Source organism: Thunnus maccoyii, chromosome 18, assembly GCF_910596095.1.
Source record: "Thunnus maccoyii chromosome 18, fThuMac1.1, whole genome shotgun sequence".
Taxonomy (NCBI): Eukaryota; Metazoa; Chordata; class Actinopteri; order Scombriformes; family Scombridae; genus Thunnus; species Thunnus maccoyii.
Window position 1 is genome coordinate 18,956,268 of NC_056550.1, and position 144,179 is coordinate 19,100,446.

The 144,179-nt window shown below is 40.2% G+C and overlaps 5 protein-coding genes across 11 annotated transcripts in view; 2 read left to right on the top strand and 3 right to left on the bottom strand.

Annotated features, from left to right (window-relative positions):
* The first annotated feature begins 18,445 nt into the window (after positions 1–18,445).
* On the top strand, positions 18,446–70,154 carry olfm2a (olfactomedin 2a). 3 transcript variants are annotated; one of them, XM_042393025.1, is made up of 6 exons: positions 18,446–18,894; positions 51,074–51,223; positions 60,182–60,337; positions 62,100–62,319; positions 63,636–63,742; positions 69,419–70,154. In XM_042393025.1, exons 1-6 carry the CDS (start codon positions 18,838–18,840, stop codon positions 70,091–70,093), a joined length of 1,365 nt encoding a protein of 454 aa, XP_042248959.1. In that variant the 5' UTR covers positions 18,446–18,837; the 3' UTR covers positions 70,094–70,154. The 3 variants fall into 3 exon arrangements, with proteins under 3 accessions (XP_042248959.1, XP_042248958.1, XP_042248960.1); XM_042393024.1 differs by lacking the exon at positions 18,446–18,894 and adding an exon at positions 40,980–41,123; XM_042393026.1 differs by lacking the exon at positions 18,446–18,894 and adding an exon at positions 49,346–49,395.
* Positions 70,155–108,749: 38,595 nt separating this feature from the next.
* Positions 108,750–125,655, bottom strand: trip10a (thyroid hormone receptor interactor 10a). Of its 5 annotated transcripts, XM_042393070.1 has the most exons (16): positions 125,353–125,655; positions 119,737–119,852; positions 119,112–119,168; positions 118,476–118,623; positions 117,726–117,788; positions 117,126–117,230; positions 116,885–117,013; positions 116,348–116,494; positions 116,043–116,231; positions 113,426–113,590; positions 113,145–113,168; positions 112,387–112,496; positions 111,936–112,068; positions 111,184–111,272; positions 110,962–111,095; positions 108,750–110,342 (listed from the first exon to the last, which is right to left on the bottom strand). In XM_042393070.1, exons 1-16 carry the CDS (start codon positions 125,374–125,376, stop codon positions 110,191–110,193), a joined length of 1,785 nt encoding a protein of 594 aa, XP_042249004.1. In that variant the 5' UTR covers positions 125,377–125,655; the 3' UTR covers positions 108,750–110,190. The 5 variants fall into 5 exon arrangements, with proteins under 5 accessions (XP_042249004.1, XP_042249006.1, XP_042249005.1 ...); XM_042393072.1 differs by lacking the exon at positions 113,426–113,590 and having other exon boundaries at positions 125,353–125,654; XM_042393071.1 differs by lacking the exon at positions 113,145–113,168 and having other exon boundaries at positions 125,353–125,654.
* Positions 125,656–126,258: 603 nt separating this feature from the next.
* icam5 (intercellular adhesion molecule 5) lies at positions 126,259–132,815 on the bottom strand. Its single transcript, XM_042393042.1, has 10 exons — positions 132,599–132,815; positions 129,786–130,058; positions 129,373–129,699; positions 128,939–129,238; positions 128,540–128,788; positions 127,918–128,244; positions 127,571–127,807; positions 127,184–127,414; positions 126,765–127,028; positions 126,259–126,608 (listed from the first exon to the last, which is right to left on the bottom strand). The coding sequence occupies exons 1-10, from the start codon at positions 132,648–132,650 to the stop codon at positions 126,418–126,420; spliced, it is 2,451 nt and encodes an 816-aa protein (XP_042248976.1). The 5' UTR covers positions 132,651–132,815; the 3' UTR covers positions 126,259–126,417.
* Positions 132,816–133,246: 431 nt separating this feature from the next.
* On the bottom strand, positions 133,247–136,148 carry angptl6 (angiopoietin-like 6). The gene is made up of 6 exons (XM_042392383.1): positions 135,626–136,148; positions 135,362–135,499; positions 135,058–135,265; positions 133,925–134,118; positions 133,514–133,784; positions 133,247–133,431 (listed from the first exon to the last, which is right to left on the bottom strand). The coding sequence occupies exons 1-6, from the start codon at positions 136,094–136,096 to the stop codon at positions 133,247–133,249; spliced, it is 1,467 nt and encodes a 488-aa protein (XP_042248317.1). The 5' UTR covers positions 136,097–136,148.
* Positions 136,149–140,263: 4,115 nt separating this feature from the next.
* The window catches only part of LOC121883940 (suppressor of SWI4 1 homolog), a 7,413-nt gene continuing 3,497 nt past the window's right edge, over positions 140,264–144,179 (top strand). Inside the window, exons 1-12 of the mRNA XM_042392384.1 lie at positions 140,264–140,490; positions 140,779–140,949; positions 141,584–141,685; positions 141,776–141,826; positions 142,022–142,192; positions 142,404–142,480; positions 142,921–143,028; positions 143,175–143,298; positions 143,385–143,463; positions 143,675–143,804; positions 143,890–144,050; positions 144,137–144,179. The exon at positions 144,137–144,179 is cut by the window's right edge and continues 386 nt beyond it. Of these exons, the coding sequence (XP_042248318.1) occupies positions 140,476–140,490; positions 140,779–140,949; positions 141,584–141,685; positions 141,776–141,826; positions 142,022–142,192; positions 142,404–142,480; positions 142,921–143,028; positions 143,175–143,298; positions 143,385–143,463; positions 143,675–143,804; positions 143,890–144,050; positions 144,137–144,179 (1,232 nt within the window). The 5' untranslated portion in view covers positions 140,264–140,475. The remainder of the gene's footprint in view (positions 140,491–140,778; positions 140,950–141,583; positions 141,686–141,775; positions 141,827–142,021; positions 142,193–142,403; positions 142,481–142,920; positions 143,029–143,174; positions 143,299–143,384; positions 143,464–143,674; positions 143,805–143,889; positions 144,051–144,136) is intronic.

The following is a 144,179-nucleotide window of genomic DNA, read 5'->3' on the forward strand; positions in this document are numbered from 1 at the left end:
TAAAGTTGGGTATTTTAACATAGGAGTCTATGGAGATTGACTTACTTTTGGAGTCAGCCTTAAGTGGCCTTTCGAGGAACTGCAGTTTTTGGCACTTCTGCGTTGGCTTCATTTTTCAGCCCCAGAGGTTGCTACTTGGGTTAGAAGAGAGCAGAGAAGAGGTCAGTATTGAAATGGCTGAGCATAAGAAATTCAGCTGTGGAGATTTAGTCTGTTCAGTGGTGGTAACAAGAGCTGTGCTTATGGGTATTTGTGAGAGACAAAAATAAGACAAAAATAAATGGTAACTGTCCCAATGACGACCTTATTTTTAACCAGTCTGTGACTTTTCTCTGAATTTCATCTTCCTGCCTCACATACTCTCTCTGTCTCTCTGTCTGCCTACTTATCTCTTTTGCTACCCCAAACACACATGCAATAATTGCTTTTTGTTCTATTTGCGCAGACTCATCCGCACACACATACACACACACACACACACACACACACACACACACACACACACACACACACACACACACACACTTGTACACTCTAGAGCCTATTCTCTCACACACATTAAAGTAAGGCGCTCATCCCCTTCGGGGCCCATTGTTCAAGGTTAGCGTCAATGGCAGAATAAGGGTTACCATGTTATTTTTTTCTCTGTTCTGCTCGCTTCCACTCAATTGAATTTTAACCACACTAAGCTCTTGACCAGGAAAGGTCATCTGTTGCCACTACCTCAGAATAATGATAAAGCAGAAGAGCAGTGTGACTGTCAATATGGTATTTCCACAGCACTGTGCCCTTTTCCGTTTCCCATTCAACCCTCTAGTGCCCACTGTTTTTGTGACATTGTGCCTCCAATGTCTTGTATTTATTCTGCTTAGAGCTGAACTTTATAGATAGCATCACTGTAGTGCTACTCACAACTGTTGTATCTTCTGAAAGGAGAAACTCTTCATGGTAGAGTAATATACAAGAGTAAACCCTCAGAACTGAGTTGTCAAACATGGCAATCAATCGAAAACCATTGATACACAGAGTTTTTCAGAGATAAACCAGCTTGAGCAAAGCAATGAGAAGAGCTCTTCATTCAGCTGATCCTGGAGCTCAGCTCTATGAAAGCCTGTGGATATCCCAATCACACTCCCACATGAGGAAATTTGTATTTTATGCTTTTATGCTCTCAAATATAAACATACAACATACATAGAATAAGACTGAAAAGCAGGTATGAATAAAAGATGCTAGAATCTCTGTCTCTAAGCCTTAAAAATAAAACAAAAATAATAAAGGGTCCCTAAGCTTTTTTTTAACACTACCCATACTACAAAAAACTAAAATGTGGTGAGGGAATGATGGTAAAAACAGGAAGGTTGTTTGCAAGGGTTGAGCTGCACCTTATAAAACTGTCCTTTGTTTGTCTTATTCTCTGGTGCGGTAGTCAGGGGAAAAGTTTCAGTGCAGCAAGGACAGACTCACACACAGAGAACAAAAAAAGAATTCAGACTAGAGTCTGGATTTTAAATATTTCTTTATGTTACATTATATGGCTGTACAGACAGTGAAGAAATGTGCAAAAGTACATAGAGTTCATGGAGTTCATGGAGTTCATAGAGTGCAAGAGTGCGAACGTTTCAATCCATGTTGGACTTTCCTCATTGCAAAACAACGCATGCATGATGAGTCACCCTATATGTATATGAGTTACTCTACAAATGCACCTAATCAATGATCTAGGGATTGATTGAACACTCATGAAGCCAGTTGCCAGCAGATTAGGTCATTACAAACACATTAGGGTAATGTAATTCCATAGCATCAAAACATTCTCATACCCATACTGATATATATACATACAAATGTTAGCTTTTCCACTGGAATACATTCATTCATGCATACATTCCCAGTGTAAAAGCTAACATTTGTATGTCAGTATGGGCATGAGAATGTGTTTTCTGTATATACTGTATATATATGTATATCAGTATGAGAATGTGTTGATGCCATGGAATTATATTATCCTAATGTGTTTGTAATGACCTGATCTGCCAGAAATTGGCTTCATGCGTGTTCAATCAAGCCCTAGATCATTGATAAGGTGTACCTGTGGAGTAACCCTGTGCACCTGTAGGGTAATAGGGTGATAGGGTGACTCATCATGCATGTCTTGTTTTGCACTGAGGAAAGTACATAGACTGAAATATTTGCACTCTTGTACTCTATGCGCATGTTTTCACTGTCTGTACAGCCCTGTAATGTAATAAATAGAAATATTTAAAGGTGCAGTGTGTAGAATTTAGTGGCATCTAGCTCTATTTAATAGTATTAGCGGCAAACTCACCGCTAGATGCCACTAAATCCTGCACACTGCACCTTTAAAATCCAGACTCTAGTCTCTTTTTTTTTGTTCTCTGTACACAAATTCTTCCTTGCTGCACAGAAACAGGAAGTTATAAGTATCTCTTGTTTCGAATGATTATAATTTTTCATCCCATTAGCACCAAAACAGAAAAAAACCATGGTCTACATAAATTGCACCAAACTAAATGATTACTTTTTTCTCCCATTATTTTATTATTAATTTAAATGTCCTAAAACCTATTAAGTGAGCAATATTACAGTGCGTGAAAAAGTTTAAAATGGTGGACATATAAGGATCGCTCAGTATGCATTTGTATATGGAAAAGTATTTTGATATTTTACAGCTGCATTTAAAAGAAACTATTATTTAAAAGATTGCTCTTTTGAGATCTTTTGTATTCCATACCAATGAGACAAATAAGAATTGCTGAACTTTGTATTATTGATCGGGAGCATGATCTGGAAGACACCAGTCCCTGTAGTACTTTATATTTTGATGTAATCTAGACAGAATTGTTGTAATATCTTAGTATTAAACATAGTAATTAATAGTATCTCCAATGTTTCATCTAGTGGGTGACACACTGAAGCTGACATAATCCGATCCGCAACCATTATCTATGTTAGATATAGAATATCTATGGCCAGCTTGTAAGCTTTACCTACAGATGCAAAAATGTTATTTCTGTTGGCCAATTTTGCATTGCTGTTCACTGCTATTTCATCACGGATTTGAGCAGAGTTGTCAGTCTATATTTGGCATTGATGAACTACTTTTAGGCCCAGGAGTACATTAGTGTAACTCACAGGCAGCAGGATCCTTAGCTGCTGCATAATGGAAAAAAGGTCTCTCTTTTTCTATCTTGCTTCTCTCCATTCTCTTTTATCTCTCTCTCTCTTTCTGGCTCCGTCTCTCACTCGTGCTCTTCTCACATCGCTGTCTCATTATTCTGGGGCTGGCAATATTAGAGATGTTTCTTTATTGTTTGTTGGACTGTCTGGTCTCTCTTAGACGCTCTCTCCCTCTCTAGGTTTCCCTGCCCTCCGCTCCTCTCCGGTGACATTGATTCTAACTAAGCCGAACGTGTCACAAAGTCACAGTGAGAAATGAACAAATTAAACAGACGTTCAGATTAATGAGAGAGAGTCAGTGGGAATATCTACATTTCCGGGTGAACAGGGACATTCCCTTGGTCTCAACACATCCACCCAAATCCGGATGTTGTGTCACAGTAGATAACAGCAGACATTATTTTCCACACCACTGATGTGTGTATGAGTGTGCATGCTTGTACTCAGTTTAACATCTTGCACTGTACAAGTGTAATGACTGTAACTTGGATCATCTCTACTTTGTGCTGAACATGCCCCTCGATGCGTGGGTCGAGTATTTGTGTTTGTGTGGGTTTGTGAAATGAGCATTTGCAGCTGAGCAGGGGTACTCTTATTAGTGTGCATGCGAGCGCCTCTCCTGCCAGGTCCTATCCACAGCTCCTTTATCTCACGAAGGGTGGGGGGAATCATTTCCGCAGATGCCTTTTCCATCAAAAGCACTTATCGACAAAGCTAACATTAGTAAAGCAGCTCGAAAAAAATGACTTGAAGGCGAGGGAGGGCAATAGAAATCCCTGGGCAAGTGGACAAAGAGTTTGGTGGCGGTTCAGAAGCCCCGTGTGTTTGAGAGAGTGTCAGATGATTATCTGGCAGACAGAAAGCCCAGATTCAAACGCACAGCTTGAGAACACCCCCGCTGCCTCCTACACACACACACACGCACACACACACACACACCCTACTCCTAATTTGTCGTCTGCTGCAGCTCTCAGCGTCCACCGCCACAACCACAACCACTATCACTAGCACTACCATGCCATCCTCACTTAACTTAGTCCTCAGTGAAAGGAGGACTGAGTTGTCTGCAAGCTCCCCCAGACAGCCAAAGTAATTAGTGCTGTCTTATTTACCAGAGTGGGAGAGGGACACAGTGGGAAATACAATAGAATAGGGAGAACAATAGAGCAGGAAGATAGAGAAATAGAGCAACAGTCATTTAGACAGGCATGTGTTGTATGAATCAGTCAGGCCAATTTAACCATGCAAAGCTGTTCAGAAATCCAAGGCAGACAGTGTTAATGATTAAACTTTGCCCTGATCAGGAACACAGGAGGAATAGTCACAGGGGATTCGACTTTGTGTGTGTGTGTGTGTGTGTGTGTGTGTGTGTGTGATTTGTTAGTGAGTGAGAGTAAGTGAGAACGAGAGTAAGAGAGAGTAGTAGCTGCATGACCCTATCACTCAATAGAGATGATTTTTTCCCCATAAATCACACGAGGCAGCGAGGGAAAGAGAACAGGAGAGACAGAGACTGAGTGATTCAGCTGTGGGAGTACACTGGCTCAGACCTCAGTTGAAAAGCTGGGGAAACTAATCGTTTCCATTCACCTCTACGAGTCTGGCTGCTCTCATCTGTGGTCCTGAATGCAAAGAAATCCTCATCTTCTCTCCACCTCTCACTACATCACCCATCCACCCTTCCTCCCCCTCCCTTTCCTTCTCTTTCCCTCTCTGAATGATCAATGCAGCCTGTCCTGTATCAGTTCCTGTAGCAGCATTAACATGGTTGTTATTCTATCACAGAGAATCAGATGTGGCAGCATTTCATGGTCACCTGGACACTTTTCATAAATCTTGCAAGGCAGAGGTGAACTGCAGAGGAAGCAGTGCTTGTTGTGTGACGGACAACGAAAGAATTGCTACTCAAAAGCCTCATTTAGTCCAAAGAAAGATTTAGGCAAAATGCCAGATGTGAGGGTGCTGAAACTCATATAGTGGTTGAAGAATGCAATGTTTTCTATCACTTGTATGATATTGCCAATGTTGTACAATCTTTGTACTAATATCAGCAAAATGGATAAGGCCTGGTATACACTTACTGAGAGGATGAAATGCATCCTTTTCTCTCCACTTGTCGGTGCAGCTGGCAATGTTTGAATTAAGCTTTCATATGTTTCACAGTAATGAGTACAATTGGGCCTGACTCTGCTGCTCTTCAATTATTCAGAACCAACCTGAGACATGAAGCAATATTCTTAATCTGCAATCGGGAATTATTCCTGCAGTAACTAATTTTTCTGTCTGTCTTTCTCCCTCTTTGCTCTTTCAGACTAGTTTATCTCCTTTTTATGGTCACACAAAAATACATTAATAGCTTTGACTTGGCACAGGGTGAAGTTCACGCATGGCACGGAAGCAATTAGTTGGTAACTGTATCGCTTATAATCATCACTACTGTTCTTGCATAATGAATAAGATTTTTTTCTTGTTATGACAGAAGCAGAATGTCCTGTTGGATTATAATTTCTCAAATCAACAAAACATAATATATAATATGTAATATATAAACATATATATAAATATAATATGCAAGAAGGATGGCAGCTTTCTGCCAGGGTCTTCTCTAAAATTCATCATCGTAAAAGCACATGAGGTTCTTCAGTATTGTATTCTGTCTTGTAAAGAGGGAAATGCCAGCCCTGACCTGTTTCTCTGGGAAATAGTAGGCCACTACAAAAGCAGAAAAGGCAAGCTGATGTTAACATAAAGCCACTATCATTAAGAAGTCCTCATGCTGGTGTTTCATTTTCTTTGACTATCCCACATACTGTGCAGCACAAACAGAGGTCTTTAGTTAAATCCCCAGTTCTCTATCCACTTCCTCTAGGACACATCAAACAGGCATTTCTAGTCAAGTCCCATATGCATGCCTGTTTCAGCATCAGATGAAAGTGCAGCGATGTACTGATTGAACGCTTTGCTGCCTGAATAAACCAGAATCTATTCTGTTTAAAACACAACGCTTCAATTTGAATTCTATTGAAGATGCACGCTCCATAGAGGCTCTGTGCGCTTCATGTTTTTTTTACATCTTTACACACAAGTATTATGGTTATGTTGTAGGATGAATGTATGCTTATGTTACAGAGACTGTGTGTTGATGTGTGTGCCTATGCTGCTGCAGTGCTAATGAGAGACTAGGGGTTTCAGGGTTTCAGGTGCTGGTGCTTTGAGAGAGGAGGTGAGTGACAGGGCTCATGAATAGTGATGGCCGACAGCTGCTCATTAACCAAGAGACTGTCTGTCAGCCAGCAGACTGGAACAGCAGCCCTTCCCCTACTTCCCCTATGTGTACAAACTCTTGCACATAAACACTCACAGGTTTGAAAATGCATATGCACAAGCCCATGCAGATGTGCCCACAACCACATGAGCATGCACACACATAAACACCCATAGAGTTCATATCCCCTTCATCTGGGTCCCCTGTGCCTGCTGTGGAGCGGAGGGCAATCCTGCCTCTCCCCTTGACAGCATGAGCACAGTTTGGCTATTACCTGTGTGCTCACACCACTCCCGCTGGGGCAAGACCCTCACTGAATATGGAAAACACCTGCCAGATGTAGATTCTGAATAAGGCAAAAGGTACAAAAGATTAAGGCTAAGGCAATGCCAACAGAAGTTTGTTTGTTCTTTAAGGTGTTTTGTCGAGGAAATGAATAAAGAAATGACATCTTTATTGTCAGCCCCTCACTTTCGCTTTGACAACCTTCAAAGAACGTTCAAATTCAAACAAAAGGTGACCTAGATATTGTACGTACATATGTGCATTTCATTACTTTTACAATTGTGTGATGTTACTGTTCAAAATAAATCTTTTTGAAATTGCCTAAAGGAAAAGTAACTAAAAGTCTGCAAGCCAGTGGCAGCTGAGAATATCTGTAAAGGAGCACTGTAAAAGTTAGTGCTCCTTGCACAAGTTGGAGGCTCATCTAAGAGGACGGTGTAAATGTGATGTGACACAGCGAAATCCAAATAAGAATGGTAGTAATTGAAAAAGACTGCTTGCTGTGTTATTTGAAAAATAATTTCTCTCTTTTAATCTAAAAGTTGCCAAAACATTTAAAGAAAAAGATGCTTTTTTTCAGAGGGAGATAAATTGTCATTCTTTTTCCTACCAAATTGAGTTAGCTCAGTTGGTGGTAAATATAAAGGGCAGAGAAGCAGTACCCAATACTTACTATTACGTTTATGTTGGTTGCACAAGACCAGTATGTGAAGGGTGTCACTTCCATTTTAGTTATGATCTATCAGTGGATTTGACAGTGGCTGAAAGTTTCTGAATGACAAATAGCAGATGCGCATCTACATTAGAGATAGTCTTTAATCCAGGTCTCTGGTACTTTTTTTTTTTTTTTTTTTTTTTTTTTTTTTACAGATTTTTTCCAAACACTTAAAATAAAAGACAGCAAATCATCTTGAGACATCTTTATTACAAGCAATACACAATACAGAAATACCCTTCACACACAAGCAATGACATCCAAGTTACAACATGTATCAAATATAACATGTTAAAGATTTAATCTGCTTTTATCACTATCAGCACTTGCAAAGCTCCACAGTGAAGATGATAGAGTTGTTGGTTGTGTAGAAGTCTGTTGTTTACTTTCTGTGATACAGGGCTTTGAAGCTTGACTGAGCTGATGCTTGATGCGTGAAATACAAATATGGTGTGAAATGTGTTGATTTCAGTGTGCTGGTTCTGTTTTGAACTTACTTTATTGGCATGGTCAGCCAAGACAATGCTATGCTGTAACTCAACAAGAATGAAAGACTACCTGTCTCAGTAGCAGAGAGCAGATAGCATCTCCAAATTACAGCCACAGCTAATCAATTAACATTACAGCTACCAGTTACAAGAAAAACTGCCTATACATTACAGTAATGTGATTAAATTAGCTTTAGGGTATACAGTATTTGTTATATTAACTAGCAACAGGATACACATTGTACTAAAGAGATGACAAAGGACTTGGTGGGTAGGATTAACATGCAGTTCTTTCACTTTTTTTTCAAACCAGAAGAGCTGAGGCAGGAGGGCAGGAGATGACAGGTAAGCAGCAGGTCATAGACATGTTGGTGACATGCAAGCAAGCTTCAAGCAGGCTCACAGGCTCTCAAGCCCAAAGATAACATGAATGATCTGAAAAGACTAGTGAACTAACGTAATTTTAAGTCTTCCATATTTTAAATTTGCTAACATGTTAATTAACTTTGCATTCCGACAGCCAAAAATCACAGCTTGCAGCTTTAATTACAGATTACAGCGTACCTATTAATGATATACATACGCACACACATGCCAGCGGATCATACTAATAAAGCCCAGAAGTGTCTTCTGTCATATTACTCCTGGTTGTCTGGTTGCACGATTATGACAAATACATTATTTGAATTTGAAGATTTATTGTGTTAGAATTTCATAATAGGTTTTACTTGTCATACTGCTCAGTTAAAGGACATAAATCATTTGTACAGAATCACTTTTGTCAGTCCATGATGAAGTTTCCAAATTGGTGACAAATTCAGTTATTTCTGTTAATAATTGGAAAGAATGTTGAAGTTTACTCCTGTTGCATTTAATACTGAGTTGCTCTACTTGCCTGATTCACAGACGTCTCATGATCATGCTCATTATACACAGCAAAGTCCTGTCTCCACCTCTGACAGCGGGGGACGTAGCTAAAATATTCATATGCAAATTAGCATTCGATATCATCTGAAGACTTCTTTCGACTTTTTGAGAAGCCAGTAACTACCTTCCTTGGAAGAGAAATGGCATAATTTCACTTATGCTAAATGTCTATTTTAGTGGAGAGCATCCATTTGAAAATCCCACTCTCACTTTTCTTAAAGCCAACTCCCTTTTCTTGTGAGATTCAAAGTAAAAGAACAATGAGCCAGTAAGCTACGGATGCCAATGCATTCAGCAGCACCTCTAGTTAAAAGCCTCTGATGGAATGCTCCTTTTGTTTGTAATCGATCGAGAAAGAAAGGCATCCACCGTGTAATTGTAGCCTCATTTGATCTCAAATAAACCATGCTGTCCTACACGACGGAGAGAGCAAGGCAAGGATAAGATGGAAACACCTTCATTACACCTAACACACACTCCACCACACTCACTTCCATGGCCTTACCCTTGCATTAACACACACACACACACACACACATACACACTCATTTGCACACTCCTTTTAAATTATATCGCCCTCCCTCTGCTGGTCTGTCTTTTTCTCCAATCTCTCTCTGTGTCTTGTCTTCAATCATACTCAACAAATAACTATACACACAAAGTGCACACACACACACACACACACACACACACATCCGCTCTCGTTGCCTATCTTGGAATGAGCCTAGGATTGATTCTAGTCACACTAGAGTGGGGCGAAATGAGCAGTCACTCTGAATAGGCAAAGGCGTCAAATAATACAGATATGAACGTCGGAGGAATAATTGAAGAAAGTGTTTTATATGTAAAAGACAGAGGAGGATGGAGTGGAATTGAATCTCAGAGAAAATGAGGAGCGGGTTGTGTCCCAGGGGACCGACTCACAATGCCTCAGCCATGTTTGAAGAAAATAGAGGATAATTAGAGTGGTCAGTGGCTTCCACTGGGTCCAACACTACTCAGCCTCACTCTTCCTTTATCTCTCCTTCATTCACTCTCTCTCTTCCCATTTGTTAGCTTTTTTAAGCATCTCTCAGTCAATTGTGAGTTATCTCTCTGTCCCTTGCTCTTTCTTTGTTCTTTCTTTCATCTCATCCATTGCTTTTCTGTTTGTACCCTCTGTTCCTCTTTTTTATCATTCACTCTCCCTCCCTCTTTCCCTCCCTCCCTCCATCCCTCCCGTTGCAGGCATAGAGCCACATCAGTAGAGTTGATCAGATATTCCAGGCACATATGGACAGCACTGATGGGCATAAATCACGAGTATTTTGAAGTGCCCATGCAGGGTTCTTCAGACTGCTTGTTGTGAGTAGGAACAGCTCTATGGAACCAGTGCATGAAAGCCATATCTTCTACCTCCAGTTTCATGCCAAATCTCTTTCTCTTACTTTTCTTCACAAAGTGTCAACCTCTGCCTCTACAGGCTTTCCGACTCACTCTCTCTGTTGCCTTTCATCCTGAGCCAACTCAATATGTGTTAATACTAATGCATCTTCCAACCCTTCCATGTCTGAGTACTGTGCACACACAGCCTGAGAGGTGACTGATTTTCAAAGGTACCGCCACCCCACCACTCCACAGCAAAGTTGTGAGCATCTCCGTTGTCTGATCCTCTCGCTTTATCCCTTGTTTTTTCACATTACATATTGGCCGGCTTGTCGGCATGACAACAACATATCTCTATGGCAACAGACTAGCCAGCAGCTAGATTCCCAGGTGTTTGGACATGTAGTGTTGCTTCAAGCTTTTCTCGGGTCCCTTGGTGGAGCAACAGTAGATGACAATCAATATATCCTTCCAAGCCAGAACGGGTTAAAACCTGCTCTTGTTAGCTCTCGCAGACACAATCCACCATCAGCACTGCGTCTACTTGGAGTACCAGATATGGCATTATACAGGCCTCCAGTTACTTGGGGCATAACATCACATTGAGTAATGTTTCAAAAACAAAATAAATTATGCTTCCCAATAACTGCCAGACTTTCAATGCTCTGTTTTCCAATTCCAATCAGCTGTAAGTATCATCATAAACTAAGATTACTCCCAACTAATATACAGCTAGTCAATATTGTACAGAGATGAAAATCATTACAAAATCAATTGTCGTGCTCCATAATCACAGAGGAGATTCCTGAAGCCTCCCATGAACATTTGTCTCCCCGTGTGTGGCCACAAACCGACAGGCAGCACAAATAAATCTCCACACTCTGCTCTGTCCTTGTGCTCTCTCTCTCCCTCTTTCTCTTTTCAGATGACTTGTCCTCTGTCTCCCTCTCTCGCTCCAAGTCCCTGGATATTGATTGGGACCCTACTGGAGGGAGCAGGGATAAGATAAATAAGGAGTCAGTGGCCATGAACAGCCCTCTCATTCACCCTAACATGAAGGGGAGGATAATCATCTGCCAGACCTGAGAAAGTGACCATGTATTTCTCAGGCCACTTTCATACAAATGACCTCACCTTTTACCTTAGCCACAAGGATTTCCAATCAAACATAACTCCAGACTTCCTGTTTTCAGTGACATTTTGTTGATTTTAGCTGGAAAGTGTTTTATGCAGTAGAACTTGTCATCCTATTCACATTTTGATATACCTTTTAGCAGGAAAAGCACAGGTGCAATTAATAACATTAATGATGGCTGAATTCCATTCAATTTTTCCAAATTCATGATCCTGGTATAGTGTACAGTGGTTCAACAGTAGGGCTTCCTTGGACATTTGAATGGACTTACAGACTTATAGTTCTTAAATTATACCATCTGTAAAACAACTCATGATAAAAACTGTAATATAATGAAGTCCAGCTACAAACATTACAGGTTCTAAACAGAAGCCTGGTGCATAGTGCGTGGTGCCTCCTCAACTGTGCACAGTGGAAAACTGCATCATTTAAATAGGTGTCTGTTTTCACTCTGCAGTGGACAATTATCTACAGTAAGTAGTGCACAGGGCATCAAGTTCATTTACACAGACTATGTCACACTTGGCCTCTATCAATCAAGCCAGATTTCACTGAAATGCAATAAGGAGCAAAACTGATTGATTGTCACACACCGCTATGTACAGAAAAATGCTGCTAACCGCACACAAATTCATAGCGCACGGACATGCATAAAGTCATCTGTAAACACGACCATACACAGTGGGGTAAATAACTGCTGGTATCTTTTCCAGCGTCAGGAGCAGTGGCGCGAGGCTTCCCCTCAGATTTTGAAAGCCCTATCTGTATCAGGAACAGCAAACTGAAAAAGCAATTTGCTTTGTCACACAGAGACATGCTTGACTACACTGAATAATTGCACTGCAGCTCTAGAAAGAGCTGTTTTCCTTTTATCTAATGAAGGCCTTCAGGGGAGGGAGCATGGGTATGTGTGTTTTGTATCTGTATGTGTGTTTTGTGTGTGTGTGTGTGTGTGCGTGTGTATGTGTGTGTGTGTGTTGGTACCTGTAGCTGTGATACGCAATATACAAGTCTCAGGACTTCTATAAGTATATGTCAACATATATAAGTGTGCAACGAAAAGATAAGCAGTCGTGGCATAAAGAAGATATTCATTGCTCTGTCTCTATCTGATCCAATCCTGCTCGTGTCCCTTTGCTGCTCACCTTCCTTCCACGCTGCTCCACTGCAATATATTGATTCATCAAATCTGCATGTTGCCTCTCGGCTGTGTCCAGTTCCAGGTTTGAGGCAGTCCACTGATTCAATAATGTAGAAGCAGACTGGAGAATAAAAGCCCCATGCCTGGCCTCAGACACTAACTCCTGAGAAGTGCTGAGTCCACACTCTGCTGCCTGCCGGCCTGCCTCTGTGGAGCTTGGCAGAGCAGTGTAGAAGCTGGAGGGACAACTTCGGCCTCCAACTACTGCATGACTAACAGTACAGAGGACTGGAAGAGGCCCTAGTGAGGACTTGGAGAGTAAAGTTAAAGACAAGCAGTTTAAAGTAAAAAGTGTGTCTCTCATTCCCCATTCTTTCTGTATTATTGGTCGCAGCAGTATCCAGAGGCAAATAAGAGAGTTTAATCATTGCAGGCAGAAGAGAGGGGCATGGAGATGATAAAAGTGGGAAGGAAGACAACAAACATGAGGGAAGGAAGAACACACCTTCTCTGATGACTGCTTGTGTGTTCAGGAAAAGGTTTATGAATTGCCATAATGGCTCTAAAGCATTTGTTCTACTGTGGAACTGTAATTAAGCCATCAGCGACAGTTTGGAGTCTTTAACTTCATAATGAGGCTGAATGTGCGCAGTTCGTGCTCTGTGGATAAGCTGCTGTAATCACTTCTATCTGCTTAATTATGTAAAACCATTCTTTTATCCTACTAGTGTCTCGCTCTTTATCTCTTCTTCTCTCCCTCTCTTCCCTCTTGCTCTCTGTCATGGTCTCATTTTTTTTTAATGTAACTGGTACCGTAAAAGCATAGGGACACAGTGGGAATGAGCACATGTGCTGGGAGATATCAACCTGAGACAGCTATGCTGGGAATTGTCAGTCCAAATGGCAGCTTGGAGATAAACCAAAGCGAGAACTGAGAGTTAACAAAGGGCAGTATATAAGGGAAGAGGTGTGTAAGCTGCAGAGACTTTCAGAATAACCACAAAGCTCTTACCACTCTGATGAGCTTTTTATTACCTTTCTCCATACCCTCCGTAGTATTGGTCAGAAGGACGTTTTTTTCTTCCTCTCTCTTTCAAGCTCATTTTAGACTTTAGATCACAACTTAACTTGCACATGTTTCCTGAATTACAATAGGACCATTATTATCATTAGTAGTCCTGCTGCAATGTGATGGAAATGAAGATGCTGCAGGTTATTTGCAATAATAGTATCTCCATGTCCCTAATGGAGACAACCTGGTTGTACTCTTTTAAGACAGACCTACATCAAAGCTCTCCATCTACAATACTACAGGGATCACTGCACTGTGACATGCTACACATACACAAACACAGGTACCAACTCACACAGACACACACTCTTGAAAATGTGGTAGTGGTGAGTGAAATATTGTGATGCTCAGGAGCTTTACACCATTGACAGGCTGCAATGGGGGAAAAATAGCCCTAAATGCATGAAAAAACATGAAGCTGCCGCTGTTTCAATGGAGCAGAAAAAACTATAGAGAAAAATGTCAACAACAAATAGCTGCTGGTTTCTATTGCCGCAGGCGACATGGACTTTGGTTCCCTCATGTTTCTTTCCTCCCGCATTATGCATCATCTTTTCATCCAATTAAGCACAAACACAGGCTACAGAGTACAACTCAGGGAGCATCTTAGTACTGCGTGTTCTGGGAGAACCAGAAAGTGGAGGGAAACAGAGGGAGATGCGTGAGGGGAAGAAGAAGATGAGAAAAGGATGGTTCAAGATAAAGGGCAGATGTGATTGTGTGTGTATGTGTGCGTTTTAGACGGCTTCACTTAAAAGATGGACCTTTTGGCAGACCATCTCTGTGTATATGCCAGTCTGTGTCTCCCCTCATTTCTTCATGTTTCTGTGAGTCTGTGGAGGGCAGTGCTTCACCGTTGTTTTGTTTTTATTCACTGACAGGAGCAGACTGCTTTGCAGTTCATCTTGATGATGATTGATGATGTTTTCTGAATTATGACGAGGCATAAACATGAAGCATGGCGGGGCCCTTCCACTGAAGCCCCAACTGAACCTGAGTTGTCCTTGCCCTGGTTGCCTTGGTTACGTGCAGGTAGTAAAGTGAGACAGCCCACGAGAGGGTGTGAAAAGCCATGTTTAATTCCATCTTCAGGCAGCTATTGAGGGTTTCACACCTCTCCCTTGGGCACTCGGGCAAGCATTGCTATGACAACTGAGCACTCTCAACCTTGTGACCCAATGGGTGGTTGAGCTTCACCACCATTCACGTGTTCTGCATTATTCCAGATATCTAGATGAAAATACATAAGGCTTTTCTTCATCTGTATAAGAGGAGGGAGAAGAATTAGTGAGCTGTCCCTGTCTTAATACTGCTATGACAGGCAAAGCCTCTAAAAACTGGCATTTTAATTTGTAAGCATAATAGCTTTTAACAATTCTGCCATGAATGGAGTCTCACACTGACCCTGTTCAACACTCTTTTGCCTTATTTACAACAAATGTCTAGATTTACAATGATTTCCATAAATGAAGCGGAAAGACAAACTCAGCAGGTAGGTGAGTGTGAGCTGCGGCAGTCCATTTGGCTGTACAAAGACTGAATGAGGTGTTTCACCTACTATTTACACAAGCACAAGTTGATTAGACATTCACTGGGGAAGGATGACTGTCAAATGTGCATGTGATGCATGCTTTTGTAATGTTCGCACGAGGCTTTTGCGTTGACTTAAAGATCTGTGTTATATTTGCAGGAGTGTCAGGGTTAACACTTCTCCATCTGTGTATTTATCGACGTGTTTATGTTGTGGTGAAGTGTGTTTGTGTGCAATAGATTGCCTGTGTGTGCGTTTGTATTAATCAGTGGGTATTAATTCAAGCCAAAGACTGAGAGCTTCATCAGCTCAACATTATCCTGTGTGCCCATTGGACTACCTAATCTAGATTCAACATTTTGGATACTTTCAGGAAGCATATGGTCTTTCACTCCTATTGCATAATAACTCAGCAGCCATGGCAGCGGCAGTAACATTACAGAGATCAATAACAACCACAAGCGCAGTTATAGGACAGACTCCAATGTTTGCTAGATGGATAGAATAGCTCCATGCACTCCAACTTCACAAAATCCAATTAGACAGTCTGTGTATGTCTGTGTGATGATGTACCATCTATTTGCTCACTGGGCTTATCCACCTGTCTAATATTCACTATAACCATGAACAAAACACTAAGCTCCTCATTCTACAGCTTTGCTCTACCACAGTTCATTCTCAGACTGTGTTTAAAATTCCTCTCGCTTTCCAATTATTTGAGGAGAATCAACTCCTGGAAATTGAAAATCTATATGATGATAAGCTTGGCAACGTTAGCTCAATACAAATAGTCCCACCTAAACAGCTGTGTTTTAATGCTTATGAACCTTACTTTTTGACAAGCAAAGTGCCTGTAGGCAGAGACAAACGCATGCATACACACCAGCAGAAGCACAGAGATGCTGTTTGTTGTTAAATACAGTCCTCAGGCCACTTCAAAATAGTAGATATGTTGCAATGCCTTAAATATTTTTCATGCACACACACACACACACATAATTAACATAAACACTGAGGGCACCCTGAGAAGATGAGGAGTGAGAGAAACAGAAATAAAGATTACTTCATGAAGCAGAAAAGGGCTAGACTGTAAAAATGTAAGAAATTGTGATTTTAGTGCCACATGTGCCTAAAGTGCAGTCCAGAAAGTGAGAGAGATAATGCCTGCCTGCCTGTCTGCCTGCCTGCCTGAGAGGACACACAGTAACCCCGGAGGTTTATTTTCTCCTTTCTCCATGCCCTCTTGGACTGACTCGGGGGATAAAAAGAGAAAAATGCTACATATTTGACAAATGGGTCATGCTTTGTTTGTGTTTACTTCAGAGACATTCCCCCAGCCTCTACAACGCCCCAGGTCTCTAAACTATAACAGGGGATGGAGATGGAGGAGGAGATGGAGGAGAGCCACCAGAAGACGGAAAGAGTCTGTTAGTACAGTGTATTTCCTCAGCATGACCATTAAACACACTGACACTCTGACCCCACGCAATGATTCAACATCACTTTTACTCACCCTGGCAGCCTTGGGCTCCTCTATTATTCTCAACCTCATGCTCTAATATCTGAGCAGAAGTACTACCCAGGATGGTACAGTAAAATACAATGTACTGTGGTGGAAACAATAGCACAGGAAGGAATTATTCCTGCATTATTTCCTCTAGTCTTTCTTGTACACCACCCCTCCTTCCCTTGCTGCTTGCCCTCAGCCGCTCATTTCACCTCCGTGTGGTTTTTCCTGCTGGGAAAATAGAGGGGTGTGCACTGTGCCACTGAGGACAGCAGCAGGGGTGGAAAATGTCCACCCTCTGCTGAACCATGCAGGGGAAAAGGCCAGAATGCATTGAGAACTAATCCCACTGTTCAAGGTGTTAAAAGCCATGCGAAACTAACTGAATTATACCAATACAATGAAATCCCATAATACAGGCAATCTTCAAGAGAAAAAAATAAAAGTAGATAGATAAACATAACAACATTGAAATGGGAAATAAAATGCTGTGTTTGGTCCCTTTGAACATTAAAAACCGTAAATAAACAGCTTATTCATGCAGTTCCAGTCATGATAAAACCTTGTATAGGAGCATCAGGAGTCCTCCAGTTCAGTTGTGTGTAAGTGATTTATCACCGACTTCCATACATCTGCTGTCATTCTTTATTCTTGGCACTACAGATTTCCATTGGATAAACCCTAAAAACTTTCACCTTTCCACTGATTTATGATAGGTTTCATAGTATACATTTTAAGAAAAGGGAGTTTATAACCAACTTGGATTTTTACAAATATAGTGTGTTTCAAACCTGTATTTGTCTCCTTTGTTGTACACCACCATATTTTAGCTACTTTTGAAAAATCCTAAAAACGATGTATACCATCTGTCACTTAATAGACAAGGAATCTGCTCCAGCTACTGTTGTTTAAAATATGACATATTCTGTGTTGGTTAGGTATGTAAGCCATATTATTAAGGGGTGAGGGTAGAATGGGCAGCAGAGGCTGCTATATTATTCATACCCAATTCAGGATCAGCAGAAGCCACAAACACAGCCTGTCAAAAAAAGCAAGGGAATCACAGGCGCACCCATCCAATCACTGTGACACTGTTCACATGAACACACACAAAAAGATTACATACAAAAACTGTGTCCACAACCTCACCTGGCTCAGAAAATAGTTGTTTAATCATCTCTGGCTAACAGTCAATATCTTCATTGTAATCGGGGAAAGAATAATCTCTATGAATTCTCTAAACCCCAGATAATCCCTCTGTTTTGGCATCTTCTAATTGGACAATTAATAATATGAATGTAGATTTGACAGCTACTATACCGATCTTTCATAATGTACACAATTGTCAGCCACAGTTGGATTATCAGTGCTAAATGTCAGCTCTTTCTTGAGGTATCTGCCATTGTAGTGGGAAAAAAGCACTGCAAGCAATGCTATCTATCTATCTATCTATCTATCTATCTATCTATCTATCTATCTATCTATCTATCTCTATCTATCTATCTATCTATCTATCTATCTATCTTAGTTGTCTGTCTCTCCGTCACTGGAGCAAGAATTGTCAGTGCAAGCAGGTCTCTCTCTCTTTCTCTCTCTCTCTCTCACTCTTGCTGTCTCTCTCTCTCTCTGTAACACACACACACACACACACACACACACACACACACACACACACACACACACACACACACGCACGCACGCACGCACACACACGCACGCACACACAAACACGCACGGCCAAGCTTGGCTGCATCAAAGAGTGGTACTTCTTTGACTGGGCTCCTAGCACATAGACGTGCTGCTCCTAGCGTCGGCACCTTGCAAGCACAGCAGTCACCTTCCAACCTCTGCGACTCTCCTCCGCTCTTGTCGCTCAGTCGCAGTTATTTTGCAGGACGGAAAGGGGACCGCTGACTGTCCGTTTCGCCTGTTTACAGCATCTGAGGAGTTTTCCCCACCAGGAGATCGGAGCGTTTGCTTTCGGTACCCGCAAAAGAGTCTATGCTCCACAACAGACACGCGGCTGGTCGCTTTACCGAACCAGAAAGGGCTGCCGTGCGTCCTGGTGATGAGGTTGGTGGCGCACAGCCGACACAGTATTAAAGGAATCCCTCTGTATCTGAAGAAACCGCCCCAGTAAGGGACAAGAACGGGGGGAGAGCTGCGGGAACTGTTGTCGGCTGGGACGCTATCATTTCGACTAGGATGCATCTCTTCAGTGCCATGTTCCTGCTTGTGATGTTAGCTGTCATTCCCTGTGAGGTAAGGACCCCGGCACAAACGCTTGCACGCTATGAATAAGCATTGTTTAAAAGTTCCTAAAGCACTACCGACCGCCTGTATATGCATTCTCAAATATAGATAATTTAAGTAAGAAGCAACACCTTAGTGCGAGCTGTATCACAGTTAGAAATAAGAGAAAATATTATGTTAAGTCAGTGTGGAGACTGTGTGCATGGTGCAGCATTAAACAAGCAAATTGCTATTGTTCTGAGGGTATATCCTTTCAGTGTGCAACCTTGTATACTAATGAGAAGCAAGGACAGAGTAAGAAGAAAGTTCAGAAAAGATATGACTATACGCAGAGCTTGTAGTTGACGGTAAAAACCACCTGATCCCGTTTTACTTGACGTTTTATTTCGGGAATTGAGCTCACACACATTTTGAGACTGACATAATGATGCAGGCCTAATCTGTTGTATGAATTACAATGAGTAAAATAAAAAGCTAGTAAGGACATTGTCTTTAAGGAAAAAGTAACCATGATTAAAGTAACGTTTTTCCATGACAATGTAACTGATTTATGCGGGTTCTGATGGCTTCGATGCCCCGGAGGTCGTTGTTTACAGATCTCCCTATCCACCTTTACATCACTGACAGAGAAATCCAGAGACTCCCCGAAGATATATCTGATAGCGCTGATTAAGCTGAAAGAACCGAGCAATGAACGGCAACGCTGACAGTTTGTTTACAGAATCTATGTGTGATTTGTGGCTGTGAATACGAGCCGTGCGTAATTAGTAGTGTACCAGACCAGCGCCAAGAAATGGTTGTGGATCTTGAGATGTGTGATGTGTGTCAGTGTGTGTGTGTGTGTGTGTGTGTGTGTGTGTGTGTGTGTGTGTGTGTGTGTGTGTGTGTGTGTGTGTGTGTGTGGCGTGCTGTAGTGCATGAAAAAAAAACCGTGCCCGTTTGGTAAAAATGACGAGCTTTGATGTGACAGTTATAAATTGAAGTGAAGGACGGTAAATTATTTGACCCAGAAAAGCTTTCAGTCAAGGCAGGAGCATGAAAACTTGCAGAGGTTCAGCTGGTCAGCATACATGCAGTGCTGAGCATAACCCATGACAGCATAGAAAGTATAACACTGGAGGTCTGCTGATAGAGTACCTATAATTTTCCTGTTATTTATGAGTGCATAAAACACCCTATGATCGGTACATTGGACAGCGCCGTTTCGCACCTTCAGTTACTTGCAGCAGCAAGTATTTTCATGACCATGGACAGCGCCGTGTCACGCCTTCCGTTGAAAACAGCGCTCTGAGTCAATTTAGCGCCACAGACACAGCCTCTTCATTCGTTGGCGGTGAGGATCAGCATTTGGCAAAGGCCACCAGACAGATTTCAGGGCCTTACAAATAAAACAACTCTAAAATAAATCTTTAAGGGTGCTAAACAAAAAGAAGAGTAATGTATATGAACAATCTATTCAACCTCAAAATGTTATGACATTTGAAAAATACCAGTGAGTTGGATATAAGTAACACAGACACACTAATTTTTCTTTTAGGGTGGCTTCTATAGATGAATACTTCCAAGGGCCCTTATATGTTTCATCTCTAAGGCCCCCAAACAATGCAGTTTGATACAGTTTTGGGGTTTCTACACCAAACATGACCACTGCCCCTGATCACATTTAACTGTCTATATTTATGTCTTTCACAATATGTGATAACTCAAGGTGTGTGTCCCATTGCGGCAAATGTATCTGACTGAGGAGTAGCTCCTGTGTTGTTAACAATAATTCTGTAAAATGTAGAAACAGTAAAAGCCATATGTTGCAGCATCAGTGCTTTACATGCCACGTCTACAGGTTGAGTGAACACTGTGTTTGACCTTTTCAGTCTAGCAGAGGTGCGCTGATGAACAGGCTGTACTGTACACCTGTGTGTCGAGTTCACAGTGTAATATGTATTAAACAAGCTGCAGGAGTCTCCAGGTCTCACACACTGAATGCATTACCAGATGCATACCTACCACTCCAAATGAAACCACAAAGAGGTATGGACGTGCCTCTTTGACCTCCTTTAAATTAAATTACTTATTATATTTTCTGCGGCTTAATAACCAAATTAACTGAAAGTTTGCAGATCTTTCTGATTTAATCAAGTTACTAAATGTAATGCTTCAAGTAAAATTTAAAATTACACAACTTGTCTGTGCTAACGCCGACACAGCTTTATGGATGTTCTTCAGTAAATAAAGAGGAATAAATGTCATTGTTAAACAGCTGCAAATGTGACATTGAAAATGTAGCTGACGGCTTACCATTATATCTCAATAGCTGTAACCATCTCGCTTCTTCAGAGGGTTCACACTGTAATTGGCCTTAGGGGACAATTTGTTATATATGTTTACATTAAATATTTAAAAAGGCTGAACGAAAATATGACACCACCCGTCTCACCAAGATTGCACCGCAAACATAAAGAATTGAAGACTTCTTGCGTATCTACTGCATTGAGGGTAACATTCCGTTTCAGTGGAGTTGAGACATTCACATATTTCAGTCACAGTCTCAGCACAGGCCTGTATGAAATATTTACAGGGCTTTAATGAGACAGATGCACTTGTTCGTTCACTGCATGTGTTTGTTAAGTACCCATAAAGCCCAGGGGTCCTAGTGTTATTGATATAGATGGGCACCTGCTTGACCTTGGCACAGATGTCTTGTTATTGTGTGCGTATCAAACCATGCATGTCGGGACACACCACACAAGTGCATATGTGTCTGTGTGTGTGTGCATTTGTAAGTAGAGCATACAGTGCTAGTACTATGCACACATATGGTGTGCGGTATACTGCATGCATGTTATACTTTGTTGGCTTCCACTTTAACAGGGTAAAGAGAGAGATGTATTGCAACTAATCAAAGCTTAAAATGATCTAAAAGTCTTCTCAAAACACGGCAAATTCACTTTAAAATATTTTTTACAAAATGTATACAATTTGTCCAGAATGTAAAGTATGACTTTGAAAGTACTATAATATTGATTTAACTCAAAGGCACCTTATCTTCACTAAAAAGTGTGGGACGTTCAGAGGAGTTTGCTCTAACAATCATTCTGCAAGGTGTAAACCATCTTTAATGTATAACATTTTGGAACAAATCTTCTTAATATACAACATACTGCACAATGTAATGACCATCATCAGTCAAGAGGTAGAAATTATACTATGTTGGCATAATGCGGATTGTAACATTTTTTTCTGAGAAAGTCAGCATCTTTTCATTAGTCTAGTTAATATTAATAGCTTAGTATTGATCGCAATGTAAATGTAATGCCACAGCAGAAATTCCAACTCACATTATGTTAAGATGCTCTGTTTACGTGTATGTAGACGAGGACTTCAATCGAACGTGATGAATGAAACTCACATGAAGTATGAGATGATCAGATATTTTGGAGTTGTTAAACACAGACAAATAAAGACCACAAGAAATCAACATTCAAACCATTAATAGATGCCACAGTTCTGCCTGCATATGGAAATACTAGCAGCAAAACCTTACATTTTTTTAGGGGGAAAAAATCAGTGTTAGTGAAATATCCATTTTTATCACAAATGAGGTAACTTGAAATTTGGTTGGTCAAACTTGCCCTGAATCTTCATGAATAAAACACAAAAAATGGAGACTTTAAATAATTCTTAAATCACATTTTCAAATGGGTAATGCCAGCAGATCACACAATGATCTAGCAACATTTTCCACTAATATTCCTGTCAAACTTTCAAGTTGATTTAAAAAGCATGCTGGAGCATCACTGAGAGGTGAGGTGAGGTAATATTGTTTACGGGGACAAAAGACTGCTTTGTTTAATTTTGTGCAGTTGCCCAATTTATGCTTAAGCAATTGGGTATGAAGATTGTTTCAAGGACTTGAAACATTCACGTTCAGGTTTAGAGGCAAAAAATGTTTTTGTGGTCCCACTGGGGCAAGGGAGTGCCAGAGGAATGCAGTTATTGGTTTAAGACGTCTGGGCTCGAGGACTTCCGACACTAGCATGGATCAGAGTGATGGAAATGAACACTTGCTTTGGTGTTTTTCTGCTCAAACACCAAGTGCAGTGGAGGTGAAAACCTAATTGCTTGTCATTCTCAAGGAAGGAGACAGAACCCTGTGGAAGCAATTGGCTAGATTTTTCAGCAGTTTACTAGATGCCTTCACTCACCAGGGATCACAATAAAGGACCTTGTTAAGTTATGTTTCCTCATTCTAGATTGGTGTGATGATTGCACCAGAAACCCAACCAGCTGGGGTCGGTTTATAGCTAAAAGGCAAGTAATGTAAAGTAACCAGCAGTTGTAAATCATGCAGTGTTTAAAACATAATTTGGCACAAACACATTTATCTATTTATATTGAGCTAATTATTCAGTATTAAGTGCTATAATATAAGTGTCACTGAATAGAGATGGTTTTATTGGCACAAAGGAAACAATAGCTATGATAATGCTACACTGAGAGGACTTTTTTTCTTTTAGCTACATGTCAGTTATTAATAAGCCTGACATATATTAGGTCTGACTCCACAGCCAAAGTGATGGAAAGCAGTACGCTGGCCCGATGCTAACGCTGTCTATAATGTCTCCACATGTGAGAACAACAAGGACAGACCTCAGCTCAATCAGAGTCAGGCAGGACAAACAGCTGGGTCGGCTAATGTCCAATCCAGACAGCTTTGAATAGTCCACCGACCTGGCAGTGTCCCTTTGGCCAAAAAATCTCTTTTTCTGGTACCAGTCCAATGAGAGAAAAGCAGCACGATCACAATAAAAGCCCTCGCCAGACATGAGTGTGATCGAGCCACTTGTGGTAAATTTCTGTCCTTGTCTCCATGCCAAAAGCATATTACAGAAAAAAAAATTTACCAAGACATTGAAGCTTGTCAAACCTTGTAAAAAAAATACTTCCTTTTTTATCTTCCCTCTGGCATTATTATCAGTGAGCCTACCTGTTAAAAGCTTTTATAAATCCTGAGGAGTGAGACAGTGCAGATGACAGTCAGAGAGGAACAGAGCTGTGAGAGTCGTCTATGTTTCCCAGGAGGAAGGACACTAGGTAGCAGGCTGGACAGAATGTGCTCTGCCAAGCAGCAGCCTAACCTCCACCTAGAGAATTAAACAGATGAAAAGCTGCAGGAGCATGGGTTATAAATCTGCCAGTGGGAGGCAAAGACACACACTCAACCATTAAAATCACCTTGCTATGCTATGACAAGTCCAGTGCTTGTCTGCATTGCTAACATTGCATTACAACACAAGCCCATATAATTAGAAAGTCAAGCTGTAGCACTTAGACGCAACTTGTAATCAAATGCGAGAATTTAACATATTCAGTATGTAATTCATATAGCATTCATTTTCTCATAATGTCAACATTTCTTAAGTATAATAGCTATAATATGTGCCACATTTTCCTCATAAATGGCAATAATGTGTGAGTTTAGTGCAATTTTCATATGTTTCTTGCTCTGTTCAGACATAAATAAGATAACCCACATAACCTAATATCTGCGTTGTGCCTGTCAGTCAGTAACAATCATGTCTAGCAGTACGTGGGTGAGTGAGTGAGTAGGTAGGGTTACATTAGCCACTGTGTGCCTGCGTCCACCTTCATGCACTCCCCATTAATATACAAATGCGCTGCTTCACAATCAGCCACAGATAATGAGGTTGCATTAGGTTTGATTCAGTGCTGCTTGAAGAGATTGAATAGTATGTGCTTGTGTCTTGACTGATTAGGGTAGAGCTCGAATCAGCGCGCGATAATGATACTACATTGTGTGAGTCAGAACTTTAGCAATGTGAAGAGATTTGTTTCATAAAAGAGATACTGCTTAAGAAAGGAGGCCGGAGTGCAGGGAGCTATTGAGCCTTTGTCCTGTCTGCTGTTCATTTGCTCATCCTAATGTTTGATGTGCTTTCATGTAGCCTGCTGCTTCATCATCAGAGGAGTGTATGTGTGTGAGTGTGTGTGTGTGTAATATGTATTCATCACATTGTAAGGACAAAAATACGCACACACAGTCACATGGTTGGGCCTTGCCTCTCATCTGGGAACAATTCAGCCCTCAGATGGTTGTTTTCAGGTTTAGAGTTACGATTGACAAATTTAGGTGGTAGACACATATTGGTTATGGTTTAGAGTTAGAGCAAGTCAATACAATGTCCTCACAAGTACTATACTGTGTGTGTAATAAATAAAATGAATGGTGGTTAGCATGTGTGTTTGTTAATGGACAGGGAGGTTTGTGTGCCAGTGTGAGTGGTTTTGTTTTTGATGATGTACCTGTTTCTGGGTCAGTTTTCTAAATGTGGTCTTTTCATGACTCAAACAGGGGTGATATTAGCGTGTGTTGATGGTGGTGAGCTTTTTTGTGGTGTGGCCCAGGGTGAAATGGGTGACTGATTTTACTACTGCGGTGCCCTGGATGAGGCATGAAGGCAGCCAGCAGTCTGCGTGGTAATTGGTTAACAGATGGAATTCTGGGAAGAGAAGCATTTGAGGTCAGCGGCCCGACTCTCAGAGTAACACCGTGTCCCTGTCATGGATGGCCCCCCTCTGAGGTACAGAGGGTGTGTCAGCATGGCAATACCTTTCCAGCTGGAATGCCCTTTTCTGTACTTGTTCATATGCAAGCATGCATGACCTTGCTGACTTGAGACAAACAAAACACAAAACTGTGTTCTTAACTTCATACAGCATAACCAACATAAAAAAGCCTGCAGACATTACATATTACTGGTACTCTATGCAAGAGTCAGATTTTCAAAGCAGCACTTTCTGGCACTGACTGACACTCCTACAGACAAACCAAATCCCTTTCATGTTTGCTGTTTGTTTTCTGGGTTTTTTTTAAGTCTTTGTAAAGCAATAATAAATATGTGTTTTCAGTTTTTCAAAAACAGAAAAATGTGTTACTAACCACTCAGCCAAATTTGAATGATCAAAAAAATTGCCAAGTATATAAAATTAGGTTTCAAAATTGTGGAAAAACAAGCAGTATTCTGAGCTCCAAAACACTGGGGGCATGTCTGCTGAAGATGCTGAAATTGCTCCCCAACTCAACCAACTGAACAGTTTCTGAGTCTCTTAACTATGCTCATGCCGAACTCCCTTAAAAAAAAATAAAAAATAATAGGCCTTATTTGTAGGTGTAAGACAAGCAATGTGGATGATATTTCAAAAGTAAAGTAATGCTAGGAGCTGCTGTTTAATTCAGCACCTATTTTGTAGGTAAATGTGGACTTATTTCACTAAAAATGTAACTTAAATGAGTAGGTAACAGGCGATCCATCGCCAATTAGCGTTATGTTAAATTGCCGTTTTTTACAATTAAGTTTGGTGTCAACATTACTCACTTCTTTGAAAAGCGCCAGCGCAGGGCTAGATGTAGCAGCCGTGGGAGTTCATCTGTAGTGACAGTGAAGGCACCAGAGTAGCGTCCGCAATGCAGCTGAGGCAGCGATGGTGAGACTGGACAGAGAGGCAGAGAGGGCAGCCACAGAGGCACGGCTCCCGCAAAAGTACTGCACCAGCAGCGGGACATAGATGTATCCTCTGGGTGGACCAGAGCTTTAACACTGACTCTACCCGGCAATGGATGCTTCATGTGGGTTTGAATAGCTCCTTGAGCACTACCGTTGGCCAAAAATGGTCCCATTCACCAAAAGCTAATACCATGACACCAGTGGCTATAAACCTGGCTCCGCCAGACGGGATAGAGCATAATCAAGCAGGGGAAGAGAGAAGGACTAAGAGTTAAGCTAAGGCTAATACCTCGTCAGCTGTCTCTACCCAGTATTTTCCTCACCAATTTACGGTCTCCGGTGAACAACATGGATGAACTGTGACTGCGGATCACAACTCATACAAGGACTTTGGACTGCAACTTCATGATTTTTACGGAAACATGGCTTAACAGACTACAGCATACATCAGGATGCTAATGCTAAGCTTGCAATCAAAGTATTGCATGCTGCCATTAGCAAACAACAGACTACACACCCAGCAGATGCTAAGGTGCTCTAGTTCTTATATAGTGTTAGGGGAGGGGTCATGCTAGTCAATACTCTACATCACGGATCCACCGTTTCAGGCTCACCCAAAAAATCCTGATCACAAAAATGGTGAAAAACTGTTTAATGGTCTAACTCCACAATTCAGTACTACATAGTTCTCAGTCTTTTCATGTTTTCAGCAATTATTTTCTAACATGTATAATGTGTTTCAAAAGAAAACTCTGATTTTCCTTTACACGGACTTTAAGCTCTAAAATCTTTCAGTGGTAGGCTGATTAACTGCCACCACAAAGGCCATTTGTTAGACATTTGTTTGAGTATTTTGCAGATTTTCAGAGGACAAGGGACACCACCCATCCAACTGGAAAGACAGATAGGAAAGTCTGGTGTCCATGTTATAAATGACCACTTATTCTGAACCGCAGACTGACCACTACTTATCCTCTGGGGTTGTGTGGGCACTAAATGACCTCTGATGCTGTTTTCTGTCTTGTTGAAAAACCCAGAGGCCTGCTGTCCTAAAATGACCATTAGCATTGTGCACTGAGCTGGCTGACTCTAGGGCAGCTCGTAATCGTCATTAGAAAGGTCTTTGGGACTGAGTACCAAATACAGTTGTTAGGGCCTTCTTACTTATATGTGGTTAACCCAGCTGCTAACCAGCAGCCAGCTGTAGACTGATTACTTTTCATGCATGCAGGAAGAAAGAAAAGTAGATTTACATGTGTCCCCTTTTGACCATTATCCTTTCTTCCAGAAAATTTCACAATGACTGACTAATCCACAAATCATTTCTCAAAATATTTGATGTGCTCATATAATGTATAGGACTTTATGTGTATGCTTACTGTCAGCAGTGTATGGGAGGATCAGCTTGACTGGTGGGATGAATATCATCCCTATATCGCATTCTCTCCCCCACTTTCTCTCTTGCCTTCTGTGTGAGTGTGCTGGAGGGTGCAGGACTCCCAGAGGTTTATGTCTGTGACTCTAAGCAAGAGTGACATTTCTCTGACAACACCCAGAACAGGCACACACATGCACACACACATGCAGTTTCTCTTTCACACACACATTCCTTTTGTCTCTCTTTCTCTCTCCCCTTCGCTCTCTAGTTCACAAACATGTCAGCAATGGGATCCACAAAAGACAAAGAGCCAAATAACGCATGGAATCGATACCAACGAACATGGCTGAGGCTGTTAAATCAGTCGTAGGGTATAGTATGACTGACAGATGCCAATTAGAGCGCAGACATGCTTGATCATCTGGTCAATGCTGGACACGCTGCCACCAGTAATAAGGGTAATAACACACGTTACCCTAGTAACTGCCACTGTGGGACTCACTCAATGTTTTTTTTTTTTTTTTTTTGCGTCCATCTGCTCTTTTTTGCATTGCAGTAGGCACCTCCTGACCAGTTTTCTGTACGACCTTGCTTTCCCCTGCTCGATGAATCTTTTATGAGCCTGGCAATGTGGGTTTCTGTGTAGAAGATTGGAATATAAATATGGCTGTTGCGCCTAGAGCTCCTCTTCCTGCTCTGATACAAAAGCTTTCATAAGACTGAGCAGATTGGGCAAGCTGCTACTTGAACAGTGCTCTTCACATCTCTTCGCTTTTATCGGAAGACACACATCCCGTATCAGAGAGTGTTATGCATCTTTGAACACCTAACACAGATTCTGCCTCCACCTGCTCAATCACATGGTTGGACAACATACCACACCCACGGGAAATCTTGTTTCCTTTCGAAAGCGCCATGTCAAATTCTTTCTGTCTGAGATTTTGCACAGCATAGATTTCTCTTCGAAAGCCCTAGTTAATTGCATATTGCTCACATTTATGTTATGAAGTTGAGAGTTGTAGCAGTAATTGATATGGTAAAAAAAAACTGAGATAGTAAATCTTGGTTGAACTCCTCAGACTGTACTATGCCTCTTTTCTTCTGACGACATCTTTCTCTCTTTTATCTTCCTCTCTACTCCCTGAACCTTTCTTTTTCACATGATCCTTATTACCTTTATTCCAGAGAATCCTCTCCGCACCACAACGTGTGAGTGTGGCAGCATTGCCTCCCATGTTGAAAGCTAACTCAATTGCATGGCTTTCATTTTGGGGAATGAAGGATGAGAGCTATACGGCGCGGCAGAAGCGGGTGGCAAGAGAAACCATTTAATCGATGTGTTTTCCGCGTGGCACTGTCACAGCCACTCAGTAGGGCCATTGATGAGGGAGGCTCTCTCTGACTGCGCCAAGGCTTAAAGGCTCCAGTCAGGCAGGCGTGGGAGCCCAGCAGCCACCAGACAGTGCTGCATATCAAGCAGGCTGGCATAGCTGCTCTCTGCAGCCCCACGGTGAGGAAGGTAGAGAGGTCCTTTGATAGAGACACTACATGTAGGAGAGGGGAGATAACAAGATGCTCCAGTGGAAGGAACACCAGCTTACATTACATTATGCTGCCTGATTCTAAACCCCTGGGATTTCTCCAAGTCTACAAAACACACACAGACTCAGTAGTGTGTAATACTGGATGTGAACACAACATCTGGAAGTAGGAGTCACAACTAGAGAGACTGACTTACATTTGTATGCAGCTAATTGGGAACTCAGTATGTATATATAAAGAAAAAGTCGAATGGAATGATACCTTTAGCTCTGATGACATTTACTGAAAGAAATTTGATCTAGCTTTGATCGATTACGCAAAATTGGAGGAAAATGATGTAACACCCTGACTTTGGCATTTATTTTTCATACATCAGAGGGCTCGGATTTGGATCACATTTACTCGAAAGGAACTTTTCTTAGAGTGAGTCTTGTATATACAGCAGTGCCACGAATCTATTGCTCATTATGCCCTTTTGATTTTTTTTTTTTTAAACAGCGGCCTTGAGATTGCCCTAAGCTCTCAGTATACATAATTTTCACCTTCTCTTTTCAATAATCTGCAGCCTCAAACACAAAGACAGCCTGCACAAAGAACAAAATCTATTTGTTCTGTACTCTAAAGAAAGCATAATTTTGCCCCTCCAGTCCCTTTATAATACTTTTGGCAGTGGGTATGAATTTGTGCATCTAAAGTATCTTAAAGCTACTGTGTGTGTAGTAATAAATACAGCTAAGAGAAGTGTTGTATTGAAAAGGTCTATGTGCTTTAGAAATAAACACCAGCATACACTGGACATACACAACAAAGACTCAGGAACACACTCTCTCACACACACACAGCACACAGATGCTGTGAACTGAAGATGCTGAGGTGATCAGGGTTGATGGGCAGTGTCAGAGTACAAAGTGAAAGGATGTGTACTGCGTTAGAATTTCGTGCCCAGTGGGGCCGCTGAGCAGGGCAGCATGGCTGAGAAGTGAGTGAGAGAGAGAAAGAAAGCAGAGAAGAAAGAGTGGATTTGGTGGAGATAAAAATTGAATATTACGGGCAAGGACAGAGGGAGAAATAGACAGATAGAGTGCCTTCTGACTGTTCCTGTAGGGTTATTATCTCCCCCTTCCTATCCAAAAGGAGAATAATAATTAGAGGCCTATCGCTCCATCACCATGGTTTTATTCCCCTCACTGGCACTGACACTCCTTGCAGATTGTCTTTAATTAGCTTCACATTGCTTAATCAATACAGCCGAGACCATGACAAAACAATGGCATGTGCGTCCTGTCGCTCGGGCGAGACAGACACAGGAAGAAGCAGGAAGGAAGTAAGAAGTGTTGACAGACAAGATGAGAGAGGAAAATGATGTAGAGTGGCATTTCTGTGGGAGGGGAAAAAAGAAACGTCATGCTCTGATAAAAACCTGTTCTCATGATGATTGCAGTCTGCACTTGTTTATCTACTGTTGAGTTTATGTGCTGGTGCATTTGTTGCAAGATATGTGTATGTCTGCATCTTGCTGCACCACAAGGTGAGAAAAACAAGCAGATTGAAGTATTGGCTTAGCTGCATATCAGGCAGTAGCGATTGTCCCATCATGTCAGACTATACTATAGGATATTATGCAGCAATCCTCGTTATATTTTTGAGCAGCAGAGCTGAGTGCTTCAGCCACACTAATGGTGATGTGATGAATAGGTATTCAGGAGAGGTCTCTCTCTTTAAGCCTTAGTGCCTCAGGCTACTGGCCCTCTCAGGCCCAGCTCTCATCTCTTACTCTGCTCAGTGAGAGTATAACAGCATGCAGTGAGCTGCAGGGATCTTCAGAGAGGAGCACTTCTCGCTTGTCAGGCACATTTTTTGACTTGGTATGTTCTGGATCAATATCTGCAGCTGCCATGCTTAAATCTGTGTTGATCTTATCCAAACAGCTCTGAACAAGACCATTAAATGTTAACAGTGAGACCGAGCTCAAACTGAAACTGATTTCTACCTGCACATATTATTGGATACTTTTAGAAGGCATTTACATTGTGGAACAGGTTTATGGAGATGATCTGTTGAATCCGAAAAGAAGCCAAAAGAAGAACATCAACAAAGAGGAAATTTGAAAATTATCTAGAGTGGAGAGTCCTCCTACATAAGCCTCTGCTTTTCAAATTAACATGACCACAGTTGTTGTGCAGAGGTGGGCCCTTGCATGGGTGTCATTAAAATTTAAATTAGTGATTTAATCTGTGGGTGGCAGAAATGTCCCCAGAATGTGTTACCCTCTCAAGCTCATTATTAAAGGGTATTTCTGTCTCTCTGTCATTCTAATCTTCCATGCTTAGAGGTTGGATCTTAATTTGAAAGCATTCTTGTCCATTTTACCCGAAGCAATCAGACGATAGTCGACAATGATACGTCCCAGTAGGAATGAGCAATGGAGTCACAGACTGCCATGTCTTAAAGACAGCAAATGAAAATATTTATGTTAATGATTAGCAAAGGAAGCACATCCTTAAGGGAAAAATCATTTCCTATTCCCTCCTTGTGCTGAATGGAATATTAATGCACAGGATGGCCTTTCTGATATCATATTACCCAGGCTGCACTCACAAATATCATCATCAAGCACTGTGGATCTGCATCGTTTTCAGAGTGAGCAGCCCGCTGCACAACATCCTGGAAATGGAATCCGGCAGCCAAAGACAAAGACATAAAGACACATGTGTATAGATATCCACACTGCTACTGTTTGTTTAAAATCTAGAAACAAACAACCTCCTGCATGTCCAAGAACATACACCCCACAGTGAAATTGAATTGGGACGAATGATGGATTGAGATAGTAATGCAGGACATTCACCATACAGTTTATTGCCATTTACCTGCTGAACATTGCATCTGTAGCTGAAAGATCCAGCCTGATGATCCAATGCAACCCCCATGTGGTGAAGCATCAAACTCAATGCCTACTCTTTACCACGAGGGCCTTCCTCTTCACCTTCCTCCCGCAAACACCTTCCCGCTCATAATTCTTCTCATCTCACACTCGGCTAACTCCACAGAATATTACCCCTTTATTTTATTCAACATACAGCCCTCTCATTTCTGCTCTGTATACTCATTTTCTCTAGTTTGTTGATATTTTCCTGTCTGTTTCTCTGTGTAATCACTGAACGAATCAGTGGCTCCTTATTCTGACAATGCAGCCGAGACTTTGCTGATTATATGGCTGGAATCATTGGCAGGGTGTTGGGGGAATGTACAAGGAACACAGGCTAACACAAGACTGTTTACTTATACTAATAATCCTTTCTACTCTTCCCACCAGCCAGGCACACTCCATAAAAGCACACAGTGACAAGCTAATTTGTTTATCTACAAGTTTCTCCTAACCATTTTTGCCCATAACTCCATGTGGCTGTAAATGTAATATTCAGTTAGGGGCTGTTTTGGGATTTCTCTCCACTGCACAGTGTGCCTGTGTTGTACTAATAATGTCTCCCTAATTAAATGTTACAGCTTCTCTGAGCATTAATGACCTGAAGACAGAGGATACAAATGGAAGCTTCAGCGTGAGCTCCGACAAAGAAGCTGGACGCAAGACTGCAGGCTGGTTCTGTCCCTTCATTACTAATATACAGTACATAGCTGATGGGCTCTGGTCATTGTTTGCTTCTGACCGTGTCCGAGCACAGAGCATTACAATGTTTGTTTTTTTCACAATTGGCTGCTGCAAACTCTCAGTCAACTCAGCCTGTAATTGCTAGGATTTCACCACTCCTCTCTGGTCCTGTTAGTTTCGCTGTTGCAGACGTGGCAGAAAACAGACAAGATGTAAATTCATCACCTCAGGGAGTTTCAAATGCATCACCAATCCTTTTCTCTCTTTTTTTTTTTTGGTTTCTTTCGCTCCCTATTTCTCTTTTTCTCTCTTTGCCTCTTAACATCACAGTCTCTTTTATAAACTCTTTGTCTATCTCATCTGTGGTTCTTTGGCTTATTTTCCTCTTGTGTAACCTACCACAGCGATAGGCTAATCATGGTGATACCTTCACTCTGTGAGTGGGTAACATTTGTAAACAATGAGTCAGACAGAGATCAAATGAGAAAAAAAAATAGACACTTTGTCCACTGGCTGTCTCTTTAAACATCTAACAAGACAGTAGGCGCATGGCATCTAGGATCAGCTCTCAGCTCTTTTTCAGATATAGATGAATCATGAACATCATTAGTGAAACAAAGCACTTCACCTGTACAGTAATAAGACAATGGAATGGCACTCAACTCAAAGTGCAGAAGCAGATTTTAAAACACTCTCAGCCGCAACAGTATTATTCTATATTGAGGCCTAATACAGATTTGTAAATATTAGCACGTCAAAATAGACATGTTTCATGAGTTGTGCTTTCTAAAACTGAGTTTCCAGCACTCATTGCATGATAAGTCACTATCTGGATGAACAAAAACTCAATTATTCTGGGTGATAGTGACAAGGCCAGCACCGCAGGTTCAGGGAAGGGCTTTTTGAAGAGACGAGTGACCATAGGGGGCAGTCTCAATTAGCGGGCTTTCTTTGAGCCTCAACTGCCTTATTTCTGGGCTGAAGACTCCCAATTTGCTGTCAGTAATTAATCCATTTACAGGAATAGCTTTCCCTATGAAACAGAGAGAATGTTTGATTAGCTAGATGGGAGAAAAGGTCAGAATGTGGCAGCGGCTTTCTGCTGTTGGATCCAGAAAAGGGTGGGTGGGTTTTGTGGGACATTGGTTATCAGGTCATGATGGCTGGATGAGCCAGGAAATGATCATAGTAATTGTGCGTGTGAATGTGTATCTGTATGCGTGTGCGTATGCGTGAGTGCCTCCGTGTGTGTGGGCAATTCAACTGGGCACATTTTCCACAGGAAGTGCTGCACTGAGTTGTATTCAGCTGGTACTGTTGGCATGAGTAGGTGCAGAACAGTGGATAGAGCCATGCTGTGCTGCAGAATGCATGGCAACTGATTGCCGCATGTAGTTCTTGTCTATTGCTTTGATCAAGGCTTTTCTTTAGAAAGCCTCAAGCAAAATGTGGTGCCCTGCTTGTTCCTGATTGAGCTATCTGATACTCAACCATATACTGTTCATTCATACCAAATACCCTACAAATAATAATGTATAAGCCCCCATGAACTGTTGAGATTGTAATCAAGGGAGCAATCAGGAGCAATCAATGCTTTTATGAATAAAATTTGAATGGATGTTCCAGCAATATATTCATGAAGCCTCTAAGAACAAGTACTCTGAAGTAGGATAGCTCAAATACCGTGTTTAATTGGTCAAAGAATACTTCGCGATGTAAATATCATTGCAATTTAGTCTCTTCAACTGCATCAGTCCCTCTGGTGGGTCATTAAAAAGGCAGATTGAGTGGCTGTTTGAATTCAGGGAAATGCATATAAAATTATGGTAAAGACATCTACAGTTTCCATTTTTGTGTAGTGATGCAATGTTGTCTTGGGTTTCACTCAGTCTGAGGAGGATGATATTGCTTCAAAATCTCAATACAAGCAGATAAAGAATATCCTACAAATTCAAACAATACAGCGGCTATACTGTTGTAAATGTATTTATAGAGCTTTTTGAGAGACCAGTTGAAAACATCAAAGGTTAAGAGGCATGGTCTGAGTCTTGGCCTCTGATCTGCAGTCTTGCCTCATGATATATTATGAATGTATTTACTTGTCTTCAGTGTGGGTTGATTAGATGGGCTCAATTGGTTATACTGTAGAGACAATAGATAGACTCACCACAGGGTATTGTGGGTGTGTTACAGTCAATACAGTGAGGCAGACACACTTACTGTATTGATTTTCTTTCTCACGTGTTCTCACTAGAGGGACAGATTCTCACCTGTTAAAAGCCATTATTATAGTTAAGCAGTATCGGGCTGAGACTTGGGCATTGACTCTGTTTTGTTCCTTACTTTTGTTTCATATAATAGTGACCAAGGTACCGTATATCACGTGCATGTCACAGCTCGAACGGGTCTCTCACACAACACTGTGGCAACCACCATTAGAGGGTATTGTAGACATTTCACAGCTCAGTGGAGAGAAAGCGTTGCTCATGCAAGTGGACACAAATACAGAGAAGCATTGAAACACACAAACACATCAATGCATGCATATGTAAACATATACACACAGAAATGAACACATATTTACACATAAACATGCATATGCAAGCACATAAAAACACTCATTTTCATATACAGAAAATCTAAAGTTCTTTTATTGTCTTTGGGAGATTCTGGTGGCTAATCTTGTAAAATTGTGCTGATGCAAGCTGAACATGCAAGGTTATCGACTCCCATGTCTTGTCTCCAGGTCTTCACGCAACCCACATATATCATGTCATGTCATGATTCATATACTGTCGTTCGCCTCTGTGGTGTCCATAAATGGAGTGGGACAAAGGTCCCACTCCATTTGTGGTGAATGCTCACTGCTTGAATTATTGAACATATTCAACTCGATAAGATGTGTTCTCTGTATTTCATGCATGCTGGGTCCAATGCATGTTTATGCTTGAGTTCTACAGTGGCCTGAGTCTCTATAAAATGGAAAAGCCCAGATGAGTTTCCTTAATCAAAGGCCCACAGGAGCTGTTAATAGATTAAACACTCCATGTTGAAAGCATACCACTGCGTCTGCCTGCCTGAACCCTGGGCTGCAGCCTATTTATGCCATTTAAATAGTTGCCATGGTGATGAGGTCACGCTCATTTAAGATGATTTTGATCTTGATATATTTAGAAAGCAGTGGGCCTCCATGTCCATCATCTAATTAATGAATTATGACTCAGAAAAATAGCCAGTATTCTTAAAGCCAGATGACTCCAGCTTCAGAGCTCAGTCAGGGGCTTGGTTTGTGTACGGCCTAGCTGCCTCAGTCATAACAGCTCTGCATCATTATGAAGGAGGTCTGTGTAATTAGCTGAGGTGTAATTTGGTCCTGTATTTCAGCTGTGAATCTATGACTGGCTGTGTGCTTGTGCTTAGTGAGAATGTGGCTAGTGTTTGGTGCTTTCTGTTCCCCAGTATTGTTATCTCACCCAGAGCTTGTCCCTATGGCCTCAGGGCTTTGTGGCGCTCTACTGCCATCCATGGGTGTGCACAAATGCTGCCATTTCTGCAGTTGGTGGGCATTTTCGCCATTTGAACTGATTGAAAAATGCCCTTTATAGAGCATGCCTACAGGCTAGTACAAAGTGGATTTTTTTATGTTTATGATAAAGCACAAGGCCATGTTGGTACGTTTATGTGGAAGCACCAAAAAGCTACATCTGTACATGGAGATTTTCCACAGTATTATATCTACAGTATGCAGTGCAAATGTGAGTCCAAGCATGCAACAAGACAGCTATGATCACCAGCGAGAGTGTATGATCTCAGGACAGAAATAGTTGAAGCTAAGACACATGCAGGGTAAAGGAGAAACACATGATATGATGCCATTTTTTCTCATTGCCAGAGGGGCCAAGAGAAACAACAGGGAAAGAGAGTGAAGGAGAGGAGTTAAAGGCTAAATAAAATTCACAGAGAAGGAGAACAAAAGAGAGCGACAGAGAAATGGAGATAATGGCACAGCAGAGTAGCGAAGAAAATGAAGCTGGCCAATTATTAGGCTGGAAATTATGAGGAATGGCTGTGAAAATTAATCAAAAAGGATTAAATTAATACAGGTTAAATGCCCGACTTCCTCTCTAGCTAATATTTAATGAAAGCTTGTTCTGCCAACAGACTATGTGATTAGACAGTTGATTGGCAGAGCCTAGAATTCTTTGAGGTGTGGCAGATTGTCCTCATCATACTCATTATTTCCATCCTTTATTTGGTCCATCACTCTACAAAAAATGGCATCTGACCTGCACTCTGTGAGAAGAATTTTAAGTTTCAAAGAGTAAAGGAGCACTCCACTTTGCAAAGATTAAACATATATACATCATACATGAATCGCGGACTCTGATTAAAAGATGTATTGAAAAAGAAGATAAGGGTGCAAAGAAAAACGTCTGAGAGAAGATTTGATGTGAGTGTTTCGAATGGTGTCCCCTATGGTTTCAGTTATTGTAAAGCAGTGTTTTGTTATTGGCACAAAACAACAACATCTTAGCACTGTCTGGGGAAAAAAGCATTGTCATCAAACTAAAGAGATAACTAACTTGTGTAAAGAAGAACAGAGAATAAAGAGATGATGGGTGGACATTTATATAAAACAATAGTTTCCAAGGTTTGTTTTGATGTGGAAATAATCTGCAGACGTCAGGAATTCTTTGTGAGTTTTGCTTTATCTTTAAAGGCACTGTATCTTAAATTATCTTCTATAGACTTATATCGACTACTACCATGAATATTGTACGAATATTACAGTAACTCTTAATTCAGTCATAGCCAGTAGGCTGTGGAAACTGTTATCTGCTCATGTCAAACATGTGAAACAATGTTAACTAGCAGAGACTGCTTTATGCCTCCTGAGTGTTGATGATTGTTGCACCAGAATCTTGCGCATTTTTATTTCATAATTACAACAAGACAGTTTATTTTGAGGTCAGAAAATAGCTATTTTGTGATGATTTGATTCTGAAATTGTCCTCAGGGACCTGTAAGGGTTAAGAATTGGTTTGGTGTAGGTTAACATTAAGGTAAGGTTTGGGGTTAAGCGTGTCGTTGTAGCGGTAAATGTTGTGGTGTTAGGGACAGGGGAATGCATCGTGTCAAATTGGGTCCACACAACTGTACAGTGTTTTATGTGTGTGTTTACTGTCTTTGCATTTACTGTGTTATCCCACTATTGCATAATGTATTATAAAAATAGGAGTAACTGGAGAAATATTTAAGAAATAAATGTGCTGCAGCCATTAGTTTCTTGTTCTACTACCAGTAAATTATCCAGCTTACTTTCAGCACAGTGGTCACAGTCATACATTGTGTGGCTGGTTTAATCATCCAAGATGGTGATTTTCTTTTCCTCACTTACTTTGGTATCAGTTTCTCATTGAGCTGATTATGGGAGCTTGGTGAAATACAAGGATACAAGGTTAAAGGATGCCAACATCCATGTTTAAACCTTTGCTGCCACCCTGTGATTATGATGATTACTGCATTCTGTTTAGACAGAGCATTAAAGGAAATACAAGTATGGCACTACAAAATACAGCTTTCCTCACCCACACCAACCTTGCAAGCAAAAACCCTGAAAGTCTACTGCATTCACACAATTATGTAAAGATAATTTCTTTATAAATATTTACATGTACATTAGATTTATTGATTAAATGTGTTTGTTTGGCTGTAGACATAAAGTGAAAAGTGACAGTGTAAAGAGACCCAGTATTTAGATAAACAACAAATCACATGTCATAAGTAATTAGACGAAATCTGTTATAGATTCACTCGGCACCAGTCTATTTCCATCATGCCCTTGGATATTGGCATAACCATACTGACAAACCGGCAGCAGTGTGTGTGCCCTGCATATATTTCACCTCACTAAAACCTCTGTTAGACATGGAACAGTGCAACTCTAAGCAATGCTGCCACATGAGCCCTTACATCTCCTTGACGCACACCAACAAAGTGACAACTACCAGTCACCAGGTTCAGTCTTGCACAACAACAATGACAAGCACTGGCCCTCACTCTGGCTGTGTGTAAGACAGCTTATTGGGTGCAATTCCACTGGTGCCCACATGGGGGCAATGTTGCTACAAAAATAGAAGTGCTCACAGAGGCAAGACTGATGTGGGAGCCAGCAGGTGAGCTGAGGAGGGCTGACATTTTTTTGGATGGGGCTCAGAAAGCTGTCTCTCCTCATATCACTTCACAGTACAACCCACACAGAGGAGCCCATATCACTCACCCAGTGTGACTGGGTGGGGAGGGGAGACCTTCCATGGCTGACAAAATGAATAAGTCAGCAGACCAGGAAGCAGGCAAGAAAGGGAGATGACCTGGCCGTTTTGTCTGAGCAAGCCATTCTGTCATTATGCATGGCTGTTTAGGGCATAAAATGACACTGCCAGTGGCCCAGTATCTTGCCAAAAATTGTTGAGAGAAGAGCTTCAAGGATAAATTTGAGATACCCTCCAATTCCCATACCCCTTCATATTTCATTCTGTCTGGCCCATCTCTATAGAGGTGAGTAGCAGATTCAGACAGCTACGATTTGAACACAAAATATATAACCCCCCCCCCCACTCACTCCCCCCTCCATATCCAAAGGGCCAATCTGAACTTCAGAACACGTCTGAGATCTGGTCCGAATCAAGTACAAATCAGACTTGAGGCATAGTCCCTCAGGTAAGATTACACCAAGATAGGCAGCGAAGCGAATTGTATGTATCTGACACAGGCTTGATTGTGCTGAAAGCTAAAGCCATTGGGATTACAGCAATACAACAATGGTAAAACTGTACTACCTGAAAAATAACAGTAATCCCCCATATTCAAGAAAAGCATGTTATAGGAGGCTTTATATATCAATTTTACATCCATAGTCTATTGATAGCTACACTATACTCCCTCCAAACCACCAGTTCGTAATTTATGTCAATTCAGTTTTCATCTAAATCTTTTACACATGCACTAATTTCAGAGTATCAGCAACACATTTTTAGAGCAGACTATCAAGATCACAGTGTGTATAACTGAATATGATGATATGGTTATGACTCAGGCAGGGTTGAGTTGGTAAGATACTGTATGTATCTGCATGCTACAGGCTGATTTAGAAGATATCATGAAGCAGAATGACAAATGAGCTGTCAGAAGCAGCCGTGTGCAGGAGCACCTCAATCTCTGCCACATTAATACCACCTGCCTATGTGTCCCTGTCACGAGCCTCTGGTCAACCTTTAATCTAACCACCCACCCCTCTATAGCCTTAGTCCTCCATCCAGTATAGACAGTGTGGTGAGGCCAATGCTACAGGACAGTCTATTGTGCCTAGGATGCCCTGGGCACACGCGTCACATAACATAGAGCACAGATCAGCCCTCTGAAATCAGTGCCTCTCTGATCTACACCTCAGAAATGTGTGCACGCACACACACCAAGTTGTGAGTCATAAAAGAACAGCCAAATGTCAGAGAAAGAGAGAGGAGAGAAAAAGAATAGATACATGCATGCAAAACAGGGCTGGCAAGAACAGAGCAGAGGCTGATTGGGAGGGGATGAGACAGAGAGGCAGCCAATGCGCAGCTCTGCATCTTGAGGAAGAGAGGGGGAGAGAGAGAGAGAGAGAGAGAGAGATAAGGGGCGAGTGAGGAAGGGAGAGAGATGGAAAAGGAGTGAGAGAGAGGGAGGGGGTGAGGCTGAGGCAGTCACTCTGAGAGGGAAGATTCCAGCGTGATGCTGCTGGATGTGAGCTGCTCTCCTCTAACTGGTCTCTGGCTGTCCCTTTGACTGAGCCAGTGGTGTGTGAGTCTGGTAACTGTGCTTCACCAGCTCTGGGGGCTCTGCTGCTGCTCGGGCTGAGGCAGAAGCTGACTGGCTGGTTCCCTGCCTAGGCTGACTGGAGCAGACTGGGGTTGACCGGAGCCGAGGTCCAGGGTAGGGCAGGGTAGGGCAGGGTAGGGCTGGCTGTAGGGCCGTTTGCACCGGGGCCCCGCAGGAAGCAAACATGAGCGTTCCCATGCTAAAGATCGGGGCAGTGCTCAGCACCATGGCCATGGTGACCAACTGGATGTCTCAGACTCTGCCCTCTCTGGTGGGACTCAACGGGACCACTATCTCCAGAGGGGGCACCTCCGAGAGGATTGTCAGCGTGCGTATGACTTTTTCTTGCAAGTGTGTGTGCACTGTATTTGTTCGTGCATGCAGAATGTACAAAAGCAAGTGAGATATTCTGACAGATGAAAGAGAGTGACACAGCAGAGGACGGGGGCGAAAGTGAAGAAATTTGAAGATACAGTCATGCGAGTTAGTGTTTACGTGTTTAACTACAGAAACAGCTCAGGCGTTTCAGATGGGGGTGGGGGGGTGGAACTGCAAGAGTCTCAAGGGCTGTGTTGTAGTAATAAGAGAGAGATGATGGAGGTAGACATGCATGTGAGAGCAATGTTTCAACTGAGCGTGAATGATGTACATGTTGGTGCGAGAGTCACATTAAGTATAATGAAGCTGAATTGTGGGCTTGTGACCGTGAGTGATGGTGAGAGGCAGCGGATGCAGTGTGGACGGCTGTGGTAAATCATATGTTTTTGCCAGGGTGATGGGAGGTAGGGATCTGTTCTGAGTGATGTTCGGGCTGATCCCATCTGTCAGTCACCTCCAGGGTGGGACGGATGGTTCTCAGATTCAGAGTTGATGGGGAAGACGGGGAGGTTGAGACAATATTACAGTTTCATGTATGTCTTATTCCTCCCTCGTTCTGTTTGTCTCTAAATCCTCTGAGACTTCCTCTCCTCAAATAAAACACACTGACCTCATACTGGGAGGTCATGTAGGTTTATAAAGGCTGTTGGAATTGTTTCGTGATTAAAAAGCACTTTCGGTTAAGTTTTTTTTGTTAAGGTATTATGTTTGAACAAATGTCAAAGTTCTTTGTGGCGTGTGCCTGTCTGTCTCAGTGTGCTAACGGGAGGCAAGAGTGACAATGAGAAATATCAAGCTGAGGAATGAATTAGACACTTTCTTGTTTATCAGCGGTTAATGATTGCCTTTGCCTTTATCCTGAGTGTGGTTTTATTGCACCTTACCCATTAAGCAAATGCCCTGGTCTGTTAAAATGATGGAATGAAATTGAACGTCCCAAGAGATCTGTGACCATCTGGAAAGATGTGTGTGCGTGTGTATGTTTGTGTGTTTAAATATGTATTCTGAGTGTGTTTAGGCATTCTTGTCTCAAGGGTGAAGGTCCATCTGTTTGAAGAGGATTTTTATAATTCATAATAGTTCATTTAAACATCAATCTGCCACTTTATGTCTCCTTAATTTTGCAGTGATGTGTGGGGTTGAGATAATTTCGGTGCAGAAAAAGGCGCCTTAGCACAGTGTTACCATTGTGAAAATGTCAAGCGCCTTTAGCTAAAAGCCTTTTCTTTGTCTTTTCTAAAACTTGTGCATATCTTGGCAGGTCATTTTGAGTACATCATCAAAGTAAAATGATCATCTAATCTCTCTAACAATGTCAGAGTATAAGGCATGTTTGAATTATTTACAGCCTCAAACTCTATAATCCCATTGAATACCCACATTTCCCTTGGGGGGGGGGTATGGCCTGCATAATCCATCAATTTATTTTCTATACCCGCTTATCCTGCTCAGGGTCAAGAGGAATAAAGAATGTTGCCAGGTTTCTTTTCAGCAAACTTATTCTAATCGAGACTCATGACTGGAAGTCTTATTTTGCATTTCAAACAACTGGATATGATGAAATTATACATAGCTATGAGTGGATGTTTTCTTTGAGGCAACCCTCATTCACAACCAGTGGAGGAGGAATGCTGCAATTGAAGTTCATGTCATCAAAGTTTCATCAAAACTGATGAGCCAGTTTGATGGTGCCAGGAATTATTATAATATAACAGTCTATTGTGATGGGAAATGTCTTTGCTTTAAGACGGGAATATTCTTTCCTCATAAACAATGGTAGTGCATAAAACTTTGATGTAAAACCTTGCCTCAAAGACCCATCACTATTAATGAGACATTTCCCTGCGATGATCTAGCAGTCATGACTAACAAAATGTTTAGTGCTCTAATCAAAGACAATCTAACTATGGTCTTGTGACACTCTGGTGCTAGTATGCCAGTGGCTATTGCATGGCTGCTCCCCGCCCTGGCACCCATGCATGCTGCGTCCCACATTCTCCCAGCTCAGAGCAATTTTCAAAGTCTGCTTCACTTGTTTTCTGCGCCTGTCTTCTAACCAGCTGATCTAAGAACACAGCTGAGTGAGTTTATATGGGACTTTCTGCGATGGCACTGAACACAACACTGCCTGGATGCTTGTGCACATCTGGATAGTGCAAAACCATGTTTCTTAATGAGCGAAAGAGACCCTGGAACTCTAACACTTAACATGGGACTAGTGAGGCTATGGTCAAAGCAAAATAAGCTGTAGACCTGCCAGGCTGTACAAAATACAAAATCTTATTTATAATCATATTATAAGAAATTCATTATTAATCTATAAATTATATTTGTATTGCACTTTTCTTTTTTTTAAATTTACACTTTATGCATTATAATATAGACAGACAAATAAAATTTAGAACAAAAAATGTACACAGATACAGAAAATAAAAAAAATCATTAAAAATAATAATGTATTACACTTTTCAAAAACAGTGTTTACACTGTGCAGCACTGTTATTAGTGCTGTATGTAAAATACATCAGCAAGAAAAGAAATGGAATAGATGATATAAGTGAATTTTGCTATAATTTCGCATTAATAAAATTGAGTTATTAAGTTATAGTCTGGTAGGTATAAAGACATGGATAAAAAAGTGATTTCGTAGGTCTTCATAGGAACATTTTGACAGATTCAACTACATCATTGGCAGGAAAACTGTTTCTTGGTTTAGGCTTTGACTGCAAAGGTTTAGTCCTCTTTAGTCTTTGATCTATGTTGGGACAATTAAAATCTCTAAGGTGACCCAAGGGGTTGTGAAGAGACATATGGTTTGAAAAGTTCTGAAATGCTTCACCGTGCAGTGTCTTCAGTATTATGAAAATAATTTCGATGTCAAATGTATAAGCAAGTAATGTAAGGATGTCAGCACAGGTGACATATGAAGAGTTTATTTTGATGTGTTTGTCAACAGTCTTCCAGGTAAATTCTGAAATAATTTAACAGTGTTACAAGTGCATGACGGTAGTATAAGTAGGCCATTACACGAGTGAATAATTCTCTCAGTGTGGCAAAGGATACAGGAAATGTCAGATTTTAGTGATATTTCTAAAGTGGAATACCACCCTGTGTGTTCTTTAATGATGCTCAAAGCTAAATTCAAAGAGAATACCTATAATCTAGTAGAGTAAAAGTCATCATGAGACTGATGAATTAGCTTTAAATGTTAATCACCAAAAATAACAACTCTAATTTTATATGCATTTAGCTGGAGTAAATTCTGAGCCATCCGGTGTAAATTGTCTGTATAATTTAGGGTTATATGGTCAGTCTTTAAATGTCACTGAGATTGGGAATGAGAAATTGAGCAATTTGGTGTGTCATTGGCATAAAAGTGAAAAGAGACATCACACGAGCAAACAAGTTTTCTCAGTGGCATGATATATGATGAGACTATAAGACTGGTCCATGAATTGAGCCCTCCTGTACTCTACAAGTTAAACTCAAAATAGAAAGTCTTGAGATATAGAAAAACCTAAACCACTTAAGCACAGTATCTGCCTACTTGCTGATTCTCACAGTCTGGATAGCGTGTTCAGTAAATGCAGTGTTCAAGTAAAGGAGCACTAGCATATGATAGCTTATTTATAAAAGCTATAAAATGCAAGTATATGTGTGTGTACTGTACACACATATACACATACTGCAATACTGCAATACAGACAGAATATCAATGCGTGTTTGTGTGTGTGTGTGTTTGTGTGGTGACTCTCCCTTTGATATATTAAATAAGAAAGCTGTGAGGCAGAAGAGTGAAGAAAATATTCTCACCATCAAAAGGGAGCATGGAACAACAAATGGCAGTGTACAAAGAGCCAGAGCTCAGAATCTGATTGGGGTCACTCAGCGTCTGTCTGTCACGGTGTGGGACTGTAAACTTTATTACATCCACTGTGCAATCCAGTAAAGCAGATTGTAAAGATCGATTCTTGGCTATGGATTAAAGATTAAACGCTGCTGCAGATTTTTATTTGAGCACTTCACTTTAATGTTTTTATCATGCTGCCTTCACCCAAATCTATTTGAGTTCAGACCCTGACAGGTGTCCTCTACTGGCTGGTAATTGTGAAGCAGTGTGGATGTGAAGTAATATCATTTTAAATTGTTTTGATACATTAACTAATTATGTGATAGCTTGTGTACAAATCAGTATTGATCCCAGGCTCTATAGTTGGATTAGTAATCAGGTTTTTGACATGGTTTATTTGCCAATATGAGAGTGTAATTCCAAACAACTGAACTTAAGCCCAAATCATTGCTTTGTCCTTCAAAAGCAATTTGATGATCTTACAATTCACACACTTCTGCAATCCATATTTTCCTCCGATGAAGCGCTGACTGTTTTCTAACAGTTTATGTAGTGTTTTCTCACTCTAGCCACCCTGCCACTCTCGCCTCCCTCTTCTATTTAGCACCAGCCGTGATACAGCTTTCTTGTACCCATCTAACAGCAGAGAGGATGCAAAATGCTTTTCACCATGGCACCTGGCATGGTGCTAGCAGCCTAATCCAAAAAGTATAAAGTTGTCCCTGCTCACTTGTAAGGGCTGATCACTCGTGAGTGTCATTCTCTCTCCACCTCTCTAACTGAAGCCCTCCCCACTTCAAAAAACGCTCGACGCATCTGCCCACCCCCCTCTGTCATTCGAGTGTGATCCGGTTTTGGAATGAGTGAGCTGCAGATGGAAAGCGAGCAGGACACCACACCGGAGAGGTGGCAGTCAGGGGAGTGATGGAGTGGGAGAGAGTGAGAGGCAGTAGGGAGGAAAAAGGATGCAGCAGGGAGAGGGGCATGATGAGTTTATGAGTCATATTATTGACTGGCAACCATGCTGTGCTGATTGTGGTAATCGGTTTTCCTCGGGAGCAGGAGAGACCAGGGATTTCACTGGGAGTCTTCAATGAGTTTTATTTTAAAGGCCAGCAGCTGGTCTGTGCATTGAGGATTCACTGAATGATCATTTGAGGGATGGGAGTGCATATTTGCATGTTTATCTGTGTGTGTTCAATTCCAACAGTACCCAGTAATTTTGAAAAATGTGATCCGATTGTTTGGCCGTAGTATAGACCTGCAAGCTCTGTGTAACAGGAACAGATGTTTCTACTTTGCTGGGGCCAAGCATTCAGAGAAGTTAAAATCTGGCAGAAAACATTATTCTGCAGAGAGAGAGAGAGAGAGAAAGAGAGGGGAACAGAAAGTGAAGCTGCAGAACTTTGATAAACAAAGTCGGCATTGTTGTTATGGGATGGAAATGGAAGAAAGAGATAGATTACATCTTACTTTGTTATCTTGAATCTCTGACTGTCTCACCTTGATGCCTCCCATATTCTCAAAAGGCTTCTCTCTTTCCGTCCTTTATGGTGTTGCAGTCTCTCAGACGGTGATGGCGAGCTGAGTTCACAGTGTGGCAGACAGCTCTCTCCATATCTCAGGCCCCGTGCCTGCCTCTGCCTGTTTGCACCTTCTGCCTGCTGCTTATGAAAGTTATAATAGACTTCCTGTCATGCTCATAAAGTAGGGAGCCGTAGATTTATGACCTCATTTAGCTCTGACTTTACAGGAGCCAGCTCCAGGTTTGGTCTAATGAAATGCCAGAGGAAGTCCATCCTGCAACTCTCGACACTGATACCACCAGCTATAATGTATAATTGGATAATCCTGCTGAACTTTGTTAATGATTAACAACACAATAGTCCTGAGCTTCTTTGCACCACAGAGAGGCGCTCAAGTAATGGCACAAGTTGATTAGTTAGTTAGTTAGCTAGTTTGCATAACTGTTGCCCCTAAACTACACAGTATGAGTGACTGGCTATACTTAATTGGGGGAATGTGATCTGTTTTGTCTGCAGTGTACAGGAAAGAAGAGAAATTTTCAGCATTTTGTGTTACTTCTTAGCTTAGTAATGACCACACCCTCTCATCTCCTCTTCCCCTCGCTCAGCAGGGATTTAACTGAAGTTGTCAATCAGCTTTGTATGTGGGCAGCATTTGAACTAAGCTAGAGGAAATTAGAGCCGCCTCTCTTTTTTCTTTTAGCCTTTCTCAAACCACAACCATTCCCTTTCTGCCTATAGGTCTATGAGTAACTCTTGCTTTTATCAGTTTTCTATAAGGAGGATGGGAGGTTGTGGCTGGAAGACATGTCAGCAGCTGATGGTCGGTTTTCAGAGGCCGAGGTGGTCAGATGTGATGTCATGGGAGCAGAGGGAACCCTGGGGTAGTGAAAAAGGTTCAAGCCAGAAATCTTAAAGAATACTTTTCACTTTTGCGAGTAAGCCTAATTGATTTTTCATCTCCCTTGCCCTCTGCGGTTTCCTGTTGTTCTCATTACTGCTGTCTACTTCCTTAATGGGCTTTTGCATGGAAGCCATGACCGTGACAGCTTCAACTCTGGCACTTACATATTGTATTTCATCCCTCACATCTAATGGGTGAATTTCTGGAACAGTGAACTGAATGCCTCCTCTTTCCTGAAACCACTGTCTGTGTCTGGGAGGAGAGGATTATCCCCTAGACTCAAAGTGCTCCCAGCTAGCCACCACTGATAGCATGATGATGATAGCACAGGTTGTGTTACGTATCATCACTACTCAAATATAACACTCTGTGGCCTGATCTGCCAAATATACAAACAAGCATATCCTGAATATAATTCTGAATGACATTAGATATTGTGGAAGCTGTTTTTCCTACACTAATGAGATATCTCGTAGGCTGTGTGAACACTATGTTAAATGAGCCAATGTCAATGACCCATTCTTCGTTGCAGAGAGGAACTTAATCATATTTACATAAATAAGCCAGTGCTCCAAAACATATAACGTGCACCCCAAGAGATCAGTTGCTTATGAGCGCTGATATATAGATCACCCTGGAACCGGCTCAGGCACAAAGCATATAGGGACATTTCCATTTAAGAATTACCTCCTCCATCCTGCTCTCTAAACTGCTGCTGTGAGAATGGGAAGTTAGTGCGGAATGGATAGGTGGGTGGTAATGAAATTGGAACTGATTCAAATAAGCTCTTAATTTCAGCCCAGCATTTATGAAATATTAATGAAGAGAGGAAAAGATGTGTTGCTGTGAAAACTCCCTGGCTTTGGAGAAGCACATGAGGAGCACAGCGTGAGTTTAAACATGTTGGAAAATCAAGAAAGCATTATGATAATGGAGTTGATGAGCCTCCAATATTACTTTGTTGAATTTTGAACTTACTGCATATTACTGCCCACTATAAAAGATATCATAAAAAAGTCAGTCTGACAACTGTGGCTTCCTTTCAAGCTGATAGCAATATGAAAAATTGATGCACACTTCTCCATCCATTCGCAAGAATCTTTTATTAACCAAAAGTGTATCTTTCTGGTGCTTAGGCAGACAACCCCCACATATAGGGATAGGAGGTATTTTTACTGAGAGCAGGAGGCTGCTCATACCCTCACAGTGGGTAATCTAAGTGGATTCTGCATTTTGAGGCAAGCTGACCTCCACCTGTTAACACCGCAGGATATGAAATGTAATGAGAAGCCAGTGTGCCCTGCTGTTGCCTCCTATCTTACACACATCCACAGTATCGCAGCAGCTATTGCATATGCTCTCCTACACTTCAGTAGGAATCATGCATTACAACTACAGGGATTTGCAAACAAACCATCTTGAGGGGTTTGTTGCAAATAAGCATGCATTATGAAAATATGTACGCATATGCATTGTGTAAATACTGTATGTACAAGCATACATATGTTCTTGCATGTACACCAGCAGATATGTAGACATGCTCACAGAACTAAATAGACTTAAAACCAGATGAGCACTCACATGCGTATGCTACAATAAATCAGAAGTCCTGACAGTGAGTGAGATACAAGCAGAGAAGCAGACAGAGGTAAAGAATCTGTCCTCCAGGCAATGGCAGAATGAAATAGACAGTCAGACAGTTGAAAGAAATTGGAAGAGGTTGGGATGTGGAGACCGCCTCTTTTTCACTTTCCTGAACTACAACTTTGGCCTCTGCAGACCTCTGTCATCTTTCCACCTAACAGCCTTTTGATGCTGGATTGCCTCAAAGAAAGAAGACTAATGATGAGAAAGGTGCTGACTGATGGAGAAAACTGTGCAAGCCATTGCATCTATGCATCAACATCAGGAATAATAGAATGATGAGTTAGCCAGAGTGCCAGTAAGTTCCACTATATGACTCATTCATGTGCACAGTAGATATTCAGTCATACTGAAAGATGCTTACCAGTGTATGCATATATGGTATGAATAGAATATTGGAATAGAACATTACTTCTTGGTTTAATTAAATTTAGATGTATTAATTTAAAATTGTATGAGTCTACTTCATATAACTTGAATATAATGAAACAAATAAAATATGAAAATAATGGGACGTATAATGTCATTTTTATGGCTGACATTACAGCATATTTAAGGGCCACTCACATAACTGTAGTCTGTTTGCCACAACGCATTTAGAGTAAGTAAGATTTAAAATTCACTCATTCGGAGAGTGTGAAGGAGAAAGAGGGAAAGGCAGTAAGTGCAGGAGAGGAAAGGGAGAGTGGGGCCAAGGGATTGGCAGGAGTGACAAGATGTGACAGTGAGCACATTGGCTTGCAGGGTGGTTGCTACTTTACACTCCAATCACACAGTCCCCCTGTCCCCTAAGACATTTTAATCTGATCTCCCGACCCAAGGAGACGAGAGCACAGCACAACATTGCTAAGATGAAGGCAGGAGAGCGGCACAGAGCTGAGCCACAAGGTTTTATTTCCAGCCTTTTTCCTTCCACTTATGTGGATAGGTCTTTAATTTCATCACTAAAATGGCTGCTCCCTCTCCCATTACATTTTGCTTTATATGCTGAGTGTGTGTAGATGCAGTGTGAATGAACGAATCTCCTGGCCAGGCCTCCGCTTGTGTACGTGTGTCTGTGCTTGCAAGCGCTCAGCACTACTTTTGATTGGATTAGTCAGAGAGAGACATCCATCCTTTCACTCTCACCCCTCCTCCACTGGTAACAGGCTGAATTATCGATCTCGAACAGCTCCATTTCCTCTCTGTGTCCAAACTTATTAGATGCTCTGCTTTCACGCGGCTTGGCCTGATCCATCCTTCTTCCTTCTTTCTTTGAAATCTCCATTTTCCTCCGATTTGTGTTTGTCTTTCTCCATCCACCATCAAGCTCTCACTCTATCTCTGTCATGCCGTTGTGTTTTTCATCCCTTTGTGTATTTCCCACCAATGTTCTTGTCTTATCTTAATTCGCAAGCGTTTCTGTGTATTGTCTCTCTCTTCTATCCTCTATCTGACTCTATCTTCCATCTCTCTCTCATGGTGTCTTTACTGCTGAGAACACCACCTCTGTCAATCTCTGGCTTCTCTTCCTCTCTCTCTCTGTTGCTCTCCAGCTAATGCTAAAATTAGACTGCAAGTGATTTTGAATAGTTGGAGGGATCAATTGCCATTAATTGCCTTTGGGGAAGAGTAACTTTTGACAGGGTTGCAAGAGAGAAAGAGAATGCCGTGGAGAAATTATGACTCTGCAGCTAACTTACGGTGACAGAATGGGCGCAACTAATCACGATATGGAATGTATTAAAGTCTTTTTTTTTTTCTTCCAAACACTTTCTACAACACTTTGAAGAATTGGATAAATGTATTAGTTTAGAAATGTTTTATAAGGGTGGAACACTTTTCAGATTACTGTTGATAGATGCTGGCAGAATAAAATATCTTGTCTGCCCTCATGCATTTTGAAAGGCCTGCTTGGTAGCAGCATAGATAACAACAGCAGACAGAAGCAACTAGTTTCTTTGCTTGGTCTAAGATATATGTCTATGTTTCTGCAGGCTCTGTACCCGAGCCCGGAGGAGGGCTGGCAGATCTACAGCTCGGCACAGGACGCAGATGGGAAGTGTATCTGTACCGTGGTCGCACCAGCCCAGAACATGTGTAACCGCGACCCACGCAGCAGACAACTTCGCCAGCTCATGGAGAAGGTGACAGCTGTCAATAATACACTCACTTCGAGGCTGTTAACCACGCAGACACACAAACATTAACGACACTACATTGCGCTCGATCGTGTCTGGCGCCGTCTGTCACATACAAGCTGCTGAAGTGAACAGTCTTACTTTATCTCACAGTTGATCAGTAATGCAGATGAACGTAAAATCAGAAGATTATCGCCATTACTTGTTGAACTATTCTTTTTTCTGAGCTTTTTAGAGCTGGTGAAAGTGAAATAAGCATGAATAACCTTAATAAGAGAAACGTCCTAAACATACCCATGAAATTGAATTCATTGAGCCTTGGCTTTATAATGTTGTTTTTTTTTTAACAATATAAACCCATTAGAGAAAAATTAAGAAAATGAAGTTTTACAAATCAGTGAAGCTAGCAAATGCTTTGTTTACATAATTTACATAGTAAATGCTTCTCAAACAGTTACACTAATCTATCTATTTACTCAGACTTGGTCTCATTCTGTATTTTTCTGTGTGAAAAATATCAGTTAACACTCTTTTTTTGTGCATACTAATGTATGACAAGCCAACACAAGTCGTCATACATACCAAAGCTTGACCAGGACCCCTTGGCGTCACTTTTTAATGCATTGTGTACCCCTTTAACATAATTTTTCAACATGCAGTGTCACAGCAGTCACTGTTAAAAATAATTATGTTTTATGGTATGACAATGCTGTTGTTAAGGTCTGGTTAAGTTTAGGCACAATAACCACTTGGTTAGGGTTAGGGAAAGGTCATGTTTTGGGTCAAAAACTGTCCCGACCCACGGTTAAAAACTGCGGTTGGAAAGGAGAAACGAACAGTGGTCTCCTGCAGCAAAGTCCCATTTCGAAGCGGATCAAATGCGGCCGAGAAATGCAGCCTCCTTCTCACAAATTTGAAAGATCTGACGCATAGATCCTTTGTAGCCCAACCTATCCCAGAATGCATTTTGCACCAATCTGCAGTGATGTGGCAGAGATTTTGAGCCAGGCTAAGGTATTTTTTTAGTTTTTGCTGTAGTTAGAGTATTTATATGTGACTTTATTAAGCTTTAATATTTTTTCAGACAAGAAAGTAACCATCTAGATTCCCAATATGTGGTCAAATTATCCAAATAACACCTATTTGGAAATTTGCTCTGACATTTTCGGACATGTTAGGAGCCGCTGGCCAAGTGGCTCCTGAGATGATCAGCCAGTCAACATCCGTCGTCATCCTGGGGCGATCGTGATGCGATGAATTGATCTGTGCAGCTCTTTGGTGATTTGCCGCTGGCTCTAATGTCTCCGTAGCATTTTAATTTGTGACATAATCTGAATGTAAACTGAAGCTTCATGTTCATGTAAAATTTCGTTTTATTTTATTAAGCTACATAATAGTTTGGATTATAGATACATTACAGACTGAGTAACATAATTTACTGCATTTCTCTGTCAATGAAGTTGTTTTTTGTGAGAAAAAAGTGTTAGTGGAGCTTTGAGTTGAGATTTTTTTTTTCAACATTACAGTTAAGTAGTTGTGTTGAAGCTGAGCTGGTGCTGTCAGCAAGTACGCTGCTGTTCCAATTGCAGAATGACCGTACTGCATCCTCCTGTCCTCGGAAGCCAAAGCAACTAAATAGAAAGAGAGAGAGAGGATGAGCTTCTTCAGCTCATGAAGGAAGACATGAGATTGCAGAAATGCAGAGGAGAGCAGAAAGAGAATGGACAGGTTCCTCTCTCTACATGAGAGATTAGTTGAAAAATAACAAAAAACAACAATAAACAACATAAATAAAGTACATAAGAAATGGAATAACAGGGTGTCTGCAGGTCCTTCAAAAGTCTTGAATTCAATTTTATAAATATTAGGCCTTAGAAAATGTGTTTATGTATATTTTGGTTCAGCTGAGCAGGGAGTCTCTGGTGGTGCTGCGGGACTTGGATGGGCTGTCACAATAATAAAATTAAAATTTCTGGCTCCATTTCTACTAGCTGTGTCCCAATTGTCATCTGCAGCTGTCAGGGTTGCTAGGTGACAGGAGCAGCACTTCGTGACGCAAGGGTAAGGGCGGGAGCAGCCAGTGACGCAAATAGGAAATCCTCCGTAGACACCGCCGTCCGCCATCTCATTTAACAACGCTCGGTTTGGCCTTCGTGGACTATGAAGGACACGCCTTTGTAGACCGCGTCCTTCGAAGGATGCAGCCCCTAAATTGAGACACAGCTCGTTTCAGACGTTGTGGGAGTTCTGTAGACGTCTCTCAGACTGCCGTGCACGTTGAAAATGATGCTAAAGGGGTACCCAGGGTGTTAAAAAGTGACGCCAAGGGGTCCTGACCAAGCTTCAGTAGGTGATGAATTAGGAGTGAGAACAGGCTGGACGGACAAGCATATAAATGTAATATCATTGAAAAACATGCACACACACAAAACCCTCAAGCATGCTACACTGTTGCAGCAACCAGACAATAAATCTGTGTATTATTTACATGAAGTAAAGTGTTATTGACCTACAGTGCAGTGTAAGCAAATGTAATTTCCTGCACGCACACACACATACACACACAGATCAGGGGTGAAAGAGGACTTCTGCTCACAAGTGATCCACAGCTGCTTTGTGACTCTCAAGATGTGTAACTGCACGATGGGTGGTTTACAGGCAGCATCTCTCCGTTCTTATCCACCTGTCTCTTACAAACTAAATGATAGAAACTTGAGATATAATGTTAAATAACTTTCATTTGCCTCAAGCTGTTGTTCTCACCTCTGCAACACATTGACAGCAGAGTTGTTTTTAGAGGACACTCAAAAACCAGCAAATGAGTGAATAAGAGTGGATCTGAAGTGCAGGTGACAGTCTGGGAACAGAGAAGGAGAAAAGAGCAGGTAAAACAGGAGGGGCTGACATTGACGTGGTCTTGTGAGGAGAGATGGTGGTAAATTGAGATGCTGAATAGGCTCTGAGGCCCTGATGGATCAATGAGACACCTGAATTCACATATTGCATCCATTCTCATTGCAGTTTGGCTTTTCCCCTGACAGTTTCTGTCTGCTGCTGTTCATACAGACAAAATCCACACTCATACACGCTTTAGAAGAAGCGTAATCCAACAAAGAAGGCATATTCTGGTGGAGAAAGAGAGTTTGATAGAGATATTCAGAGAAAGTGGTTGTGCTCACCTTCAGTAGGTACTGTGTGTGTGTGTCTATATGCACTGTCTGTCTTTATAAGAATTTGTGTGTATATGTGTAAAGAATACTGTGTCTGCATGTTTTTAAGCACACAGACTCAAAAATACAGCACATACTGTACAGTGTGTTACATGTTTATGGGGGATATGTTTTGTGTTTATTTTCCAGTTATTGTTAGTGCTGCTAATATAGCTCATAGGGAGTAAGGTTGTAGATTAAATGAAAGTTGAAGTCCACCAATCTGCATGTGGTGTCCTCATTTCCAGATAAATACAAAAACATCATCTCCTATCCAATATATTTTTGGCTCATTTGTATTCAAATATATGTCTGGAAATGTATTAATGTTTATTTTGACAAGTAAAAACTGATAACTGATTTTTAAAAATCTATAACACAAAAATCTACATGGAAATTAGATTTTAAAAATACATTTTGCAGGGCAGTGTAGCCATTAATTGTTTTTTAACATATTTTGAGGCAGCTGCTCATTTGTATTTTTCTGCCCATTTTTCTCCTCACCTTCTGTTACCAGCAAGATTTTCTGAGCTGTCGACATTGCCACGGGATCTTGTTTACTATAACTGTTGTGAACAGTGTCTTTTTGCTAAGAGAAAACTACTTTGGGTGAAGATATACAATACAGGTGAAAATCATGTTAAACCTGAGTGCTTCTTTTTTAAAGATGTGGGTATTTTTCAGTGAAAATCAGTAAAACCTGATGATGATGAGCCCTAAATATAGAGCTATCTATTAAAATTTGCCGCTTTTGTGAAGCTTACAATGTTAACTATTTAAGTTGATGTCAGAAAGGTATAGATTCAAAGTGCTAAATTTTGAGGCAGCAGTTTTTGTTGTTGCAGTGTTTTGCATGTCACCCCTTACACTAAAACAATATCACTAAATAAGGCTTCAGAAGTTACCACACAATGAAATCATAACCGCTCTCATACTGTCTCAACAGAGAAGAAATATTTTGCAAACATATTATCTATTTCAGGACTGTATTGGATTGGTGTGTGGGTGTTCATGTTATCTTGTCTACCCTCTGTACATGTACACTGCTTGTAAGACACCAGTTTTCAGAGCCAAGCGTTTCTGTCTAATACAGTCGACAGCCCAGCCTAATGAGGACACCTGAGGTCAGCACTATTTGAGCTGCACACAAGAGAAAGCCACAAGTTAAATGACTTTGTGTGAGCCTGTGTGTGTGTGTGTGAGCACATAATAGCATTATGCCCACTAAGACTTCTTTATTTGACTCCAGAACATGTGGAGGAATTATTTGAGCGGACCAGAGCCACAATTAAAAATTTTATGAGTCAGCCAGAGCTCATTTAATAATTATATAGAAATAAATTATCAGAGGAGCTAAACACAGTGCTACAATGTAGAATAATGATACAAAAATGACATGACCCTTCCTTGGAGAACAATTAATGGTATCCTCAACAAAATAAATAAATAGAAGCAGTTAACTAATGAATTTAAGGTTGATGAGGTCTTATCACTGATCCACAATTAATTGTCAATAATTTTACTAGCTTGTTCTCAGAAGTTGGTCCAACTCTGGCCTCCAAGATTTCAACTAGCAACCGTAGTCCTCTTCAGTTTATGAACTTTCCAATCAAAAAGTCAATCAATCTAAAAGATATTTCCCCGGGTTATGATAGCACTGACAGTAAACTACTGATATCCATCCATGAGTACATTGTGAAACCTCTGTCTCACATTTTCAATCTTTCATTGGGAAAGGGAATTGTTCCTCTTGAACTAGAAATAGATTATTCCTTTTTATAAAGATGATGACCCAGCTGTCTTCAACCATCATAGACCCATCTCCATCCTGCCTACTATTTCAAAAGTACTTGAAAAGCTCATCTATCAAAGATTAATCAAACATCTTAATAAGTACAATATTATATATAAACATCAGTATGGGTTTAGAAAGAGACATTCAATATATATTGCACTTACACACCTAATTAATGAAATATACAAAGCTAGAGATAGAAAGGAAAACACTTTAGGTATTTTTTAGACTTATCAAAGGCAATCACCATATTCTTCTTTAGAAGCTTTCACATCTTGGAGTAAAAAACACTGTACTGCTCTGGTTCACCAGTTACCCTAAAAGACAGACAGCAGTTTTTATCCTATAATAAAATCAATTCTCCTTTTCTTCCCATATTCGGCGGCATACCACAAGGCTCAATTCTTGGGCCCTTGTTATTTTTGATATATATTAATGACTCCTGCAATGTCTCAGACAAGCTGTCTAAAATTTTATTTGCAGATGACACAAGTGTCTTCTATTTACATAAAGATCCTGACACCGTCATTAAGGTTTTAAATGAAGAACTTAGTAAACTGTCTATTTGGTTTAAGTCTAACAAACTATCACTTAAGGTTTAAAAAGAAGCTTCATCTTTTTTGGTCTTAAATCAGGGATTTTTAATTCATCGTGTAAAATTGTAATCAATGACATCAACATAACTAATGTGCGTTCTACATGATTCCTAGGCAATCATGTAGAGTACTAGGCAAAATCCATCACTTGATCAATACTGAGGTAGCCACTATGTTATATTATTCTATGGTTTATCCATATATTAATTATTGTAATATAGCTTGGGCTAGTACTCATCAAACTTGAGCCCATATACTGTCTTCAGAAATGAGCTTTAAAAATAATAGGTTGTGTACATTGAAGAAATTCCTCTCAGCTTGTATTTCTTCATTTAGGTGTCCTCGGTGTTTATCAAGTGAACCTTCTCAAGATTGGTAAATTTGTTCATAGTTCCTTAAAAAGTAAAACATATTTGCATACAACTATCAATTCTATAATTACTCCACTCATACCTCTTGTCTCCTTAGACCCCACCATACCTGTACTTCCCAATCTCAGTTTAGTATATTCCACCAAGGGTCCAAAATATGGAATTCTCTGCCATTACATTTTTAAAATTTGTCTTCACAGCAGTTCAAAAGAGCCTTGAAATCACTACTCTTAATCAACCAATATTTTCCATATGGGCTGCCTATAAAAGTTGGGTCCAACCAATATTTTCCTTGTCATACAAGTCCAAAGGCCTATTATGAATATGTTTTTTTCTTTTCATTATTTGTGTTTATATTTTTCTTTATCTTTCTTGTCTTATGAAAACTCTAAGTCATATCTGTTAATGATAGTGCTTCTATATATGTGCATGTATTGTGAATTAGTATTCTTGATATGAGTGTGTGTGTGTGTGTGTGTGTGTGTGTGTCATATGACTATGACTGATTCATTGTACTTGTGTAATAGATGGGTGTTTATGGAAAATATTTTTGTTAAGTGCTATGCTAACTACATCTCTGTTTTTACTATGTATGTATGCACTAAAAATAGATACAATCAAATTGTGTATTCTACATCACTGTAATTATTTCCTGTAATATGTTGCCTGGAGAATGCCACTTTTCAACCCCCTGGAGGGTTTTTAAGCAATATTCTTTCACATTCCCTTGCAAATTATATATTATATCTTTTTTTTTTAATTTTATATGTGTAAATAAAGAAACAAAATGAAACAAAGGCTCTCCCTCACACAGAAAGTCAAAACTGCCATCTGTTCAAAGAATCTAAAGTAGCCTTGTGCAAAAGCCTCTATTCATCTTTCTGCGAAGCCCAACAAAATGCCATCCAAAGCAGAGCTGACCCCAAAGGTGGTGTGAGATTGCTCACTATGCAGACTTTTGAACACCTCATCCCCCTTTGACCTCTCTGTGCAACTGACTGAGTTGAGATGGGATAAAATTAGATGGGAGGGCACAGTCAGGCATGTGCATGTAAAAGCATGCATACACACAAACACACTTTTCAGATTCGGGACACAGTGAGTCATTACAGTGGACATGAGGCAGACACAACTGCGCCTGATTGGATTCTGATGAGTGTGAGGGTGTGGAGCATTTTATGTGGCCAGAAGAAAGCGTGAAATGACTTGTGTATGTGTATGTGTGTATGTGGATCAGTTACCATAGCTCAGAGGATGGAAGATCCCAACTGCCATCACAGCCCAGGAGGATGGTGACAGTGCATTTGTTTAGCATCCAGGCTGGTGAAAATTTTTCACTCTTTCTCATTCCTCCAACTATTCCATCTGTACTGGTGTCTAATATGTTTTATTTGGAGAAGAAATTTTTTTCTGACCAAATATTCCCCGGCCAGTTCATGAGGCACGTGGGAGAAGAGTTGGGTGTAGAAAACAGTAGGCTGGACACAAAGTAATTGAGTGGGCTGCCAGAGAGTAGGCAAGCTAAGCATTTGGTGCAAAACAGACTTCATGCCAAATGCTGACCTTTGAAAGTTGGGACCGTTTTTGTTTTTGTTAGGAGTGATTTGAATAAATATCTTCTGTGTGCTTGGAGTTTCAGTCGCGCGTGTCTGTGTGGGTGGGTGTCTGTTTGTGTGGATAGTTGGACATATGTACGTGTGCGTCTCCTACATGCACCACAGACCTGAAACATTTGTCAATGTTATGATGATTTCTGGCCAGTTCAGTGCAACGTGCAGGAGATGTGGGGGTGTATGAAACAGTAGGCTGGTTATGCAGCAATAGAGTGGGCTGTCAAAGAGTGAGCAAGCTGAGTACTTAGTAAAAATTAAACATAGTGCAAAGCTGAGTCCTTTGAGAATTGAGATTCAATAAACATCAACTTGACAGCATTTATGCTCTTCTATGAGATTTATTCTGTTTGCATTACATTTTGTATGTATCCATTAACTTGTGTGCACTGTCATAATGGCACTAGGCACTCTACACTTCTGTTTTGTGGAAAAAAGGATAGTTATATGCTGACTGTCCATCTAAGTGGAACCTGATGACTTCTATTGTGTATTTTTATGTATTACCTCGGTAGATTCTGAACAACTATGTTGCTTTTTAAACATACCAACCCTTCTTGTTTACTCTAATTATTTTTTCCTTCTTCTTTGCTTTGTTTTTATCGTTGTCTGTTTGCTTTCTGTTTTCTGTACATTTTATATTTTATTTAAGTGTGTGTTTATATGACTCATACATGTCTTCCATAGTATACAGAACATACTGACCAAGACATCCACACATGTGGGCATCTGAGAGTTTTCAATATACCAGACCGGCATTTGTGGAAAACCAAAACGAACACTGGAAGTCTTGGAGGCTCCAGTCAGCTTCTAACCTTGGACCCTCTTTTTGTGAGGTCACAGCACTGATCCATTGATCAGCTCCATTGATCCATGGAGTGGACACTGAATGAGATGTGACAAGTTGTCTTTCATTATAGCATAGAACTGAAGATGCCAACCAAGGGCTGCAACTAAAAATCATTTTCATTATTGATGAATCAACTGATTTTCTCAGTTGATCAATTAATTGTTTGTGGACTGTAAGCAAATAGAAAGAGATGCCCATTTCTCAAAGTCCAAGAGCTTGTCGTATTTTGTTTTTCACTTTTTTGAGATTTTTTGTCTCTTACTGAAACAGTTTATTGATTAAATAGTTGCAGATTACTTTTCTGTCAACTGACTAATCGATTAATTGACTAATCATTTCAGCTCTAGTGGCAAGCTAGAGCTGCACGATGAGAAATGGATGATTGTGAAAAATCTATTTCTGTAAGATTAACATTTACAAACTGAATTCTTGTGTGCTCGTGTGTGTATGTGTGTGTGTGTGTGTCTCCTGGGGATTCGGTGGTGTCTGTGTGTGTGTGTGTGTGTGTGTGTGTGTGTGTGTGTGTGTCACAGGTTCAGAACATTAGCCAGTCAATGGAGGTGCTGGACCTGCGGACGTACAGAGATCTACAGTACGTAAGGAACACTGAGGGTCTCATGAAAGTGGTGGATGGAAAGCTGAAGGTGGCCTCTGAAAATCCCCGCAGTCTCAATCCAAAGGGCTTTCAGGTAATTGGCCGTCTGTCACTTCCAGTACAGTGCGTATGTGTGTTATTGTCAAGTGAATTCAGTTACTATTAGATGTTGCACTGCGCTCCATGGGTACACAAACTTTGCCAGATGCATTCCAATTTCATTTGTTCTTGACAGACGACACAATTCTGTATGATTCTCGATAGTCTGCTGCATATGCACACAAATTTAATTCCAAACCTTTCTCTGAGTCACTAAGTCATGTGCAGAGGAAATTTGAGCAAATTCACATGCTCCTGAATTATTAAACTCCTGGACCTAGATGAAGAGTGATTTTTCTGTATTCCTCTCTTTATATCCTTACCTCTCTCTCTCTCTCTCTCTCTTCACTCAGGCCCTCATCCAATATACTTAACATTCTGGTGTCTGCTCTTAGATAACAGGCACATATATTCACATTTATCTCTACCTTATCTCTCTACAAGCTATGGCTCAGCTGCCATTATCAGTGGGCCTTTTTGTCTTCCTGTCAGCTGGCTGTCTTGCCCAGGCTTTCTCCACATTTCTCACACTCTTACAGATATTAGATGGACCATAAAATAGTTTGATTAAAAGATGCCTTGATAAATGTTAAGTGTGCTTTACCATTGGGACCTTGCCTCAGCACAGGGACAAGCATGAATGGCTGTGCTTCGCTTTCAGTGTGTTTTATGAAAGCCATTCCAATGGAGGTAATGAAGATGTTTGTGAAATTAGCCAATTCATCAGTAAAGCCTGAGATGACAAAACATATGCAGAATGGTAAGCATTACATCCCAGAACTTGTCTGAATGCAAATCTACAATCCAATAAAAAAAAGTCTTTAAAAGAAAGCTGGATTTGACCAGAGCAGGTTGGCTGATGAATGCGTGCAGCTCAAAGTTGCCGATGGCAGAGCATGGGAGATTAACGACACTGAATTTTCGTGGCTTGAAAAGGAGAAAATGAGATTTATGATGTGGCGCCACAGGGCTGAGAGCTGCTCCATCACTAGATTTACGATAAACCTTAACAAGGAGGAAACAGCCCCTCCTGTGGCGGCCACACTTTATTGATACACCTATTTCTCTCTTAAGCTTTCTACCTTCCAAGCAGGCAGCCTGGCTTTCCTGCTGCTTCCTGCACCCCTACCTAAGGACACATTGTTCTTTTCATTTTTAAATACCTGATGAGTCACAGACCAAATTTACACACAGCGGGACCATGCTCCTTACTGTAGGTGAAAATGTAATCACCTGAAACAGCTCAGACAAACAAGCGTGCATTTGGATGAATTTGAAATGTAAATTCAGTGGCTTTCTATTCCACACATAGCATCAATGTGCATAAGAAAAAAAAAACAAACAATTGACAGTAGCTTTGCTTTATGCTTAATTGAGGAAGTGATGTACACAGTCATTTATAATAAAGCCCAGGAAGGAAAATCCAATTTCATGTGTATACCAGAAGTCAGGAATATACGTAATCGCAGTGCATTATACTTTGCTGCAGTTCTACTGTGAGTCACATGATAGATTCACGTGCTATTAGGGTCAAACAGATGAACCAGCATCCATCTACGATATGAGCTCCTGATTGAGAGATGAGCTATGAATTAGAAGCAACAGTTGAAGATTGAAGGTGTAGTTGCTCTGCACACAATCCCCTGTACTGACTAGCATGGTCGACCTCATTCCCTGTCTTCTTTATTCTCCCAGGATTTAATCTTCTCGACTCCCTTTGCTTTTCCGTGTCTCTTTCTCTGCGATGACTATCTTAGGAGTTGAAAGACAAGGTGACCCAGCTGCTCCCCCTGCTGCCGGTGCTGGAACAGTACAAAGCCGATGCCAAGATGATCTTGCGTCTACGAGAGGAGGTGAGGAATCTGTCCTTGGTGCTGATGGCCATCCAAGAAGAGATGGGGGCTTACGATTATGAGGAACTGCGCCAGAGAGTCCTGCTGCTGGAGACCAGGCTCCACTCCTGCATGCAGAAACTAGGTATAAAATATATGCAAATGGTTATGGGTGGGTGTGTGGGTGGTCATTGAATGTTTAATCTGAAATTCGTTGTCAAATATCATTACAGCACTTAGCCAATTAGAGGTTTAACCACAACAATGCAGAAATAAATTATTGACTAAATTAAGATCACTGATGGTCAAAGTTCTGGTGTACATTGTCAACATTTCCACTTTGCTCAGTGCTTGAATTATCTGCATAACTTAAGAAAAATTGGCCTAGAAAGCCTGAATGAATAATTGATTGTGCTCTCGTGTAATGTGTTAGGTTAAACTGATGATTTTACAAAATCCCTCATACATAAACCAATGACTTAACAGAAAAAGACTGCAGTTATGAATGTAGCCTTTAGGTCATTAGTGTCTTCTTACTGTCTTCCATTGGGTTTGAGCAGAGGACCACTACATAGATTATACATATATATATATATATATATATATATATATATATATATATACTTTCTCATTCAAGGGAATGGGAAGGTGTATATACTGTATATTTCCAGATAGCTTCTACAAATTGTTGTAAAAAAAATGTACAGAATAAAATACACATTAGTGGCAATATCGTTCAATGAATAGTTTAATCAATTTTTCTATATCACATATTAAAATGCAATACAATGTGCTTAGTGAAGAGCCACAATTGAAAACAGAAAGAACAAAGGTCATTGTACAAAACACTCATCTAGTCATAGGAAATACTGTATGTAATAAAAGGTCTTTATATTTTTTTGGTGTTCATTTGTATTAGCTCTTAATGATGAGGCTTCTCAAAACTTTTGCTGCTTAAAATAGTTGAAAGCTAAATCAAAATAATTTTCAGGGATATGAAATGATTCTGATCCAATGCTATCGAACCCCAAACATGCTTTATCTCCCTCTGACTTGTAGTGGATACAATTACACCTTTTGCACCCCTGGTAAAATTGCAAATGGTGGCATTCATCAATAAACCCATCTACATCCTTTTTGCAATATTTATGACTGTGGTCATGCTAAAATCTCCCAGTTTTAGGAATATACTGTATATGTGAGTGTCATCTGAAAGTGAAAAGATTATATAATTTTTACAGATAATGTTAAATGGAAACCTTAAATTGCAAAAAAAATGAATATATATGGGGCTTAAAACCAAGCCTAGTGGAACACCATGTTTCAGATGAGCTGTAAGTGGACGTACCTAGCACAAAATATAGGATCCTAGTAAAATGACATTCTGTGTGTCAGTGTATATGTTCATGTACACATGCATAAATCTGTATGCCTTCTTGCCTCTTTCTCGTTGACCTCTAGGCTGTGGGAAGCTCACTGGTGTCAGTAATCCCATCACAGTACGTGCATCAGGGTCAAGGTTCGGTTCCTGGATGACAGATACCATGATCCCCAGCTCAGACAACAGAGTAAGGCTCTTAATCCCTGCTACTCACTTTGTAGTCCAACAAACACAGAGGATAAAGTAGAACCAAAGTCATTGTCAAAAACAGGCCGAACTCTGTCAGTTGCTCAGTGGAAAAATATCCCTCACAGAAACACTGTCATGATACTTCAGTGACTGATTCACTGTTTTGCCTGAGTAGGACTTCTTCTGAGCTCTGGAGGAGGAGAGAAAGAGAGAGAGAAATGAGATGCAAAACTGAGTCACTGATGGATAGCATCTCTTTCCCTCCTCCCTGTCTCCTTCTGTCACTGCAACTCCAGCTGATTAATCACTTCATCATCAGTGGAGAAATGAATGAGTTGTTTGGGCAAAAGTTTTCTAAATCACCTAGGTAATTACCAGGAGTGTGCTGAGACGCTCTGGACGCAGATGATATAGTAATGGCTTCAGCTGATTAGAGATGACATGTCGTTTCGCATGGGTAGGCACATGGTAAAGAGCAGCGAAAAAGAGACACAAGGGATAAGAGAAGGAAGGGGGATTGGCAGAGCCTAGTGAATGGAGGGAGTGGTGGCAGTGGAATAGTTGATTATTAGCCATCTGAAGGGGAGAATGGAAACTGATGAAGTTTAAGAGGAAATATGAGAGTGGCCTTTTTCATCTCCACCCTGAATCATAGCAGGCTAAATAGATATTGTCGACAGAAAAGGTCATTTTCGTTGATTGAATGCCTTGATCTTTGTCTTTAATCACCTGACATGCTGAGATCACATTATAATCTAGATCAATAACTGATTGTATTAATAGCCAGATACATCAGCAATATTGTATAAACACCCGCACCAATCATGATAATCATATTTGGGAAACATTGTCGCTGAGGAGCCAAACAGCAAAACAGACCAGCAAAAAAAAAAAAGCTTGGTCTTAATGTGCTAAAGCATTGGCCTGGCTCAGCTCCTGCCTCCTGCTCAGCTCTAGGGACTCATTTAGCAAGCAGAGGAGAAACAATGCTTAATGCTCTATAATCTCCCCTTCTCCATAATTCAGCTCCTGTACCTCGCCACCCCAAGCTCCTCCTATACCCTTCCTCCTCCCCCACTGGAATTGTTATTGAAGAAAAGTGCCCATTTTACACCTGGGAAGGCGACAAGAACAGGAAAAGAGAGAAAGGGGAGAAAAAAACGATGGGTGGAGCATCAGAAGAATGAGAGCTACATTTTAGCAAAGCCCTCCTTGATATGTTAAGGACAAAATAAATATCTAAGCCAACTGCAGTTTAATTGAATCAATTAAACGCTGAACTGTGCCTCAGCAGACACACTGAGGGAATGAGATGGGAGATGCAGCCAGAGAGAGGCCATGTCAGTGGAGTGATCCGCTGAGAGTGCTTGAGGAAAAAAGATAGAGCTGCTAAATGGATTTATTTTCTGTAAATGTGGACTGGAAAGGGCAAGGAGCACAAGCAGTGGTTGACTGCAAAGCACAGGCAACATCTTCACTCCCACGCGCAGCAGAGATCAATAGTTCTGCACACACAGTCAAGTATGCACAACTGCATAAAGGCATACATTCAAACAAAGAGATATTCACCACATATCCACAGCATGCTTACTTTACTCAGGGCATCGCCACCGGCTATAATGAAACATCACTCACAATATTCTCATACTGTATATTTATAACACAACAATATTCTTCCATAACTTCTAGATCTCATTATCTCTTTTAGTTTTGTACTCTCTTCAAAATTGGGATTTGTCGTGGCAATTTTGCAATTCCACTCTGACAGCCCCTTTAACTAATCCCACATCACACTTATCTTCAGCCCTTATCTTTTGTGGCACTTTTGCATCTCTGGTGAGTCAATGTCTAACTAAGAAAAATTTCCCCAACCCTTTCGTTTAAATTCAGCAGTTTGTGCTGAATGCACAGTTCGTTTTCCCACAAAAGTGCTCTTAAATGGCTTTCTGCATGTTTTCAATCGAGATGAATATTGAATTCCTTCTCCCTTATCCTCCCATGTACAATCTTGTGAACACTAAGCCACCCATGTTCCCAAATCTTTCCATTGCGCATTGTGTGCTCTAGCCAGAGACACGTGTGGTGATGAGTTATGTACATTAAAGAATTGGGCTATATGGGTGTTGGCACCACTGTAAATGCACACATTTTATCATTGTATAATACATCTGATCACTAGTCATTAAGTCACTTTCTTTCCCCTCCTGAAACCAGTGCTTCTCAAACTCTGTGTCTGCTCCTTCACTAACTGTGACTGTGCAGTGTGAATCAGATGCCTGTCTGTATGTGTGTGCTTTCTCAAGCAGATCTGATGTTATTTGCCTGGGACCCAAGGGTAATAGGTCCCATTGGTTCATGTACAGTGGCGTGCCATGCCCTAATTGAACATATTGACCTGGGAAGTCTGTACACTGTTCTTCCTCTGTACAATACGAGATCAACCCTAAAGCACACATTAGGTCTCAAGCTAACAGATTTACAGGGCAACATGTAGAAAAGGGGAAGGAATGTGTTTTTTCTTTTCTATCCCCATCTTCTGTGACTACAAATAGCGGCGTAGTGTATGATTCTTTCACTGTGGTGCCTGTTGCTCCCATAGTATGAATGTATCTACCATTCAGTTTTGGAGGATTCAGACATTCATCTTGCTTTATAACAGAAATTGGGCTACAATTTCAAAAGAGTCAACCAGAAATTTAATACTTTTGCCTGCTACCTTTAGAGTCATTTCAGGTAAAACTTCAAAACCACTCATTTTTGTCATTCTTCTTTGTATCTGTGTGTCGGTGTGTGCGTATGTGTGTGTGTGTGGTGTTAGGGGTGCATTCATCAGACTCTATAAGGTGTCAAACGATTCAGCCAACTAATGTCAAACGTCTCACTAGCACCTACTTAAGACGTCTAAGATCTGAACAAACCTCTGAACGCATGGCAACAATTTACACAGACTCTCAGTGGACACACAGACTTTACACACGTGTGATGTGATGGCGGTGGTCGTTCCATTTAGATGGGGCGTTCACACAAATTGACAGGGCACACGTGTGTAACGTATGCTGCACCTGATTTAGTGCAACATACGCCACACCTACGTGTACATATAATCTCATATACACACATATGCCACATCAACACACTACACCATACAATTTGATAACTAGGGATGCGTATAGGGATGCATTGTAAGTGGAGTACATGTTTACCTTTGGTGTGCTGCAAATGCCTACATGCCTACACACCAACATTATATTTGGAAAATATAACATTATTGTTATTTTTCGTCATCTTCTTTCATTTTAGGAATTGCAGCACATGCACATACACTGGCCAGAAGAACTGTAGATTTAGTGATAATAACTATGATTCAGCTTGCTTGGATTTTAAATGACAAACCAACACGAAACTTTGCACATTGTGAAGTTAGAAGGACCAGCAATATCTATAAATACCTTACTTTGATTTTACTGGGCATTTCAAGCAGAGGACGAGAGTGTACCACAGTATATAATATATAATGGACCTTTTTTCTCTGACATTCTCAGTTTCTGCTCAGTATGGATGGAGTGATATTGGACAAGTGACAAGCGTCCCCTGTCCAAGCCTACACAATGTTGGTGTATCTGGTTGTTAATTCGTTCATCTATGCCTTCCAGGAAACAGTTCTTTAGTTGTTGTTCATATGGGCAGTCATCCAGTGAGTTAACTGGTGGCATCATACCACTGTTTTCTTTGAAGACTTCTTTCAATCTCACCAGATAATCGGACACTGTTTCACCAGGCCGTTGTTTACAGTATTTTATTGCTCCTCATCTCATGGTGACGGGGAAAGTTGTTTTAAGTCTGTCACAGAGTTCCTCCACATGTTAACGATACCCAGTCATAATGCATGTCTGTCTCTGGCCAGTTGTCTTGAACTCTGCCCCACCTCAGTTTTATGCAGTGTATTAGGAGATTTCTGATTTGTCTCGAACTGGGTCTGTACTGCTGTGCAACAGTACTTCAGCAACTGCAGCCCTTCCTCATGTGGCTAAATCTGGCAGTTCGTTGGCCACTGAGCACATCTTGCCTGGTGTCTAGGTTCTGTAGACATATATAAGTGCATCTTCTTCTGCTCTCAGGTTAGGCATCTCAATCATCGGAAGAGTAAGGACATCCTGTGATCTCGTTTTCTTGGCTATGGGACTGAATGTGTCAGACCCAAGGCTGCCTGGTAGGGCGGATGTGGCAGCAGCCTCATCCACATTCTGCTGATGTGAAGATGGAGCAGACACTTGGCTTGGTGTGTTGGGTCCCGTTGCGGCCATCTCCACCTGTACTGAGAACTCTGGGTATAGGTTGGGAGGGAGATTGATGTCAACATGGATAACAGGTGGTCGGGAGCTGGTGTCTCTAATGTGCAGCTGAGGCAGGGAGCAGATCCAGTTCTTTCTGTGAATGTGAGAGCTGAGGACATTGTTTAGTCCCCCCCCCCCCCCCCCCCCCCCCCCCCTTGCTCCCCTGTTCACCACTGTGCTGTCTGTTTCTTGTGTCTGGCTCAGTTTCCCACATCATAAATGCTTTCTGGTCAATTTTACTTTTATCTTTCATTTTCTCATATTTCTCCAATTTATCTTGTAGTCTCTGTGTGTGACCCACACTCAAAATACCATTTTCAAGAAAACCAAATTTTACTTTACCCACAAAGATAGCTGTTTACAGGAGTCATCACCATGTTTCTCACACATAATTTTTGCACATCCCATTAGATCAGACTTTTCACTCATAGGTTTGCTATGACTTCTTCCCATTTTGTTGTCATTTTGCAGTCACTCATTCACCTAGCAAAAAGAGATCTCCTAGACCTGATATTCATTGATGTTATTCATTATTTCATTTAATGGGTTGTCACCCCTACGGAATGTCACTCTTTACCGTAAGGCACCTTTTGTAGCCTTCAATACTGTGTCCTCTTCTGAGGGGATGCCGTATTACACAGTCCCTCCCCCCATCACCCCAGCAATCTCTTCTCACCCCTGGAGTCGATTACGAGCCGTCCTCAGGAGAGATAGACACTCTGAATCTAGGGCGATTTTGAAACCCCTCACCAGCAGCATCCTGGACAAGCCCCCAAATTGTCGTTGCAATTTTGCAATTCCAGTCTGACAAAGAGGAACAAGACAAAAATCTCTTACAGTATTGTCACACTGTATTAATGCTCAGAGCATGGTACACAGCACAAAGTTAGTTTGCAGGATGTACATAGATAAAAAACTTTTCACACCTTTTATACCGTGGAACGCTTCCCTCTTGTTAACACTGCTTCTTCCAGTAAACATCCTTATTTGGTTTTGTTCCCATCTAAGGTACTGTGGCAATCTTGCTACCTTCTGACACACCATTTTAACCTTGGCCCTCCTAAACAGTTAACAGTGAACAAATTCTCTGCTCACACTCCCAAAGACCAAGACATCTTTGGTCATACACATTCCACGAACCTTTCTGTTACATTGATAGTACTTCAGTATGTAATCAGGATAAAGTTCTCTCAGTTAAAGGTTACATGGTTCAAGATTCAGAATGATTACATGTGCAGTAACTGTATTCATGGGCAATAAAGATATTCACTTATCTTAACTTAATTATATGCATAGTGTGTGTAATTTCCCTCACAGATTCCTTTTACTTCTCTTCACAGGTGTGGTCTATGGATGGTTACTTCAAGGGGCGTCGGGTCCTGGAATACCGCACCATGAATGACTTCATGAAGGGCCAGAACTTTGTGCAGCACTTGCTGCCCCACCCCTGGGCAGGCACTGGCCACGTGGTTTACAATGGTTCACTATTCTATAACAAGTACCAGAGCAACATCATCATCAAGTACCACTTTCGTTCTCGAAGTGTGCTGGTGCAGCGCAGCCTGAGTGGGGCTGGCTATAACAACACCTTTCCCTACTCCTGGGGTGGCTCCTCTGACATCGACCTGATGGCGGATGAGAATGGCCTTTGGGCTGTTTACACCACCATCCCCAATGCTGGGAACATTGTCATCAGCCGCCTGGAGCCCCAGAGTCTGGAAGTGCTGCAGACTTGGGACACAGGCTTCCCCAAGCGCAGTGCTGGAGAGTCTTTCATGATCTGCGGTACACTTTACGTCACCAACTCGCACCTGGCTGGAGCCAAGATCTACTTTGCCTACTACACCAACACATCAAGCTATGAGTACACAGACATCCCCTTCCACAATCAATACTCCCACATCTCCATGATGGACTACAATCCCAGGGAGAGGGTCCTGTACACCTGGAACAATGGACATCAGGTGCTCTACAATGTCACACTGTTCCAGGTTATTAAGACTTCTGGGGACTGAGAGACCTCAGACTAACCCACTCAAATACTGTAATGCTGTGATCATCGTTCGGGGAGGGACAAAGGAGCGGGGTGGAGGTGGGTACAGGTTGTGGGGTTTGTGGGTTGGGGGCTTCAGTGTACGGGCATAGGCTTGGACTTTTTTAAAGAATCTTCATAGAGTGCTATTATTCACATTCTGAAAAAACATTCCCGACTCCGAGGTCGGTAAAGATACAAAGACTGAGCGCTTCTCTTTTTTTTTCTTTCTGTGATGAGTAAGCATGGTTCTTTTTATTTGTGATGAGAAATAAATATCAATCTTTACCATTTATGACTTTGTATTTCATTGTCCCTTTCACTTCAAATAGACCTTCACTGTATTTTTGAAAGGTTGAACAACAAAGGAGAAACTCTTTGTGTGTCAAACATAGGAATTCTTTCAACGTGGGTGCTTCTTAAAAGGCACAAATAGATGTAACTTCTTTTTGTTATGATCAATGTTTCTTCTTTTTCTTCTGGGTTTTATTAACTCAGTTACTAGGATAATAACTACTATTGTGAATCTGTAATATGATACATATAATACACTAAAATGCTGATATTCAATGTTGTTGACTGACATATTCAGAAATGTATAGAGTGTGATTGGAATACAATTTAAGCTGTTTAGTCCAAATTCCTTCAAATTTTAAAATATTCTAGATACTGTACCACAATTTTAGAGAAATTAAAATCCTGAAATGATATTATCTATCTTGCTGATACTGAGTGGCTATTACCACCAGAGCCCAGCATGTGAATACTGACAAGGCAAACAAACTTTTCATTACATTTTTTCCATCTACAAAAGCCCCATTACACATAGGGTTCTGTGTAATAAAACAGCATGCTTCTCTATAATCAGACAGTGTTGAATTTAATACCAATCACTGCTAACATTTTATTTTTCCAAGGTGAATTGAATGTGAAAGCAAGACATCTGGTAAAAGGAGGAGGTGGTGTCGAGGAGGGTCGAGAAGTACAAACAGGGAAGGAGAGACAAAATGTAAAAGGAATTCTGAGAGCATTTACATTTGAGTTGAAAACATAGGCTTCAAGCACCAATGATGTCTACAGTTATTGTTGCTCGTCAAGCTCCAATCTGCTTTGATCTTGTTAGTCGCACGGCTCTTCATCCACGGTGTTTTCTGCAGAAATATTCAGACATAAGGCACACAGTGGGACACTGCTCACATGAAAGTCTCAGACTGTAGACCTTTCATTATATCTTATTTATTCTTTCCTATCTAAAATAATCCTGAAGCCACATAGGCATTCTCTGCTTTACAGGGGGCACTTTGGAAAAAAAGAAAACAGCACACTCTGCTTTCCTTTTTATTCCTTTCATTTATAAGGCATGTGAGGGTACACCCATTCTTTGCAGAGGCTGTGGTGGACACAGAAAACATTAAGTAAAGTGGGAGGTTCCATTTTTCTTTTCCTCCGTAACCATGGTGATCCTATTCATCTTAGATGACCTTTCTATCAATAAAGTGCTTTTGTGAAGAGAACCCTGATGAGTTCATACACAGTAGTGGCTGACATTTAAAGCACAATACAATACAGAGAATCCAACAGTATATGCTCGAGAGAGTGCAGTATAAACTGCACTGGAGAAGGAAAATATGTTATGTTATGTTATGTTATGTTATGTTATGTTATGTTATTTTATGTTATGTCATGTCATGTTATGTTATGTTATGTTATGTTATGTTATGTTATGTTATGTTATGTTATGTTATGTTATGTTATGTTATGTTATGTTATGTTATGTTATGTTATGGAGTTAATATAAATAATAACATACATAATTATTGAGAATAATTTTATGTAGATTAAAAGAAACTTAATAAATGGTTAACAATGGCTGAAGGGGATACTATTCAGTTATCCTCTTCAGGGAATAAGGTAAACATACAGTTGAGATGAGAGTGGAAGACTGTCCTGAGATCAGATCACTAACAGAATCCTTTCTTTGCTCTCCCACTGTCTAAACATTGGACTATACCCAGTCAGCCAACACTGAAAAAATAGCAAAGCCTGAATGTGCAAGCAATTATAAACCAGGGCAGAAGGTTACTTATTGTAAAAAGCGGTGTTTCGCAGGTCATCTTTTAATAATGTCTAGAGTTGACACTCTCACCGATACACAAAGGTATTTAATGTTAGGCACGACTGGTTAAAATGGGCCAACACTTTCCAGCCAACAAACTTTTTCCCTTAACAGAAAGCAGGGAAGGAAATAATGACTGCACACACATAATGCAACGTCTATGATCAAACAAACTGAAAAATATGGCTAGCAGACTGAAAAAATGCAATCATCCAAGAAATTTGAAAGGAGCATCTACCCATTCATGTAAAAAAAAACTAAATGCATTTAGTTACAATAAAACAAGAAATGTGTGAGTCAAATTTCTTAAAAATCCCTTCCAGATATGTATTAAGACATACTGTATAAAATACTCTGCTTGGAACAATAATGTTTATTTGATATGTTTTTTACCAAAAAAAAAGTATAATTACCAAATTGAAATCCTTAAAATGGTTTCTACTCCTTCTCCCTCATTAATAATTCCAGAATCTATAAAAATACAAAAATATTTCATTTCAAGATTCAAGACACAAAATGTCTCCAACTTCACTTTAGAGTTCATTCTCAGTGTTTGTGCATTGGAGGCTTCAAGTTTCACATCACACTTGTGTAAGTTGAATATCGGACCAGGATTGGCTTCCAAACTAGTTGTGATGTCAAAAACCACGCTTGTAGGCCTACCCCTTAAAATCTGATTTTTGATGAGCAAAGAGAAACTTTCCACTTTCAGTAAACTAATGTGAAAACAATCTTCTAGTGTCAAACTCTGCACATACATTATTCTGCACACTGAAGCTTAAATATCCAACTATAGGAACAAGAAGTAAAACATATTTTTAAGTGGAGGAGGGCTTAAAGTAATATTGTTTCTCCATCTTGAATTCATTTTCTTTCAAATGCACGTTGCTGTGAGAGAAATGAAAAAATTGCTACGCTATTACCAAGTAGTGCTGAAGAGGGAAAAAACAGGAGTTTTGTTGACAACTTTTTTCATCAAAAAATCAATTACTGCTAGTGTTCGCTGCCAGCAGTATAACTATTGCCTCAAGCTCTTGTGAAGCAAACATCAGCTCCGTAAGCACCAGTAAGTGTGCTGTTGTGCCAACTAATGCTCAGAGCCAAGGGCCAGTAAGTGTAGTGATGATAACGTTAAAGATCAAGGGCATGGTGAACAGCATCAATTATGGGCGGCAACATTTGAGTATTGTATCATCCTATCGCTGTCAAGATAGATCATCTCCAGTTAAGGCCCACTTGTCAGTACACAACCCTTGCTGCAGAGCAACAGCACTCATAAGTCTTCTTTGCTCAGGATCATCCAGAGGGTAAGAGAAAAAGTAGATTGAAAATGGTGAAAGTTTTGAGTCAAGAAGCCTAAAATCACTAAGCTGACTCACACTGTGTGTAAATCTCTTAAGGCAAGATTCACACATAGTGGAGATTTATCTTCAAAATTGTCCAGCACAGCAGACTTAAGGCTTATCTGTGCATCACAGCCACTGCTGGTTGTGTCTCAAAGAGGGATGAATGCAAAGCAGAGTTTCCCTCAATTACAGCAGGTTCATTTGACTTAATTTCACCTACATTGCTTTCAATAGAAGGCCTCTTAGGCATAAGAAAGTGCTAATGCATAAAAATGTTTTATAGTTGGAAATATTGTATAGCATTTAGTATTACTTAATCTACACAATTTTTAGAGATGGATACATGCAGATATTTACCAAATTCAGTCACAGATACCAGCAGTAAATGAACTGAAAGTATGGTGTAAACCTCAATATGAAATAGTTGCTAATATGTTTGCAATAAAATAGCAGTGATTAGTTATTTTGACCCACTTAGTGTCTCATTTATCTAAATGTGCTGCTTGGAGGTTTACATGATGATATGATAGCTGAGCTTGAAAAAAAAAGAACAAGCTACAGTGACTTAAATCTGTGTGATGAACTAAATGAGCAAAGTGAATCAAGATTTACTCATGAGATGTGCCTGATTTACAAAGCTGGCAACCAGACCATAATTGATGAAAAGTATTCAAGGGGACATTTACTGTAAAAGAGAATGTAAAAATGCATGAAATGAATTTGGCACCTGAAGACAATTGCACAGTCAAACACACACATACACGTTAAAGTAGATTACTTTGATGCAATTAAAAATTCAGACCACCATCTCTCAACACAAGCAGCCAGCATTAATGCAGAGCAAAAATCCAAAAGGAACAATAGACCACCAAGTGGAATAGGGGGCTTGATTTACTTCAAGTGGCTATAAGCATGCATTCTCACATGCTCTTGAACTGATTTGAGTGTAGGTATGGCAATGATAGAACTGGTTTGATAGAGTGCATAGGGGTGAGCTTCACCAACAGAGATGGAGTCAGCAACTCAAGAATTAACAAGCACACCCATTTCCCATTTTAATCATGCAGCCATCCTCGAGGAGAAGGGTTCATTTTGATGGAAACACAATCATCTGTGTGTGGAGCTGGTCCTGAGATACTCTTCTTTGATTAAATTGTAGCGTAGATGCAGAGTACATTTGCTTTTTTCCCCTTCAATCGGTACATTAACTGTGACTACTCAAATCCTCTGACAGCAAGGCTCACAAATGGTGCCAGTCTTGTTTCATACGTCTGCTAATTCGCCATTTCCTTCACAGCACAATTCTTGATCAGCCTACTTCATTAATTGTACCCTCAACCACGCTTCCTGCCCCTCGGGGTGACACAGAAGCACTCTGAACAGTGCTTTGAACGTTTGTTTCCTCATGATTAAACATAACTTGCAGTCTGTTTCCTTACTCCCCCCGACATTTTATATTCATGTTTGAACTCAAAAAGGATGCGAAGGTGCTGGAGTGTGGAGATGGAATAACGGGTTAGAGAGAGAGGAGGTAATTTTACTCCACTTAACTCCACAGAGAACCTTGCCAATTAATTGGCTCTTTAATTGTGTTTTGAGCTTTCAGTGATTCAGCGCTGGCATCCCTAATCTCATTAGGTACTGTTTTGTGAAGGACAGTAAAGTAAAATCATTCTGGGCTTCAACCATGGGTGATTCAGTTTTATAACCCTCATGTCCTGACATCGCACACCTCACTGAGGCAGTAAAGATGTACCATGAAACATTGAACCATTGAACTGCAGGGTCTCTTTGTTCTCTCTCTGTAATTAAGATGCTGCTGGAGAAAAAACATGACAGTTTACCCTTAGTGCGGTGGTAGAGAAGAGAGGTCAGGATACATAAATACGAACATCACAATATAGCCGCACGCAGAGATGAGCAGCGTCCAAGAAATGCAAGTCAATATAACTGAAAATGACTTTTTGAAAAAAAAAATATAGGCTATAAGAAAAAAGAAATAAAACATTTATCAGCACATACAATGCTGCAAGATGAAGCAAGATGTGCAGCATCCAATGCCTCGGTAGTAGTTATGACTTCATAACAGACATATAAAGGACTTATATAATGAAGACTTAAAAAAAAAACGGGTTACAAAAGCAGAGTGTTCAAATTGGGTTGTTATAAAACATTCCTATTTTCATCTATCAAAACTTTATCTGCCCACAGATGATTTTACCATTTAATAATATTGTTGTATAACTACAGCCAAATGCAGAAGTAGGATCATTTGTCACATCCACCAAAATGAGTTACTATACTACAACATTCAGCCAACTGTAGCAAAATAGTACCAATAACAAAAGCAATTGTTTAGAGTTAGAGTTGCCAATCTTGTAAATAATTCACGTTTTGTGGAACAAAAGTGGGAATTATTGTTTATTATATATATCAACAAGAAATATATTTGTGATAGGGACTCTTTTGAAGACCATTCAGATGCAGTAAATATTACTACCTTTGTACAGTGTGTACATGAGTTTTTGAGAATTCGCCCTACCTACAAAATGGTTCTTAACATCAAAGAACGTTTTTTTGGATCAGTTCAGCCTTGCGCTGCACATTTTATGAAGACTAGACAAAAATTTAACGAGTTTGAAAAGGTTGTGAGGCAGAGAAACAAGACTCTGTATAGATGTATCATGATTTTGTTGCTTCAGCTTGCAGTTCTGGAGTTATGGACAAGTAAAAGTAAAAAAAAAAAAGTAAGTTAATATTGCACACCACTGGTTAGGCCTACTACCCACTGTGGTCTCAGCCTTTTGGAACCCACTGTATCTTACACTACTGTACATTGTAAATTTCTCAAAGAACTTTAGTACAAAGTCGAGAGGTTTTGATATATAGCAAGGTTGAAATTCAACTCGCAGTGTTTTCTGCCCTTCCTGCTCTAATGACTCACATCATTTTGCAAAGGAAATTGATTCATGTGCAAAAAAAGCAAGCAACATGTAAATTGGGCATCAATGACATTTCTACCTGCCACTTAATGTTTTTGATGATAAATGAAAACCTCCAAATCCGACCCCAGTAGACTAACTGACCTGAGGAAAGTGGTGAGTAGCAGCTGCTCTGCTTAGCAAAAATGAGGTTGATCATCTGTGACAATTTGCACTGTATAAGATTTATTGTGGATATAATGTGTGACAACAACCGTCTTGTCATTCCCTTGCAGCATATAGTATGTTTCAATGAAAATGTATTATGTGAAATGGATTGTGTAAGACATGAGGCATTATCGTTCCCCTTCAACTGGTATTACAAGCCAGATATGATGATGAGCACAATCAAGCTCATTCATCTTGAGGAAAAAGACTTGACTCTAGAGAATCAGCTCTCCATATGAGGCTATTGTGACAGCAATATTTCCCAAGTTCAAACTATATGAATGGATTCATCACAAATGGCAGCTTCACTTGTGGCAGCAAAGTAAATCTGTGTGACACTCAAGTTCAACGTTGATGAAGTTTATGTGAAAATTCACATAAGCAACCACAGCACAGCTTTTTGTTGACTTTCAGAGTGAGTCCTAACACCAGGCTGAGAGCCCATATGTTCCATACATATAAAATATGCAGTGATATGTACTATACTGTGTATATACCTCCCAGTACATCAAATCTCCCTCTCAAAGACTCACAGCAGCTCTCTTCAAATAGTTTCCCTCAACCGCCTACACATAGCTTCTGTGCATTAACAAGCAAACATAATGTCAGTGAATTCAATGGAAGTATTACAACTTTAATTCTTTGGACAAAATGACTCTGTATCTCAATGCCGTTAGACTTACTGATACAAATTGCAGCTTATAGTTACCAATGTGGGTGGTGACATATGTTTTCCCCTTGTGTGTCCCTCCTACCAAAGTTCTCAAGTTGGTCTCATGACAGCCTGCAGCCTGTTTTTAGCCAGGATACATTGTTAAAAAAAAAAAAGGCCATGCTTTAATTTATACCATTTCAACTACCTAAAACCGTTTAGTTATACAACTTAAATGGAACAGATATAAGTTGATATTCGGCATCTACAGAAGGTTTCTGACCCTGTCTCTCCCCACAAGCAATCACAACACGGAGTACAGCAGAGATTGGAAAGTGACAATAATAAACATCCCGTCATGGGGAACACTGACTCAGAGCCCACAGGTGGATGTTGGTGTGGAGGTTGGGCTTATGAAAGAAAATTAAACCACAACACCCTTATGCTTGTGGCATGAGTGTCTGTTTAACACAAACAGTACAGGAATCCATTTGTCAAACTGTTGTTCCTCAATTCCTTTAGTGGTTTAAAAAAAACATCACCAGGATACATTTAAATGGTGTAGTAAAAACCAAGCTGGCAAGATGTAGTCTGGTATGGAGAGACTACAGCGTCCTTGATATAAATTATTTAGCACAAATCAATGAATAAATATCTTATTAAATCACCAGCAAAGAGCAAAATATATTAAAATTAATTTATAAGGGCAATGACGTTGATTACGTTATGTAACCATGGTGTAACCCCCAGATTCACAGAGTATAGGCGTAACCGTCACTATGTTTTCAGTTCATGAAGTTAATTGTAACATTTTGGTCGCCTGAAAAAGTCTTGTTCAGCATTTGGTTTTACTAAAAGACCCTCTAAGGAGTCAGATGTTCAGTTTTTCCCATAAGTACATTTTATTTTGGTGGTTTTAGGCCTGTTTTTTGCTAGCGAAAATTAGCATTAGCATTATCAAAGTTAACCGTAGACTGTAAATGCACAGTGCTAACCAAGCTAGCAGCTAGCGCTAAGGTCAGCTCCACCCTCTCATCCAAATATGGTCACTTCTGGCTCCAAAAATCAAAGATGGCAATGGTCAAATCCAAGACGGCGATGGTCAAATCGCTAATCGAGGCTTCAAAACGGTAGTCCACAAACCAATGGGTGACGTCTTTAAATAAATGGTCATAGATCAGCTGTTGTACTAGGCAGTATTCATAATCCTAGAGCCAAGACAGATTTGACTTTATCACAGTTTATCAATGATGCCTTCAATTTGTGAGTATTTGTCTTTAGTTTCAGGTTAATATTAAAACTTAGGAGAACATAGTGCATAGGTACATGAAACTGAACACTCCCAGCACCATAAATGCAGAGCAGATCATGAACAGCAATGGAATGTAGGCAACTTCAAATGTTGCACTCTACATTATAAAGTTCAGGCAAGAGAAATAAAGGGGTTGTGAGGGAGGGATGGAGGGAGACAAGTAGAGTGACAGACAAAGTGAAATGCAGGTTAGGTGAGAAGACTGTCAGATCACAGGCCTTTTCTACTGTATGTCAGTGAGACAAGATGCTGTTCTCTCCCCGGAAGATCAAAAGAGATGAGGGGGAGCTCTCTGAACAGAAGAGCTCTTTCCTCTTCCTCTGTCCTCTCTCTATTCTGCAAAAAATGAGAAAGTTGAGGAAGAAAAAAAAGAGCCCTGTCAGAAAGCACCAGGGGCAGTGGCCATGGGGATAGCAACAGGAGGGAGCCTATTTTACAGACCCAAAGTGCTATGTGACTAAACCACAGAACTAATTGCACCAAGACCAAAAGTACAAAATCTCCAAGGACCAAGGGCGCCTCTCCAGTGTTCAAATTACACTCTGGCTCTGGTGCAGTGGACTGCACAAGTTTGGTACTGTGGATATCTTTTATGTCGCATCAAAATGAACAGACACGTATATGCCAATCTAACATACTTACTCTGTTTTTCTTTATTAGATTCACACTAGAACTGTCACTACATCTAGGTTTAGACAGCACATACATGCACATTCATATACTTGGATCTGGCAATAGAACTTGCTGTAGCTAATCCACTCTTGCCTCACCAGATTATTACACCTCTGATCAGCCAATCTGATTCAAGTCACACACACAAGAATTACACATAGGCACCCAGATAAAACAATACAATTGTAATGGATTTTTTTTACTCTGTGGCATACACTGTTTTATGATTCACGTGTTGTGTGCATGTGAGGTGTAATCCTTTTTTTGCCTGTATGGCCTTCTCTTCTGTGAGAAAGCATCCACCTTGCAGTTCTCTGCAGATATGAAGAAACACTCTCAGCAGAGAGGGAAGAAACATTGATAAGAGAATGAACAATATAGGGCAACTGTTGCATACAGGGTGCTCAGTGATTTTCCATTATGGGTGCGGCTTTCACTATAGAAATGACTGGTACACTAAACTCTCTTTGTTTAAGACAGGCTATTGAGTTTGTATGCATACACGGTGTGATTCCACAATAAACTCTTAAAAGACAATTCTCTCTTTGTGAAATCTATCTCTATTACGTAGAATTTCCACAACGACAGTATAACCATAATGCATACAATAAGTCTTTACTTCGTTATATGCATTATTATCAGGAGATAATGTGTATTCATAGAGCATGAATCTACAGTGCAGTGAATTTCAAAGACCACAATTAAATCTTAAAATTATAACTGCTGACCGATACAGCCAACAATATAAAGCTGTTTAATCAACAAAAACAGACCACACTCATTATGTTTTCTGTCTATCACATGAATCATTTGACATACTAGTGTTTCCAAAAAACTTGATTAGCCAGCATGGTAACCAGTATGACAAAATGTGGTAAACTCAATGAATGCTGTGAGGAACTAAAAATACAATATTAATTTAGTTATCAAGTTTATTTCAAGAGAAAGTGAACTTTGTGAAAAAAGTTCATGTACTGTGATGTCTCTTTCTATTCAAGATTGCCAAATAATATCCCCCAATTGGGAATAAAAAGCGACAAGACCCGACCGAATTGAATTCAGGACCATACTAAATCTCCAGAAAATGTCATCAAGATTGAGTTACAGTCCATAGGCGGACATCTAGCATAAGGTGGGCATGTTATCAAATGTGTGTGTGTCCAGTGTCCAGAGTTAATATATTGTTTTGTACAGATGATTGTCCTCTGTCAAGTTTTCAATTTTCATTCATTTAAAATCTATTCAGTACTGTTGAATGTCTTATATGTTATATCTGCTTCAGCAGCTGCTGTTTATGCAGTATGCATCTGCTTGTTTGTAACATTATTGGTATTACGCTCAAAATAGAGACGTGGGCAGGAGTTTTGATTTAATTTTCTATCTCATATCACCAATGTGGTAGTAGAAGTATTACCGTTAATAAAATTGATGGTAAATTAATTATAACTTATTTGCGATTCTCCTACTTGAATTTATATTGCTGCTATGGGGGCTCAGGTGTCGTTTGAAGCAGCTTCAAATACTAAAGCTCTCTCTCTCTCATTTACTGTTTCTCTCTGTGTCTGTCTGTCTCTCTCTCTTTCTCTCCACCTACAGTGTGAGCTGAATTTTGCTCCAGGTTGAGATATGTATAATTCATGCCTATGGTTTATAGTATATTATGTTTTAAACATTGCATAAATCTTCATCATACTCTCACATACATAAAACTATTTCACCATTCTTTACACATACATTTGAACATATTGAGGTTTGACATTTAATAACAATTTAGGTATGTGGGTAAGCACAAAAGCCTGAAAGTGAAATCACTAAATAAGGAAATCCATGGGGATAGATTTGTATTGGTGTAATTATTTTTCTTCAACATGCATTAGGGAAAAAAATCCAGCACTAATGTTTGGGCTGAGCAGGGACACCAAAATACCTTTTTAGCAGATATGCAGACTCATTAGAATGTTTCCACCAGGGATATGCTGCCTTTTCTTGCTTCCAGTGCAACACGACATGGCCCCACCCCTGTCACCTCTAGAGCAAATCAAAGTAAAGGTAATTAAAAACAGTCGCCTCAGCCCCACCCGTCCATAAACATTGCAGGCTGCACGCGCCATGCTACATTAATATGCAAATTGGAGCTAGGGCTGTGATCACAGCGCTTTACTGATCCAGTTATTAAATTAATTTCCCCCAAAACAAGCAGCGGGAGCTGCTGAGGTAGTCAATGGGTTCTTCTTCTATCTGCGCATATTAATGAGACTTTATCAATTTTACATTCATCACAGTATGGGGGGCGAGTGGTGTGCACTTGCACGGCCACCCCTGTGGCAGGCAGGCCACTGCGCTCTACAGTCACAGCCACTCACAGGGTCGTCCATCACCAGAGCAACCCCGGGACACAGAGGAACCAGGATCTCCATCTCATCTTACTGCCCTCCCATCACAAGTCCCGTCTCATCTGTCTGGCACTGCATGCACAGCCACGCACTGGGGTGGTATGAGCAAGTTGTTGCAGTAGCAGCAACAGGTGATGTCACATGGTAGCCGAAATGCTGCAGTCTCTGAGGAGCAGCGGTGTCGAACCACTGTACTGGCTGGTGAGGGTAGCACACTGCAATTCAATGTGAATTAAACACACAGACAGTGTGTAGGTTAACATCAACACAATACGTGGGTGGAGACTGACACAAAAAGACACACACATACAAAAGAAGTCCCACTGGTAGGACTGTAACACTTTGCACAAAAAAATGAAAACAACAGGCTACTGTTATATTTTGTTGTTTCTTCTGACAAATGTGACACACACAAAATGGTCTACCGTGAAACCAACTCGCAGCAATATGAAAACAACTGACTTTCAAGGGTCAAAACACCAAATTTCAACAGGTGAAATGAAGGTTTCCTCATGGGTGCCGTGTAGAAATGATTGGGTTGTTTGTTTTACTAGCCTCCTTTTATATGTATCTGATGTGACCTTGGGCAAAGACTAGAGTATGGGGACATTAGCAAAACAGCAAGCATCGTTATAGCAATTACCAGGAAATCACGGGGCCACAGGGAGCAATTATGTGCTTTGTGTCTACAATTGTGCATATAGGAGAGCGATTGGGGAAAAGCTGAAGAAGAGCAGACATGGAAAAAATTGAGCTATAGGCAAGTGGGAGAAAGTGGAGCCAGAGTGCGGGATAAGGAGAAGAGACAAAGAAACAGCAGGGTTGAATATCAGCAGAGGCAGCAGATGAGGGGGTCAGCAGTCAGGTTTGTGAGAGGATAAGAGAAGAGCAGGAAAGAAGAGGAATTTCAGTGGTAGAGAAGTGGACTCTTAAGTGTAATTGAGTGAGCACTAGTGAAGAAAAGTGGAGGAACAAAATAGCCAATAGCTCCTCTCGAATCTCCAGAGCGTGCATTTTCTGCCACGGTGATAACTTGGATTTCTAATACAGCATCCTGGTCCTCTGAGGCATAAATTTCAAATGGCACTGTGTCCCCACTGTAGCTGCCCACACTGCAAGATGCGAGCAGGGACGAGATGGCCTGACGACGAGTCTGGGGCTTGGCTGATAAGAGTGAGGTGGAGGAGGTCACTGAGCTCACTGTATTGAGACATAACCGCCGGTCAATTCAATTTCCTTAAGGACACAGGAGTCCAAACCACAATCAGAACATTTCATATCACAGTCAGGCTCCTCTTGCCCTTTTCCCAATCTCATCGGAGGAGAAAGGGAGAAAGGTAGAGGAATGAGTGAGAGAAAGCATGAAACTAGAGAGAGAGTGTCATGCAATAGATGATAGGAACTTTGGGGGTTACTGCAATGGCCCAGAAAATCTTAATTTCCTGACAGAGTTATTGTAACCAGTGATTATGCTCCAGCTGGTCTCAAGAGGGAACGAGGGGAGGAACATCAGAGAACACATTCACAAACAGATTCAGTAAAGCTTTAGCACTCAGACAAACAGGCTAACACTGCCGGGATGTCGGGTTCTATAAAAGAGAAGAAACAGCCTCTCCCCAGCACTTTAATTATTTACATCAGTGTGTGCTTGACTTTCAGAAGAGAGTTGGAGCAGTACACATACAGGCCACCCAGAGGATCAAACACCATGCCGACTGCGACAGAGGATCCAGCACTGAACCAAACTCTGATGCAGAGGAAGAAAAAATGGAGGGTGACTGAGAAGAGCTGAGAGGAGGAACCAGTATACAAAACAGCAATCTAATACTGGAAACTTTGGGATGCCTGTGGACACCCACGGACCTGGAACAAATTAAAAGATTAGAGCAAACATAGCCAAGATGTGGCCTTGTTTTTTTAACCACAGCAACTTTTCCTACTTTCCTACTAATTTCACTTGGATTCTTAATGCAGGCAAACGGCCAAACAAAGTTCAGATGAAATTACTGTCACTGCTGCCGTTATGACTCAATTAAAGCTGAAGCTTTAGCAGCAGTTGTGCAAAGTGGGAGTAACATGATTCAACTGAAGAAAACCTCAGAATGTTGTTCAGACTGCGGTTTTACACAGGCGCTGACTGAACAAACAATGGCGCCCCAGATCATGTGAAAAGACCTACTGATGCTTGGTGCAAAACAATAATTTAACACATTCAAAGATATAGAATTTCTGTCAACAAAGAGAGTGCCTGGCCGTCACATTTCACCCAAGAGGTAAAGGAAGTGCGGCTTCTAAATGCCTCCAGTGGATGACATTAAAATGATGTGACAGAGTTGGTATTTGCCAGACAGGAGCATAGTCATTATTTTGGACAAGGAAGAAAAGTGGGAAAATTTGTTTTCACTGCCTCACTTTTACTCCGTTTGTATAGAATGTGGAGAGGTGTGATTGTTGTGACAGTTACAAACTTATTTCTCACGGCAGAAAATTTTCCCTGGAAATGCAAATGAACTGGGGACCCTGAACAGATGCTCCCCTGGTCATTTGTCATTTCATAAATCATGCAGTTTAGGCTAATTTTGCGGTTGGTAAATCAATACTTTCTGAGACTTCGTTAGTCAGCGCAGACAAGGTGTTCACACGAGTGGGTGGCTGAAATGAAAGTTGCAATAAAGAAACCAGATGCTGAGAGAAGTGTAAATAAGTCCTTTGTTGCAGCAGCAAATTCATCAGCGCTGAAAACGCTGAGCCAGAGATGAGAGGGGATGAAGAGGTTGTGATGAGCAGCTGAGCAAAAGAAGAGCGGCTGATGAAATGATTTGAGTGTTTAGAAGTAGAGAAAGGCAAGATATGGGCTCATAATCAAAGGCCATGGAACCAAATGCAATTATGCAGTCTGTCTGCTCATTTAGATTGATTCAAAAACTCAGCCTCCAGTGGTGGATGTTTGCAAGGACCTAAAAAATGTATCTGAACAATCTCTCTTTCCTTTATCAATAGTTTCACATTCAATGTCCTTCTCTTTATCTCAAACAAGCAAAAACATTTGGTCAGATGTTTCTGAAGAAGCCAACAGCAATGTCAGGGAAAGAGTAGAGGGAAGCTGAAGGCCAGCAGTTACTATACACATACTATATAGATAATGTGACAAAGCTGATAGGTGCAGACACACACGGGTCAAAGTCTGGTGTCTGTTATATTTCCCATTGGCCTACAGTTCCTCCCACACACTAATAACACCACTCTGAAGTATATGGGACACCAAATGATTGTGATTATGCAGCGCAGTGGGTGCCTGTCTGGTTCTTGCTAGAGGAAAAAAAACAGAGAGAGACAGGGAAGACGCGAGAGAGCCAACAAACTATAACAGCATCACCGAGGAGAATCTCTGGAGCTTTATTACCAGACTGCAACAGCAACAACTCAACCGAAAGCAAACACGCTGTACAGGTTTTTGTCATCTGCCACCCTTTCACCCCATCCTCCCTGCTTTCCTTGTCATCCTTTTCTCTCCCATTTATGTGACTCCCAACACCCCAATTCACCTCTGTTTGACTAGCCCTCTGACTGTCTGCTTTATTTGTTCTCTAATATTGTCAGGGAATATACAACCCTTCTGTGGATCACTGCTTTTAGGCTGAATTTGTATCTCACTGCCTGACTGAGGGAGAAAGAGGGCCAAAATGGGAAAATAGGGATCTTTCAGGCCCAACAAGAGAGATGGATAGAGAGCCAGACAGAACAGGAGGGGGGGGGGGGGGGGGGGGGGGGGGGCAGAGGAGGGTGGAGAAAAAGTCCTGCCATTCTGAGGTCTTCACAAAGAGAAAAGAGAGACAGCGCCAGGAGAAGAATACTCACACACCACAGCGGGTTCCCCGACTCTTTTACAACCTTCCATCGAACTAAAACGCAATACCTGACAGCCACTGACAGATTCTACAGCAGGAGGCAGCACAGAAGAAGCACACAGCACATGTTTTCCGTTCATATGCCTTGCATGTGTACATCCATGCATGAAATGGGGCTTACAGCTGCTGACAAGACTAAAGCGGTCTGCAAGCGCGATGCATAATTAAAATGTTGCTGTCATTAAGACATAATTTGCATTAAGTTTTGTTTGACATAATTTCAAACTGACATATGCATGCTAGTTCATCTTGTGACTGCTTGTTTGTGTATGTGTGTGTGTGTGCGTGTGTGTTAAGAAAATCATAAGAGACGTGAGAACTATCAAACTTTTAAATGTGCCCACTATGTATATAGGGGAATGTATCACATCCACATGGGAGAGGAAATACAAGCAGTAACATCTGAGTGATGGGAAAAGTGAAATTTGAATGGTGAGCTCTCATGTTGAGTGAGAGATTGAGGTCATTCTGCATCCTGATCTTTTTTACAAATGGAGGAGGACTTTCCAAAGGCTGCTACTTCATAAAGTGAAGTTAGCTATTAAATCACCACTCGATCTCCCACACATGTTGAAAAAGAGGTGACATTATTGGGACAGACATCAGTGAAAACAAAGGCCTTCTTAAATAATCCCATAAAGCACAATGAGGTGAAAAACAATCTTGTTTTTGATCTCTGAATGTCATCATTTATCATTAACGGAAGAGGGTTTGCTAACAGTTTGCGTGCTGTTATAATTTAAATTCTGTTTCCATACTTCAGAAAAGTGGACAGCATAATGGATTTGTCCGGTAATGTGGGTGTGGATGTGAATTACTTCCTCCTAACTTTCAGAGTCACAGCAAAGAAAACATTTTCTGCCAGAAAGACAGCAAAAAAGGTTGAAGCCTTTTTCATTTGATTCTCGCAGTAATTTATGTAATTTATGTTTCCTGCACGGTGCTGAAAGCTGCACTCCAGCACTCTCATAACAACAACTCACCACACCATCCAACAGAATCTACCCGACTGTACCACCGCAAACACAGACCTCTAATTATAGACTGTGCTTTTGATTAACATGGCCTCTTTAAATAGGTTTTGTCCCACTTTCTGTACATATAATATAGTGTGTCTTATGCAGGAACACGAACATCCGGATGGAAGTGGTAGCAGTTCAGAGTAACGGAGAAACAGATAGCAGGTGCTACTGTAAATGTGATCCGTGCATATGCCTCACAGGACTCATAGGTTTAATTAAATTCCCAGCTGTCCTGTTTCCTTCATGCACATCAGGTCAGTCGAATCACTACAATAAAAAATCTACATCATCGGCATGCGCTATCACTGGATGTATGCCAATGAAGCACAGAGAACAGAGAGAAAATACATGGCTTTTGTATTATTAACTCTCCTGTAATTTTCAAACAGTGTTTCATGTTTGTTTTTCATTGTCACTAATCTGAAATTATGTCTGATCAAAAAGAAAAAAGAATAGTGTAGCCAATAATTAGAAACAGGTACGAGGTTGTACAATTGTGAAAACACTCACGTGAATTTTAATTAAATAAAGCCATGGATAATAGATGAAACAGAACTTAGCTATTGTGTGTGATACTTGATGCAATTGAAATTAATAGACATAATGGAGAAATGTAAATTAAAGCTCTTCAACACCTGACTATGGAAAACAAGTTATACAACCTCTTACATGATTGTCTCTCATGTGGCCATAAAACCAAGCCATATATTGATAAAACTGATAGTTCCTGTAAAGAAAAGTAAGAGATATACACTATATCCTTGGAAATCAAGCAGAGCAAAGACCATTTATCCAGTTTCCAGGTATATTGTTAAAAATAAAACCAGACATCTATATCTATAATTGGGCACTGTATCCATTTCTCTCTGGGTTCTAAAGCACTGGACTGCCAGACTCTCAGCAATTTGTGCCAGCATCAGCTGCGACGTCAACAGGGAATAGATAACGAAGCAGATATACACCTGAAAGAACCTCCTGCAACTAATATGGCTATGTAATGTTAAGCTTTCATTTTATCTCATCTTAACTTTTATAATGTTTGTTTCAGAAGTGTCTACAAGATGATTTGGCAGGCAAGTATTGTTTGTTGTCATGCCACTGAGGCTCATTTGAATTTCAATTTGGTGTGGAGGAAGGCAATAAGAAGAAAGGAGAGAAGGAGAAATGTAAGGTAGCGAAGGGCAAGGCGGCAACAAGTCCAATCACTCATATATGGGAGTCATTTGTCTCAGTCTGAGGGGAACTCATTCAATTATTCTTTAACTGTTTGCATTGAAGCAGAGCAAGTATCGATTCATTTTTCTCATAAAGAGAACAAACCAAGACGATGAATAAAATGTTTGCTCAAAAGACTCAGCAAAAAAGACATAAATGTGTATACAGTACCAACCCTTTTAATACAAGCCTAAAAAGATTAACATAATATCTAATATGCACTTACAATTTCTAAATTGTAGTGCTGAACGCCAAAACAAATTTACTCCACTCTTTTATGCTGTGTTGTGTGTATCCAACTGGTTTGATACAAAAGTACACGACCAAGAACTCATTTTAAGAAACCCCACATACAGTTCAGATTGTGTCAAAAGAGTCAAGATTGCATCACTGACCCTGTAACACACGCGCATGACAAGCAGTCACGACAAAAAGGCGAGATAAGCCGTCAAAGTTATTCAAAGCCTGAAAAATCTGCTTCTGTTCTCTCATTCTGTAGTGAGCATAATGTGAACAAATATCAGGTAAACACTGAAAAAAAAACACAACTAAAAGGATTTGGGCTGGAGCCGGCAAAGCTCTGCTGCTACAAGGTTTGTCCTAGAGGACGAGGAGAGGATGGAGGGTTTATGCATTTCTCTATACAAGTGATTCATGCCATTATGGATTCTAGCAACAGAAAGAACAATGAAAATGTGTTGTTTCTAGAGGGAGAGAGTTTGTTTATGTGTGCATGAATTGCACATGTGGGTGTGATTGAGCTACTGTTTTTAATGTCCTCAATCCTAAAGCAACTGTTGAAGGTATGAGGGAAACAAAAATGTAACCTTGTAATTTTTTTACAATTCCAAACAAAGTAGTTCTTCATTGTGAGCAGTTATGTTTCTCTTGAATGTTATTATTTCCAAAATATTTCCACCAGTTTCCATCAGTAAAAAATGTAGCAAGTCTCACAAAGACCTCCTTGCCTCTAAAAAAAGCCACTAATTTAGAGACTGGTGCTGAAATGTGACAGAATTCATTTTTGGGGGGCTGAGATATTCTCTACAGACAAAATTCTATCTGCAGAAGAAATGATTGCTCGGACCTGGAGGGAATGCATGCATTTCAGGTTTCCTTCCTTCCACGGTATTGTAACTGCAGGGAACAAGACTGCGCATTCATGTAAATAAATACACTGCTTCCATGTTTGAAATTGTAAATAGCACTTAAAAAAACTCAATTAGCAACAGCTCCAAGCCACACATAATTGGAAGAGAACATAAAGTAAAAAATTGTGGGATTAAGTTATCAGAATAATAGATTGTATTGAGGCATAGCCTCAATACAATCTTTATTGCTATTTCAAAGTTGCTATTTCATAGTTTAGGGTTGGCTGGATAAAAAATATGGATATAATATGGAGCCACTTTGGTCCAGGCGATATGAACACAATAACCTCGAGCACAAACTCTGAGTAAGAGTAAATTGCCACTGTAACAACACTGCATTATAAGTCAGGCTGTAAAATTGGGCGACAGACTCCACATACTGTCAGTGCAGCTAGATAACCAAGCTGTGTGCAGTCACCTAAGATGGAGAGGAATGTAATCTGTTGAATGAGACACAGCTTTAAAATAAAACTCATTTCTTCCCCCTTGGCATTGTGCTTTGTCTGCAAAAATGAGGATTTGCAGTGACTTCTCAGACACTCAGGGACGCTGGTGAATGAGAAGAGTTATTATTCACATCACAGTAGTTCACACACAGACACATGCACACACACTCAAATACACACATGCACAAGCTCAGAGGTCCCTTTGCTGCACTTGCTCATCCATTGCTATTCAGTGTCTCCTCCTGCTTGGTCCTTTATTACTCCCTGAGCAGCTCTTGGGCTATGTGGTTACAAGAGGTACAAGTCTGCTTAACAGCCCCTGCATATTCAGAACACCCATTATAAAAGAGGGGCAAGAGCAGTCAGACAGTGGGTGGGAAAATCTGACATGGACACTTCCATTCGACTCAGTAACTCCTGAACTCCAGACATAGTGAGAGCTCAGGGGAAACCAACACAAAAAGAAAATACAAATGAGGTCTTCTATTTGAAAGCCTGTAACCAGAAGGACACTGGCCAAAACACTCTCTCTATTAAATAGGTGACATCATAAAAAATAATCCAAAGAAACATAGTGTTATTACATGTTTTTGTCCATTTAATACATATTCTGTACATCAATGCTGGCCATTCTCCAAGGCACATCATAGTTTTTTGGATTTTTCTTTATGTTTTATCTCCCTTCCAGACAGCGACCGCTCTTCACTCATTTTACTGTGATATAAAAATTAACTGCAGAGACACGAAACTTGCTTGAGATAAGTAATCAATTTAAATCAGTCTTTCCTTCGTTTTATTTAAGTGAAAATATCATGTCATGACCATGCATTTTAAGGTGCAGACTTAAAAGACTGTGACATACAGTTCCTGCCTCAGTACTGTTTGTGTTTCTCTTGCCCTTTCTGGCTCTGTCCCTGCCTTCAGCCCCACACTCCCTTCTCTTGGTTTTGCAATTCTGTCCATCAGATGCCCCTGGACTTCCTTCCTGGTCCCCACACCCACCTGCTCACCTGTTGCCAATCACCAATTGGTCCATCAGTCCCAGTACTATATATACTGGTCTTCTGTTATCTATTCCCTGCCAGTTCATCAATGTAACTTCGTTGTACACTTGTGTTGCCTCTTTGTTCCTGTTACCTATGGTTTTGACCTTCTTCCTGTTTGTAATCTGTCTACCTTGGACTTGTTTGCCTATTTTGGACTGTCTTCCCGTTACCGACCTGTAAGCCTGTTTTTTTTTCGGATTTTGATTATTAAAGCCCTTTTCCCCAACCTGTCAATTTGTCTTTGGTGTCTGCATTTGGGTCCTCTCCCATTTGCCCCGTACACACACCCGTGACAACATGTTAAACTACAGTATGTAAATTTGACTGAATTAAGACCATAGACTGTAAAAAAAATAATGGATTAACCACCATGACGTCACCCATTGGTTTTTGGACTCCTGTTTTGAAGCCTTGAGTTTGCATTTTGACTGCCATCTTGAATTTTTTGAGCCAGAAGTTGGCCAAGAAGGTGGAGCTGACCCTAACGCTAGCTGCTAGCTTGGTTAGCACAGTGCATTTACAGTTTATGGTTAACTGTGATAATGCTAATGCTAATGCTAATTTTGGATAGCGAAAAATGGGATTAAAACCATTAAAACAAAATGTATTTACTGGAAAAACTGAACATCTGACTCCTTAGAGGGTCTTTTGGTACAACCAAACGCTGAACAAGACTTTTTAGGTGACCAAAAATGTTACAATTAATTTTCATGAACTGAAAACACACTGAAATAGTGACGGCTACGGCTACACTGATACTCTGAATCTGGGGTTACATCATGGTTACGTTACCTAACCAACATTGTGGCCATGGTAGCAACTTCTCAATCACAACGTAGCCATGCCCTAAAGCATACCCTGCTTTATCGTCTATGTTGCTCTATATAGGGCAATAATTTACAAAGTGAATATTGTGCTGTATTGAAGAAGACTTGAAACTAGTGATTGGGACCATAAACTCATTAGGAAACTATTTACTGAGGTGAAAAAGCAAGTGAGAAGTAGAGTCTGCATTGGCTTCACTTTTCAGACTCGGAACTACGGGCTTGGTTACTTTGCAGTCATAGTCCCAGTTGGGTTGGCTTCTCTATTTAAGCAGGTTAAGCAGTGCTTAACCTCTGATAAAAGGGAGAAAAACATCATGAGACTAATTTGTTCCTAGTTATAAGTTAATTTTAATATATTTTGCTCTTTGCTGGTGATTTAATAAGATATTTATTTCATTGGTTTATGCTAAATAATTTATATCAAGGACGCTGTAGTCTCTCCATGCCAGACTACATCTTGCCAGCTTGGTTTTTACTACATTTAAATGTATCCTGTGGATATTTTTTTAAACCACTAGAGGAATTGAGGAACAATAGTTTGATAAACAGATTCCTGTACTGTTTGTGTTAAACAGACACTCATGCCACAAGCATAAAGGTGTTGTGATTTAATTTTATTTCATAAGCCTAACCTCCACACCATCATCCACCTGTGGGCTTTGAGTCAGTGTTCCCCATGACAGGATGTTTATTATCATCACTTTCCAATCTCTGCTGTACTCCGTGTTGTGATTGCCTGCAGGGAGAGACGGGGTCAGAGACCTTCTGTAGATGCCAAATAGCGCCAGGCTTTGAAGCCAATTTGACATAGTAGCCAAACCGTGTAATTACAACATCACATGATGCTATTGGGCCCAAAAATTCTTTTTCCCATAGACTTACATTATGAAAAACATGTCTGTAAATCAGCAGATACATTTTTTGAGTGTCACAACCTCTGCGAAATGATTCGTTTCAATATCAGAATTAGATCCATTCAGTCGGATCACATTTCGAAAGTCTAGAATAGCCGCACAATTGAATTGTTTTATCCCCATTCAAGTTAGCCGGAGGGCTAAACCGGAAGTTAGCAGTCTCAGCTGCCGGAAATCTCTAGTGTGCATGCTCCATGGGCGCATTGGGCCCATAGAGCATGCGCAGTAAGTTTTCAGGAAGTGGCTTTTTTGGCTTCATGCGCCACTGAGCAACTTTCATAGGAATGAGATGGGCCCCACCTTGACGCTGTATCCAGTTCTCTTTATACACCCATGGGAGCTACCTGCTTCACTAAGACAAGATTGTGTTCAAAAAATGTGGGCTGGCTTCCAATAAACTTCAGAAACCATCATTTATAACAGAATCCAGAATCCAGAATCTTTTCAACAATAATTCAAACAAGTTTAATTTCTCCAATACAAAGATAGCAGCACATTTTGACATGTAGGTTACTCAGTAATCACCAGTCATTCTAAATCCATAACTGCCTATTACAACTATTTATCTTGGATATTACTTATTTCTGGATAATTGTACAGAAATTCTGGCTCAGAAAATATTATTATATTCTTGTTATATACTTGTTCATTAATAATCTTACAACCATAAAAAGAAAAAGGCTTCTGTAGTTTCAATATGAGCTATGAAATTGTGTTTTTTACAATCTTTCTTGAATGCATATCCTATCAGTACATGTCATATTTAATAGGAGATTGGCACAATAATACAGTATAAAAAGCACGTTCATAAAATTCCCAATCACTTCCTAAAAGAAAAAAAAGAAAAAACATATAATATATTTAATCTGCTCTGAGGAAATGGTGTGTGTGCGCGCATTTGGAGAATAGATGAGAATAATAGAAGGAATTAAGGAACAGAGCAGCAAAATAGACATTTTGATCACCCACAGATATGCCTCATGCATTATGAATGATGTAGAGAAGGAGCGACTGGCTCTCTAAACCATCACATCTGCAAAAGCAGTAACAGTTAAGAAAATGAAAGCATAAAAAGAAAAGATGTATTTGCATACTGGTTTATGGATTAATTTAGGGGATAATCAGGAGTTACTTTCAGCAGAGGGGTGTTTAATTAATGTCAAGAGGTTTTTCAGATGTGCTACAATAATTCACATCATTTCAGTTGGACCATGTAGACAGCGGTCCCAGCCCCCAGGGCTTCGAGGCCCCCCTTTCATGCTAAACTCAACATTAGCTTGTATATTTCTGCGTGAGCACAGGCAAGAGCTGCATCACCACGGAAACTACAGTCAGCTGGGAGGGAAAAGTATTACCATGGGAGCAAAAAACTAAATAATTATGCAAAACAGCAGCAGACTAAATATATGAGAAATTGCAGAACGTAAAGCTTTGATGAGACCCAAGTTCTAGTTTTTGAGCATTTTAGTCATAGTGGAGATTTTTTTTTCTTTTATTATAACTATTATTATTATTCCTTCTGCGGCATCCATAAGGCACAATAAACCGTCTGAGAAAATATGATGTATGTAGGGAGGAAGACAAATTATAATTGTAGCCGGCCAGAAACTGGAATGCTTGTGCATGTGTGTGAGTGTGTGTAAGACTGTGTGTGTGTGTTTGTGTATGTGTGATAAATACAGAACATGGGGGAGAGAAATGTCCCACCCTGTTTATCATAACATGATGGACCTCATTGGAAACACAAACTGACAGGCATATTTAATGTCCTTGCAATAACTGAAAATTGAACATAGTGGATAAACACCGACAAGGCTTTTCATCAGCAGTAAGTGCTTATGATAACCGTCAGATGCAGCAAAAACATTTGCATAATCTATACTGTATTCAGTAGAGAAATATACTATTTACACATTAATTTATAGAATATATTACACCAAATTATTGCAAATATGGATGCGCAAAGCTGACATGACATCAAATTTTTAAATCACATAGAGAGGAAATTGAAATTAACTATTTCAATTTGTATTTCACATGTTTCCAAACATTATATATTATATATATTATATATTATAGTATGATGAATACCAATATTGAAATCCAAACCAAAACTTGAGTTAATATGATTTTGAATGTATTTCAAACTGAATGGCAACATTTCCATATAATCACTAAATATATAAATAGAAAAATAAATGTCTGTTTCCACCCTTTAAATATTTATCTTGATTTATTACTTTTTGGCAATTTGTCGCATAGGCTCCCACTGGGCAATATTCTAAGGTGTGTTTACTAACTGGTCGAAAATCCACCCTGGACTCCTGCAGGGAAACTTTAAAGTACTCCTCCACCATCCACACCAAACTCATTATACTAATTTGTCACCTCAAGGCAAACAGGTCCTGTTGCATTAACCTCCAACAGAAACCCTGGCTGCAAAGTAAACAGCTAAAAAAAAAAAAGTCAGTTTCATTTTGGCTGTACTGCATTTTTATATGTATATAAATGAATAGTTGAAAATTAGGCCATTAAATTCCAATATGAATGCTGTTTTACATTATGTGCACATACGTATATGAGAAATTGAATTGCATTTTCACTTGAGAAATGCCAGCTTTGAACTTCCATAAAGCCTTGCCTGTAGTATTGAAGCATGTGTATAGCTTTTAATATCATAAAACAAAAACATTCCTATATGGTAATAAAAACCACACAAAACTTGTCATCCAGTTTGCATTTCGCCATTTAACTACTCTAGAAATAATAAAATCTTAAGAGTTGATCTTGTTGAAGTTAATTCTTCCGCTAACACTGTTATGCTGTTCACAATCCAGGAGTGACAGATTTTCTGAAACTGCAAATGTAGATCGATGAAAGTGTTTCAGCTGTTGATGCAGAACACTGAGGAAGATGAATATTTATACAGAGGCACACATGGGAGCACTTCACTATGCAGCTGAAAGCCAAAAATGCAACCAACTCATTCTCCTCCCTTCTTCTGTCAGCCCAAACAGCTCCTCAACCGATTCTCCGCTAAAAACCCAAACACGCCCGTCTCTTCCTCCGCTGCGTGTATCTCATGTGTCCTGCTCATGTATTAGGAGCAAGGAATGTGCTTATATCACTCTGCCTTGAAAACATTCTTTTGAAGAGGCCAAAAAGCCCAATCCATCCATGAATGTGTGTGAGTAACAGAAAGCCTGTGTGATCAGTGGAAATTCACAGCTTGCCGTTTATCCGCAGACAAAAGTGCTGGGCAGAATGAAAGGGAAATTGGAGTGCTTACTGAAGCTGCTGAGAGGGCCCCTAGCCGAGCCACAAATTGCTTCCCTCCTCTCCACTACACAGCCCTAACATGGCTGAAGCCATACATCAATTACCAGCCACCTCAGTGGAACATCTCTGCCACTGCAGTACCTTGTCTGGTTTACTGCCAAATGAGTGCTGCACTTACTTCACATCATAGAAATCAATCAGGCAATACTGAAAAGGCAGGTGTATTATAAATCTACTGCCCATTCAAAGGAACTAAGTAGCTGTTGACAGGTGCCGGTGGCATCTCAAGAAGTGAGAGAGAAAGCTCACAAAAGGTCTGCGAACTAGAGAGTGACGCAGCTCACTGATTTCATATTCTGCCTTCTACTATTTAGATTTTGAGGCATTTTAAGCACCCCAAGCAGTATGTGTTTTTATGATTGCTAGCTGTGTTCATTAGAGAGAAAAAAATAGCCCAACCACCCCCCTTGCTTTGAACAAGCGTTGTGCTCTTACTCCAAACCCCCCGTTCCCAGAAACAACTTAGTTCTGGGCATTCGTCCATCAGAAAAAGAGAGAGAGAGAGAGACCAAGTATAACCATTTTGTCCAGCTTTTTACATCCTAAGCCCTTATCTCTTGTCTGGTTGCCTGCCAGGCAAACCAGCAATCCCAAGACACACGCTGGTCTGTCCTCTTCAGCTATTTAAAAAGTCTGGTGAGTGCACCTTGTTTACCATTTCATCACAACTGCAAGCTATATCTGCATTAGGAAATTTTGTCACTGCCACAACCTTCGATTGAGTCAAAGCCGGGTTAAAATAAGAGGGTGAAGATATTAAAAATATGTAATGTATGAGGCAGTTGGAGCTGTGTAGGAAGGTAAATGATTGATGGCTCACCGCTCATACATTTATGCTAAGTTAGTTTTAATGTTTTTTTGAACAGAACAGTAATGGTTCTTTGGGCCTCTGGGCAACCACACATCTTGTGCTTTCTGTATGTATCATGCGTCCCTGCATACCGGTGCATTAGCATGATAATGGAATTGCAGCATATCTGGGGGTCTGACTAGAGGTGGGAGAGCAGAGTATATACTAACATAGAAGCCAATTAGCAATTTCAGCAGTTGCTTGTTGAACCGGCATGGTGCAGAGGTCTCTGTTAAATTAAAATACAAATGCAAACTTGCCAAAAGGGGGCCAGAGTGCTTGTAAATCACATCACAGCCACTTTACGCAATCACACAGTAGACAAGGAACAAAGAAACATTTAAAAAGTTTTATAAAGGAATTGGAAGACTGGTTCTTCCTCACGAGACACCTACAGTGCCAGCCTAAGGTTATAAAAATATGGCACGATTTAGGTTCTCACGTTTTGGGATTTGATCTGGCTCCTCCACTAGAGACTTTTGTTTAATTGCCGTTCACATGGGAAATTACTGAACCCTTAGGCAAATGAACAGGAACAGTTCTTTCAAAATCCTGCAGACACATACACACAAGCACACCCTCATGCTCTCATACTGGCAAGCTATCCAGCTCTCACTCAGCTTTCTGATTGGGTTGAAACATAGCCCAAGAAGAAATGAATTCCTGTAATCCAAACAATGTTAGATCTATTTGTCCTTTATTTCTGAAAGCCACTACTGCACTGAGTTCCTGCTACTGTGAGGATACTATTGAGATATTGAGAATGGAGAAAGATGGTTTGACAAGATATAAAAAAGACATTTATGAAGTCTAAGAGTAGGTCTAGAGCCTGACAGCGGTGGTCTAAATTGTATTCATCACACTGTCTGCTTGAATGCAGACTGAAATTATACTGTCTGGAACTTCATGTCTCTTTGTGCTGAAAAAGGCAAATTCCCAACTGGGACTGTGTAAGTAAGCGGCATGTTTAGTACAATTTTAAGATAGAGATACATCTATTTTAAGGATTTCATTAGGCAGTCAAATTTTCCCAATACTGTTACACTTGGAACCCACTGCAGTTTCAAAATATCAACATCAGAGCTCCACTCCACAGAATCTCAATTTATAGACCACATGCCTTGAACCAGTGTCCCCTTGTGTCCATCTATGTGGCCTCATTTCTGACTGCTGCCTCTGTCAGTTAAATTGTCTTCCTATACATAAAGATTATGTGCTGAGGATAGAGCCTGCACTAATTTGTCTGACCTGTTCTCATAGGAAGAGATTCACTGTAGCTCCAGTGAGGGTGAATCTGCTCCAGAGTTGACATTTAATCCATGCCAATTTATCACTACTGCAGCCCACCCCAGTGGATACTACTGGGTGGCATATTGCTTCAGTGGACCTCTGGCACAGATGTAGAGTAAAAGACAAGCATTTTTCCTTTTATTTCTTTCTTTTTGTGTGTATAAGGGGGCTACATTGCTGCATCGGGGTGAGAGATGGGCTTGTTCAGATTTGAATTAAAAAAAAAAACAGAGTATGATCATAAAGGAAGCCATTGTTTGTGCCTTTTATGGCTGCATGGAAGCTGGCCAAGTTTGCTGTTGTGCAGAGATATAGTAATGAATCTCTAAAATAGTCTAGGGAGGTGAAGAACATTGCAAAGTTTCTTGAGAGATTCATTACCATATTCGCTGCACTGTGAGAATAGTTGATGATCACTTTTGCTTTAAGTGTGTTTGTTAGTTTGTTAGTCTATTTATTTCGAACGTGTAAAAATAAAAAACAGATAAAAACAAAACAAGAATAACAATAAAATGAAATAAACAATAAACCTATACAACAAACTCAATAAACAAATTCTCATAAACAACACAAATTAAATATTCCCTGTTCAAGAAGGAGTAGGAAGACACTTATTTACCCCTTTCTCAACTACACATCCATATACAATTTGTGTAAGGCCAATGTAGAAGTATTCATTACTTGTTTATGAGAGAAATTCACATTAAGAAGTCAGGCCTAATAGGAGTTGTCTACGTTCACGGGGCTAAACCTGTCAGACGTGATATTTTCCCCAAATCATCTCCAGCCCCCAGGAGCATCTCCTGCATCTCCTGTGATAATAAAAACACAGATTATATTATTTTCTGTCAGTTTCTCCACGCTCCCTGTGCATCATCATGATTGATTTTCAGTTAATTCACTGCAGGAGGATGATCAAATATGTGTCCCAGAAAGGTGGTACACCAACAGATTACAAAAGCGGCAGTTTGTCTCCCGTACAAAACCTTGTTTAGGGTGATGTTGACATTCAAGCTGTCACGCGCTGAAAAAGCACATTGACTTTATTTTCAATGATGTGAGGATACCAGGAGAGAATATAAAATAATGAGGAGGTACGAGAGCGGAATCCAACTGCTAGCATTTCAACATTATTCATCTTCAGTTTGCCACCATCACATACTGACATGTAATTTAACTTTCTTTTATTTCCTAACATCATTAAAGGTTTATTGCAATATTTCTATGTTGAATATTTCAAGTGTTATGTGTACCCTGGGTCGAGCCTCCCAGGTATCCCTTCCTCCCAATCTGCGTACTGCACCCAACAACTTCCACTGATGAAGGTTATAAATGATTAAAGTTAAAGGACCAATGTGTAGAATTTAGTGGCATCTAGCAGAACAGACTTGGTATCCACACAGGAAACGGGTCACCTTCCACAGAGGCCGCCATGTTGCACCACCATGTTTCTACAGTAGCCCAGAACAGACAAACCAAACACTAGCTCTAGAGAGGGCCTTTCGCATATTTTCACAAGTTTTGCCACCACCACAGGTTCTCCTACACGCTTGGAAGTGGAGGGTGAGGGGAGGTGTATTCATTTGGTTGCAGTCTACGACCTCACAGCTAGATGTGTCTAAATCTTAGACATTGGTCCTTTAAGGCATGGTTGGGGTTTAGCCATTTATTATGAAGGTGCAGGATTTGTATGTAGCTTGAGAGAAAGTTTTGCCTGGAAAAGTAAACTCTGACAAATTCAGTTACCTGAGCATAAGAGACAGCTATTTCTGGCATATGTTACTGTATATGGAGCAAACCATAAACCTCCTAAGTTCACAGTGATTTTCATACAGCTCTTATTGTGAAGAGGAAAACAGGGTTTATTTTTTTGTATTCACAGACAATAATATACAGATTGTGTCATGCATTTTGCCTTTTTCCATACTCCCACCTCCGTCTCTGCGCCTTCATCGTTCTCTCCCTGATTTGTCTTCTTACTCCAAGCTCTGGGGTCTCTGAGGCCCATGACCCATCAGTTCTGCTAAGACCTCTAAGGGGTCATCCATCACCAGGACTGCGCTGTAACCTGGGGATAGATTTCCTCTCCCCTTGCCCACTCATCAATCACCAGGGGCTACTGCGCATACCCAAGCAGGCTGCAGTAGGTGGGAAAAGCCAGTCAATGTCACTCACTTGGCCAAGTACCTGCAGAATAGTAAAAATAAAAACATACCGACTTAAGTTACTCTGAAATTACAAATTAAGTTTTGGATTTGTACTTTATTTGAGAAATAAATCTATGAACCTTGCTAAGAGGAAAAATCTCAAGGTTTTTCCTTGTGAGAATTCCTACAGACAACAGGCTAGAATCTCTATACACATACACACAATAGGCAGCAGCCAAAATACTTAAATTAGTAAAAGATTCATTGAGATTTTATATTGTGTGTTTTCAAATTTGTTCAGAAACAAATCATTGTTAAAGAAGGAATGTTTATGATTCATCTTGCTCATTTGAGTCAGTAATGAGCAGGAGCAGCAAGACAGCAATCATGACTAACAGACAAGAGGTGGAAAGGTTGCACAGCTGTGCGTTTGCCTGTTAGCCTTGGCTGGAACAACACCAGTGCACACTCAGAGGCAAATCGTCATTGCTTATGGTTCACTATAGGAAGTCATTCAATATAAAAGTAGTTTGTGACTTGCACATCACTAACTTGACAATAACAGTAAGAGTGAAACATAAAATCATTCATAAATTGTGTGAATGGGGGTACTGTAAGCGGGGGCCACAGTGACGCAAAAGAAAGCAAGGAACAATGACAGAGACCAAAGAGAGTTGAGAATATAGGGGAGCGTTAATCACTCTCACTACAGAGGAAAAGAGTTCTGATGCAACAGAGCAGAAAGAGCAAAAAAAGGGGAGAAAAGGGAGAAAAAGCAACTCTAGCGTTTGCGTGAATATATACAAAGAGAGACGCGTGCAAGCACCTAAAGCAAACAGTGTTGCAAGTCACTGACACCTATACAAAGAGGATTCAGTGATGGTTAAGGCTTTTGTCACATCGATATAGAGGAGACTGAGCACAGTGGCTGATGGCGTTGAGTCAGCCATTGCCAGGTGTCCTTTTGACATGGGCACCACTCCCCTAAACGTCTGGTTGAGAAGAGAGAGAAAGCTGCTGCCACCAACACCCTTCCAATTAAAACCTCTAATTAATCAGAGCTATTTAAAGAAACCCATTCATCCCCGATGGCGGGAAGCACGCTGACGAGAGAAAAGATAAACTGCACATCTTTGTTCTGATTTACCTTTTCTCTAAGCTGCCCTTTGGCATTGCTGCTTTCACTCCACAACTCAGTATGCAGCTGTCACAGTTATAAAATAAGGAATAACTGCATCAGACTGACAAAGTATATATATTGCCTTTTTCATACATATTTTCTTTTGTTTCGTGACATGAATAAATGTGAAAAAAAACATATTGCACACTCATAGAGTAGACCACCTGCACTTAACATTAAGAGCAATCAATGCAGGCAAATCCAAAAAAAAAAAATTTACATCCCTGATATATACTGATATACATGGTAAATATACATAGTTTGTGATTAAATGTTAGCAGTTTGGCATTAAATTAGAACCCTGGTCATACAAAATAGAGACAGGTAGAGAAATGTCTTGTTATTATTACTTTTTACTATATATATTAAATATATATTATATATTTAGGGATTATAGGAAAATATTTTGCTGTAACATTTAACTTCTTGTTTATATTGTTAATTCACTCTCAAAATTCTTATATTTCCATACTGTTCTCACTTTTGACTCATTTTTGGTTTATGCATCATACTGAGCTCACTGTATTAAAGGAGGAAAAGGTAAAGTACCAATGTAATGCAACAAGGGAAAAAAGATGAAATCATAAGATGCGACGAGCGTACTGTATGACCCCACCATGCACAGACCTGCCTGGTGTCATGCACAATTTTGTTTCTCTGTCAGAATCTGTTTCCCTGAACCTACAAAAGCATTTCATCAGAGTCCAAACTTTCTGGAATATAAAAGGATGAAACATATTTTGGCAGACTGCATTTACTCCCTGTGAAAGGAGCTCATTAGCTTCTCTTGCCCTCAATTGAGCCTCCCAGATAGCACTCCCTTTCATGCTGAATACAAATAATGCCTTTACTAAGATTGTAAGACCCAAACCCAACTATGGCCATAACCCTGACCATCTCAAACCAAAATCAAATATTTCCACTTAATTAGTTGAACTTGCAGGGTCATTGCAAGTCCTGGAAAGGGGCATGCTACCTGAGGAGCTCAGTTCAAGACAAAAATGTTGTCTCTTTAATGAAAACATGTGTCCCTCCTATATCTCAGGGTATAAAGCTAGTATTACATGTCCCATGTGCCCCACAGATCAGGAATTCCTGCCACTCCAGAGACTTCAGTTGTGTCACATTTGACTGTTTTCAACACATGTTGGTTGCGAGTGTTGAAGTTGCATTGGTGTAGTGGGATTTTACAGAACAATACTGAGAGAAAACTGAAGCCAAGATTTTAAACACAAACACAAGCCCTGGGTTGAAAATTACCAAAATCACTCTTTTAAACTTGTCTGTCCAATCTCTACTGTCTCTACTGTTGGTCCACTGAGTTCATAAATAAGTACAGATGTCTAAGTCTTTATTCAAATGTCTTGGCAGACAAATTGCCTCCCTCAGTTAATCACTTGTATTTGCATATAAAGTCTGAACTCTGTACACACTTATCCATTAAGTACCTGGCATTTTGACTGAGGAGCTATTAAACTAAACCATCTCCATCACAGAAATATGAGAAATGGGGTGACCCATTTTGTGTGTCCTGTAACTCAATTAAGAACAACGGTAAATCCTGTGAATTGGTGTTTGCAACTTGATAGCTTCTTGAATCTGGAGAGATACTCAACTCCTTTTTTAAAGAAATGATTAGAGTGATGATTAACAGTCCTTCATTTTCTGAAGAGTACCATAGAAATGAGTACTCAAGGAGTGATTATTGAACTATCAACAAAATGTCTGTTTTGAGTGCTGCCAATTCTCCTGGACTCATTTGGCTACAAAAGCGTTTGGACTTTTTAAACAAAAAATGTTATGATCTTAATTATAATCTGTTGATATCCGTAAAATTGAGTATAGGCTCTTAAGAGTCTACCATCTTTAAAACCTACAAAACATTGTTCTTATAAATTGGGGCACGAGTATGACTTGAGATTTGTTTTCCACCAAATGGCTGAATTAAAATTATGTGATTTGAATTGTAATGTAGTGAGACATGTAGTATGGTACTCATATTCAAATATAACTTTTATTTATTTGTCTGGAATTTAACTTTTCAGATTTGTCATAAACTGTAGTACATGTGTATAACCTCAACCACTTGTAAAAAGCATTCATATATTAACAGCATTTGTTAATATTTTTTTATTCAGGAATTCCCACCAAGATAAACATCTTTTTTTCTATTTAACTTGTTATGAGAGATCTGGGAGAAAATGACAAAGCACATTGTTCATTTCAGTTCAGTGTTGGTATAAACAATGATTAATATAATAGGTATGCTGCTGCCGTCTAGAGCATTGTGATGATAATCTGACTCTCTCATGTGACTCATAATGATGACTGTAATAGCTCAGTAATGAATATTAAGGTAAGGTAAGGCAGTAAAATGGCATGAGGTAAAGGATAATGGCAGCAGCTTACAGAACATCACCATGATAATATACTATATTTCATGATTATTCTTAAATTTCTTCTGTATTCTATGTAATAAAGACAATCTGAATTATTACTGAATTGACTTTTAGGTCACAAGGTCAACATAAGGACATAAGTGCAACCCAGGGAAACCCTGGTTTGTGGTGAACCTGAAAAATGAAGAGCAAAATATTTTTTCCATGGCATTAACAGCAGGGGACCCAGTCATGCTCCGTGTGGTACACCTCTATCAAAATTTAAGGGTATTCATTAAATCTACTATAAAGATATAAAGATAAACGAGAATCATCAAAACAAGCAAACACAAGCCTTCTCAAACAAAACGCTGTGAATAAAAGATTCAAAAGACAGATCCACAAGGTATAAAGCATAATTTTGCTTTTTATCAAGAGACAACAGCAATTGCAGTGTATGATTTTTTGAATATAATAATTATTTTAAAAATTCAAAAATAAATATTTTTGTGTTTCTTGTAAAAAAAAACAATAAAGTCTTTGCTCTTATAAACTGAGAAAGTCCCACAGACTCTTGCCCTACCCTTAAATTACTAACCTTACCCTAACTACATGTAACTTTAACCTAAACATAAGCATTTTAACTTGATAAAAGATATATATAATCATATTAAATGTAACTGAAACAGATTTTTGGCATTTTGACATCCATTTTTCAAAAATATTCTGAAAAGACTGATTTGAAAAAAAAAGTGTTTTTCCATTTGTTCTTTTGAAAATTTCTGTTTCAGGGGAGAAACATGAAATCAAAGCGTCTTTCAGTTCAACGTCTGCTTGCCTGTGATGCCAAACATCAACCAAGAAGGGTAATGTTTCTATAAAGACCTACAGCACACAGTGTAAATTTAATGCTTGAAAAGAGAGCTAATCACCTCTGTTGGGATTTTGCGAATTTCACTATACAAAAATCTGATTTAATTTGAGATTTTCTGTAGTCTCAGTTAGAAAAGGAGATGACTCAATATTAAACTGATCATTATTTACTGGTTATGGGGGATTTACTCTCATTTTAATGCATTACATCTGAGTGATGAAGCTGACTGCTTGGTCTGTGACAGTGTTGCATTACTCCTGGCTCCTGTGGGAGCTGAGTACAAGCTTTTGATGGTAGTATTAAAATACTTTTGATTGGTGGAGCTAATTACAGAGTTTTCGGATTCACATATCCTGAATACCGCTAATGTGTGGGAAACAAGCTTCAGCAGAATGGCTGTGAGAAAACAGGAGTAGTAAACAGACAGAAAATTGGCCTCAAGCTGTGCCGCAGGAATGAACACGAGGCAGTGATTAATCTGAGGGACTTTTATTTATAAATCTACGATAAAGTTACAATAAAAAGACTTTCCAAAGCAGTTGCAAAAGTTAGTTGTTTATTCATGAATTTTATTATCATATCATATGAAAAAGAGTTCAAGTAGGTGCCACACAAACGCTCAACCTGAAATATTAATTTTTCAGTGATTGTTCTACCAGTCTTGTAAATTGTCTTATCTTGTGGTTTAATGGTATAGTGAGATCATGCTATTAGACCACATAGAGCTGCTGAAATGTGTAAAGGTTTCCTTCCATCTCTGTCTTTTTTCCTGCAGCAACTGCTGGAAGTCGAGTTTTTAAATCTTTAATCACCTGTGGTGCAGCAGGCAGAGAAATAATAGCTTGTTTTGTAACAGCACCCACTTTAATGAAAAGGGTATTACATGTCACTTAGACTCTCATGGAGACGGACACAGAGTACAGATACCGAGAATTTACAGTATAGCTTTTATGTCAGTATTATCACAATATTTAACTGACCTAAAAGGATTCATCATCAGGTTGTTGCTCATTAGTAGATAAGCCGTACTGATGACTTGAAGGGCCTTGAAATTAGGTCAGTGAAGTCAAAGGTGAGCACTGAAGTCAAGTCAAGTCAATTCTATTTGTATAGCCCAATATCACAAATCGCCAAATTTGCCTCTGGGGGCTTTACAGTAAGGAAACCTCAGGAAGAGCAACAGAGGAGGGATCTCCCTCCCAAGATGGACACACAATGTTGTGTGTACAGAAGTACAGAATGCAGCATTGAACAGGATAACAAAATCATGATGGATTTATAATATATGTGAAGAAAACACCAGGCAGCTTCCAGGTGCCACCAGAACAGAATAAGACCTGAGCCATGTGACCTTCATCACCATGGAGACCTGGCAGGAGGACAGACTACACATGCACACAGGGGAGACACGAAAAGACATTATTCACACAGGAGAGAGAGGGATAAAGACATCATTCAGAGAGAGAGACGTGAGGTGAGGCTGAACTCCTGCAGGATGGCGAAACCAGATCCAAAACCTCAAGAAACGGCACCGACAGCCAGGGAAGCAGAGCGGTTGCAGGATGGGTGATGGTCCAAGCAAAAGATGCCTGAGAGACATGGAGGAAAGGAGGAGAAAATAAGGAGAGAGGGAGGGAGAGAAGAGAGAGGAGTACACAGCTTGGACGCTCGTGTGCTTGCGGAACAAACAAACAGAAGGTTAGAGAGATGCAATGGTTATCAGAACAGCTGCGATAATCAATAATCTCGATGGCAGGACAATGAATAGTAAATTCATTGCGACAGAAACCAACCCGCCGTGCAAAGGTCATGAAGTACTCAATTAGAGGCAACTAATTGTAGGTTAAGGTAAAAAAAATGAGTTTTAGGGTTAGATTTAAAGGGCTCAACAGATTGTCTGACATCATCAGGGAGGTTATTCCATAAGAATCTTATCGTCCATTATTTTTATACAATCTATAAAACAAAATATATCAGCTAGGTCCAGGTCCAACAGCCAGGATCATCTTCCGTGCTGAAGACATGTCAAAGGCACAGTGAGTTATTTCACTTTCACATTCAGTCTAGTGAAATCATGCTCAAACTCTGACTCTGCAGAGGTACAGTATATTAGTTTTTTTTCCCCCATGGATAGAAAACACACCAAGGCACATATCAATTTCTACATTTTCCATTTTAGAATTTTTACTTTGTTAAAAAGAAATGCTTTTTTTTATCCCACTGTTCCCATAATGAGTTTTTATGCTTTTTTGTGTGTGTGTATTCATACTAATTAACATAAAGGCACAAGTAAGTGTATATTCTCAATCCTTTTCTTACACTGTTTAAGGAAGTAAATGTCTTTCATTTATTTAGATAGATTAGTCAAACAGGGCTGTGAAACCCACTTTATATTGACTGATACTCTGCCCATTAAATATTTTAATTCTATGTAAGAGATGGAGAAAATATATGAGATGCAGAAACAGATAGGTTATGTTGAACATGCTTTTTTTGTGCAGCTACAACAACATCTTCTTGCCAAAGAGTCTCCTCGGATCTTTCTGCAGGATATATGTTCCAAACCACTGGAGCAGCCCCGGTCTAATCCCTGTCATTAGGCGAGAGATTATAGATGTTGTGAACAGGTATGGTAAACTGTGTCAGCCAAGGTGAAATGATCTCATTTCTGTTGTCTGTTTTGAAATAATAAATGTTTAATGACTGACTCACAAAAGGAAGAAAGCTGCTGTTGCACCTCTCTGTGAGGGTTCAAATCTCCAAGCTTGTTAGTTTTCTGGCCACACCAGTGAGTGATGTTACAGCAGGTATGGCAGCAGATTAGGGTGTGGCCAGGAGTGCAACTTTCTTAAACACAGCAGTTTTGTATCTCCCTCCTATATGCAGTTCAATGTGGATTTAATGTCCCCACCAGGATGAGGTGCCAGGATGCAGTGCTGTCTCCCAGCTGTAGCACAGACTGTTGGCTGGATCCAGTAGCCTTAATGAAAAGCTGACCTTTAACGCATCTTCAGACTAAAGGCTTTGCATACAAATGATGATCCGATTCGTCATGACCAGTCAGTCAATGCCACGGTATGCCACTGCAGGATGCTCCTTTAGCTGAGTAGAGATCTATCATTTCCCCACAATGATTTTGCATTTCTAATAGAAATAATTCAGGTTAAATCTAAGTTTACTTTCATTGTCTTTCTCTTCACTTGTCTGCTGTTGTAAATAAGGTGAATATGAAAGTGGGGCGCATGCCAGTTTGGGGTTATTTAATTAGTCATTATAAACAGTATGGTTTTGAAGCCGGTGCAATTTAATCAGGTATGCAAATGCATGGCCTATATTGAAAACGTAATTATGCAGGGAGGAGAATAGATGGCAAATCTATGCAGTTTTCCTAAGAAATGATGCAACAGTGCCACCTATTGAGCATGAGCTCCATGTACTCTGGTCTGAGCCCCTAAAAGAATTGTATTCTTTTCCTCTTTTTATCAAATAAAGCTACTGGGATTTTGTAGAACCCTTTCAGCTTATGGATGCAATATCATCATGACTTTTCTTCCCCAAAATCTAATGTCAGACTTGAAAATAGGAAGGTAAGCACACTTATGACTGCAATGCAATTTAAATCAACCTAATGTCCAAAATATATAATAATAATAATAATAGTAATAGTAACTTCCACATGTTTTTGAGAAAACTTTTACAGAATTAAAAAGATACTATGGCTGATTTTGTTGAAGAGCCCGCTAACACCCAGCTGATATTTTGATGCATAAATGAAAACTGAGTGTGTGTCGGTGGTTTCTCTTTATATAAGAGATCAGATATTGTGGTTTCCTGGGTGTTTACAACATCTAAAACTGCATTCAAGTTATAGAGGAAAAGCATTTTAGAATAAATGTGTGTTTTTTCTGTGCACACAACATTTCAATCACCTTTATGAAAGTAGAAATAACAAAGGAATCCCACTAATATCTGATGTCATTAAGTTGTAAAATTAAAAGTTGCTCCATGACTGATGTGGATAAAATGGTTTGGAATATATATATTTCAGTTATAAAAGTCATATCTTATCTTATGACAGCAGAATTTACAGTAAACTTTGTCTGACCTGCAAAACCTATGTCAAAGTCTTTCATCCACCCACTGCCTCATCTATTTTATATTATACGGAGCCACATTTTCATCCCTGTGAAGTCAGCATTCAAGTTCTCCAGTTTCTAGCCTCAGTTAAAAGTGATGCATGTTCACAAGTATTGACTTAACTGTCGCAGGGAGCAGAAACATGGGTACAGAAAGTGCTAAAGTGGGTGTCAATCTTTTTTAAATATTAACTGTATTTAATGACTCTATAGACCCGAAATTCACAAAATCAGTCAAGAAATCAGACACATTTTATGGGACTGACAGACACCGGGTTTGCTTCAAATATTTATTTTCCAAGTACAAGAAATGACATAACCACTTCTAACTTTGAAATGTGCTTTACATTTATTAAGTCTTGAAAAAAGAAAATGTCTTGTATGCAAAAATGGTATATACACAATGCTTTTAACCAGAAAGGCACATGAGCAGTTACTTGAAGAGTAATGCTTTCTGCTGGCTCCAAAACCAGATAAAAACAGCTCATGGATCAACTTGAGAATGTGTGAAGTGAAAATCAAAATAAAATATTAACATAATTAGAGTCTTTTAATTTCTTGTCATGATGTAACAATCTTTATTTGAATGGCTAAAAAGCTAATAAGACAATAGTGGTGTTGTGATAGCTAAAACATATATTATTTATACATAAATACAATAGTCTTAATGTAGCACATTTTATGTGTGCATTTATTTACTCCCTTTTGTGGCTACAAATGGTCCACTGTGTGTGCAAGGGTAAAAGAAAAATGTGACAACATCCTTAATACAAAGTACAACTTCTGTCAAACGTTTAACATACACATTTGTAATAAATTATTTTTAGTACATTTTTCAGGTTGTAACTATTGGAAGAGGACAGCTATATCCTTGTTACTGCTATAGGTTGAAATGAACTTAGCGATGATATGGCTGTGATTGTCTGAACATTAAAGTGTTTGTATGGTTGTGTGCATGTGACAGGGTCTCACAAATAGCTGAAAACCAAAAATGAAGCATTCTCCTCCAAACTGCACTAATTCCCTGGAAGCCACTCAAGATCTTCGCTCCAAGCAAAAGCAGAGTGATAGTGCCACACATCTTCGCAGGTGCTATTATAGCTAGAAAGTGGCACGTTTGAGAGAAATAAGAACCGCAACAGATCATATATTTTAGGTTCATCTGTGGAGTTAACTACCGTGGGTCAGAGTAGTCAGTATTTAACTGAAAAAAGTAAACAGGTGAGGTCACTTCCTCCTAAGTATTACTGGTAACTAACACTCAGTGTAAAGATGGCAGCAGCACTCTTCCTCCTCCTCCTTTTCTTCATCTTCCTCTCACATTCAGAAGCTAATGCCTTCTTAGGCTATGGAACGAGGCAAGCACTCGAATCATGATGGTGCCTAAGATCCATGCAACACTTATTAACCACAACCAAAAAATTATTGACATGATATCAAAAAGTGAAATATCCTTGTGGTTCAGGTGGTTTAGGTAATTGGGATTACAATAACTCAGGCTGGAATTGTAAGCCATGAGGAACATCCTGTTAGCATCGTTCCTCTGCCCGTGTGGGGCACCTCTCTTCAGATATTAAAGCACCTCATTTGGACCCCCCTCTGGATACGCCAGCGGTCCCGCCCATAATGCTGTGGCCTCTTTATGACTGGTCCCATGGGAAGAACTGCATACAGTTTTGTGAAGTGATCAATTCTTCTCTTGTTCTTCATGTGTCTGTCATTTGTTTAGGGCGATGGTGACATAAGATGTAGGTATGTAGCCTTCATCCCCATTGTTCCTACGGACACGGGTCCAACCATCCCCTTTGTCTTCCTCTACCACGGCCAGCACCTCCCCCTCCTGCATAGAGATGGTCCCTTCACTGGCACCTGAAAGGAAAGGGACAGGCTAGCAAATACATCTGTGCTAGTTTATGCATACAAGATTATACATACCCAGTTCAGCCAGAGCAAAGGTAGGGCAACTGGGAAAAAAATATTAGTCAGAAAATAAAACCTTTGACTCATGATTTTGTGTCCTCAAATGGTACAGATCCCTCTTCTTGTGTAGGTTCCAGAAATGTTTTCCTTCCTTATTAACAGCTGGATTTTTTTTCTACACAATTATGATATTGTCAGAGACTATGTGTATTATTTGTCTACTCAAAGAGCAAGCTACTAAAATTCTGACAGATATGATCACCCACAAGAGATAAAAAGTGCACTACTGTGCATGCATTTGTTAGTGCCATATCTCCCTAATCATCAAATTTCTTTGTAGCTCATACTTATTTCCAGAAATGCTCAAAACTTCTCACGCAAAACTCTTTCGACAGTTAGAACCCAAAGATTATTTAGCTAGATAACATCAATCTACAGTGGTTAATAATACTTCACAGGTCACAGGGTTATAGCAAGACAAAAGGCCGCCTACTACATTCCTCATCTTGCATATGTACTCTTTAAGAATGAGAAGTAAGGTAGTCAGCAAAAACAGCCTGTGACGTACCAGGGAAGTTGTACATAGCTGTGCATTTCCCAATAGGAGCAGTTAGTTCCTCATCTTCAAAGTCATCGTCAAATTCGGCGTAGATGGCTTGGGAGGGATCAGGAGTGCTTTCATCAGAGTGAGCTCCATCAGGGCTGTAGAGAAAAACATAGGTTTCCTGTGTTTGGCAGACAACACCTCATTGTGTCAAACACACTGAATGTTGGTAGAATAAAGTGCTACCTGTGTACGTCATGAGCTCCGTTGTTGTTGAATGAATGAGCTTTATAGCGCAAAGTGTCGCCTCGACCTCCTGCTTCAGCCAGCCAAGTCTGCATGAGAGAGGAGAGCCATAGTGAAAAGGTGACAGAAATCTTAAACATTGATTACTGTGAGATGTTGCTTATGTTTTATTGTTTGCTTGTTTTTTTACTACTTTATGGTCTTATTTTTAACTATTTTACTCTTGTGAAGCACTTTGTGACCTTGCTCTGTGAAAGATGCTCTACTAAATAATCTTTATTTACTATAATGTATTTAACGATAGATATATCAAGTCATGTTCATTTGTATAGCCCATTATCACACGCACAGTGCCTCAATGGGCTTTACGGGCAATTGTTCCCAACCCGACACACTTGCTAAAAGGACAAGAAAAAATGTGCAGTTACAAAACAGGATCTAAAAGTTTAACATGTACACATGTAATATGTTGGGTCAGTGCCAATAAATTTGCTAAATTTACCTCAGCAGTGTTACCTCATAGTGTTGCCTGACAGAGAAGCCCTGTTGACATATTATGTGACACATACTGTACACAGTGTCTGCTTACCTCACAATATAATAAATAAACAACTGATGCCTAATTATTCCATAGTAAGTTACAATAAACCTCTGAGAGCTTAATGATCTCATATGAGAATTAACAACTGTAAAAGGAATTAAATAAGAGCTTGGTGACCTCAATATGAATGAACGACAGAGGTCAGGTTTACCTCATACTTGTTGAGCTCTCCCCTGAGCCGTTCTATATTCTGGGATGTCTGGCTGATTTGGGATGCCAAACTAGCAGGGTCTCCCATTTGAGGATTTTTCTCATAAACATCTTTCATCTTCCCCAGGGCCTCACTGAAGAGAGGAGAGAGAGAGAGAGAGAGAGAGAGAGAGAGAGAGAGAGAGAGAGAGAGAGAGAGCGAGTGAGAGAAAGAGAGAAAGGGGGGGGTGACTTTCAGTAAAAATTGGTTCCCTGCAGAGCTCAGGGCTGGGTAAACAATTCAAGCACTCACACAGACACCACAGGGTTACACACACTGATGTGCACAGCATGAATATTATATCCACATTTCCACCAGAAAGGTTCTGACAGAGACGGTTATTAATACGCAGAAGGATACCCATATATCCCACACAATCCACACAAAAACACACACACACACACACACACACCTCTGATCGACTTCCTTTTGCAACTCTTTGCAAATTTCCTCTAGCTTCTGTTGTAACCTCTTCCTGCGCTGCTCTGGAGGGAGATGAGCGAAGTCTTCTGTCACTGTAGGCTGCAGAGGTTCACAGGAAGGGAGTTTCAACACTGTACTTATTTCTCATACTGAAAAGTGTGATAGCAACCATGGTGAGAACAACACCACACCTGCGGTTTGAGGTCAGCTCATTGGCCAATGTTTGTTTGACTGACAAAATATTATTTTCAAATCTCCCAGTAACAGTTGTTACCCCTAACAACATACTCTTGTTACTAAGATATATGAAAATATTAGCAGGTTTCCAATTGATGTGAAACCAGTGACGTACAACAATGAGCTGAACCCAAAATTACCACCCATGGAACAAACAAATACAATTTAGCACTCTTTTTTTTTTTTTTTTTTTAAATACAAGTTCAATAAATAAAACCATGGATGGAAAAGATGATCCAAGCAAGTGCACAACACAATTATGAATGTTTCAAAATTTAGGTTATGAATTTCTCAAAATCCCCTTTGTGCTACCAAGCATTTCTCCCTTTCTCCACCACCAGGTGGCCACCTCTTCAATACAAGCTCAAGGACAAGGCTTTGCTGCATGATCAGTTCAAAGGTTTGTTAAAGGAATATTGATAATAATGAGATGAGCAGTTGTAATGGAAAGGTGGCCATTTATGCGTCACCCAATTCAGACCCCCACACCAACTTTGTTGTCCATATTACCGTGATCCTCTCTGGTGTAAACTTCTAAGGGAGAAAGAAACGGTATGTGTATAGAAATAAACTTATAATATCTTTAAAAGTGGTTCTAGTGTTTCACCCTAAAAACATGTTTTTAACACATATAAATATTAAAAATAGTGGAGTAGCTATTGTGAGCAGTATAATATATGCTGGTCCTAGTCCTGTGATCAGGGTTTGCAGAGGAAGGAACACAGGATGATGTGCAAGCCCCGATGGGTGAAGGTCTCCAAGCACCCGAACCATCTCTCCTGGTGACTCACCGATCTCCTGAGCGTCCGGAAGGAAGAGATTCTGGGTTTGACTGTCTTATTGATCTCCTTCAAACAGTACGACAGGGGGTCCCGGCCAAACTTGGGGGAAGGGGGTCCGTTAGCGGGCGAGGGGGCGGGGGGTGTGGAGAAAGGTGGAAGCGTGGAGGGAGAGAGCTGGGGTAGGGCGAGACCAAAGTACCAGCACCCGAGCATGAGGTATGCAGATAACGGGTGGTGTACGGGATCAGGGAGAGGGGGATTGAAGGATAAAAAGAAGAGAGAAGACAGGGAAGACAAAAACAAAACAAAGTGACAAGGGAAAGAAAAAGACACCGTCAACACCTTAAAGCACACCACAAAGCCAGGAAGACAACACTGGAGCAAACCCAGCACAAGATCCCAGACAGCATGAAAGCATACACACACATCTGTCTCTTTGGCTCTAACAAACACACACACACACACACACACACATATAAAAAAAACAACGCCCAAAATAACACAGCAAGCAACCACCCACAGCTTCTCCACCAGTGCCACAGCAGCCCAACACCTGCAGTCAAACTCAAGCCAGGTTCAAGGGTAGAGTGAGCCTCTGTGAGAAACTGGGGCAGGCAAAACTAGACTAAACTAAATTTGTATTGTTTTATAGGTTAAAAGGAAAATTCTTACTTTTACAACATGACTCTTATTTTCACAGTTTTACCCATTATAATACATTACTCCCCAGCCTCAATACACAGATGAGGGGACACAGCAAAGACACAGCTTTACAACTAATTTATTAAGGCATCACTTCAATAATAATAATCTTGCTGTATGAATATGTGTAGTGGGGTCATAGCAATCCTGTGTCTCTACAGTGAAATGGCCAGTAAAATATTTTTATACCTGAGAGGTAAAATGCCCCAAACAATGAAAATAAGACCGATGTTACATAGAAAACAAAAATTTTCCTTAAGCCAAATCAGCCAACTGAATCACCAGGATTCTGAGTGAAAAGTCATGTTCACAGTTCATGAACCTGCACCATTCTCCCAGTCTGGCCTTTATAGATAAAATATAAATTTGTTCATCATGGGAGTTAGTGGTTATAAATAGCTTGCTTAATTACCACAGTGGAATTGAGTGTATCGATTTTTTGAGGCTTGATGAATGTCCTGTATGACCTCTTAGAAAGACGTTAAATTAGAAACATGCTTGGAGTGAACTACTGTGTTCTGATTGTTAAATCTCTTGTTTCAGCTGCATGTCTATGTGGAAAGGTGGGAGTGGGATCGATCAGCTAAATTACACAGGAGGAGGCTGATATCCTCTACTTTTTAAAACTGAACGTCTAAGGCAGCCCTACAACAAGGCCTCTTGTGTAAATACTGAGAGCTGGAAGTACAGCACTGTTATTATGTGAACATCTACTGGGAAGGTGCTACTTTACTTGAGAGTTATGGGGATCTAAGTACAGGAGAGCAGTTAAGAGTGGGAATGTTTAGGGGCCAGACATAAACCAAAAGTTCACTGCAGCCAATATAGTAAGCCTCCTATTCATACTGCTACAGGCCTAATTGGGAGAGCATGACTGATGACACAGAGCAGTGCGCCACACACATACACGGAACAGGAAGAGTCAGTGCACAGCAGAGCACAGCCAGTAAGACATGCAGAGAGAAGAGAGGCGCTGAACAAGCAAACACTGCAGGGAAGAAAGAAGGGATCATTTATTGCTGCGAAAGGAGGGGGGGGGGCATTGGCTGGTTAGTGGTCAGCCACTCATATCACCAGTTTAATTTTGGACCAACTTCGACACCTCAGCAAGAATGCTCCTTTGAAATAAGATAAATGATTTCCAATGTGGTAGAGCTCTCTTGACCCAAATAGATATTTGAGAGCATGAATGTGTGGTTGGACCTGATCCAGATTTTCTGACATGGCAAACCTGGTGTCATCCCAACTGTTGGCACAAAGATTTTATTGTGATGCGAGACATAATGCTAGGTTCTGAGCAGTATAATGGGAGCAGTGTGTTTGTGGATGCCTGTAGAGGAAAATTCAATGTTGTTTGGGCCCCGTGCTGATGAAAGCACAAGCACAGCAGAATGTTGACTGCCAGTTGACCTATTGGAAACCATACTGCAGAGAAAGAGGGTGGGGGGGGGGGGGGTGTGTTGGGTGGGGCAAGGTTTATTTTACTCACAGTCAGGGACAGAGTCATGCAAAGTACCTGTTCTAGAAGTGTCAGGGTGTGTGTGTGAAAGTTCATGTATAATATAATGAGAGAGGTACATGCATTATTATACTGAGCTTTAGAGACGAGAAGGGTGTGTGTATAAGTGTGTGTTGCATGATGTGTGTGAAGCCACAACCACAAGTCCATCATGAGTGCTCTCAGTAGAGGGGATTTCCTGGCTCTAACTGCTGTCTCAAACACTAACATGGCCGTGCAAGGCGTCACACACTAATCTGACTGACTGCTCATCAGCAGATTTTCAAATGTTCCGCGGTTGATCATTGACAGTGCGAGTTGCTAACGCATTCATTGCACAATTTCCACAATGCAAAAAAAAAACACCTTCATTAGTTATTAGGCTAAATTACTCCACGGTGCTCTGTTAAGCACGCTGTGTCCTACCTTACTCCTTTTGCTGAAAAGCCAAAAGTTTTTGCTCCTGTTCTTTCCCAGAAGTTCCATGGGGCCTTTAGGTGTTCCCAGGCTACTGTCAGAGGAGGCTCTGTTGATGCCCTGACTGTAGTCCTCAAACTCCACATCTCCAGGACGCTCAAAGCCTGACTTGTTCTGCTCTATTACAACCATGGAGTCCTGTATAAGAGCAATCAGAAGTTATTTTTAAAAACATGTACAGTTAAAACAACTGGGCAGCATTAAGCCATACTTAATATTAAAATCAATATATAGTATTTTGGTGACCAACTCACATTTCTCTCATTAACATTAGTGCCGGCTTTAGTAATGCCTTCAAGGCACTTGCCAATGATAGGCATCACATGCTTCTCTGTGTCTGAGAACAAAATGTAGCCCTGCGCCAACTTCCGAACTCGCTTCTCATCCAAGTCCTGCAATTTCTAGTGAACACAAAGCAACAGTTGACAGACACTGCCATTATTAGGGTTGAGACAATACATAATACAATGTGTGTCTTAAGATCACAATATAATATTTATATGGCAAAGGACTTCTTTTTGGAAAAAAAAGTATTACTTTTTCTTCTTATTAAGTATTTTTATTAATGATTATTAAAATATTTGTTATTGCTCTATTGTAACCCTCAAAGCCAAAACTTTAGCATGTGAAGAGGTAAAACAAAAATGAATAAATGAAACTGAAGAATTCATCTCTGGCTTTAGATCTATGAGAGTTCAGCTTACAGTTAGTTATCACTGTGCCAGATGTTAAAACCTAAATAAATTCTGAGGGTAGGAGTGATGTCATATTGCTGTATGTAATTCACTTACATTGAAGATGAGTGGCATATCATTAAAATAGAACTGGTTCTGCTCCTTGTTGTATTTCTGGAGCTGAGCCGCGTAGTCATTCTTACACTCCTCTGCTACGTGTGCTCTCATATGAGCCTGCTGTTTGGCCTAGAACCACACATACAGCAAACAGGTTAACCAGCTGCATCTGATTCTACTTTTGTAGATTGTGTATTGTGAAATTGTGTCCTAAAACGTAGATTATTCCCCCCCTTGTTACTTTTTCAACGTCCGCCTTTGTGGCATTGATGTCTTGATCAGTCTTCTCGGCGTACTGTGCTGCACGCTCTGCTTCTCGCCATTCCCTCTCAAAACGTTTTTTACTCTGGTGAACAGAAAGAAAAAGAAAGATAGAAAGAAAGAAAAAGAAAAAAGACCATGTTCAGTTCATTCAGCTAAGCGAGGCCATTACCTGAATGAAATATGAAGAGGTTCTGCTATTTAGAGCAAAGCATTTTTCACTGTCTGTCTAAAAAGACAGATAGGGGAGGTTTCAGGCTATAGGACAGTATAATCTCCAATCATCACTGAACAGGTCTTAGATTGATGACACAAGTCTAAAATGGGGGACTGCTTTCCACTCGGCCCATCTGTTTTTACTATAGACAAATATAGCCACACTGAATGTGTAGCCGTTCACTGACAGAGAACTTTTCCTATGTTTTCCTATTCATAATGAACCCAACAGGAAATATATCCAACAGCTTTGCTTATCACAGTAGAAAATATAGTCATGGTACATCAAGCATGTTGGATGCTTCTTCAGAACAAAAAAAAAAAAAATGTGATCAAACTTTTAAAATTCTAAGACAACACTTACACTGTCGAGCTGCTTGTAGGTGCTCTCCAAACTCTGCTGGGCCTTCTTGGCCTCCATCAGATACTGCAAACATTCATAAAAATAGACAGAGTGAGAAGAGGGGAGGAGGGTCAGATGACATAGTGAGAGAGACAGCCATGTGCACAGGCAGACACAGAATAAACAATGACCTCCAAAAGCCACACAACATAACAGACAAGAAAACAAATACCAGTGTGTCTGGTTGAGACATCACGTCTGCAGCCTTAGCCTGAACATGGCTGCAGTGTTTTGCAGTCCAACAGGACAGAGCCAAAGCATTCCTCATAGAGAAATGGCACACCACCGCTCAGACCATGCCTCCCCGAGGAGACTCTAAGTAAGCCTTCCTTCCTGCCATAACACTGAGATCTCCACATCTCCACTCCTCCTTTTAAATCTCCTTCTATTCTCTTCTCACCCTTTACACTCCTCCTCAGCTGTGTGTGCTGCATACTCCAAATATCCCACATGGCGTGTTCTCAGGGTGCTCTTGAATACAGCACATACCAGTATATTAGTACAGTATATACACATATACCATCTCAATATAGTAGTTAACAAGCTCCAGGTGAAATTGTAAAAAGTTCCTCTGACAAGCTTGCACACAGTGTGTTTGAAGCAACATTTTTAGTCTCAAACACATCATTTTATCTGTGCCAAAATTTCATTTAATCTAATATGCTGATGGCTGACACAGTGCACTTCTGGTCCTCTCCATATCAAGCTCACCGTCTTTCGTTCCTGCTTGAGCTCTTGCAGGTACTTGGTGAGATCGATGCAAATGCTCATCATCATGTTCTCAGCAATTAGCTCTCTCTGCCCCGCGTAGTCGTTCATCTCATTCAGGATGTCCAAAAATGACTGGTAGCTGGATAACCTATCATTTAAGAGGAGGAGAAAGGAAAGGGTGGAGAAATAAGGACAAAGTGATGGGGCCCACTGATAAGATGATGATTCTTCAAAGAGAAGCCAGCAACGGGCCAAGTCATGATAAGAAGCTCATGACTTCCTTATTCCTGCTTCCTTCTAGGGTCATTTAAATGGCTCCAACAGCATCCCCACAATACAGCATGGATGACACTAATGAAAAAAATGATTCTTAACAGTGAAATGTGGTATTAATTGCAGCACAGTTCTGTTTTCATTTGTTAGATCCCTGAGCGAGTATTAGGGCCGGGCTGTAAATCCAAATTGACCTAGTTAAGCACAATTTCAGCTGACATTGCTACGCATCTAAAGGTATTTCCTTAAAGAAAAAGAAAAATACTATACCTCAGAATAATTCTATACTTTTTGATTATGCATTCTTTTAAGTTTCTTGGAAAAAAAAAACCCAACAACTTTGCAACAAAACCTACATCTCACCTGCACTCTGGTTCATCTTTGCCACTCCGTTTTAGACTATATTTCTTTGAAAGGTTCCTGTGGACAGCGAAAGTGCATTAAATTAATTGGTGGTCAGATACTTCACATATTCTCAAAGGGAAATGGGTCAAAAAAGATGGATGATAGTTGAAGGGAGCTCACAAAATTAAACTGTTCTCGTGCAACTACTTGTTGGTTTAAACAATGAGATTAAAAACAGTCCACTATAAATATATTGAAACAGCTCCTCTTTTCCTGTTCTTCCTTCTTTCACTCTCCCTCTGACCACATCCTGTCTATCATGTGCCAGTCTGCTCCCACTTCCTCTCCTCTCCAGCAAAGCTCAGCACTACAACAGATGTGGGCCTGCAGACTGGGAGACAACTGGGAGAGGGAGCAACATGCATAGAGAGAGCATGAGGGAGAGAACGAGCACACTGCTGCCGGAGAATGAGGCCAGTGTTTCAGACACAAGTTAGATTCTGTCCCAAAGTAGTCATAGGACCACACAAACATTTCATAAACATCCTTTTAACGTGCACCCATACAAACACAGCACACACACACACACACACACAAGCATTTGAGGCAGTTCGTATAGGAGAAAGACACAACCGAGGCCTACCTCAATTGTTTGGCATAGTTTTGCTCAATCTCTGTCCTCTCCTTCACAAATTTCACATACTTCTCTACCAGCTCCAGGCCAGACTGTGTGTGCTTCTCAATGATGTCATATTGGTCCTGGGGAAAGGAGCATGAGAGACAAATAAGGAAAAGATATTAAGCCAACACACTGCAGGATATGAAACATGTGTTAACGTCTAGGTAAGAACTGGGATGTTCCTCTGGTTCACTTTGAGGCCATGTAAAGGAATCTTGAATGGAGGGCAGTAAACTAAACACATCAAGGTTTGTTCCTGCATGTTGGATTCCACAAATGCTCTCCACATGTGCACAAAATCTTGGATATGGTCTGTAAACTTCCGGACAGTCAAAGGACACGGGGTCACAACAGTGGACACAACTCTCAGGCTGGAAAAAGGAGGTGCTCTTTTTGATACATATCCTGCTGTACTGTGTGGAGTGAAATGTTTAGAAAAGCAGTCTTGAATGAATTATATCAAATGAGCTTTACAGTCTTTATTATAGCAGATGTTTGATCTAGTGCATGTCTAGTGTAAAAATCATAGATCTCTTGCACAGTACGACTGAATTTGCTGACTTTTCCTTTAATGAAGGATTGTGTTTCTCTTCCTCTTGTTCCTTTTTCACGTAGAGCAATTTATGACACCTTCAAGTTCAGACAAGTCTGTTAAGAGTGATATCTAAGCCAATCTTCTCTCACTCTGCACTCTGTACTCCATGCTTTCTTTGCTGCTGCCTTTTGTATTGAGGAGGGGGCAATTCGAAAGGGGATTCCTGACAAGTTGGGCCAAGTTCTTCTGTACCTTTTTCTCCCCTTCAGGTAAAACAAAAGAGACAAAACCCAAATGAATGAGACAATGTTTAGCCTAATTATAGAACACAGTTAAAGGTTAAGACAGAGGCCTGCAATCCCTCACCAAAATAACAGCTAACCTATAGGCTTTAATTTAGTGTCATTAATTGCGGAACAGAAGTAATTATATTCAACACAGCCAACCTACAACTACATATTGTTCAATTTCAGTTCACAGATTTTTTTTCTTGGATGTGTAAAGCTTATTGTCCTGTATTTGACCTGCAAATACAAATGGTAGAGAAGAATAGTGCTGAAATAAGCTTGTAGCAGGATTTCAGTGTATCATTTGTTCATATGTGGCTCACTTAAAACTAGAAAGTGACTCATTTATTTATGAAAGACTTAAACGTGAGCAGTAGTTGCCTGCATCCAGCACACTCAGAGTATCCTCACAACCTCACCACATAAAAGACTGTGGCTGCAATTATGAATATGCTGATCATGAACCACATTGAATGTTGGATAAGATTCATAATTGGAGAAAAGTTGATGTGCTGCCATTAACCCAAAAAACAACTTTGTTGTACCCAGTAACATAACCTCAAACACATAAATTAACCAAGTGTTGAAGACTGCAGGAATCAAAATGCAATTTAAATACAACTGAACTGGTAAGGAGCAAATAAGAATAACTGTAAGCATAAAGCACAACTGGCAACATACAGCGCCTGTTAGTCGAGGCCTGACCTAGTGTTGTGGTCAAATTCTGAGAAGCTTTTATACAAGCCACTGTAACATGGAAAACTGTGATAGATGAGGAATGTGGAGAGGGGGAAACTCAGATGCATTCACACAGTGGCCAATGCAGAGATAGGGATTGGTAGTCAGACCTTGCACCAGGTTACAACTGGGAAGGCTGAAAAGATTTTCAATATATAAGTTTTAGATTGCCAATTGCATTACTAAGAGGAGTTTATGTATCAAATTATGGAATGGCTATGATAGTAGAAATAGGAAGTTATACTGCCTGCAGGTGTTTTGCATAGATAGGTCTATTATTTGCATATTCAGTTTCTGGACTGCTGATCAGTCTGTGGAAGTCTAGTCAACTACTGTGGAGATTGATGTGGAGGTCAGAAATTGTTAGGTAAGATGTTGTGGGTGTAGCTTCTATGTAGTTTGGACAGTAGGGATTTCCCCAAACCAGTATTTTGCCCCTAATCCCACTCCAAGTGACATCAATACTGAGTCCCAATACAATATTTACAATTCCATATACAATACAGATGCATGGTGCACACCTGTATATCAATGTTGGTAAAACTTCAGATTCAGGTAAGATAGCTTGACAGTTGAAAAGCTATGCATTAAGATCAAGTGTGTATCACAAATGTCCTTTAAAGAGTTGCTTCCTTTAATGGTCAGGTAAACCTGGCATACATGATTAAACCAGGTATACCTGAATAAACTAATCTTTTTGGGAGACTCAGTCAGTGTCCTGGCACCTTTCTTTAGAATTTTATTATTTATATCTATCACAGCATGACGTAACACTAAAGTGATTGAAACGATACCCTGTCCAAGTGTTTATGCTGTCAGGAATATTTTGGGAAAGTTGTGTCCCATTATGGCGTTAAAACACTGTGTTTCATCCATAGTTGGGTCTATAATTTTCACACCGGGGAAGAAAATAACATTTTTATTGGATTGTTTTCCCACTGCTAGTTGTTCCAATACTAAAACAGCATCTTTAAAAATATTTCACAGAATCACGAATGATGGAAGTAGCTGACTTAGAGAGCTGGCCCATTTGCTCCTTCTAAAATATGTTTGTGATCTTATCTAAAACTCCTGGAGTACCTACTGGAGGTTTTATAAGACATTGTCAGATTACAAATAAGTGCAACAAATGTCACTTATCACACACACACACACCTACAATAATTAATTAAGGGACACAAATTTTACCAAAAGAAGCAGCATCAGTTTAATATAAATTGAGAAACTGACATCAGCTGACTCTAAAAAAATGCGTATGTATGTCATATGTTTCTTAAGTTGAATGCAGCATTGTTGAAAAAGAATGAGCCTCGGATGAACTCTATGTGCTCTTTTATAAATGGCAAAAAGTAGCATCTGTTGATCTCTATAAATCAATGGTAACTGCTGGATTCAAAATAAGAATGCCCCAATTAGAAAAAAAAAACAGCCTCATTAAAACTGTCTTAAAATACATCAATAGCTTGATAAGACATTAATTAGTGTCTCGTCAAACACCAATGGCTGTCATATCACTACAGTTAATAATACCCACCATCATTAAATTATATTTATAGATCCACATTGACTGTATTTGTACTAAAGTGATTTTCATAGAGCATAAATGTATTGTATATAAACTGTGCTCCTAACAACTGTCAAATGTTGATTGAGCAAAAAAGGTCAAGTTTCTGGTAAAACTAACATTCTGGCTGTTTTCATTATTACCTCAGCCCTTTTCACACCTTTATATTTAGTTAGACATTCTGAGTCACATTCAAGTATTGTAACCCATTCCTCGGAGAGATTTGGTAGCATCTTTTTCTCCTCCACTCATGCCACCATTGTTGATTTGTAGTTCAGCCCTGAGAATTGAAGACATGCTTCAAGACAGCACACGTATCTAAATCTAGCAAGCATCCATAAACAATTAATCTTCCAATACTTCCAGTAACACCACAGAGAAAACTGGCATGAAGCGAATGCCACATAACTTATAAAGGAGTCACCCTAAGAGTCACCGACCTACAAGGCTTGGTTGGATGTTTCAGCCCTGAGTCACCCTGTCTTCTAGAAAATTAGGGGCCTGGCCCGACCAGACCTGCCACACTGAAGTTCTCAGGTTCAGCATCGTAGCACTCACCGCGATAGCTAATGCCTAGACACTGATCTTACACGCTGCAAACTTGTGGCTTAAAATAGCCACAGGATTAACAACAATCAGGGGACAGATGCCATAGAGCTGACATGGCCCAAGGGATGACTCTCCAGCCAAACATTACCAGAACCAATTATGCCTGCAGGGCTTTGTCTAACCTGACAGGAGAGGCTAGTCGCCAAAGAAATCAACTGCACAGAAACTTCAAAGAATAAAATAATAATTCAGCTCTGAAAGAAACCATTTTTATTTCACATTGACTGAAACAGAATAGTGGCTTTGTGTGGACAATTTCCTGTACAATCAGTAAAGCGCTGTACAGAAAACAATCCCATATAGAGATAGGGCCTCTGATTAATACTGTGGTACGGATGTTTCTCTGACTCAATCAAAGTAGGGCAAAACTAATTAGGCTGTTGCACCAGCACGTAGGATAGAAAAAAGGGACAGGGAACGAGGCCTAGGGGGAGACTCTGTAATGAGGTCACAACCTCCCTATCCTCATCTTTGCAATGCTCCATTTTACATATTCTGGTGCTCTGAGAATGTGCATGGGTGAGTGTTTTGCAAATGTGTGTGATTATCGCCATGGTGCAGTGGCTGGCACGTAAACTGTAGCAGTTGTCAAGGTAATATCATGCATGGTGGGATTATTCAGCACAGTTTGTTTAGATTCTGGACAGCGTCACTAAGTGTCTGCTCCCCACATACATTTCACTTGGTCCTACTGTTGCATCCAGGAAGTGGCTTTTAGCCTCAATGTAACACCTTGACTTGTTAGGAAATGAGATAATCATGAGCTTTATTGTGGCCAAGTAAAAAGCAGTCATTTTTTTAAAATCACCAGCAGAAGCAGGAAATTTGAATCACTGTATTAGTCTACTGAGCCTAATAAAAATGTCCTAACAAATCTACTTTTATAATCACTCAATCCAACGAATAAAACCATCACATGTAATTGGAAAATGAAGATTTCTTGAAGTATGTGCACTGCTTGTTGAATATTTAGTCATGCCAGTCAGGTGAACCCATTAAGGCATTTCACCAGTGATGAAGCTTGTTTTCAAGACAAATGACAGCATCTGATTTCATCTCTATGGAAGCAAGGTGTGTCAGATTGTAAACATTGTAACATCCCACTTGGTACAATCCTCCTTTAAACACCTGTGTATATGGAGAATAAAAAGTATTTTGACCCGTTTTTCTAACTTGACATCAGCCTTCACTGTAGAATCATAATTTACATGGTTAGGGTTATGTCTTTGAAGATTCTCACTCATCCAGATGTTTTAATGTCTAGAAATACTTAACAAATTGGACTTGTTGTCCAGGTTGCTTTTGATTCAGTAGTTCGAAATATGATTAATTAGTAGATGGTTAAACGCCAGAAATTAGGGAAACAATGGGAAGGACTCTTTTCACAATGCAATTATGGATTTTAAATATAAGTAACAGTACAGCTGTTTGCCTCGTGCACTGTAGATATCCAAATGGCTGACGTTACATCTCTTCTGTTCAAAGCCTGTGGAGTAACTGGGTGAATTTCAAAACCCAAAGATCCCAACAAAAGCCATATCGGTGTGCAAACGTGGATTCAAAATAAGCTGGAACCGCGCTTCACTTTGCGAAAGAGCAACATGTTGTTAAATGGGCTTCTGCCACTTGATGCTCTTTGTTTTACCGATTAACACTAAAGAACGCTGTCCGATAATAGAATCACGATCCTGAATGCACCGTCTTGCAATCAGAACCACCGAGCCAGCGTTTCCCCTGCTTCTTCAGACATTAAGCGACTTTCTCAAAAAACATTGGCTAAAAAAAAAAACTACATGATTGCCATCCTGATACTGTTATTATCTCAGCGAGCCAGATGATGGACTCACCCAAAGCTCTGTGCCCCAGTCCATGTTCAGCTTGTTGGCCAAGCTGTGTGACTATACCGAATACAAAGAACTTCTCCAAAGTTATCCCAACAGCTCGGGAGGACGGCCCTGGCGAGAATAATCCCGAGGTGATAAATCAGTCGTAAACACTGCGCACTCGGGTTTTGGTTCCTTTAACAAATAATGTAAAGCTGCATCATAATTGGCTAATTAACTTGGCCTACTAGTCGTCAGTCTGTTTGTCCAAATATTTTTCATAGCGAAGCAAAGAGGGATAAACTAGCTTTCATATCCGCGTCACTCCCAAATCCTAAATCTTAAAGGGGCAGTGTACTGAGCCACACACGACACATGGCTACAGGACTGTGCTATCCTGGCAGTTTGTGTTGCTTCAAATCATATATTTCGTTTAAACTCTCTCAGGCCATGTGTGGTTTATAATATTACCCGGCTGAAGTGTCCTTGTGCAAGGCATTGAGCTGCATGATCTTTGTATTGCCCTTGGCAGAGCATCACCATCACCACCCCCCCACCCCAACCCACAAAGGTTTACCAGTGCTCATGGCATTATTAAGGTTATGAATGACTCAATTTATAGCTAGAGACTTTACTGATTTTACTTTTTTTTTTTACTGATAATCTGAAATTAGGATTCTTTATGTACAATACTAATTTCCGATCAAAATTAGTCATGGCAGTATATACAGTAAGCAGTTCCAAATAAAAACACAACACATTAACACTGAAGCACTATTGTGTAACTTTATTAAGAATAAAAAAAGATAGATTATACAAGTTATTTAAAAAAAAACAAAAAACAATCTGCATTAAAATGTTCAGTTTCATTGGTTACACTGTTTGGAGAACAAATACAAAAAAGCTTTTTTTTTTTTTTTTTTTTTTTTTTTTTCTTTTTTTCTTTTTTTACATTTTTTTCATACACATACACAATAAAAACGAAAATACAGTATTTGTAGGCCATATAAGTCAATATAAATAACCCCATGGGTGATTTGATCTTACCTATTCCACAAGTAGTTTAATAAACATCCTAAGCCTCCTTCCTCATTTACTCATTGTTTTCATGGGGATATTTGAATCATCTTTAGTTGTGACAGGTCTAAAATTATATTCTCCTTTATTTTTCTTACATGTCCTGTAAATTATCAGGATGGTGAAGAGGATGATGATGACGACGGCGATGCATATTAGAATTAGTACCCAGAGAGGGAAAGGGGGGTCTCCATGGTCCTTCTCTGTAAGACAAACAAGATTAAAAAAAATTTTAAAAAAAACATTTATTAAGATACTTCTCACCTCTTGCTGCCATTACTGATTTTTTTTTAATGTAACCTGTGTATGGCAACATCAACATTTCCATAGGTGTTGCACAGGGTCAATAATAATAATACCTTTCACTCTCAGTCTGACAGATCTTGTAACACTCCCAACACTATTCGTGGCAGTACAGTTGTAAACACCAGCGTTGGTAGACGTGGCTCCAATGATGTTGATATTCTTCTGGCGCCCCCAAGTGGTCTCTTCCTCATTCCCTGCAGATGTGTAGTTCCACACAATCTCAGGGGAAGGGTTGCCCTCAGCACTACAGCCAAAAGTCACATTTCCACCCCCAGTCACCTCCTTATCATCATATCTCACTTCAATCACTGGTGCATCTGTGGAGAAAAGGGTGAGATTTTAGATCACTGCATCAGCTGCAAGATGCACTATGCTGGGAAATGTATTTATAATCACAAATCACTTAGATTCACTGTGAAGAAAACAACATATATAGGCTTTTTTTTTTGTAATTCCAAACATTAAAACTTACACTGAACATTAAGATACAATGTGTGGTTGGCTTTTCCATGTGGGTTGGTTGCTATAAGTAAGTAATTCCCACTATGATTCCTTGTCCAGCGCTTTGGAGGAATCATCTCATTTCCATCTTTAAACCAAGTGATGGTCGGCAGAGGCATTCCTTCTGCTATACATGGAGTTTGGTTCCCAACATTCTCTTCAACATCATAGTGATGATCATTACAAGTAAATGAAGCACTATCTGTGAACATTGTATCAAAAATACTCATTAGAATAAATAACAGCAAAAGAACATATAAACTTATCAACACTGATACAGTGCATTTGGGAATCATGGAAAGTAATGATGTGTGCTATAGTAATGAAATATACAGTCAAGCAGATCTGATGTACTCACATTCAATTGTGATAGCAACAGAAGTGTTGATCGTGCCAAGCTTATTTTCAAATTCAGCTCGGTAGTCTCCTGAGTCAGACCTGGTGAGAAACTTAGACGCATCGATCTCTTTTTCCTCTTTGAACCAAGCAACACTGGGTGGAGGGTTGCCAGCACTTTCACAGTACACCATTTCTATCGTGAATTGATGCTCTATACCAGTGATTGTACTTGAACAATTTTCGATCACTGGCTTATCTACAATTAAACATAATTTAAATGAATGTCAAATGGAGAACATTTGAGATGTGTTCAGCAAGAACAAAAAAACAAAATGATAATAATAAATAGATAAGTGGAAAACTCACAGTGCACACGAGCAGTGTAAGGTGTAGAGGATGTAATGGGGATGAGCTCTGGTCCTTTTGGTCCCAGGTGCAGCTCAGCTTCACATCTGAAATGTGCTCCATCGTCAGCTCTCCCAGGAATGATTCTCAAGGTAGAGGACACATTCATTGGGGTCACAGTGGAGTCATTAAATGTTTGTGTTTCCACAATTTCATTGCCTCGGTACCACTTCACTGTGAGGTTCCTTACAGGAGCCACATTGATGATGTCACATGTCAACTGGCGCTCAATACCCTCCACCATCACATCATTATACGAGTCAGAGATTGACACATTGTCTGGAGTCTCTGGAAAAACAAAAAACAAAGAAAAATTGTAAAAATTGTAACCACATTTGTACAATAAATATGAATACATAAATGCATGTATTTACAGGCTTAATGTTTTATACCCAAACACATTTAATTTAATTTCATGCCAACATTATCTGTGCTTCCCCAGGCTATTGTACACCACCATGTCTTCCATATTTACTTTGCTTCTGAAGTGTACTGCAGATGTATTGTAAAGGGGTATTTTTCTTTTCTGTAAGCATTAGAGATTGTTAGGATAACCCTCTGGAGATGTCTGTCGACTACTTACTATAAAGAGTGATGACTGGCATCACAGTACACTGGCGATCAGGTAGAGTAATGAAACACTCGGGTTCGATGTCCCAGTGTTCCAGTTTGTCAACAATCCAGGGCACAGAGGGTTCTTCAGACCCTTTGCCTGCAACTACAGCCTCCCAGCCCATTAGAAAATCATCTGTGGCTGATGTGCTGCAGTTGATTGAAGCTGGATCTCCAAATCTCACCACGATTTCAGCAGGCGTCAATGTTAGTGGGCAATCTGCCATTTAAAAGCAAACATATATAGTCAGGGCTTCATTTTGGTGCACAATAAGAAATAAGAACAACAGAATCCATAAGTTGATCAACACAGATATTAGTGATACATATCCCATATCTGAACAAATGAGAAGGACATAAGGATACATACCCATTGCTGCTGATGGTTCTGGGGTGGCCACGGCCATGGTACTTTTTGCAACATGAATGTGCATCTGCTTAGTTATGTTACCCAGATAATTGGAAGCCGTGCAGCTGTAATTTGCACTGTCATTCACTTGATTAATATAGAGATTGCTGGTGTTCTCGGAGATATTAATATTAACCCCGTCAACGGTCCAATGAAAGACAGAGGCAGGGTTCCCCTCAGCCTCACAGTTCAGGGTGACATTATCACCCTCTTCCACATAGACCTCATCAATATCAGTTTTGTTCTTGAACTCAGGAGCATCTGAAAAGACAAATGTAAACCTTTTGATGATTAAACTAAGTTGAAACATAAAAAAAAAAAAATCAAGTTCTGTAATTGTGAAAATTTGACAGTAAAATATAAGTTTATATGGAAACAACATAATGTTTACTCACAGTGCACAGAAACAGACTGTGTCTTAGATGAAATAATAGGACATTGTGGTCCATATGACCCAAAGTCCAGTTGAGCCTCACATCTAAACTGCGCTCCATTGTCTCCTCTGCTGATGTTGTGTGTAAGAACGGAAGACTCATCTACTGGTGTTTTGGTTGTGTTGGTGAAATACTCGGTCATGATGATTTTATTGTCTTTGTACCATGTCACAACGAGGTTTTTAACCGGGGCAACATTGAGGATATCACACTGCAGCACATACTGTGTATCTTCCCTTACATCTTGTATGTGGTTTATAGGAAACATGTTAACATCCTCTGGATCCTCTATAAAAAAACAAAATTAGATAATGAAGTTACTTTATGGTTTTTGCTCTTTTTTTCATTCCATGATAGTTATTTGAAATACTTACGGTAAACAGTGATGTTAAGGTCTTTGCTGCATTCAATAGTTCCATTCAGCTTTATTTTGCACTGGGCCTCTACATGCCAGTCCATTGACAGTGTCATGGTGATAAAATTTGTGTGCTCCTCAATGTTCGAGTCATCATCTCTCCAGTACATCCCATCATGATACTCTTTTGTGCTGGTGCAGTTGAAAGACACTGTTGTGTTATATTGTTCTATGACCTCAGGAGGATCCAGGCTGAGAGGGTTTAACTCAGTGGGACATGTACTGGCTGTATCTGTTGATACACAAACAGAAAAGTTTTTATTGGACTTTAAAAGTACACATTCGTAATTAACAATGTGGGAAACCTGTGATATCACTTTTTTCCAAAAAAAAAAAAACAACCCAAAAACTTCCTTTGTGCCCCAATTTATGTTTACTTGGTATATTTCCTACTGTATGTAATTTAAGTTGTGAGAAGAAAAAGATGGCATATTTCTGTTATCTTCATGCCAGATATGCAATTGCTGTGTGCAACAAACAAAACAGAAAACAGCACTAAAGCCATTTTTGAATCAATGGCTAACAGGACTTTCAAGCTCGTAGACCTCTAGAAAAAAAAGTTTGTGTTAAAGGGTAATTCCAATGACTTTGAAAAGATTTTTCAGTAGTTGAGACTTAAATTTAACTAAACCGTACATCATTACTAGTTTTTCTTCTTTTCCTTTGTTTTTGTTGTTTTTTTCTTATTTGTTATTGTGTTTTGCATGTCTGACATATATGTTTAAAGCAGAATAAATATAATGTTTAAATAAAAGTAGAGATCAGATCACTAATGCACATCTTTTACATTTTGAACAGTGTAAGACCACCTTTTTCACAGCAGACTTGTCAGAACAGGACAAGCACAGGTGGAACTGAAAACATTAACAACAGCTCAGTTTCATTCACATGCCAAAAGAAGCCTAGATTGAACAGAGTTTCAAATCTATTGGATGATGAATCCAAGGGTGGGAGTTGCCATAGTCAGCGTCCAAGTGCCTCCTGTTGAACCATCATGTACTATACCAGGGTCTTGAATAATGGAAGAACTAGATGAGATTCAGCCATCATTCATTTTAATAATTGCTCCTGTGCTCTTCCGGCTTTCACATGTCATAATGTCTGATGTGAAAAAGGTCTATTGCAGCTCACACTATGCTGTCACACCTCCAGGACTAACCATGCTAAATCACTAATTTGGGATGTAGCCGTATGAACTTCACCACTGTTCAATAAAAAAACACATCAGCACTGACACTTTAGGAATGTAGGAAATTCCAATTTTAAACACACACAAAAAATATCCAATTATTATTATTATTATTATTATTATTACATAATAATAATAATAATAATAATAATAATAATAATAATAATAATAATAATAATAATAATAATAATAATAATAATAATTTATTTGTTATCATTAATTCAATGGGAAAGATCAAAAATGTACTATTTTACACAAATAAACACAATTCCCTCTCTTCTTTTTCCTTTTTTTTAAAAGGAGAGTGTGTAATTTATATTAACAGGAAAGTTATATATATAATATTATAAGAACAGAAAGTTTGGTTCAGTTTGTTGAATTCTGACTACATACTGACAGCACCTTTCTAATCTAGAAGTTCAGTTCAATAATGAAATCCAACAACCCCACCCCACTACCTAAATAAGTAAACACAAGCACAAGCAGAAAGCACAGTTTACCGTAACTTACTATGCTACATCGGAAGTTTTTACCACAAAGCCTTTCACAACGATGAGCTCATGAGGTCACACTTTTTTTAAAAAAAAATATCTGTTTCACTGAATCTTGTTAGAGATGTAAAAAGGCAAATGCTATATGCATGACAATTTTCATTTTTCTTGTCTTAAAGTCTGATTATTCCTAATAAAACTCAAAAAGAGGATTTTAGATTTTTGGCTGGACCGCAACATTAGTCGGCCGGCCGTGTTGGACTTTCCTCATTGGCTGCTCCTCTTTCAAAATGAATGTTTCCTACTCCAAGCTCTGACACTCTAAGCTAAGTTGTTAGATGCAGTGAAGTCGGCTAAACTCCTGTTTAAACAGACACATAACAGCGTCTCTGCATCCCTTCCTCTACCGCCCAATGTGGTCGACTCTCCGGCTGGCAGCGCTGCCGGTGGCCGGCAGGAGAGACGCGTTTGGATTTTATAACTGAACTAATACCAGGACGCAAACTTTATGTTTCTCTTACGTTTTCACATCACAAACGATGAACAAAAGCATTAAAACACGAGTCTTGCAGGTAAAATATGAGACTCAAAACTTTAATTTATAATTTCCACAGCGGCCTCCTTAACCAGGAGGGAGGCAGAAAAAGGCGCACAGAGGCATGAGAGAGAGCGCGCAATTAAGGCACCCCAAATAAAAATCACTCTGACAAAATACTCAGAGTGCAGAGTGAAAAATGAGAAACAACTGCAGAGAGAAACTGATGAAAAAGCAGGGGGACCCTAATCATAATTAGAACTAAAGTCAGATCTCTTTCAAGTCAAACATCCCAAGATATGAGTGGAAAGTAGTGTTCTTGCAACTGCATTTATAACTTTTTTTTTACTAAAACCTTGTCAGCCTTATAGTCTTGTTTTTTTATGCTTTCAGTTTGTTTTTGTGTTTGTCCTCACAGGTAACATGCAGAGCTATTGAAACTAAATGCAAGCAAGATAATACCTCAGTATTTTAACATAATTACCCCTAGTCACGGCATAAAATACCATATAACATTTCAGATGCACAAAGAGGTATTGTAGAGTATCATCACTCACCACATTGTAAAAACATGAGGAAGAGAGGGCCCAACATCTTGAAAGGCAGCATGCTGGACCACCATGCGGGAGGAAACAGATGGATGGAGGAGGTGTGGTGTGTTTCAGGATGGTTCAGAGGATGTCCAGTTTCAGGACCTGGATTAGATTAATCCTGACTAGCTAGTCTAGCTAGATGAGCTAGTCCTGATGATGATCACCCACTGCTGCCAGTTACACGAACTTATGAGCACAAAAGAAGAACACAAGAGGAAATGCTACGCCTTGATGAACAGGAAACAACCAATACGGAAATAATGACACCACAGCCAGTTTGTGAGGAAACCATAGATAGTAGTATCATACAGGAAGAAATTTGGCTCAATTTTATTAAAAAGTACATTGAAAAACATCAATTTTGGCAGGAAATTTCAGCAATATACTGTAGTACAGACATGTCAACCACATGTTACTTAATCATCATCCAGTGATTCACAAATAATGTTGTTGACTTCTAGTCAATTTTATGAAACAAAGACACAGATTGGCTCAACACTGTACAGGATTAACACAAAAAAATATTCTTTGAGGATCTCTACATATGTCTGAAAATCATCTACAATAGTTTATAATTGTGTTTCTGTCTAACATGTCCATAATGCAACTATATTATGTGGGTTTGATCATCATGGAAACTCGTTTGAGAGAGTAGGAGCCTCCATGGAACTCTGCCCAGTAGACTCCATCCTGGTAGCGGCTGCGATAGTGTCCACCCCGATACCACACACCGTTCAGATTGGAGTGGGCGCACATGTGGTACCACCAGCCTCCTTTCTGGTAATGAGCACAGTTACCTGATGACACATCAGAAAGACAAGCTTATTGACAGGAAAAACATACAGAGAACTGTCAAACAGTACCAGGGGGAGAGTGGACCTGTGTAGCCATCCTTGTCCCGATCCAGAGTGGTGAAAGCCTTGTTGTTGTGCCATGAGAGGGAGTCCCCCGCGTTGCCGCTGTATTGTCCTAACCGCAGTCGATACCAGTCGCTCTCTGGTTCCAGGTGGAAGCTGTCATACTCAGCAAACACCTGCCGGCCCTGCCAGTCCTCCAGAGCCACCCGTAGCTTATATTGGGCTTGTTTAGTCAGCCAGTAAAGGTGTTCCAGGCCGAGCCAATACTCTCCATCTAAGTTCCCAAAGCCTTGCTGCAATACACCAACACACCAGTTTAATCTGATGGACAGTATTTATTTTATTTGCATCATTTTTTTAAATCTAGCTTTTAATACCAAAAGAATAATAAATCTCAATGTGTTCTGCAGACTTTAAAGTCACATAAAATCACCTTATACTGCTCCCAAGTCCTGAAGAAGTTGACTGACCCATCCTGTCTCCTCTGGATGACTGTCCACCCTCCCTGAGCCCGACTCTGCTCACACCAGGCCTGCAGGAGTCTGTTGGCACTCTGAGGGCGGAGTAGATAGATTCCACTGGTGGTCTCTCCTGATTCCAGGACATGCTGGCAGTCCCGCCAAGGTCCTGGTGGGTTGGGAGAAAAGTATATGCAACCAAGTGAAAGCTTTGGAATGATGTTTACTTTAACGCCAGGAAGACCACAGATACGCAGCAACTCAAACTTATCTTTCTACGAGTGGAGATTTTTTTCCCCCCTCCAACACATGTTCAGTGCCTCATGTCACAGTGATAAGATGTTGAACAGAGGAATCTGCACAGAGACAATGTATACATAGAGGAAAGTCTCCCACACCAAGCGATAATGCCTAATTGTCATCCCAGACAAGCATTTGCAGTCACATTCAAAGCCCATACTCAGTCATATTCACACAGGCAAGATGTGGCAATGCAGCATCTTTCGAAGGCAAAACTTCAGCAACAATTGAAGTATATAGAACAACTTTATATATACAGTATACAGTAAAGTTGTTCTATATACTACAAGTTTTGCTGGAGTTTTGACCTCTTCAATTTTTTTTTTCTTCTCCCTGCACCCTGGAAGTAGGCAAAGTTGTGCCAGAAAGCCCTACTCTGCTTCAGTGTCTTTCATCAGACCTTCCCGAAAGTGTTGAGTCACACACATGGTGGAGTCACCTTGGTTCTGCTGACTTGTTGGAAGGACTGCCCAAATCCTCTACTTTGTAATTTCAAACATTCCTCTTGTGCAAGAATACAGAAGTGGTGTCATAAAGCTCCAACAAATGCTGTGGTTCATACATGTGTGTTTACATGTGTGTATTCATTATGAAGTCCTCCCTGTTCTGACAGCTTCAAGATGTTGTTTGACGTTGTTTAGGCATTCCCAGAGAGATAGGCCTCCTACCAGTAGGTCACTGACTCCATCAGCGTCTGCTGCTTATCAAACCAGTTAAATAACTCTGGCAGAAGATTGATGCACATATACACACAGGTTTCCGTCTAATCAAGTACTTCAACCATAAGACATGCTTTACATTGATGTACCTGGAGTCTTTGTGACAGGGAAACTAATGAAAGGAGGCTCCGTAGGAGTGTTGGCTGTAGTGGAGGGGAGGGAATGAGCTCCCACAGTTTTTTCCCTCCGTGGTGGAGGAGCACTTTGGTCCCTTTGAACATCATTTGTCATTTCATTGGCTTCAGAGCTATAATTAGGATGCACATTAGACTGTCTTTTTGGTGGTTCAGTCGCCACCTGTCCAGAAAAAACAAAAAAACGAAACAGCTTTCTCAGTTCCTGTAAAACCTTAGAATAATTGTGCAACATGCAAACCACCCATTCATTTCATACCAGAGAGGACTGGGTGGAGTCCCTGCACTGACACTGCTTCTCCAGACGTGCAATAAACTGGTTCTGAGAGCTCATCATGGAGGTGAGGGCTCCGTATTTCTTCTCCAGCTCCCTGTAATTACTGGACACCTGCAGCGCCTAAGATGTTCCACCACCCGCAACAGACATAAGGATGTTTTTAACATTTTTATAACAGCTAAGACAAGATGCAATGTTGCTTTGACATGATTTAAACATCAACAAAGACTGAGGGTGTCTGCTCACCTGCGTTGTAGCATTCAGGAGGAGGCTCTCTACCCTTCGCTGCTCTGAAGCCTGGTCTTTCTTGTGCATGACTTCATGCAGCAGCTGGGCATAGAGCTGGGCAATGCGAGAATTCATGCTGTTACTTTCCTTGCGTAGGGCTCTTACCTCCATGGCAAGGGACCCCTCCTGCTCCAGTTGGCTCTGAAGCTTCTCCATTTGTTCCTGCTGTCGTTTGAGCTCTGTCCGCAGCGCTGCCACCTCGGAGTGGTTGGTAGTAGCAGACTGCGTGTTCAAACACAGCGCTCCAGACAGTTTTTGCTGTGGAACAATGAAGGTGTAGGAGCAACGGCCTGCTTTTGTATCTGAAGAACGTGATGAACGTTTCCCAGTGTTCTCGCCATGGGCTCCCTCCTTTCGCCCCCCAGCTTCTGGTATGTGCAGACAGAGTGCCAAGAAAAGAGTCAGACCTATTGTCAGCGTCTTCTCCATGAATCTGTTAAACCTCTGAGGACACCCTGGGGGGGTGGAGAAGAGGACATAATTAGAATTTCCACAGTAAAAACATACAATTAAAACCTGATCATCTTTGAGTGAAAATTAATCATGGAGAAACACGTCAGACACTCCTTTGCATTCAAGGAAAACATTGTCTTCTGGGTGTTGACTGTTTATCACATGTTTCCTTGCAAAGTGAAAGTAAGTACACACATTCCCCCCCCCCCCCCTCCAGCTGGAATTTATTGGCAGGTCAACACTGAAGGAACAACAGTCAACACAGACCAGCCAGAATCAATACACCTTCATCTCACAGTCAACTGAGTTCTTTAAGAGTCATCACCACATCCCACAACCACAACCACCGTCAATACCATAAACACATCAATCAAATATTGACATCACACACACACAAAAAAAAATCTTCTCTATGACTTTCTCAGTGAAACACCTGACTGGTATAAATGGAATATGTCTATACTTCAAACAATACTTGTTTCTGAATAAAACAATCAGTGTTTGGACAATTACACTATTCTTGGCTAAACAATATGTATTATAACTAGCTAATTAAGCCAGTACATTTCAGTCCACCTAAAAGTATATTACACTGACATAACTTGTGAACATCCAACTTACTTTAGCAGCTGAAAAGTGTTTTTAATGTCTTCGTTCTGATCCACTGCTGCTCCCGAGGCGCAAAGAAAAATGCAAAATTGTGTGAAAAAAAAGAAAAATGTGTAAAATTGAGACTATCGCATTTTTAAAATTACATGTTCAAGAGTTGTCCGTGGCACTCCATCAATTCTGAAGAGAAGATGAAGGCAGAGAAAGTCGGGTCACAAATAAATCTAAAGAGGAAACAGAATGACACCCAAGTAATATCAGCAGCTAGTCTGCCTCTTCTTCTCCAGAGGCCCTGTCCCGGGATCTCTAAAGAAGGAGACAACTAATTACAAACCATCCAAATGACGCCGCCTCCCAGTTCTTGTTGTTCAGCTGCATGCTCAGTGGGATGTCTCCTCCCTCTGTCCTCAACCTGCTATCCTGCCACAGACTCTATTTCATGAAGAGCTAGTGTGGTGTGTTTGCGGTGTTTGCAGTGGTAAGCACTTTCATCTCATCATCGAAACATCTTTAGCCTCATTTATGGCTTCTGTCTTCCGGTTTGATGTTGACATGTCTTCCCTGTTAAATGGATTTGCTGCAATATAAGAAAGACAGTGTTTCTTTACAAAATGTTAATATTGTGATGTGTCCTTTTTACATAACTTTTGATTCTCTTTAGTTTTCTCTTACTGAAGTTTGACACACGTATAGAGCTGCAGCGATTAGTTGATTAATCGACTGACAGAAAATTAATCTTTTTTGATAATCGAATAATTGTTTTGGTCATTTTTTAAGCAAAGATGCCAAATATTCAGTGGTTGCAGTTTCACAAATGTGAGGATTTTAAGCTATTCTGTGTCATACATGATAGTAAATTAAATATATTTGGATTTTGGACTGTTGATCAGGCAAAAAAGGACATTTTAAGATATAAAGCTTTGAGCTTTAAGGAATTATAACAGGTATTTTTCTCTGATTTCTGGCATTTTATAGACAAAATGATCAATCAAAACAGATAATTGGCAGATTTATCGATAATGAAAATAATCATTGGTTGCAGCCCTACATGCAGGTTCTGCAAGTTCTCCATCAAAGTGCAGCAGTATCAGTGTAGCCTCAGTGACATACTGTTTGTTTAGCTGCATGTCTTCTGTTTGTGTATCTTTTGGTACATTTATTGTATCTGAGTGCATTGAGAGCCACTGGAAACTGGAGTCAAATTCCTTGTGTGTTCAGACGTAATCTCCCCACATCTGTTTCAACTTTTATTCGTTGTAATAATGTACACAGAGGGCCAAAAGTCTAAAGCCTTGCAACTTTCACAGTATAAACATCAGTGCAGTAGTGTTTTGCTGTATGTGATGTTATGACAGGGGAAAAAATACCCATCTGAAGCATTAAACTCTGAGTTAAAATATTCTGTTTGGTTGTACTAATGGTCACACCCAAAAAGTATATCAAGTTTTAGGTGGGGTCAGATTGTGCAATCAGATAGCAATATGGGAAAACCAATGCTATCACAGTTGTTTAGCATGTGCATATTACAACATATTCTATGGCCAGTAGTGGCTAGACCTGTAGAGCACTAACACTTCAACTATCAATATCAACCCATTCTTTTTTCATAACAGAATCACACAAGTCAAAAACAGACCATGCACCTCGGGAATGACACCATTTAGATGCTGCACTGTGGGGGTCAGATTCTGATTTTGAAAGGGATTGTCAGGAAGTCAGTATCTTTAGTATTGCAGCGGTTATCCTTCTGTAATATCTAATATCTATAATGACAGAACTACAGACCTGTCGAAGAGCCTTCAATGCTGAGTGGATGTTTCATTTTTGAGTTAATTTTTGTGACTTTTCAAAAATCCACACTTTAAATTGTGTAATTTTTTTGTGATTTCACACCAGCTAGCAGTGTTGCCTCACTGACAGCTTTAGGAACAATAATTCTTTCAGTTATAGTTTCTCCTGTTTAAAAATGGTTTGGGGGTTTTTTGTTCCTGTTTTCTAGCTCTCTGTTGCCACTCCTGAACAAAGGTCCTCGTGACAACGCCCTTTCCCTCTGACTAACTAGATCTTGTAATTAGTCAAAAAAGTTAAAAGTCTTTATGGCTTTTCAAAATTTTAAATATTAAAGGTTCAACACTTTATAGAGGATAATATTTATCCTCTAAAGTTTTGTTTTGTCCAATTGTAACAATATATTAGGTTTTTCACTTTTATCTGTTTATCTCTGTATTCATTTCCATCTTGTTCTCATTTATGGAGCCTACTTTTTAATCACACTACACATTAACCTGAGACACAGGTAGAGCAGGTTACCGCTGCTCCATCAGGAGTGCCTTCTTCCTTATGGCAAAGTGTGGATTCAACACATGTAGAAATGGAAGTATAGACTTGAGAATAGGTTTCTAATAATATATAGACTCGCAAATTAAGAATTTAGAATAACAGACTTGGCTTACTTAGCAGTTTGCACAAACACTGGAACTGAGGTATTTATTGACCAACAGTTGGGCACAGTCAGCGCATGTAGCATTGCAGATGTATTTACCCCTCAGTGAGGTTAGATTATAGATATTCACTGACTGTATTATCTTTGGAGGTATAAATAAGTTTTACCTGAGGTGTAAAACTGCCTTCTTTGAAACTACTACAAGATTAAGGTTAAACTTCTGTACAGTGTAATTAGAATCATGTGTGTTTGCTGCTATCCAGTGGTCACAATGAGGACCTAAACAATACATTAAATCCGTCAAACTCATTACAATATGACAGCATATTAACATTCCAGTTAATTCTGATCGTTGATTGTTTTCTGGTGGTCACAGTTACAGTGTGAAACTCCATGTTCCTCAGTGGGACTAATACAGATATCAAAACATATTAGAGTAATTCCAAAAAAGGACCGAGGCAGCATAGATATCATTATTAGTGTTCTTTATACTTTTTTCTTTGTTCAAAAAACATGCAAGAAATTAAAACAATTTTAAATAAATAAAAGCATGATAACGTAGGCACATAAAACACGTCTAGTAATAAAAGTATTTAGAGTGACTGTGTTGAGGTCTAAGTTGGTGTTCAGGTGAGTTTTTTAAATGTTCCTACAGACGAGGCCTGTCTTCAGTTTTCAAGAAGCTGGATCCAGTATTAGGCAGCTTCATAACTAAAAGCTGCTTCCCCATGCTTAGTGTTAACCTGAGGGACAACTTATAGACCAGTCCCTGATCATCTGAGGATTCATGTGGAATTAGCTTCTGAGAAATACATTTAGGGCCCAAGGCAGTTTTTAGTAGAGTAGGTTAACTAGTACAGTTGTCCTAATTTTAACACAAATTAAGTTGTTTTCATACAAAAGCTGTTAAAACAAATCACGCAAACGGTTATTATACTGCTATTTTTTGTTTCTGCACTATTGGCGACTGTGATCATATCAAAGAACCAAAAGTAAACGTCATTTACTTTTGAAATATGTGCAAATCACTATGAGTATCAGCTCCTACACACCCGGGTTACTTTTGCTAGGAACCTCTATATCCAGAGCTGTGAGAGGACACGAACACATTAGCGTGTGACACAAAGTGGAACAACCATGCGGATGGCGTCATTTTGACTTCGCAGTCGAGTTGGTGAAATTGTTACAGGTTACATTTAGCGGACATAATGAATTTAACGTTTCTTGACAGTATTAGTACAGTAGTTAAAGCGTTAGTGTCACTTTTTTGACCTGATTCACAAGCTGTACATCTCGCTGAATAATGGGGAAATCAAAGGTAAGTGTCGCCACGTGCTAGCTGGTTAGCCTGGTGTGAACTTAGCAGTAAATTACAAGAGGTTATGTGTGTAATAAATATATTTTATACATTCATATTAAACGAGAAAACCAGTGTTGAGCTGCAGATGGTGGCGACTTTGATAACGGTGATTGTCAAAGCGTAACCGTAACGTGATTTTATATCGTGATTTCATTCAAATGATCAAAGAATCTCGCTCAACAATCAATCCAATGTCAGTTTAACATTTGTCTCATGAAACTTAATGTGTGGATCTTGTGCTTTCAGACCAAGAACCAGAAGAAATCCCGAGCAACAGCCAACCATGTGGCCGAGGAGACATACGGAGCTGTTCCCCACTCCTTCGTGTTTCATCGTGGTCAGGTCGGCAAAAACGTGGGTCAGCTCATCCTGGATGTACGGAGAGTTATGGAGCCCTACACCGCAGAGACTCTCAAGGTTTGTCTCTCTGTGAAAGCTCAACCAGCCGCCTTCAGCATGTGCTGTGATTTATTTTACTGCTGCAAATACAGAGTCCACCTTGCTTTATTTTAAAGGACCAGTTCGTAGGATTTATTGGCATCTAGCAGGGAGGCTGCAGATTGCAACCAACTGAATATGTCTCCCCTTCCAAGTTTGTAGGAGAACCTATGGTCGCTGTGAAACTCAAGAATATAGCAAAAGGCCCTCTCTAGAGCCAGTGTTTGGTTTGTCCGTTCTGGGCTACTGCAGAAACATGGCAGTCTCCGTGGAAGAGGACCCATTCCCTATGTAGACATAAAGGTCTCATTCTTAGCTAAAGAAAACATAATGATTCTTAGTTTCAGGTGATTATACACTAATAAAAACATACTTATAAATATTATACTCCATTTCTGCCAAGTCTGTTCCACTAGATGTCACTAAATTCTGCACACTGCACCTTTAAGGGGAAAGTTTGATATGTGGAAGTTCACTCAACATGGGCTGAATATTACTTTTAGTAAATGATCAACATTTTCTTGAGATATCTTTTAAGATGAAAAGCATCTTTATCTTGTCGTGCTGTTTCATTCTCATTATATCTGAAGTGTTTGTGTGTTTTCTGTACCAGGTCAGAAAAAAGAACGTGTTGAAAGACTTTGTGGCAATAGCAGGACCGCTGGGAGTGACGCACTTCATGATCTTCAGCAAGACGCCCAGCAGTATCAACATGGTGAGATCATGTTTGACCGTAAGCAAACAGTTCTTGTTGGTGTTAATCTTGTACCTCTGTCATTTAACAACACATTCATTGTTCTTTCAGAGACTTGCTCGACTCCCCAAAGGCCCCATGCTTCATTTCAGAGTGCTCAAGGTAAACATCTGAACTCATGAATAAACCACAAGTGCAATAGATAGATGGGTGCAAGGGATGTCATTTTAATACCTGATTGTTAGGTGATGTATTTTCAAAGTAAACGCACTGATGTGCCCAAACCTCTAAAGTCATTTTTATCTTTAAAGTTTTTTCCATTTTTATAAAGTCTCAACTTTTTTTTTTTTTTTTCAGTATTCTCTCGTCAAAGATGTGGTTTCATCGCTGAAGAAGCACAGGATGCACGAGCAGCAGTTCACACGTCATCCGCTACTCATCCTCAATAACTTTGGATCTGATGGCATGCAGGTCAAACTGATGGCCACCATGTTTCAAAACATGTTTCCCTCCATTAATGTGCACAAGGTATGCTCCATCAGTGAAACATTTGCATTATTGTCACATTGAAAGACTCAAAGGTTTAGGTGAAAGTGATGAAAGTATAGTCTTCTGAGTTCATCTCTGAAGATATGTCAAAAAGTAAACGCTTTCTGATTTCTCAATCCTCGCGTCATTCAGCATGACCGAAGTCAAACTTTGAGTTCTTGTGAGAAATGAAAATATTGTTGTTTTCCAGGTGAGCCTCAACAACATTAAGCGGTGCGTGCTGTTGAATTACAACCCGACATCGCAGGAAATAGAATTTCGACATTAGTAAGTAAAACAGTTTGTCATAAACATTAAGATTGTTATATTCAGTCTTTGCAAGTGGCTTATAAACTAGATAGCTGGGTGTTAAACCACACTGATGAGATTGATTCAAACTTAAATATTTGTGTGAAATTTCTTGTTGTCTACAAATGTTAGTATCATGACAAGGCAGTTTGTAACGGAAAAACAAAACTATTCAAGTGGCAAACTGTCCATCAGATTGGAGAGACAGATGTTCAGGCCTTATCAACAGATGTAACTTTCAGTGAAACATTCTTGTGATATGATGGTCGGGGCTCAAATGATGACAGATTGTAACTTGACTGTTCAGTGATGCATGTTCAAAGTAAACGCACTGACGGGCCCCCAGTAAACAACCAGATGTGTGTATTTATTGACGACACGCCACACTGACCCGTACGATCAACGTTGTCGACTTGCAGCAGCCTGAAGGTGGTCCCTGTGGGCATGAGCCGCGGAGTCAAGAAGCTGATGCAGGAGAAGTTCCCCAACATGAGCAAGTTTGAGGATATCAGTGAGCTGCTGATGAAGTAAGGTTCTTGTGAAGGTACAATTCTACAAATTCAAAGGGTGCTTAGTTTTATAGCCAGTCTGTAGCTGCTGTTCTAACACATGCAGAACTGGTGATCTAGTATTCGTAGCTGAACTATTTTGTACTCTTCCCAACAACTTTCAGGGGGGCAAACCTTTCAGAAAGTGAAGCAGAACAAGATGGGGAGCACAACATCACTGAGCTGCCTCAGGTCTACTCTGGCCGAGGCAACATGGCGTCCCAACAGAGTGCTGTCCGTTTGACCGAGGTAACTATGCAGTCATTTTTTTTTAAAACAATATGTCGACGATGCTTGGACGGCAGCTGAATTGTAGCTCTGTGTGTTGTCCTTAGATTGGTCCTCGCATGACTCTGCAGCTGATGAAGATAGAAGAAGGCATGGGAGAGGGGAATGTCCTCTATCACTCTATCAGTAAGTGCACCCCACCGTATTTTATTATCATTTATTCATCTTTTCGCTTGATGTTAAGGTGTACATGATGAAAAAATGAGTATGAATTCCATGATTCCTCTCTAAAAGTAAACGCTTACTGATGCATCTAAAGATTACTTTGTTTTACGTGGACATGGTGCAAAACTGTCCTTTTTTTTAAAAAAAAGTGATTTTTGTTCTATGTTTACAGCCTCCAAGACAGAGGAGGAAATCCAGGCGATCCTGAACAGAAAGGAGGCCCAGCTGAAAGAGAAGGAGGATCGCCGGAAAAAGCAAGAGCAGAACGTCGCTCAGAAGAAAGAGAAACGAGAAGAGAACAAGTAAGTTTGCCTTTTAGATATCGTGACCCTCTTGACACATCCTTTTTTTCATTTGGTCTAATTGTAAAACACTTTATCTTAACAGGAAAAAGAGCCTGGAAGGTATCAAGAGGAAGCGTGAGGCTGAGGCTGAAGAGGACAGTGAAGTGGAGGATCCTGGGATGCAGGACGATCAGGCAAATGCTGTTGAATCTGATGATGAGGCGGAGTACTACAGACAGGCTGTAGGAGAGGAGCCAGATGAAGGTGAATATAACTACTGTATTATAAACCTTTAAATCTGGGGCCTTGTTTTGAATTCATTGATTGACCAAACACTGTTTTTCGTGCAGATATGTTCCCCGGGGCCAAGAGGAGACGAGGCCCAGCAAAGTC

Bases quoted from the DNA above. Each gene is read 5' to 3' on its own strand.
- trip10a (XM_042393070.1), bottom strand. From the start codon at position 125,376: ATGGACTGGGGCACAGAGCTTTGG. The intron at 117,014-117,125 runs GTAACAAGGGGG...GTGTGGTTCTAG, and splicing joins CAAAGGCGGACGTTGAAAAA to GCCAAACAGCAGGCTCATAT. The intron at 113,591-116,042 runs GTAGGACACAGC...GCCCTACCCCAG, and splicing joins TTTTCAGCAAAAGGAGTAAG to CTCTCTCCCTCCACGCTTCC.
- angptl6 (XM_042392383.1), bottom strand. From the start codon at position 136,096: ATGGAGAAGACGCTGACAATAGGTCTGACTCTTTTCTTGGCACTCTGT. The intron at 135,500-135,625 runs GTGAGCAGACAC...GGAACATCTTAG, and splicing joins TCCTGAATGCTACAACGCAG to GCGCTGCAGGTGTCCAGTAA. The intron at 135,266-135,361 runs GTATGAAATGAA...TTTTCTGGACAG, and splicing joins ACTCCACCCAGTCCTCTCTG to GTGGCGACTGAACCACCAAA.
- icam5 (XM_042393042.1), bottom strand. From the start codon at position 132,650: ATGCTGCCTTTCAAGATGTTGGGCCCTCTCTTCCTCATGTTTTTACAA. The intron at 129,700-129,785 runs GTAAGTATTTCA...GTTTTTTTATAG, and splicing joins CCTTAACATCACTGTTTACC to AGGATCCAGAGGATGTTAAC. The intron at 128,245-128,539 runs GTAAGTAGTCGA...TTGTTTTTCCAG, and splicing joins GCCAGTCATCACTCTTTATA to AGACTCCAGACAATGTGTCA.
- olfm2a (XM_042393024.1), top strand. From the start codon at position 40,980: ATGAGCGTTCCCATGCTAAAGATCGGGGCAGTGCTCAGCACCATGGCC. The intron at 51,224-60,181 runs GTGACAGCTGTC...TGTGTGTCACAG, and splicing joins TTCGCCAGCTCATGGAGAAG to GTTCAGAACATTAGCCAGTC. The intron at 63,743-69,418 runs GTAAGGCTCTTA...TTCTCTTCACAG, and splicing joins TCCCCAGCTCAGACAACAGA to GTGTGGTCTATGGATGGTTA.